The sequence below is a fragment of the Leucoraja erinacea genome, chromosome 8 (genome assembly GCF_028641065.1).
Source record: "Leucoraja erinacea ecotype New England chromosome 8, Leri_hhj_1, whole genome shotgun sequence".
Classification (NCBI taxonomy): domain Eukaryota; kingdom Metazoa; phylum Chordata; class Chondrichthyes; order Rajiformes; family Rajidae; genus Leucoraja; species Leucoraja erinaceus.
This window is the reverse complement of record NC_073384.1, coordinates 38,170,221-38,288,527: the sequence shown is the minus strand read 5'-3', so window position 1 is coordinate 38,288,527 and position 118,307 is coordinate 38,170,221. Positions and strand designations below refer to the sequence as shown.

Sequence of the window (118,307 nt, the reverse complement as noted above, 5' to 3'; positions counted from 1 at the left end):
AATACTAGAGGGCATAGCTTTAAGGTAAGAGGGACAAAGTTCATAGGAGATGTGCCGTGCAAGATTTTTACACAGAGAGTGATGAGTGCCTGAAGCCCACTGTTGCAGATGACATTTAAGAGAGTTCAATTCAATTCAATTCAATTCAAGTTTATTGGTCACATACTCAATTATACAGGTATAACCAGTAGTGAAATGCTTAAGTGCCTGTCCAGCTGTGCATGGTTCCCCACTTACACATAACCCACATAAAACAATACCCACATATAACACATACCCCATAAATATACCACATAACAAGTAGTGCTGTTACAAGCAAAGTGACAAGTGTCGTGGAACACCTGTGATGACAGCATGTTCCATCCAGTTCAGTCCCATGTGTGTGTGTTTTTGATGGTGGTGGCGAGGCGGGGGGGGGCGGGGGGGGAGCGGGGGGGTTTGGGCGGGGGGTTTGGGCAGGGGTGCAGGTGTGGATGATAGAGCAGGCATAGAGTGATGCAGATAATGGGGAGATAGGGACTATGTGCAGTCAGATAATAGTCCAATGATTCAATTATACTTCACTGTCACGTGCACCCAGGTACGGTGAAATTCTTTGCATTTGCATAATATACACAAAGTACACGAAAGGGTCACCACGTTTCTGATGCCGACAAAGTTACAAAAGTACACATTGGCGTCATCTCGTCTCTCTTTGTTCGCTGCGTTCCTCCCACTACCCCACCCCCCACCGGGTCCCACATTGTTCTCGGCAGCCTCCCCCCGCCACTCCCACCGCTTGGTCCCTCTTGTTCTTGGCACCGTGCACGCCCACTCCCGGCGGGGCCCGTCTTTGTTCTCGGTGGAGCGGCCAAACTGCCTCTCCGTGCCCCGCCCCGTCCCAAACTGCCTCTCTGTGTCCCGTCCCAAACTGCCTCTCCATGCCCCCGTCCCAAACTGCCTCTCCATGCCCCATCCCAAACTGCCTCTCCATGCCCCGTCCCAAACTGCCTCTCCGTGCCCCGTCCCAAACTGCCTCTCCATGCCCCGTCCTCCGTCCTCCGCCCCATCGACAAGATGGTTCGGCACAAACATTATAGGCTGAAGGGCCTATCCTTGTGCTGTACTGTTCCGTGTTCTATGTTCTAATTCCAATATTCTTTCCTCTACCTATTTGCCTTTCAGAGAAGACTTTAAATGCCTCAAGCTGATAAGACGAGGAGACTTTAAGTTTCTAAACTGACAGTCAGAAAGTGTCACAAAATGCTTAGAATCGGGGTACACTGGAGCAGAGTTTGATAATGTTAATGCCAATCTGTTGATGGTGATCCACAGCAGAAAGCCAATGCATGGTCTTCCTCCGTCTCCTCGACGATCTTTCTCAGTTCCGGCCTTTGGAAACCTGCCTAGTCTTGTAGTTTAAAAGAAACTCAGGAGTTGAATTGTCAGCGGCTCTGAACCCAGAGCAGAATGAATCTGGAAATTGATATCAAATCGCTCAAAGATCGAGAGAGGGACAAAGTTCTGGAGGTCCTTCAACGTGATGAAATGTTACGAAAAGTGGAAGAAGAACGGATAAGGTGAGTGACACAGAGGTCAGACCCACCCGTGACAGGTTAGCAGAGGTGTCTGGGACCTGAAAACAAAGGCAGGTCAGAGGGCGGGACAGTGGTGCAGCGGTAGAGTTGCTGTTTTACAGCGGCAGAGCCCCGGGTTTGATCCTGACTACGGGTGCTGTCTGTACAGAGTTTGTATCTCCTCCCCGTGACCGCATGCTCCGGTTTGCCCTGATGCTCCGGTTTCCTCACACACTCCAAAGAGTGGACAGGTGTGTAGATTAATTGGGTTCTGCAGTAAAGATTGTAAAATCCTGTCCAGATGTGTGATATATATGATGCTAGCGTACGGGAAGAGAGCGGATTTGTAATGGGCACGAAGGGACCTGGCTCCGCACTGTATCTCTAACATCTGAAACTAAACTGGACCCAAAAAATAACAGCAACATGTTCCTCAGACGTCAATTGCCCCCCTTAAAAATCAAATTGCCCCCCTGTGGGGCATACGCCCCACGTTGGGAACCACTGCTCTAAACTAAACTAGACTAAACAGTAACATGTTGACGTGGCCTCAGGCACGTTTGTGGTCAAAAGACTCTTTGGAGAAATGTTCCACCGCTGTGTTGAGTAAAGCCAAGGTTGTGAAGTTGGTGAAGTTGGTACATTGATCTCCTGCACATCTGTGAGACCAAGCGTAAACCTGCCCACCGTTTCGCTGAACACTTATGCTGGGTCCATCAAGGCCTACAGGATCTCCCGGTTGCTAACCCTTCCCATTTCCCCACTGACCTTTCTGTCCTGAGCCTCCTCCATTGCCAGAGTGAGGCTCCTCAGCTCCTCAGATCCTGTGAACTTCTACCGCTGCACCATCGAGAGCATCCTTACCAACTGCATCACAGCATGGTATGGCAACTGCTCTGTCTCCGACCGGAAGGCATTGCAGAGGGTGGTGAAAATTGCCCAACGCATCACCGGTTCCTCGCTCCCCTCCATTGAGTCTGTCCAAAGCAAGCGTTGTCTGCGGAGGGCGCTCAGCATCGCCAAGGACTGCTCTCACCCCAACCATGGACTGTTTACCCTCCTACCATCCGGGAGAGCGCTACAGGTCTCTCCGTTGCCGAACCAGCAGGTCGAGGAACAGCTTCTTCCCGGCGGCTGTCACTCTACTCAACAACGTACCTCGGTGACTTCCAATCACCACCCCCCCGGACACTTATTATTACTTATTATTATTTATTCAAATAATTTGCTATGTCGCTCTTCCAGGGAGATGCTAAATGCATTTCGTTGTCTCTGTACTGTACACTGACAATGACAATTAAAATTGAATCTGAATCTGAATCTGAATCTACACACAAACTGGAGGATCAGCACCTCATATTTCACTTGGGTAGCTTATAACCCAGCGGTATGAATGTTGAGAATTTCTAATTTTAGGTAACATCTACACACAATCCCCTCCCTCCAACTCTCACTTCTCTCACCCCCATTGCCCCACCCCATTCCTCCACGTAATTTCATTTAACCAGTTCCACCGTATGTAACAATGTGTCCTTCTTGGGATCACACCCTCCCTCGCCACCAATCAGCCTATCAGGGAACCACCCTGCCTGAGATCATTTGTTGCCGGCCCTGATTTGTCCTGATCTTTTCTTGCTTCCGGGTTCCTCTCACCATCCCCCTCAATCAGCCGCAAGAAGAATCCCTACCCAAAACGTCATCCAGCCATGCTCTCCAGAGATGCTCCATTTCTTCATCGATCTGTAATGCAGAAATATATGGAATCAACCATGAGCGCTGAACAGGGTGGTGGGTGTATGGAACGGGCTGCCAGAGGAGGTAGTTGAAGCAGGTACTGTAACAACATTTAAAATACATTTGGTTTAGTGGGATATGGGCTATGTGAGTCTGTACCTCCCCTGCACAAATCCATGCTGACTCTCCCGAATACGTGTTTAAGAAATAACTGCAGATGCTGGAAAATCGAAGGTAGACAAAAATGCTGGAGAAACTCAGCGGGTGCAGCAGCATCTATGGAGCGAAGGAAATAGGCAAAGTTGCCTATTTCCTTCGCTCCATAGATGCTGCTGGACCCGCTGAGTTTCTCCAGCATTTTTGTCTATCTCCCTAATGTCCCCACTTTTCGAAATGAGAGTAAATCATGTTGCTCAGAATCTTCTCCCACAATCTCCGTATCACTGATGTAAGGCTCATTACCCTATAATTTCCTGGTTTGTCGTTAGTGCTCTTCTCAGGCAAAGAAACAATGCTGGCTCTGCTCCAGCCCTATGGCACCTCACCCATAGCTAAAGAGATGACAAAGATGACAAGTACCCACCAATCGCCTCCATTGCTTGCCTCCGTAATCTGGAATAGATTGTTTAGGCACTGGTAGTTCTACATGTTAATGCTTTTCACGAAGCCCAACATTACCTCCTTACTATCGTCATGCCCTAGAATACCACCAGATTTGAAACCTCGTGGACCTGGAGGGTTCTGGAGAAGGGGAATAGAAGAGGAGTTGAGGCCAATTTAGATCAACCATAATTGTATTGAATGTCAGGACAGGCTTGAGGGGCTGAACAGCCTCCTTCTACCCCTGTGCAAGCAGTTTGTCTCTCTGTTTAGTTGCAACCAACTCTACAGGGTGGGCCAGCTAGTAGAGCTGCTACCACACTGTACCACAGACTCAGTTTTGATCCTGACTTCAGGAGTTGTTGGTGTGTGTAGTTTGAACATTCTCCCTGTGGCCGTGCGAAAGACGGGCGGGTTTGTAAGTTAAGTTGTCCCATAAATTGTCCCCTAGTGTGTAGGGAGTTGATGAGAAAGTGGGATAACATAGAACTAGTGTGAACAGGTCAGCGTGGACTCAGTGGGCCGAAGGGTCTATTTCCATGCTGTATCTTTCCATTAACTCAATTCAAAAGAAAAAATAGAATTCTGCAATATGGTATCTAAACTGAACTGGAATGAACTAAACTGAACTAAACTAAAATAAACTAAAGTAAACTGAACTGAACCGAACTACCTAAAACTGACCCTCAGCAATAGCACCGCTGAGAAAAATTGGGTGAAACTAAGCAATTGTTGAGTCTGTGATGGTTTTATGTCACTGAAAATGTGTCCTCCCTTGTGCACAGAAAGTTGAAATCGGAATATCAAGAGACGCGGCGGAAAGGAGCAAAAAGCTGCGGCCGGGAATACAGCAGCTATTCCTGTGCTCGGTGCCAGGCTGCCCTGGGACTCCTGTTTAACAAGGGTGTTGAGTGCAGTGTCTGCAGTCACCGAGTGTGCGATGGATGCTGCGCCCGCAACTCCAATAAAGTGGCCCGCTGCATCGTGTGCCATGCTCATGGGTAAGAGAATCTCAAACTGATTGCCCTGTTATACTCTTGCCGGGGTTGAGAGTTTCCAGGTAGAAACGGGGAACTGCAGAATCTGAATCTAAAAAGGAATCTGAAGAACGGTCCCAACCCGAAACGTCACTTATCCATTCTCTCCAGAGATGCTGCCTGACTGGCTGAGTTACTCCAGCACTTTGAGTCTTTTTTCTTCCCGCAGCTACAACCCTGATACAGGTGAGGTGGGGGTTGGGGGGGGGGGGGTTGAGAGAGGGGTGGGAGGGTTGTTAGAAAGATGGATAAACAAAGGCACCATATCTCTTCCAACTTTCTCTCCCCACTGCCATCAGTCTGAAGAAGTGTCCCAAACCCAAAATGTCACCTTTCCATGTTCTCTGGAGATGCTGCCTGACCCGCTAAGTTACTCCAGCACTTTGTGTCCTTTTGTGCATTAACCAGTGTCAGGATTGGGTAGCTGACGTTTCGGGTCAGGACTATTCTTCAAACTGACCGTGATGTGAGGGAGATAGATAGAAGAGAAGTGGGGGGCAGGACAAAGCCTGGCAGGTGGAAACAGGTGAGAGGGGTTTAATAGGTAGATGTTTGGACATGGGCACCCATCACTCAAGACCCTGAGCTATAGCGAGAGGTTGGGCAGGCTAGGACTTTATTCCTTGGAGCACAGGAGGATGAGGGGTGGATGATCTTATAGAAGTGTATTAGACCATGAGGAGAATAGTTAGGGTAGATGCACAGAGTCTTTTACCCAGAGTGGTGGACTGGTCAAGAAACAGGGGACACAGGATTAAGGTGAGAGGGGAAAGATTTAATAGGAGCCTTTTCCACACAGAGGGTAGTGAGTATATGGAATGAGCTGCCAGAGGAGGTAGTTGAGGTCGAAACTATAACAACATTTAAATGACATTTGAACAGGTACATGGATAGGATAGCAATATGAGCTAAACCGAGCAGGTGGGACTAGTGTAAATGTGCCACCTTGGTCGGCGTAGGCAAACTGGGCCGAAGGGCCTGTTTCCTTGCTGTCTGACTCTATGACTCCATAACAACTTCAGGATCTATAGAGTTTAGGAGGATATGGGATATCTATACCCACTCTTTCAACCTCTGGGACATCAGCTGCATGTGATTTATCCATCTCTGGGCTGATTAATTTCTCTTCCGTATGGAGCTTTTCAGTGTCATTGATCTCATTGTGTTTTTCACTTGACAAATAATTTCTTCTCTCCGTGTCGTTGAAGGGGATGCCACTGCATTGGGTGTTAGACAGATGCCCAGGTCACATACGTGACTAACGCAAGCGCCGAGTTCCACTTGTGAAATGATTTCTGCTGTTTCTGTATTTCAGGCTGGTGAAGGTGAAGTCTGGAGAGTGGTTTATCGAGGAGAGAGCAAAGAAGTTTCGCCTGGAGCAAGGTATTTACGCTGTCACCACCGACACCCCAAGGAAATGTGGCCAAAGACCCAGGAAACGTGAGGCTTGTTCAATGCCAACAGTGCTGACACCCTGATTCCAATTAGACAGACACTGCCTGGTCACCACAAAAGGTCTTTGATCGGGCCATGTTTTAGAACATAGAACAGTACAGTACATAGCATCGTAACAGGCACTTCTGCCCACAATGTCTGTGCCAAACATGATGCCAAGACTAAGTCTTATCTGTGCAGAAAGAACTGCAGATGCTGGTTTATGCCAAAGATAGACACAACGTGCTGGAGTAACACAGTCGGTCAGGCAGCATCTCTGTAGAAAAAGGATGAGTGACGTTTTGGGTCAGGACTCTTCTTCAGACTGTACAGACCAACTCTTATCTGCCTGCTCGTGATCCATATACCACCAGTCCCTTCACAGCCGTACATCTATCCAAAAGTCTTTTAAACATTACTATTGTATCTGCCTCTACCACCACCCTTGGCAGCACATTCCAGGCACTGACCACACACTGTATAACAAAATTTGCCCGCACATCTCCTTTAAACTTTGCCCTTCACACCTTAAAGCTATGCCCTCTCAGTTTTTATATTTACAACCTGCGAAAAAATGTTCTGACAGTCTACCTTATTTATACCTCTAACAATTTTATTTATTTTTTATTTTTTTTAATTATTTTTATTAGAAGCAATTGTACAAGAATAAAACATTCGGCGTAAAATTATACAATTATTGTACAGCTATTTCAACCTTTTAACCTGAAAATGAGGGAAAAGAAGAGAGAAAAAACAAGAGAGGGGAAAAGTGGAAAGTGAAAAGATAGGACCCCTAGACTACCAAAGTAGTGTGGGCACAGAGTGAATAAAGATATAAGAGAGGAAAAAGAAAAAAAAAGAAAAAAGAAAAAAAGTGGAGATATACCTGCCCCTCGTCCTAAACGTATTCGTTTTTTCCCCGTTATCAGGCCACAGTTAAGGAAACGTCTTTGAAATAATGTTAGCTCAAAGGCTTCTGACGTACCTAGAGTAATCAATTCTGTGTTGGGGTCCAATTTTATTTTAAGTATTTTAGAAAAAATTTCAAAAATTCCCCCCCAGAAATTATGTAACTTTATACAGGAGGCAAAAGAATGAGTTATGGTTCCTTCCTGAAGGAGACATTTATCACAAATAGGGGAAACATTTGGGAAGATCTTATTCAGTTTAGACTTTGAATAATAAAGTCTATGCAGTATTTTAAATTGTATTAACGAATGCCTAACGTTAAGAGAACAGTTATGTATATATAGAAGGCTTTCCTCCCATCTATCTTTTATAATTGTTAGGCCCAATTCATCTTCCCAAGCTCGCCTAATTATTTCCAATGATGGGGTTTGTATATTTAAAAGGGTATTATAAAGGTACGATATTAATTTATTTGTATCCGAGTTTCTATTCATGCATTCGTCTAGTATGTCTGGAACCATTTATTGACAGCCTTGGGTATGTGATTTCAGATAGTCTCGTATTTGACTATCTGATAGTCACAACCTCTCAGATTTTATATACTTCTATCAGGTCGCTCCTTAACGGAGCACGATGTCAGACGGGTGCTCCTGGCAGTGAACCCCAAGAAGGCTACCGGCCCAGATGGAGTACCTGGTAAGGTGCTCAAAGCGTGCGCCCACCAGCTCACTGCCATCTTCACCAGAATTTTCAACCTCTCCCTGGCCCAGGCAGTTATTCCGTCCTGCCTAAAATCAGCCACAATCGTCCCTGTGCCGAAGAAGTCTACCATCACCAGCCTTAATGACTACCGTCCTGTGGCCCTCACTCCGGTAATCACGAAGTGCTTCGAGAGGTTGGTCCTCCAGCACATCAAGGTCTATCTACCACCAGACCTCGACCCCCACCAATTCGCCTATCGCCAAAACAGATCCACAGAAGACGCCATCACCGTAGCTCTCCACTCTGTGCTGAGCCATCTGGAGCAGGGGCAGAGCTACGTCCGGATGCTCTTTGTGGATTTTAGTTCAGCCTTTAATACAATCATTCCGGACATTCTCATAGGTAAACTGGTCACTCTCGGCCTCCCCACTGTCACATGTGCCTGGATAAAGGATTTCCTCACCAACCGGCCCCAGACTGTGAGACTCGGCCCCCACCTCTCCTCCACTCGCAGGTTGAGTACCGATTCCCCACAGGGCTGTGTGCTAAGCCCCCTCTTATACTGTCTCTACACCTACGACTGTAGTCCGGCCCACAACAACAACCGCATCGTCAAATTTGCTGACGACACTACTGTGGTCGGACTTATTTCGAAGGGAGACGAGGCAGCCTACAGAGAGGAAGTCCTGAAGTTGACAACCTGGTGCTCAGAAAACAATCTGGCTCTGAACACCAGGAAAACAAAAGAGCTCATTGTCGACTTCAGGAGGCACAGCACCGACTTAGCCCCCCTACACATCAACGGCGAGTGTGTGGAGAGGGTCAACACCTTCCGGTTTCTCGGTGTCCATATCGCTGCTGACATCTCCTGGACGGACAACACGACAGCGGTCATCAAGAAGGCTCAGCAGCGGCTGCACTTCCTGAGGGTCCTCAGGAAGCACAACCTGGACTCTAACCTGCTGCTGACCTTCTACCGCTCGTCCATCGAGAGCCTGCTGACATACTGCATTACAGCATGGTATGGCAGCTGCACCATGGAAGACAGGGAGAGGCTTCAGAGGGTAACCAGGACAGCGCAGAGGATCATTGGCTGCCCTCTCCCCTCCCTGATGGACATCTACACCTCCCGCTGTCTTAGCAGGGCAAAGAAGATCATCAAAGACAGCTCCCATCCTGCGTTTGGACTGTTCGACCTGCTGCCCTCTGGAAGGCGCTATAGGTGCATCAAATCCAGGACAAACAGACTCAGGAATAGTTGCTTTCCGAGAATTATATCTACCATAAATTCAAATTCACACATGCACTGACTACACCGCCCAACACGGACTTCCATCTGTATATATGTATATATGATATATGTATATATGTCCCCCCCCCCATCTCCCTTCTGTTTTTTGTTTTTTTTCTGTTTCTTGTTTTTTGTGCTAAATTGTATGTATGCACTGAGTACGAGCAGCTTTCAGTTTCACTGTACATGTATAGTGACAATAAATGGCATATCTAACCCGAGAGGAGAAAAAAACTGCGCAGTTGCATTTAAGAGGCTTTTTTATAGTCACATGGAAGTGCAGGAGATGGAGGAATTTGGATCATGTGCAAGCAGAGGAGATTAGTTTAACCTGGCATTATGTTCAACACAGACAAGGGCCTGTTCATGTGCTGTATTGTCCTGTGTTCTCTGTTCTATAAGAGGGAATGTATCGCACGCCCATATCCCTCATGTTCTGTAGAGTAAGGTGTCACTGGTAGATAGAGTGATCGAAACGGCTTTTGGCACATAAGCCATCATCAGTCAGAGTATTGAGTCCCTCCCCGAGAGCCGGCCCCACGCAACATGAGCCGCCTTTCCAAGATGCCCAGCGTGCCATTCTGTGATGTGTCCGTGTTACCACCTGACGAGGGGAGCGGTCCCCAGTGGAGGTCTCTCTACAAGGGAATCCTCCCCCTTTACATTGGGGACCTGGGGTGGAGAGTGTTGCACAAAGTCATGGCCTGCAACAAGTACTTGAGCATGTCACTTCTGCGGCGAGGAAGAGACCGTGTTCCACGTCTACATGGAGTGTGAGAGGTTGCAGCCCCTGTTCGAGTATCTGAAGGGGCTGCTCCTCAAGTTTTGGCTCCACTTTAGTCCAGCGTTATTGATTTTTGGGCACTCGGTACAGAGAGGGGAGGGTCGGGAAGGAGGAGGGGGTCTCCCTGTAGGTCTGCTCCTGGGCCTGGCCTAGATGGTCCAGGCAGCGGGCAGTCGACGGCTGCATAGCGGTGGGCTGCCTGCCCCTTTTCCGGGGTTACATCCGTGCCCCTGGAGACGGATCACGCGGTGTCCACGGGGACTCTGAAGGCCTTCCGTGAACACTGGTCACCACGGGAGGTCGATTGTATTGTTGATAAAAATGTTAATATTTTAATTTGATCATTTTGTTCGTAAAATGCCAATATAGGCACTCTTTGATCGTGTTACTACTTTGTATTTTTGTTTGTTCTGAATAAAAGCATTTTGTATGAAAAAAACAAAGTCAAAAGTATTGAGTATAGAAGTTGGGAGGTCATGTTACCATTATATAAGAAATGAGTGAGGCCACATTTAAAGTATTATGTCCAGTTTTGGTTACCATGTTAAAGGAAAGATGTTGTCAAGCTGGAAAGGATGCAGAGAAGATTTACAAGGATGTTGCCAGGTCTTGAGAGCCTGCTATCGGGAGAGGTTGAACAGGCTAGGACTCCATTCCTTGGAGGATGAAGGGTGACCTTATAGAGGTGTACAAAATCGGGTAAATGCACAATCTTTGCCCAGAGTAGGAGAATCGAGAACCAGAAGGCATAGGTTTAAGGTGAATGCGGAAAGATTTAACAGGAACCAGAGGGGTAACCTTCTTACACAAAGGGTGGTGGGTGGATGGAACAAACTGCCAGATGAAGTAGTTGAGGCAGGTACAATTGCAATGTTTAAGAAACATTTAGACAGGTACATGGAGAGGATAGGTTTAGAGGGATATGGGCCAAACGCAGACAGGAGGGACTAGTGTAGATGGGACATGTGTGGGCAAGTTGAGCCGAAGGGCCTGTTTCCACACTGTATGACTCTAAGCGTGTGCTGGTAAAAGGTCTCAGATGAGGTAGAAATTGCAGCTGAAGCCTCTCTGTGGGTATGGTTTGGGTAGGAAGCCTTTGGGTATGAAAAACCAAAAGGCTGGAGGAACTGAATGGATCAGTCACCATCGGCGGAGGAAATGGACAGATGACATTTCGGATCTGGATCTTCTTCTGACAGATAGTAGTTGGGGGGAGAAAGCTGAAAAAGAGAGGTGGGGGCAGGGTAAAGCTTGGCAAGGTGGATAAAGGTGAGTGCCGGTTGGATTAGCAGATGGGTGGAGTATGTGAGAAAGGCTGGAGGCAAAACGGAGACGAAAGGGTGTCAGATAAGTTGAGAAGAGGAGGAATGAAATGTAAAACCCGACAGAGGGGTGTGGGTGGAAGAGGACAGAGTGGGAGGGGAAAGAGGGGGAGTTAAAAGGGACATGTGATACTCAGAATGCCTTTCTTTATAGAACAGTACAGCACAGGAACAGGTCATTCAGCCCACAATGTCTGTGCAAAACAAGATGCTAAGTTAAATTAATTTCCTCTGTCTGTACATGATCCATACCCCTCCATTTACTGCACTTCCATGTGCCTATCTAAAGACTTCTTGAATGCCACAATTGTATTTGCCTCCACCACCGCCCTCGGCAGCACGGCCCTCTGCCTGCACATGATCCATATCTCTCCATTCCCTGCATGACCAAGTTTTTAGATTTAGAGATACAGCATGGAAACAGGCCCTTCGGCAGGCCGAGTCCATGCCGACCATTGATCAACTGATCACCCGTACACTAGTTCCATCTTACACACTTGGGACAATTTGCAAACGCCAATTAACCTACAAAACTACACGTCTTTGGAATGTGGGAGGGAACCGGAGTACCTGGAGGAAACCCACGCAGTCATACAAACTCCAGACAAACAGTACCAGTAATCAGGATTGAACCCGGCACTCTAGCGCTGTGAGGAAGTAACTCTACCACTGTGCCATGCACCTATCTAACAGCCTCTTAAACACCACTGTCGTATCTGCCTCCACCACCACCCATTACTGCAGATGTCTCCACCACCAAGCCGCTATACATTCGCCGCAAGGTTTAATTCACCTGTACAAACCTGCACAAAGTCCTCTGCTTCAAGTGTTCAAGGCACTAATGTCATTGTTTTGTTGTCCAACAGGTGAGCACAAAACAATAAGCGAGAAGCTTCTGCAGACTTTCCGAACACTGAGGTGAGGCTTGTCAAGGCAAAGGCATAACTTGTCTGTTTGTGCACAACCCTGAGGTTCAGGTTTATATTGTCCCGTGTACCCAGGTAGAGTGAAAAGCTAAGTTTTCCATGCTGTCCAAACCCTCCTTTAGTTTAATTTTAGTTTAGTTTAGAGACACAGCACGAAAACAGGCCTTTCGGCCCACCAAGTCCGAGCCAACCAGCGATCCCTGCACATTAACACTATCCTACACACACTAGGGACAATTTACACTTATACCAAGTATACAAACCCAAGCCAGTTTATGTACATAACCTGTAAGTCTTTGGAGTGTGGGAGGAAACCGAAGATCTCTGAGAAAACCCACGCGGTCACAGGGAGAACGTACAAACACCATACAGACAGCACCCGAACGTGGGATCGAACCTGCGTCTCTGGCGCTGCAAGGGCTGTAAGGCAGCAACCCTACCGCTGCGCCACCGTGCCGCCCTAACACGCCCTCCTGTAGTATACAGCTGTGAGAAATGGCCGCGGATGTATGTCGTCTGTTGAAAAGCTGCTGTAACTGTCAAATATCTCACCTTTCCAGTACCGAAATGATGCATCTTTCTTGTTTCTCCACCAGTATTGCTGTGGTACCCCCTACTCCTCCACCTACGGGATGTCAGCTGGTAATGTAAAATTGAGTTTGTGTTTAGTTTATTGTCACAGTGAAAAAGCTTTTGTTACGTGCTAACCAGTCAGCGGAAACCCCATACATGATTACAATCGTGCTGTCAGTGTACAGATACAGGATAAAGGGAATAGCATGTATCATGTGTAGTGCAAGATAAAGCCAGTACAGTCCGATCGAAGATAGACCCAGTAATGAGGTAGATAGTAGCTCAGGACTGCTCTCTAGTTGTTGGTAGGATGGTTCAGATGCCCGATAACAGCTGGGAACAGCTGTCCCTGAATCTGGAGGTATGTGTTTTCATACTTCTTTACCTCTTGCCTGATGGGAGAGGGGAGAAGAGGGAGTGGCCAGGGTGCGATTCATCCTTGGGACGGGACCCTTCTTCAGGCTGATGGAGTCAGGAGGGGAAAGCAGGAAAAAAGACATGGGGGTGGGGCAAAGCCTTGCAAATGTCCGAAGAAGGATCCCGACTGGAAACAACACCTATTTATGCTGACGGTGACATGGAGAACGTGCAAACTCCACAATGACTGAACCGAGGCCAGGATTGGCCCTGGGTCTCTGGTGCCGTGAGGCAGCATTCCTACCAGCTGTGCTCAGTTTAGTTTAGCGATACAGAATGGAAACAGGCCCTTCGGCCCACCGGGTCCGCGTCGACCAGCGATCCTCACACAATGACACTATCCTACACACCAAAGCTAATTATCCTACAAATCTATGGCTTTGGAGTGTGGGAGGAAACCGGAACACCTGGAGAAAACCCACGCAGTTCAGGGGAGAAGGAACAAGCTCCACAATGACAGTACCCGTCGTCAGCAAGGAAATCGCATCTCTGGCGCTGTAAGGCAGAAACTCTACCGCTGTGCCACTGTGCTGCCATATTTGCTTCATTATTGGCGTAACATATTGGATCTTGGGAACAGCTTTTAAATATTTTAAATATTGTTTCATGCAAATTGGATTTTAAACATCTTGCCAGGACAGTAGTGAACCGCTGTTCAACGGTTTGAACGGGTGAGGGTTGGAGACTATCAGGGGATGAATTGGTGTAAGGTTTTATTCATGTAAATAAATGTTAAGGACGGCACAACTGATTAACGATGCTTTGAATATTCATAGGAGGCCAAGCATTCGAAAGGGTTCACTGGATCGATGGAGAATGTCTTCTGGTTGTTTACAGACCGCATCAGACGTAAGTGATCTCAGCTCCATCCCTCTGACATAGGGCTTGTAGGGGGAGGACCAAGATAGCAACTGGTGCAGGTACAGGGAGAAGGCAGGAGTGTGGTATTGGGAGGGAAAGATAGGTCAGCCATGACTGAATGGTGGAGCAGACATGATGGGCCGAATAGCCTAACTCTGCTCCTATGTCTTATGGACGTATAAGTGATAGATGGATACAGATGAAGATCAGGGTTTGAGCTACTCTGTTGAAACTTGTCTTTCTCTAGATATCTCCAAATCTCACGAAGATGTGGTGAAGAAAACCCACTTACTATCAGCCGGTTACGTTCCCAGCGACAATGAGCTGAAGAAAGAGAAGAGTAAGTCGGATACGGCCCTGACCAGCGTGAGCAAGGTAAAGAAAGCCTGGCCCCACAGGAAACGTCTCCTCTATGTGTACAGCTGTAGGGTCTACTGAATCCCACGACAGAAAGCAAAAGAACAGACGACTTAGCTGAGCCAGACACCTTGAGTCACGTTTATTACAGAAGCCCCTTTTACATATATCCTCACCAATCATAGCCAGTGCATAGATAAGGCCAATTAGTGCATCTGACCTTGGAGTTGTTATTGACCTCTTGTGGCTGGACCTTCTCGTGGCGCTGCTGGCGAGTTGCCAGTGGTGACAGGCTGTATGGTGTGTGGGGGGTGGGGTGGGGGATGTGGGTGGGGGGGGGGGTGGGTGGGGGGTGGTGGTGGGGGGGGGGGGGTGGGGGGGGGGGGGGGGGGGGGGGGGGGGGGGGGGGGGGGGGGGTGGGGGTGGGGGTGGGGTGGGGGGTGGGGTGGGGGGGGGGGTGGTGGGGGGGGGGGGTTGTTTGGGTGGGGTGGGTGGTGGGGGTGGGGGTGGTGTTGTGGGGTGGGGTGTGGGTGTGGGGGTGGTGTGTGTGGTGGGGGTGGGGTGGGGGTGGGGATGGGGGGTGGGGGTGGGGTGGGGTGGTGGTGGTGTGTGGGGGTGGGGTGGGGTGTGGGTGGGGCGTGGGGGGTGGGGGTGGGGGTGGGGGTGGTGGTGTGGTGTGGTGGGGGGGTGTGGGGGTGGGGGACGTGGGTGTGAGTGGGTTGGGGTGGTGTGTGGGGGGGGGTGGTGGGGGGGTGGGGTGGGGGTGGGTGGTGTGTGGGTGGGGTGGGGGTGGTGGGTGGGGGGGGGTGGGGTGTGGGGGTGGGGGTGGTGTGTGGGGTGGGGGTGCGTGGGGGTGGGGTGGTGTGTGGGTGGGGGTGTGTGTGGGGTGGGGGGTGGTGTGTGGGGGGGGGTGTTGTGGTGGTGTGTGGGGGTGTGTGTGTGGGGGGTGTGGGGTGGTGGGTGTGGCGTGGGGTGGGTGTGTGGGGTGGGGGTGGTGTGTGGGGTGGGGTGGGGGTGGTGTGTGGGGTGGGGGTGGTGTGGGGTTGGGGGTGGGGGTGGGTGGGTGTGGGGTGTGTGGTGGGGGTGGGGGTGGGGAGTGGGGGTAGGGGTGGTGTGTGGGGGTGGGGGTGGGGTGTGGGGGGGGGGTGGTGTTGTGGGGTGGGCGTGAAGGCGCCACACGTCAGCTGTCAGTCTGGTGTGCAGGGTGGGGGGGTGTGTGGGGGGGGGGGGGGGGGTGGAGCCAGCCTCAGCCCTTCCTCTCTGTCCGCTCCACATCTTCCACCACCTGCCTGTCCCCCTCCCCACCCCATCCCTTGTTTCCCCCCCCCCCCCATTCCGCCATCCCCCCTCCACTGTCCGTCCTCCCACCACCCCATCCACTCCCTTCCATGTCCACCCATTACTTCCAGCTTCACCCGCTCCATCTGCCCCTTCCCCTGTCCGCCCCCTCCAGCTTCGCCCTCTCCTTTCTGCCGCTCTGACATCGATCACTGTGCCGTCTTCTCTGACCCAACGTTGATCATCAACTGATTGAGTTTTATACTGCTTCAAGGTGAGTGGGGCAAAGTTTAGAAACATAGAAAATAGGTGCAGGAGTCGGCCATTCCACCCTTCGTGCCAGCACCGCTATTCAATATGATCATGGCTGATCATCCAAAATCAGTACCCCGTTCCTGCTTTTCCCCATATTCCTTGATTCCGTTAGCCCTAAGAGCTAAATGTAACTCTCACTTGAAAACATCTAGCGAATTGGCCTCCACTGCCTTCAGTGGCAGAGAATTCCACAGATTCACAACTCTATGGATGAAAAAAGGTTTTTCCTCATCTCAGTCCTAAATGGTCTACCCCTTATTCTTACACTGTGACCTATGGTTCTGGACTCCCCCAACATCGGGAACTTTTTTCCTTCATCTAGCCGGTCCAATCCCTTAAGAATTTAATATGTTTTTAAAGATCTCCTCTCATCCTTCTAAATTCCAGTGAATATAAGCCCAGTCACTCCATTCTTTCATCATATGTCAGTCCCGCCATCCCAGGAATTAACCTGGTGAACCTACGTTGCACTCCTTCAATAGCAAGAATGTCCTTCCTCAAATTGCGTCTTCTTTTTTTAATGTAAATACTGGATCTGTTCTGTTCTGTTGTTTTGCACAATCCTGCGAGCATTTCCACTTTCATTTCACTGTACATCTCGTATGTGTATGTGACAAATAAAGTTGACTTGACTTGACAAAACTGCACACAATACTCCAGGTCCACAATATGGTCTCACCTGTACAACTGCAGCAGGACCTCCTTGCTCCTAAACTCAAATACTCGCTATGAAAGCCAACATGCCATTTGCTTTCTTCAGTGCCTGCTGTACCTGCATGTTAACTTCCAGTGACTGATGTACAAGGACACCCAAGTCTCGTTGCATTTCCTCTTTTCCTAATCTGACCATTCAGATAATAATCTGCCTTCTTGTTCTTGCCACCAAAGGGGATAACCTCAAATTTATCCACATTATACTGCATCAGCCATGCATCTGCCCACTCATCCAAACTATCCAGGTCACCCTGCAACCCTGCATCTTTATCGCAGCTCACACTGACACCCAACTTTGTGTCATCCGCAAACTTGGAGATGCTACATTTAATTTCTTTGTCTAAATCGTTAATATATATTGTAAATAACTGGGGTCCCAGCACCGAGCCTTGTGGCACCCCACTAGTCACTGCCTGCCATTCTGAAAAGGATCCGTTCATTTCTACTCTTTGTTTCCTGTCTGCCAACCAGCTCGCTGTCCATGTCAATACCCTACCCCCAATGCCATGTGCTCTAATTTTGCATACTAATCTCTTTTAATGTAGATGTGCGGGGCAGGTTTTTTATACAGAGGGTGATGGGTGCCTGGAACGTGCTGCCGGGGGAAGTGGTTAAGGCAGATAGAATTGTGGATTTAAGAGACTTTTGGATAGACGTGGATATATGCAGGGAATGGAGGGATATGGATGATGTGCAGGTAGATAGTGTTAGTCTTGGCATCATGTTCAGCACAAACATTGTGGGCTGAAGAAGCTGTTCTATGTGGTACCTGGACCAAGCCCTTTCACGAATAATGAAGCAACTCTTAACCAGAGTATGAGTTCCTCAAGTATTTCTCTACACATTTGGACAGATGCACAATGTGCAGAGAAGCACGTGAGGTTCTCACCCTCTGGTGAAGGGCTGCTTCATTATAGAAAAGGTTCTGAGGGATTTAGAAACTAGGAACTGTAGATGCTGATTTACAAAAAGGTACACAAATTGCTGAAGTAACTCAGCGGGTCAGGGCACCATCTTTGAAGAAAAGGTATAGATGACTTTCGAGTCAGAAATCTTCAGACTGAAAGATAGAGGAAGATAGGGCCAGCCACAGATGACCTCAGGGAGGGTGGAGTCCATCATGGCCCATTGTTGGCTGGGGAAGTGCTACAGGGATACAAGGATGTAAACAGTGGAACTAGGAGGATGACTGGGGGGGGGGGGGGGGGGGGGGGGGGGGGGGGGAGAAAAGGCTAAAAATAGTGAGGCCACACGCAAATTGGAGGAACAACACCTCATATTTTGCTTCGACAGCTAACAACCCAGCGGTATGAATGTTGATTTCTCTAATTTCAAGTAACCCCTGTATTCCTTTCCCCCTCATCCCCTCTCCTCCCTTCCCCTATCCTAGTCATCCTACTAGTTCCACCATTCACATCCTTGTATCCCTGTCGTTCGCATATCTTTACCAGCCAACAATGTTTATTGTCACAATGAAAAGCTTTTGTTGTGTGTTAACCAGTCAGTGGAAAAACAATATATGATTACAATTGAGCCATCCACAGTGTGCTGATACACGATAAAGGAACGCTTAGTCCTGGATAAAGTCCAGTAAAGTCTGGCCAAAGATAGTCTGGGGGTTTCCAATGAGGTAGATCGTAGTTCAGGACCGCTCCCTAGTTGTTGATAGGATGGTTCAATTGCCTGATAACAGTTGGGAAGAAACTGTCCCTGAGGGAGTGGCCGGGGTGTGCCTTGTATGTGATTATGCTGCTGGCCTTGCCGAGGATGCTTGAGGTATAAATGGAGTCAATGGAAGGAACGTTGATTTGTGTAATGCTCTGGGCTGCGTCCACAATTCTGCGAACTTCCAATGGGCTTGGGCTGAAGCGATCGGGCAGCTCGCTGGCCCCTCGGGTTGGGATCAAAGCCACATTAAGGCAAGGGTGGCCGCCGAGTTGTAAGGCACCAGTCGTGATGTCCTGTCTCCCATCATGTCTCCATAGGAAAGTAGCGGCAGCATCAGCAGCATCTGCACAGTGTCAGAGACGGTGGACAAGGCTAATGTTACTGGTGAAATCGAGTTGTCCATCCGGTACAACTTTAAGGCCCTGGCGCTGGAGATACTCATCAAAGCATGCAAAAACCTAGCCCCCGGAGATGGGAAGAAGAGAAACCCGTAGGTGTTTTCTAGAGCAAGCTCTGTTAAAAAGGGAAGTCGTGTTTGTACAGCATGTGTAGGAAGGAACTGTAGATGCTGGTTTACACCGAAGATAGACACAAAATGCTGGAGTAACTCAGCGGGCCAGGCAGCATCTCTGGGGAAAAGGAATACAGTAGGTGATGTTTCTGGTTGATGCCCTTCTTCAGACAAGGGCATCTTCTGAGAGGCCAAAGGGCACAGGTGATGAAGGGCTTTTGATATTTGGGTACTGTTTGAGTGGTGGCACCATCGAGTGTGGCTGCCTCGCCTGCAGCTGTCTGTCCTTTCATTCGTTTGGTTATTTTTAGTCTGTTTTAAAGTTCGTTTTCGTGGGTCTTTCAGTCTTTTTATGTGGGGGGAGGGGGGGGGAGGGGGAAACTGTTTTCTTAGTCACTTCCTGGTCGAGGATGCGACTATTCTCCGAGCCGCATCTTCGCCCCCTCCTCGCGGTGTACCATCTGGATTGGGGCGGCCTTTCTTGCCGGAGACCGGCCAGAGCCTCAGCTTCAGCAGCGGCGGCGCAGCACTGGATTCCACCGCGGAGCGGGCGATGCCTTACCAGGGTCGCCGTGTGTTGGAGCTGCAGAGTGCTGGGAATGCCGACTTTGAACACCGTGGAGCTGTGGTCTGTGGAGCTTCCAGCCGCGGGCGGCGTTGACTTTCCAGCCGCGGGCGGCGCTGACTTTGACATCGCGGAGCCTGGGATCTCTTGCCGAGGTTGCCATCATTGTATTTCCGCCCAGCTCGGCCTGTGGACTTCGGAAATCGCGGTCTCCGGTAAGAAGCGGCCGATTCGGAGGCTCTGGGCCGCTGAGAGTGTTCTTTCGTTCGAGGGCCTGAAACATTGGGCCCGTAACAGCGACTGCAGGAGCCTCAATAGGCCCCGACCACTGGTGAACAGAGGAAGAGGACTGAACTTTGGTGCCTTCCCTCACAGTGGGAAACGTTGATTCCACTTTGGGGGGAAGTGTTTTTATGTTTTATGTTAAATTCTAAAGTGTTGTGTTTATCTTATTTGTGTGCTGCATGGTAACTCAAATTTCACTGCACCAATTAGTGTATGTGACAATAAATGTCCTTTGTCCTTGGGGATGTGCAAAGATTGGGGAGAGGGGGAGGGGTGTCAGTCTACCCCACGGCAGTCTGTGGAATTCTCTGCCTCAGAGGCCGGTGGAGGCAGGTTCTCTGGATGCTTCCAAGAGAGAGCTAGATAGGGCTCTTGAAAATAGCGGAGTCAGGGGATATGGGGAGAAGGCAGGAACGGGGTACTGATTGGGGATTAGCCATGATCACATTGAATGGCGGTGCTGGCTCGGAGGGCCGAACGGCCTACTCCTGCACCTATTATCTATTGTCTATTGTCCTATTATGTAGGGAACGTAAAACTATGACTTAACAGCAGAATTAGGCCATTCAGCCCATCGTCTGCTCTGCCATTCAATCATGGCTGCTCCATTTTTCCCTCTCACCCGCAATTCTCCTGCCTTCTCCTTGTAACCTTTGACACCTTTCCTAATCAAGAAGCTATCAATCTCTGCCTTAAACCTACCCAATGTCTTTATAAGTTCATAAGTTATAGGAGCAGAATTAGGCCATCCGGCCCATTAAGTCTAGTCAGCCATTTAATAATTGCTGAACTATTTTTCCCTCTCACCCTTATTCTGCTGCCTTCACCCCATTACCTTTGACACCCTTCCTAAACAGGAGCCTATCAATTCCTTTCTTAGCGGTGCTGGCTCGAAGGGCCGAATGGCCTCCTCCTGCACCTATTTTCTATGTTAAAAATACCCAATGACGGCCTCCACCGTCATCTGTGGCAATGAATTCCACAGTTTCACCAGCCTCTGGCTAAAGGAATCCCTCCTCACCTCCATTTTGAAGGTATGTTCTTTTATTCTCAGGCTGTGCCCTCTGGTCCTACACTCTCCCACTAGTGGAAACATCCATCCCACATCCACCCTATCCAGGCCTTTTGTTGATCCAATTCAGAGCAAAGAGCAAGGAGAGGCTCAGGATCAGTAAAATCTCTGCTCATACACTTCAGGATCTGCTTTATAAAAGATAAATCATTGTTCGATCCACACCTTTAGAGGCGGCACGATGCCACAATGGTGGAGTTGCTGCCTTACAGCACCGGGGACCCCGGATTCGATCCTGACCACGGGTGCCGTCTGTATAGAGTTTATATGTTCTCCTTGTAACCGCGTGTGTTTTCTCTGGGTGCTCCGGCTTCCTCCCACATTCGAAAGATGTACAGGTTTGCAGATTAATTGGCCCGACAAAAATTGTAAATTCTCCCTAGTGTGTAGGATAGTGTTAGTGTATGCTCAAGATTCCAGCATCTGCAGTTTTTTTTCTGTTATAGAAACATAGAAACATGGAAACATATAAAATAAGTGCAGGAGGAGGCCATTTGGCCCTTCGAGCCAGCACCGCCATTCATTGGGATCATGGCTGATCATCCCCTATCGATAACCCGTGCCTGCCTTCTCCCCATATCCCTTGACTCCACCAGCCCCTAGAGTTCTATCTAACTCTCTCTTAAACCCATCCAGTGACTTGGCCTCCACTGCCCTCTGTGGCAGGGAATCCCATAAATTCACAACTCTCTGGGTGAAAAAGTTTTTTCTCACCTGAGTGTTAAATGACCTCCCCTTTATTCTAAGACTGTGGCCCCTGGTTCTGGACTCGCCCAACATTGGGAAGATTTTTCCTGCATCTAGCTTGTCCAGTCCTTTTATAATTTTATATGTTTCCATAAGATCCCCCTCATCATTCTAAACTCCAGTGAATACAAGCCTTTTCAATCTTTCCTCATATGACAGTCCCGCCATCCCAGGGATCAATCTCGTGAACCTACGCTGCACTGCCGCAATCACAAGGATGTCCTACTCATTTCTACAGCACTCCTGATCAACAGGTTTGCTGCTTTCTGCTGATAGTATTGTTAACTTTGCTGCAGCTGGATATGGCAGTTTCACTTTGTCCCTGTAATTATACTCCTCAAAGGAATGTGTTTGTTGAGATTTATGAATCGTTGCTTTAAACGTTGGTTAAGCAGCACACTGGTAGAGCTGTAGGTTGGAGTAACTCAGCAGATCAGGCAGGGTGACGTTTCGGGTTGGAACCCTTCTTCAGACTGGAAGGTAGAGGTGGGGGCAGCTCCACCCTAATCATGCATGACTGGATATTACGCTACAAAAGGCTTTTCACTGTACCTTGGTACACATGACAATAAACAAAACGAAATTAAACTGAACTAAACCAAACTTCATGGGCTTCCTCTGGACACTCCAATTTGAACAGAGAACAGTAGAACACAGGAACAGGCCCTTTGGCCCTTGACCTTGCTGAATATGATGCCATTAGACTAATTCCCTCCGCCAGCACATGATCCATATAAAAAATGGGCTTAATGTTTGATCAGTGTAAATGGGTGGTTGATAGTCGGCACGGAATTAGTGAGCCGAAGGGCCGGTTTCTGTGCCGTATGTCTCCATGACTCGGTGACGTGGTTTTAATCCAACCTGTCAATCTGCCTCAGCAAACCTGCCTTCCAAGCCCATATCATTGTATTGCTTTGAGCATAAGTCGTCTTGTCAGTAAGATTGTGCCACTAAATGTTGGTTTGCAGTGCTACATAGTCATACAGCATGGAAACGGGCCATTCGGCCCAACTCATCCATGCCAACCAAGATGCCCCAACCAAGCTAGTTCCATTTACCCACATGTGGCCCATATCTCTAAACTTTTCTTAAATGTGCACCTGTCCAAATGTCTTTGAGATTCATTTATTGGAGCGTAAGTCCAAGTTACACAACAGAGAGATAAGAACATTGTCAATCACTGAATAAAAACACACCCTGTTGTCATTTCTTTCCAATCTTGGCCATCTACAGATTCTTGGCAGAGGCTTGTGTGATGCCAGTGGGCAACTGCATTGTTTCCTCCACAGACCTGCTGTACAGCATTCTTTCAATGCCAGCAAAACTATGCTCAGACACAGTTCCTAACATTTAATCAGATGTGATGAAACAAGACAATGGTCTTATATATACAACATTTTATATCATACACTCTGTGTAGATTAGTTTGGTTTAGAGAAGCGGTGAGGTCACAGGAAGAACAATCAAACTCCACACAGACAGCATCAAACCCGGGTCATGATTGAACCCGATCACTGGTGCTGTGAGGTAGCAGCTCCACCTGCTGCGCCACTCTGCTAATCAGTTAGGGCAGAATGTGAGGTGTGCTACAGAGATGATGTTTCATTTTCATCTTTCTACCACTGTAAATTAAACATCCAGTATTTTCATTGGATATTCTCCTGAAACTGAAAGTGTTTTGATTTTTTAAAATCTTTCTCAGGTATGTGAAGACCTACTTGCTTCCTGACAAATCTTCTCACAGTAAGTTGAAGAGCTCGGTGAAGAGGAACACAGTGGATCCAGTTTTTAATGAAACATTACAGGTAATTCATTGCTTTTTGTCTGACTGCTTCTACAAACTTGTACACATTCAGGCTTCTACCAGCACTTGAATTACTTGCATTGCTTGACAATACCACACATCGAAGCACATCCAACTATTAGTTTTTAAATACATTTGGATAGATATGTGGATAAGAAGGGCTTAGTGGGTTGTGGGAAGAATGCAGGCAAATGGGACCATCCCCAATGCTAACTCTGTCAGCAAAGGCACGGTGGAACTATTTCCGTGCTGTACATTTCTGACTCTTCCCATTGGGGGCTTTCTGTTTCACTAAGGCCTAACCAGCTGTGTAAATGGAGATCTCAGTCCCATCCCAGGCCTCTAGGGCTGCAGGAATGGTGCAGGAATCAACCACCACCTCCTACAGAAGGTAAATGTCCTGACCCAGTCCTGCCGGGGTTTCCGTACCTAACCCCCGGTCAAGACAGGCAATGTGCATCCGACATTGGAAAGGCTCAATACCCTGTTCTTGGCCAATGTCCAAAAGCACCCCTCTGCCTCTTCTGCCCCAGGGCAAGCAGCCGCACCCATTACAAGAAGGATGTGCAGGCTTTGGAGTGGGAGCAGAAGAGGTTTACCAGAATGATGCCTGGATTAGAGCATATTAGCTTTAACTAGAGGTTGGACAAACTTGGTTTGTTTTCTCTGTATTGTTGGCGGCTGAGGGGAGTTTATAAAATGATGAGAAGCATAGATAGGTTAGACAGTCAGAATCTTTCTCCTTTAGGGTAGAACTAGAAGCCACAGCTTTAAGGTGTGAGGGGAAAAGTTTAAAGGAGATGCACAGAGCTTTTTGTTTACAGAGAGTGATGAGTGCCTGGAATGTCCTGCACAGGATGATGGTGAAGGCAGATACGACAGTGGCGTTTAAGAGACCTTTAGATACACGCATAGATATGCGGGGAATGGAGGGATATTGATCACGTGCAGGCAGAGGAGATTCGTTTAGTTTAGTTTATTGTTACATGTTACACTGAGGCGCAGTGTTGCATGCTAACCAGTCAGCAGAAAGATTAGACATGATTACAATCGAGCCGTCCGCAGTGTATAGATACAGTTTATCATGGTATCAATATTCAGCAAAGACATTGTTGGCAGGTTGGCCTGCTCCTGTCCTGTACTTAGTTTAATTTAGTTTATTGTCACATGTACCGAGGTATGGTGAAAAGCTGGAACAGGTGGAAACAGGCCCTTTGGCCCACCGAGTCCACACCGACCAACGATCACTCGTACTCTAGTTCTATCCTATACACTGGGGACAATTCCCAGAACCCAAGTAACCTACAAACCTGCACCAGTCTTTGGAATGTGGGAGGAAACTAGAACACCCAGGGAAAACCTACGTGGTCACAGAGAGAACGTACAAACTCCGTACAGACAGCACCCGTAGGCAGAATCGAACCCAGTTGTCTGGCGCTATAAAGCAGCAACTCTACCACCATGCCGCTCCAAACAGAAGGCTGTGGATGTCAAGTCAATGGATATTTTTAAAGTGGAGTTTGATAGATTCTTGATTAGCACGGGTGTCAGGGGTTATGGGGAGAAGACGGGAGAATGGGCTTGAGAGGAATAGATAGATCAGCCATGATTGAATGGCGGAGTAGACTTGATGGGCCGAATGGCCTAATTCTGCTCCTGTAACTTATGAACAAACTTGTTGCACATTCGATGGGCTGTCTAGGTGAATCAGTGCTGAACGCACACACTCAGGCCATCGTGAGACGCGGATTCCAGATGGGGCCTGATGGCTCTGTATATTTACCCGTTGTACTTTGCATTCCCCAGTACACCATTGGCCGGCGGCAGGTGGAGACGAGGACACTCCACGTCTCCGTGTGGTACAGCACGACATTCAAACGGCAGCTGTGTGTGGGCCAGGTGCACGTCCCCTTCGACAGCTGGAGGTTCGAAGACAGTTCCACGCAGTCGTTCCAGTGGTACCAGCTCCAAGGGACGGTGACGACAGCCCCTGGCCCTGGGTCCATCTGAGAGGCCGGCAATGCTTCATGCACCAAACAACCTACACATCACAATGCTGTTGGTAATGTTTGATAATGGAACATCATAGAGTGAAACAGCATGGAAACAGCCCCTTCAGCCCAACTTGCCCACACCGACCAATGTGGCCCATCTACACTCGTCCTACATACCTGCGTTTGGTCCATATTCCTCTAAACCTGTCCTATCCATGTACCTGTCTAAATGTTTCTTAAACATTGTGATAGTCCCTGCCTCAACTACCTCCTCTGGCAGCTTGTTCCATACACCCAACACCCTTTGTGTGAAAAAGTTACTCCTATTAAATCTTTTTCCCTTCATCTTAAACCTATGTCCTCTGGTTCTCGATTCCCCTACTCTGGGCAAGAGACTCTGTGCATCTACCCATTCTATTCCTCTCATGATTTGAAACACCTCTATAAGATCACCCCTCATCCTCCTGCGCTCCAGGGAATAGAGACCCAGCCTGCTGAACCTCTCTCTGCACCTCAGACCGTCGAGTCCTGGCAGCATCCTCATAAATCTTCTCTGTACCCTTTCCAACTTGACAACATTGATGATGAATGGCTTCAGGTTCCAGGACTGGAAATCAAAACCTCTCTACTAATCAATGCCCTTCACTTCAAAGCTCAGAAACTCGGAAGAAAACTCCACCGAGAATAAATGGGTTGGGGGCCTGTGACTAGTGATGTGCCCAAGTTTAGAGGGACAAAATTTAAAGAAGCTGTGCGGGGCGTTTTTATTTACTCGGAGAGCGGTGGGTGCCTGGAAAGGGCTAATGGGAATGTTGGTGGAGGCTGGCACGATAGCAGCGTTTAAGAGACTTTTAGATGGGTACGTGAATGTGCAAGGAATGGAGGGATATGGATCACGAGGGGATTAGTTTCTCTTTGTATCATGCTTAGCTTGTGCGCTGTACAGTAAAGTGACTCACTCCACTCCCCTCACCCCTGGGCCTGGATCCCACTGAAGGACAGACAATGCTCGTCCCCCCTGCGGCCGAACGCCAGACCCGGCGGGCCGTGGCCTGTGGGGGGAGCCACTGAGCCGCCCCTGCTCATCTCCCGGAGACAAGATAGGGTGGAGCTGGTGACGACAATGGACCCGAGTGTAGAGGAGAGGAGAGGACTTGAAATTGGCGCCAAAACCTGGTGCCTTTTGCATGCGGGATCAGTGGACTATTTCTATACGTGGCTAATCAGTGATTGTGCTTAGGTTTGGCAATACTGGACTGGACTGAATGTGAGAACAGAATCTCACTGTGCATTTACACATGTGCAATAAAATCATCATTGCATGAAGACCCCATCGACCTGCAGTTCGCCATGATGCTGGTAACAATTGATGATGTATGACCGGATTCCAGGACTGGAAATCAAAACCTCTCTGTTAATACGTTCATTTGGGGTTAAGTTTTACCAAAGCAAATTGCGTAATAGATTTTGTCAAAACTTTATGCTGCTGATTTTCATCCACTTTCTAAAATCATGGAGAGATTATCAACTCTTCCCCCAAGGAATCCAAAGCTCAGTGCGTATATACTGGATTTTGGTTATTACGGACGGGTCTACCGACCTTCACCACCAGGCCAGGCTGCCCACGCCACCCCTAGCCTGCACCGCCACCCCGGCTGCTGCCAACCCACACCCGCCACCACTGACCCTCACCCACGGGTTGGGCTGTGACCAATGACTCCGCCGATCCTCGTCAACGCACCTGGATTCCAAGCCTGATTCCCGACCGATAGTCTGAAGAAGGGTCTTGATGCGAAACGTCACCTATCCATGTTCTTCAGAGATGCTGCCTGATCCGCTGAGTTACTCCAGCACTTTGTGTCCTTTTGGATATTAACCAGCATCTGCAGTTCTTTGTTTAAACTAACAATACAATGAAACTGTAATGCCGTACTTGGTTATAGCGGACAATCGGCAACAACAAACACCATTTCTTCCCCTATGGTCAATTACAAAGAGGGTTTACAGTATGTATGAATCGACGTGAAGAAGGGTTCCAACCCAAAATGTCGCCTGTGCAGAGTATTGGTGCACTGTCATCTCTGATAATATCTAATGCAGCACTGACTATTATTCAGTTCAGGGTGCGTTGTTTACGTTTTCTTTTCATGACTTTTGTTGATTACTCTTACTACTTAATAAATTTTACACTTGTGCCATTTTGTAAACCTTGCCTCCAGGTCTCATAATGATGTTATAGTTGTAGAATTAGGCCATTCAGCTCATCATGTCCACCCCGCCATTCAATCACGGCTGATCTATCTTTCCCTCTCAACTCTATTCTCCTGCCTTCTCCCCATAACCCCCGATACCCTTACTAATCAATAATTTGTCAATCTCCATCTTAAAAATATCCATTGACTTGGTTAAGATGCCTAGTTGAGGAAGACTTGGCAATTGCAAAATAAAAGTAAAATGCAGAAAAACATAATATGGTGACAGACACGGTTGTGAGTTATTGACTATAACATGTGGGAGTCTGGACCAGCACAGTAAACATCTCCTCATGAAATCTCTGGCTCAGAGTCATTGAGGCGAGGTGGCACAGTGGTGCAGTTGGTAGAATCACGGCCTAATAACACCACACACTCGGATTCAATCCAGATTTTGGGTGCTGTCTGTGTGGGGAGTTTGCATGCTCTTCCTGGGACCAAGTGGGGTTTCACCGAGTGCTCCGGTTTCCTCCCAAAGACGTGCAGGTTTGTAGGTGAATCGGCCTCTGTAAATTGCCGCTAGTTTGTCGGGAGTGGATGAGAAGGTGGGATAAGATCTGAATAGCGTGATCAATGCTGAATAGCATTGATGGTCAACATGGACTTTGTAGACTGAAGGACCCATTTCCATGCTGTATCTTTCAATCAACCTTTGAGTTGGAGACACTTAACACACAGAACATGGAAGAGTACAGCACAGAAAAATGAAGAGCAAGGGTTAGAGGGCCAATGGAATATTTTGTATTGTTGAAAATTCTTCATGGTTGTCTGTACGCCAACATTACTTGGCCAACAAATTCTAGATGGAATAATAAGCACGGAAACGGACCCTTCGGCCCACAGAGTCTGTGCCGACCGGCAAACACCCCGTACAATAGCACTATCCTACATACTAGGGACAACTTACAATACAGAAGCCAATTAACCTACAAAATGTACGTCTTTGGAGAGTGCGCCACTGTGCTGCTGTTGATCACATTGTTGATCACATGCAAAATGCAGCCTTCTGGGGCATGAAGAGGTACACTGTGATCTTTACATTTCCAGAACATACTGATTGATTTAAGATGTATTTTTGACACAATAATCTGCAGAAGCTGATGTCCTGAGCAAAAACAAAACCCGCTGGAGGAACTCAATGGCCAGGCAGCATCTGTGGAGGGAATGAACAGACACCGTTTGTGGTCAGGACTCTTTGACACGGATCTCACGGGCTGAAGGGCCTGTTCCTGTGGTGTACTGTTCTAGATATTTGGTTGAATGAGGTTCTGCTATTCACTGTGGAGTTTTAACATTACATTGAGACATTATAGTGTAATACAGATCAGAAACTGTCTCTTTGGCCCACTCGGACCATCTTTAATGGGACTTTACCTTGCATTACACATTTATCCTTTATCCTATATCTGTACACTGTGGGTGGCTCAATTGTAATCATGTGCAGTATTTCCAATAACAAGCTTTCTGCAACAAATCGCTTTTCACTGTTCCCTCAGTACACTTGTTAATAAACTAAACTCATCCATGCCGACCAAGGACCTGAGCTAGTGACACATTCCTGCACCTGGCCCATACCACCAAACCTTTCCCATTCATGTACCTGTCTAAAGTTCTTCTACCACATCTTCTGGCAGTTCATCCCATGTACCCATTACCCTTTGTGTGAAAACATTGCAATGAAATGCAGTCCAGTGCAGGCTGGGGCAAGGGAGCTCTCATCAAGGCCATCAGGACCATTCGGTGTGGTGCAGTGACAATGTGGGTCAGCTCATCAATGTCCTTCTCTTCCATCTCAGACACTCGGGAGAAAGCCCCAGCGAGAATAAATGGGTTGGGGGCCTGTGACCAATGGGTACAGCTAGTTTTTGCCAAGGTTTAGAGAGGCAAAGTTTAAAAGAGGTGAGCAAGGCTATTGTTTTTTACACACAGAAAGTGGTGTGGGCCTGGGACTCGCCACTGGGATTGGATGGTGGTGGAAGCACAATACGATAGTGGCATTGAAGAGACTTGGATAGACATGTAGATATGCAGGGGATGGAGGGATATGGATTATGTGCAGGCAGATAAGAATTAGTCTTGGCATCATGTTCGGTACAGACACTGTGGGCCAAAGGGCCTGTTCTTGTGTTGCACTGTTCAGTAGGAGATTTAGCTCAGCTTGAGATAGACACAAAGTGCTGGTATAACTCAGCGGGTCAGGCAGCATTCTGGAGAAAATGGATAGGTGATGCTTTGAGTCAGGACCCTTCTTCAGACTTTGAAGTTGAGCACTACTTGATTTCAATGCACAATGAAGTGCAATGTGCCAAAGGTGCAACTTTTATGATACACATACCTCTCCAGGGAAAAAAAATAAGCAGGTACAAGCTGAAGTGTGGAAAGAGACCAAAGACCAAAAATCTTGCCAACATTTTTATTAGAGGCAATTCAATATTTCAAAGACCATATCAGTACAAGACTTGCAAGTACAAAGTGCAGAGCAACAAAGGTACACGATTCGAGGAGCAAAGCTGGCCAGAAATGAGCACATTAAAGGAGTGTAGACACAAATAATGCTCAAATTACAAACCTACACATGTATAAGTGTTTACATCTAAATCTAAGCCTGGCATACTTAGCTGTAATAGTTGTCTTTTTAGTTGATTAGATTAAATAGAATGTGACACTTTACTCTTGCCACTGGATTTCTTTATTTTTTATTTTACAAATAAGCTTTACTATTTCTTTGATCTGAAGTAAAAAACTTTACAAATAGATTCTGTGCTACAAAATTACCAGGTTATGTAAAGTACCACACAGAACTAGCCTTTTATTTCGAAGATAATATCGCGTTAACATCCTAAGTGATGGAGTGGAAATCTTGTAATAGCAAAAATATACAAAATAGGAACTATTCCCCGTTATTTTTTTTTTACTGACTGTAGCAAGCAATCATTGCTGAATTCTGATCTCCCGTTAAATCTATGGCAATGCAGGATTGGAGGTAACAAGGAAAAGTAAGTGTCTTAATCATTCAGAAGTGCATTGATCACGTGTATGTGTATCTGCAGCAGCACAGGAGTGATTGATACAAAAGACATCAGTGTAGTGGCAAGTAGTGTTCATGTTTTAAACACGGGTAACTATGACTTGTGGCACAAAGCGGGTACAAAAGGAGAAGTTCTGTTTCCCACGAGAATCCAATACATTAGGCCGGAGACTAAATTTCCCTCTTTTACCAAAAACACTTTTCACTAATCTATTTTTGGCACTGATTAATCAATTGTGCACCTCAGCACATTGTTTCAGGTTTAAAGGAGGCTTTGTGTTTCTCTGTTGAAGCACTGAAAAAGCTATAAAACAATTACATGACTAAAAATCTGGTTCATTGCTCAAGAATGCAGAGGATCAAAGAGATTTTTCCAAAATTTGGACACATTCATATAAAATTTAGTTGAGAAAGAGATATGCAGGCTGTGGACTAGTTGCTCCAGAGATCACCAAGAGAAAGGTACTTCCAATGGTTTGTAATCCTGCCCAGAGCAGCGGACTTGGACTGTTGTCAGTGAATCCTTACATTGACTCAAACTCATCCACCCTCTGCTTGGTGTTCCCCCGCCGGATCTGCCGCAGTGTCTTGTACTTGTCCTGGCCTTTCCGAACGTTTTCCAGGTGGATGATATCGTTGGAGGTCTTCTTGCTATCGTCCCGGGCCTGGGCAAGCTCCGAGCTCAGCAACTGAGGGGAGAAAACAAATCAACTCAGGACAACCAAGATCAACACTCCCAGGGCAAGTTTTTAACCTTGACTAATTTCTGTCCATTTTCACGCTACTCGAATACTTACAGTGATTATTATTCTCTTCTATCAATATTCCATCTTCAATAGATCATTAACTTACATTGTTTACAACCCAAAGGTATGAACATAGACTCAGGGCCAGTTTCTTCCAAGATGTAATCCTGACCGTACCATCTACCTCACTGGAGAACCTCGGACAATCTTTAGTTGGGCTTCACTGCACTTTACTTTGTACTAAACATTAGTACCATTATCCTGTGTCTGTACACTGTGGACGTCTCAATTGTGATCATGTATAATCTTTCCACTAGTAAGCCCCAAACCTATGGGCCGAAGGGCCTGATTCCACCCTGTATCTCTAAAGTCTAACTTCTACAGTGGTAGACTCTCTCTCACCATCAGTTGCTGCTGCACCCTCTCGTTCTTCTCCACCTCGGTCATTCGGTCCTCCTCTATCCTGTGGTCCAGGAAGCCCTCGTACGCCAGCTCCGCGCTGTCGGAGTTGTGGTCCACGCTGCCCGAGTTGTGATTCTCCTCAACGTCATGCTGCTCGATCTCTTCCTGCGCCTCGTAGACGATGAGTGGGGGAGGGGGAGGGGGAGGGGGTGGGGGAGGGGTGGACAGCACCATGTGCAGCTCCTCCTTGGTCTTCTCCAGGTCATCCTGCACCACCTGGGCCTGAGGAGAGGGCAGAGATCAGAGGTCACTCGTGGGCGGGGGTCAAACACATGCTCCAACACCCTCCCTCCAACTGCAGAGACCCACTCTGTGGCCCACACAGGATAGGTCAGGGGCTGGGGGTTGGAAAACGAGAGAGAGGGTGGGGAATGGGGATGGGCGAGAGAAAGAGGGGGCCAGGGTGGGGGGGGGAGGGCAAAGAGCCTGGGTGAGAGGTCGTGGACGGGCAGCAAATTGTAGGGTGGGGGGTGGAGGGAGAAATGGGGGTGTAAAGAGGGAGAAAACGGACGCCATCTTGGAGTACAGGTGGGAGTGAGTGTACACGTGTGCGGGTGTCGCTCAGAGTGCGTGCGTGTCTGTATACGACCTCCCCCTGCGGCCTCACCCGGTGCTGCCATTCGAAGGCCTCCTCCTCCTTCATCCTCCGAGCGTCCTCCAGCTCCTCGATCTTGGCCGTGTACTCGGACAGCTCCGCCGCCTGCCACAGGGGGGCATCGTGAGACCAGCATTGCCCCTGACCCCACCTAGACACTAACCCGGATCTCCTCACCCACCCTCATTACTGGGACCCTCCTCCCACACCCTTCCCTGGCCAACTCCACCCACCAGCCTGCTTGCCACAGGGTTGGGGGGGGGGGAAGAGGACTGTCTGATACCAGCAATGCCCCTCTCCCATACCCCAACAGGACCCCACTCCCAAATCTCCTCCCCACTGCCCCAGGGACCCCTCCCCCCAATTGGGCCCACCCACACACTCAGCTTCGCCAAGCCCCTTCCCTGCAACCTGCCTCCTCCAACCTCCCCCAGGTCTCCTTCCCCCGTCCCCCCCCCCCCCCCCCCCCCCCCACCACTCCCTTCATCTCGAGACCTTGCCCAATATCCCCTCCCCACCTTCCACAATGCCTGGGTATGAACCGCGTGGGTATTCTCCGGGTGCTCCAGTTTCCTCCCACACTGCAAAGATGTACAGGTTTGTAATCTACCTCGATAAAAAATTGTAAATTGTCTCTAGTGTGTAGGATAGAACTAGTGTATGGGTGATCGCTGGTCAGTCCGGACTCGATGGGGCGGAGTGGGGGCTGCACTGCAGCAGCCTCTACCTACAGCCAGTCTGTATTTCAATCTTTTTTTTATTTTTAGTTAGTCTGAAGTTTTGTGTTGGGGGAAACTTTAACTTTTCTATGTGGGGGAGGGGGGCAGGGTAAGGGGGAAACCGTTTCCCAGTCTCTACCTGGCGGGGACGCGACTATTTCTCCGAGTCGCGTCCTCGCCCCCCCACCTCGCGGCCTACCAGCTGGATCGGAGCAGCCTTTCCTGCCGGGGACTGGGCTGCCGGACCAGGGCTGCTACAGCGGCGGAGCGGGCGATGCCTACCTGGGTCGCCGTTTTGAGCTCCGGAGCGTTGGGCCGCTGCTCCAACATTGTGCAGCTCTGGTGCGTGGAGCTTCCAACGCGGGCGGCGCTGAACAACATCGTGGAGTCCTGGGGCGCCTTGCAGAGGGCCTACAGCAGCAGTCTCCACCCGGCGCGGCCTGCGGACTTTGGAAGCCGCCGACTCCGGTAGGAGGGGGCCGACTCTGGTGTCCACGCCGCTGAGGACGTCCCGCAGCCCCGACATCGGACTTGTATCACCCCGGCGAGCGGTCCTGGACATCAGGCCGCCCGTAGCTGCAACTGTGGAGGGCTTGGGGAGGCCCTGACCACGAGGAACAGTGGAGGAAGAGACTGACTTTGGTGCCTTCCCACACAGTGGGAAACTTTGATTCTGCTGTGTGGGGATGTTTTATGTTAAATTCTATAGTGTGTGTTCTTTATACCCTTTCTGGCTTAATCCCTCCCTTCACCACCTCCAGTTTAAATTCCAGTTGGAATATTTTGGAGGACCCAAGAACCAAGAACCAAGATGGGCCAAAGGGCCCGTTTTCCGCACTGTATCTCTAAAGTCTAAAAGTTCAGGTAGATGGACAGGAATGGTTCAGAGGGAAAATGAAACAAAGTGCTGGAGTATCTCAGCAGGTCAGGCAGCATGTCTGGAGGACATGGATAGATGATGTTTTGTGTCGGAACCATTAGAGGGAATATGGGCCAAACGTTGGCAAACAGGACTAGCATAGATAGGGAATCTTGGTCGGCATGGATGTGTTGGGTTGAAGTTCCTGCCTACACTGCATGCCGCAAAGAACAGTATAGATTAGTTTTAGTTATGAGATACAGCATGGAAACAGACCCTTCGGCCCACCCAGTCCGCCCCAACCAGCAATCCCTGCACCCCAACACTACCCTACACACTAGGGACAATTTACAATTTTACCAAAACCAATTAACCTACAAACCTGCACATCTTTGGAATGTGAAAGGAAACTGGAGCACCTGGGGAAAACCCACACGGTTACAGGGAGAAAATACAAACTCTGTACAGACAGCACCCGTAATCAGGATTGAACCCAGGTCTCTGGCGCTGTAAAGCAGCAACTCTACTGCTGTCCACCGGCAGTGTGGGCCGATGGAGGCGAGGACAAGCCGGTGCAGGGTCACTGCCCCTCCAGCGCCCCATTTACCAGCTGTTCCTGGTTCTTCATCTGGTGCTCAGCCTGTCTCTGCAGCTCCTCCTTGGCTTGCAAGGCCTCCAGGCGTTCAATCTCCAGCCTCTCAGCCTCCTCCTGGGCCCTCCGCCGCTCCTCATCCAGCTGTGTGGCTCTCTGCGTCTGTTCAGCCAGGTCTAGGATACAAAACCCAGACACCGTGAGTAACCATCAGCTGCCACCAGCAGACGAGAGACAGTGGGGAAACAGGTCCTCTGGCCCACCAAGCCCACGCTCACCATCGATTTGTAGGAAGTCACTGCAGATGCTGGTTTATACTGTAGACACAGTGCTGGAGTAACTCAGCAGGTATGGCAGCATCTCTGGAGGAAAAGGATGGATGACGTTTCGGGTCGGGACCCTTCTTCAGACTGGAAGTAGGTGGGGGGAGGAAGGAAAAGGCCAGAAACCTTTCACACTAGTTTTATGTTATCCCACTATCCCATCCACTCCCTACACTCAGGGGGCAATTTACAGAAGCCAATTAACCCACAAAGACACACGTCTTTGGAAAGTGGGAGGAAACCCTGGCGATCACAGGGAGAATGTGAACTCTGCACAGACAGCAACCGGTCAGGTTCAAACCCATGTCTCTGGCGCCATAAGGCAGCAACTCTACCAGCTGCGCCACTCTAAACTCTCCTCCCTCCAGAGATAGACACTGGAGTAACTCAGCGAGTCAAGCAGCATCTCTGGAGAACATGGATAGGTGACGTTTAGGGTCGAGACCCTTCTTCAGACATTTGGAGAGGTACATGGACAGGAAAGGTTTAGAGGGATGTGGGCCAAACGCAGGCAGGTGGGACTAGTGCAGAGGTCAGGATGGGCGAGTCGGGCCGAAGGGCCTATTTCCGTGATGTAGACCTACCCTGCTCGGCCTTCTTCGTCTGGACCTCGTAATGTTTCAGCTTCAGCATCAGGTCCCGGGTTTCCCACTCTATCTGTTCCTTCTCCTTCTCCACCGTCTCCCTCTTCAGCTTCTCCTGCTCCAACTGGGCCCTGCACCAGAAGCTTGCCGTTACTAATGCTTCACGGGTGGTGGTTGAAGCAGATGCAGTGGCGTTTTAGAGATTTTCAGATAGGCACACGGATATGCAGGGAATGGAGGGATATGGGGTATATGCAGGCAGATACGAGTTGGTCTTGGCGTCATGTTCAGCACAGACGCCCCATGGCAGGAAGGATGTGGAGGCTTTGGAGAGGGTGCAAGGGAGGTTAGCCACAACAATGCCTGGAGTTTACTTTAGTTTACAATTATGTACCGAGGGACATAGAAACTGTGCTATCCAGTTATGATTACAATCAAGGCATCCTCAGTGTACAGAGGAAATGCTGCTGTTCAAATAAAGATTTAAAAGAGTGGAGGGACTGTAACGAACGACGGCACATCCACTTCTGGGTGCAGTACGCAAAGATACATGGGTTTGCCATCATATTAGGGGGTAGTAAATACAAGGAGAGGTTGTACAGACACCGGAGGTTGTGGGGAGACATGATAGAAGTGTGGAAAAGATAAGATAGACAGTCAGAACATTTATCGCCAGGATGGAAACATTAAATATTGGAGGGCACAGCTTGGAGATGAGAGTGGCAACGTTTAAAGGAGATGAGCGGACAAGTTTGTTTAGTGGGCAGTGAGTGCCTGGAACGTGGTGGTTGAAGCAGATACGATAGCGGTGTTTAAGAGATTTTCAGATAGAGTTGGTCTTGGCATCAAGTTCAGCACAGACATTGTGGGCTGTACTGCATTCTATCGCACCATGTCTGCACCCTGCCACAGACAGAATGACTGCTGGATTTGGTGCCAGTGTGGAGGATGATACTGATGGGTGGGCGAAATGGGCCGAGAAATGGCCGATCTAGTTTAATCCTCGACATGCAAGTTAACGTATGTCAGGAGAATTGATGACGCTAGAACACGCACCATGAACGGCAGGGACAGCGGAACCTCGGATTACAGTTCAAATAGGTTTGAGGAGCAAGGGGATAGATTTAAATAGGAATCTGCGGGGCAACATTTTCACTCAGAGGGTGGAGGGTTTTATGGAACGAGGAGCCGGTGGAGGTGTTGAGGCAGGTACTATAATGCAAGTTCATAAGTCATGGGAGCAGAAGGAGGCAATTCGGCCCATCAAGTCTACTCCGCCATTCAATCATGGCTGATCTAACTCTCCCTCTCAACCCCATTCTCCTGCCTTGTCCCCATAATCCTTTGCATAGTTGCTAATCAACAACATTTAAAAGACACTTGGAACGGTACATGGATAGGACAGGTTTAGAGGGATATGGGCCAGGCGTTGGCAGGGGGCGACGAGTGTAGATGGGGCATGTTGGTCGGCAAGGGCAAGATGGGCCGAAGGGCCTGTATGACTCCGTGACTCGGTCCCTACCTCTCCAGCTGCCGCTTGTGCTTCTCCTCCCGAGCCTGTGCCTTCATCTGCTGCACCTCAATGGTGTCGGGCTTCCGTCTCCTCATGTACAGCTCGTGGTTGCCCATGCACAGCTGCAAGATGCGCTTGTTTATCCGCAGCCGCGGTGCATAGAAGACAAAGTCCTGAGGGGGAGAGATGGGGGGAAGAAAGAAAGGAAGAAAGAGAGAGAGAGAGAGACGTCAGGCGTGGGCTGTTCACGGCGCTCAGTGCAAGGATCAGCTTAGACACGGGGTCTCTTCACCCCAGAGCGGCAGATCACTCTCGACACGGACCCCAACCCCTCAAACTCCCACACAACATTCCAGCCCCTCCACAGAAAGGGTCCCTGTACCTGGAAGAGACCAGAGGGAGAGAAAGGTGGAAGAGAGAGGGCAGCGCTGGAAGAGAGAGGGCAGCGCTGGAAGAGAGAGGGCAGCGCTGGAAGAGAGAGGGCAGCGCTGGAAGAGAGAGGGCAGCGCTGGAAGAGAGAGGGCAGCGCTGGAAGAGAGAGGGCAGCGCTGGAAGAGAGAGGGCAGCGCTGGAAGAGAGAGGGCGGTTGTTGAAGAGAAAGGGCGGTGGCGGGAGAGAGAGGGAAGGTGAAGTGGGAGGGAAGAGTTTGGGAAGGTGGACGAGGGAGAGAGAGAGACGGAGAGAGAGAGAGAGAGAGAGAGAGAGAGAGAGAGAGAGAGAGAGAGAGAGAGAGAGAGAGATAGAGATAGAGCGAGTATGGAAGAGGGCAGGAGAGAGGCATGAAGGAGAAGGTTTTCCATCACCAGTACCACTCGGAAGCAGTGGGAACGGAGCTAAAATTTGGACATGGACGAGAAAGAAACGCGAGTGAACTTTGAAGTTTATTCATGCAGCCTTTGCGCTGTCTTGAAGGGACCCTTCTGCGCTGATGCTGCATCAACTGCAGTGTGCTGACACACAGGCCCATAGTGAGTGCCCAGTGTAGCAGCCCCGGGGATGGTGGTTACTGCAGACTGGACACAGCGACAGGAAGCAACGTCACTGACTCACTTTAGCTGTCACAACCTGTCACACACGGAAGTGAAGTGGTTACCGTCTCAGGTTTCAGCTGGAGCCACAGTAAAGGGAGCTGGCATTGTGCGATTGTGGGGGGGGGGGGGGGGGGGGGGGGGGAGAGATACATGTTCCAGGGCTGCTCCTTAATGTTCAACACTTACTTTAATATCAATTATTATTTAAACTTCCTGTCAGCAGATTTAAAGGGAATCCTACTAATTTCATTTACATTTTCTGCAAATATAACTATATACTTTTTCGATTTTTTGCAAACTTGTTTTCAAAATTGAAAATGGTGTTACCAGCACAGTTCCTCAGAGAGAGGTTGGAAAGGCTGCGACATTTTTCTTTGAGCGCAGGAGGGTGAAGGGTGACCTGATTGAGATGTCCAAAATCTGGAGCAGCATGGATAAAGTGAACCTGTTATCCCCAGGGTGGAGGCTTTCAGGACGTAGGGCCGGTAAGCAGACCAGCAGCGGGAGGGAGCGCACTGCCTCGATGGTGGAGTGGGCCGCTGGAGGCAAACAGCGCAGGGCCCGGTTCACCTGGGGCACAAAGACGTGGACCGGATGCAGCCTGCAGCGGTGGAGCAGTGACGGAGGACACCATGGCTACGTTTGGCCAGGCCGAACCTGCAACGTTGCCGGGACAACAAGCTTTCATGGTCAGGTGAAGTACAAACTGGGACATGAAAATGGCACCAAAACTGGCGACTAAATACTTTCTCAGTGTACTACTGCTATACACTTGTACTGTATCTGAGACACTTAACTAAGATGTATCCAAGTGCTCATGTATAGTGATACTTGTACTGATCTGTACACAGAATGGATCTCACTGTACCTCAGTACATGTGACAAAGTACCACTGGCATAGGCTCAAGGCAGGGAGGGAGAGATTTAAGATGGACCTCACAGGCAACGCATTCACTCAGAGGGGAGTCCGTACCTGGAATGAGCTGCCAGAGGAAGCTGTAGAAGTGGATGCGAGCAAGACTTTCAAGACAGAAAATACATAAAATGCTGGAGTAACTCAGCAGGTCAGGCAGCATCTCTAGAGAAAAGGAATGGCTGACATTTGGGTCAAGACCCTTCTTCAGACTGAGAGCCAGGGGAGAGGGAAACTGGAGGGATGTAAAGGTTCAGAAAAAAATCAGAGCCAGCACCGATGATCAAGAGGGTGGAACCAACATATCACCCATCTGTTTTCTCCAGAGATGCTGCCCGACCCACGGGATTACGCCAGCATTTTGTGGCTATCTTTGGTGTAAACCAGCATCTGCAGTTCCTTCCTACACAATTTCAAGACAAGATATGTGGATTTGAAGGAATTAGAGGGTTACAAACCAAATGCAGGCAAAAAGGGACTAGCCTAGTTGGCTAGCTTGGTCGGCATGGACAAGGTGGGCCAGAAGGCCCGTTTCTGTGCCTTACGACACTGGGATGAGGAGAGGAGGAGAGACTGAACACACTTTAGTTATAAACTGACCTGTTAAAAGTGAAAGGAAATGAACACAGAAGAAGAAGGTTTAGTGGGGAAGGGAGTGTGAGGCCCTGCCCTACAATATGAAAACAAGGAACTGCAGATGCCGGATTGCACAAAAGGAGCGGCACGGTTGTGCAGCGGTAGAGTTGCTGCCTACAGTGCCAGAGATCCAGGTTCGATTCCGACTACAGATGCTGTCTGTATGGAGTTTACACGTTCTCCCTGTGGCCAGAGGAGGGAGCTGAGGCAGATACTATCACAGTATTTAAAAAACACTAAGAGTCATAGAGTGTGGAAATAGGCTCTTCAGCCCAACTTGCCCACGCCAACCACCCTGCCCCATCTACACTAGTCCCACCTGCCTGCGTTTGGCCCATATCCTTCTAAACATTTACTATCCATGTAACTGTCTAAATGTTTCTGAATCGTTGCAATAGTGCCTGCCTCAACTACCTCCTCTGGCAGCTCGTTCCATACATCCACCACTATGTGTAACAAAGTTACCCGCATGTTCCTATTAAATCTTCTCCCCCCCCCACAAACCTCTGGTCCTCCGGTTCTCGATTCCCTACAGTGGGCAACATGGCCAGGTACATTGATAGGAAGGGTTTAGAGCGATTCGCGTCCAACGCAGGCAAATGGAACTTGCTTAGACGGGTCATCGTGGTCGGCAGGGACGGGATGGGCTGAAGGGCCTGTTTCCGTGTTGTATGACTATGACAGGCATCAACAAGGGTTGCAATACCGAGCTAGTCATAGTCCCACAGCACGGAACCCCCCCCCAGGCCCAACTCGTCCAAGCCGACCAAGATGTCCCATCTAGGCGAGAACCATTCGGCCATATTCGGCCCACATCCCACTAAACCTTTCCTACCATTGTCATGCCCAAGGGCAAAGAGAAAACAAAAGAACAACGCTCAGTTGACACTAAAATGCCAATACTATTAAATGTAAATTAAATAATCGATTTGAGGATCCATGTAAACATATAACCATATAACAATTACAGCACGGAAACAGGCCATCTCGACCCTTCTAGTCCGTGCCGAACACGTATTCTCCCCTAGTCCCATACACCTGCGTTCAGACCATAACCCTCCATACCTTTCGCGTCCATATAACTATCCAATTTATTTTTAAATGATAAAAATGAACCTGCCTCCACCACCTTCACTGGAAGCTCATTCCACACAGCCACCACTCTCTGAGTAAAGAAGTTCCCCCTCATATTACCCCTAAACTTCTGTCCCTTAATTCTCAAGTCATGTCCCCTTGTTTGAATCTTCCCTACTCTCAGTGGGAAAAGCATATCAGATTCAGATTCAGATTCAATTTTAATTGTCATTGTCAGTGTACAGTACAGAGACAACGAAATGCATTTAGCATCTCCCTTGAAGAACGACATAGCAAACGATTTGAATAAATCCACGTCATCCACGTCAACTCTGTCTATCCCTCTCATCATTTTAAAGACCTCTATCAAGTCCCCCCCCTTAACCTTCTGTGCTCCAAAGAATAAAGCCCTAACTTGTTCAACCTTTCTCTGTAACTTAGTTGCTGAAACCCAGGCAACATTCTAGTAAATCTCCTCTGTACTCTCTCTATTTTGTTGACATCCTTCCTATAATTAGGCGACCAAAATTGTACACCATATTTCAAAATTGGCCTCACCAATGCCTTGTACAATTTTAACATTACATCCCAACTTCTATACTCAATGCTCTGATTTATAAAGGCCAGCACACCAAAAGCTTTCTTTACCACCCTATCTACATGAGATTCCACTTTCAGGGAACTGTGCACAGTTATTCCCAGATCCTTCTGTTCACCTGCATTCTTCAATTCTCTACCATTTACCATGTACGTCCTATTTTGATTTGTCCTGCCAAGATGTAGCACCTCACACTTATCAGCATTAAACTCCATCTGCCATCTTTAAGCCTACTTTTCCAACAGGCATAAATCTCTCTGTAGACTTTGAAAATCTACTTCATTATCCACAGGCACAACTTACTAATCCAATTTACCACACCATCATCCAGATCATTGATGTACATGACAAACAACAGTGGACCCAACACAGATCCCTGTGGCACCCCACTAGTCACTGGCCTCCAACCTGACAAGAACCATTATTACTCTCTGGCATCTCCCATTCAGCCACTGTTGAATCCATCTTGCTACTCCTCCATTAATCCCCAACCATTGAACCTTCTTAACCAACCTTCCGTGAGGAACCTTGTCAAAGGCCTTACTGAAGTCCATGTATACAACATCCACCTGCTTTACCCCCATCAATTTCCCGAGTAACCTCTTCAAAAAATTCAAGAAGATTAGTCAAACATGACCTTCCTGGCACAAATCCATATTGACTGTTTTTTGTTCCATGTTTTTTTATTCTCTCCGAAATGTAACACTCTCCGTAAGCCAACCCCAGGGAGAACAGACTTACAGGAGCCTTCTTGTCGATGGGTTTGATGACAAACTTCTTGTCGTTGAAAGAAATGTTACGGATTTCGCTCCAAGGGAAACCAATCTTGGGAGTGAGTCTACGATTGAAAGAGAGAATACGGTAACTGTCACCAATGCAAAAAACCACAGTGCAGGTGTTGAAATTGGCAAAAAGAAAAGGCACAAGAATGCTGGAAACACTCAGTGTCAGACAGCACCTGTGGAGCGAGAATTAGAGTCAGCATTTCAGGACAAGAGTCAAGAGAGTTTAAGAATCAACTGTACCAACAACGGAAGAATGAAATACTTACGTGCAGCAGCATAACAGACCTGAAATCACAGTACAGGCATCTCGCATTTTACACAGGGGTTACGTACTGGAGAAACAGCCCGTAAATCTAAAAGCACGAAAAGTAAACATATGCCAGGGTGGCAAATCTGTGGAACTCATTGCCACAGACGGCTGTGAAGGCCAGGACTGAGTTTTTGTTTTTTTTAAAGTGGAGATTGACAGGTTCTTGATTAGTAAGGGCGTCAAAGGTTACAGGGAGAAGGCAGGAGAATGGGGGTGAGTGTGAAAGATAGATCAGCCATGACTGAATGGCGGAGTAGACTCGATGGGCCATATGGCCTAATGCTACTCCTATTTCTTATTATCTGCACACAACTACACTGCTACATGGTGCCAGGCTTAAATTTGAGCACTTTACTCCGAAAATAGGAGCGTGTGAATGGTACTTCGGTAGTAATTAAATGAGCATGTTATTATAAAAAAACGCATTAATCAAGCAAGGTGCCTATGCACACACTATATAAAATAATCAAATTCAGTAAATTAAAAACCACAATACTTGTGCAAAAAACAGCTTAGTACAACCAAAGACAGTCCATATAAGTTTATAGTTGATGTTAGTGATGTGCAGTTGTCTAGAGCCCAATGGTTGATGGCAAGAAGCTGTTCTCGAACAATTACTTTTTCATCGGAAATGGCCGAATGAGTTGTGGTGCAAGTAGATACGGTGAAGGCAGCATTCGGGTTGCCAGCTTTCATCAGCAAGAGCAGAAAGAAGAAGAGAGGGGAGGTCAGGGTACAAATTTATAAAATGTGTGTTATACCGATCCCAAACACTGGATTTCCCAATTTTGCATTGCCTTTGTAATCCATTATTGTTTGTTATTGTTTAGTTTATTATTTTAAAAAACATTAAGGATAGGTACATGGATAAGACAGGTTTAGAGGGGTATGGGCCAAACACTGGGAAGTGGGACTAGCGTTAATGGGGCATGTTGGTCGGTGTTAGCAAGTTGGGTCGATTGGCCTGTTTCCACACCGCATATAACTCTAAAGCTTTCATCGTGACTCGATCCAGCAGCAGCAGCAAAGTAAAAGGGTTAAACCACTCAGCTTGCAGCTTGAAAAACCAGTCCATAAGGCTATGGTTACTTCAGGAGATACTTATTCAGTCAAAGTACAATCTCTGCATTCATTCACAGCTGCCACACCCTTCGCCAGATGCCTAAAATGTTACGAAAACCAGCTATAGCTGCTCTATGTATAATGTTATCCGGTCAATACCATTTCGGCAACTCAAATGCCCAGGAACAAAGGAAGCTGCAGAGAGTGTTGGACATTGCCCGGTCCATCATAAGTACTGACCTCCCCAACCATCAAAGGAATCCTGCTATAGGAAAGGCTATAAGCTGGAAGGACTGCAGAGAAGATTTACCAGGATGTTGCCAGAACTCGCGGGCCTGAACAATAGAGAGAGATTTGGCAGGCTCGGACTTTATTCCTTGGAGAACAGGAAGCTGAGAGATAATAATATAGTGGTATATAAGATCATGAGGAGAATAGATAGGGTAGATGCACAGTCTTTTACCCAGAGTAGGAAAATCAAGACCCAGAGGACATAGGATTAAGGTGAGAGGGGAAAGATTGAATAGGAACCTGAGGGGCAACTTTTTCCACACAGAGAATGGTGTGTATATGGAACGAGCTGCTATAGGAGGCGGGTACTGTAGCAACATTTAAAAGACATTTGGACAGATACATGGATAGTTTCGTTTATTGTCACGTGTACAGAGGTACAGTGGAAAACTTTTGTTGCGTGCCAACCAGTCAGCGAAAAGACAATACATTATTACATTTGAGCGATTCACGGTGTACAGTTGTTACATCGGGAAGGTTTAGAGGGATATGGGCCAAACACAAGCAGGTGGGACAAGTGTAGATGGAGCATCTTGGTCAGCATGGGCAAGTTGTGTCAAAGGGCCTGTTTCTGTGCCGTATGACTCTATCTACGGGAGGTACTGCCTGAAAAAGGCAGCTAATATCAGAAGACACACCACCTTGGCCACACTCTCACCACACCACTATCATCGGGAAGGTGGTACAGGAGACTGAGAACCCCGACCTCCATGTTCAAGAACAGCTTCTTCCCACCAATGATCAGACTCCTGAACAATGGCAGCCACAACCTCAGCAACTATGATATTCTACGGACTTGGTTGCACCACACTTGGATTTTGCACGGTTATGGTTTGGTTAGCTTGCATTACTGATTATTAATCCAATGTATTACTGATTATGTTTAGTTTATTGTCACATGTACCAAGGTACAATGGAATTTGTTTTTGCTGCATGCTAACCAGTCAGCGGAAAGACTGTACATGAATGTAGTTTCTGTTTCGTTTATCACGAATTCCAAAGCAGTGAAAAGCTTTTTTGTTGCGTGCTATCCAGTTAGCGGAAAGACTATACATAATTACAAGCAAGCCACCCAGACTGTACAGATACAGAATAAAGGGAATAGCGTTCAGTGTATGATAAAGTCAGATTAAAGATAGTCCGAGGGTCTCCAATGAGGTAGATGGGAGGTCAGGACTGCTCTCTAGTTGGTGATAGGATGGTTCCATTGCCTGATAACAGCTGGGAAGAAAGGGTCATGCATCTAGAGCTACTGTATGTGTTGTATATCTGTTTGTGTATTATCGTGTTAATGGGCCAGCAGGCTGCAATTAATAATTTTGTCGATCCGTTAACGGTGGTGCAGCGGTAGATTTGCTGCCTTGGACCCCGGTTTGATCATGACCACATGTGCTATCAGAGTTTGTACAGTATGTTCTCCCCGTGACCTGCATGGGTTTTCTCCGAGTGCTTTGGTTTCCTCCCACACTCCAAAGGCGTACAGTTTTGTTATGGTTCATTGCCTTGGTAAAATTATAAATTGTCCCTAGTGTGTGGGACAGTATTAGTATGTGGGGATCGCTGGTTGGCGTGGAATCGGTGGGCCAAAGGGCGTGTTCTTGCATTGTATCTCTAAACTACACCAACCTGAACTCATGATACAGTAATTGAACGCTCTTGACATTACATCGTTCCAAATGGACAAACGGTGCAGTGAAGGGAAATTAGATCACTTACTTGTCATTTTGCTCATAGATATTGAGACCCAAGGCATCGACTCCCAGCCAAAGGTCTGTCCCCTTCTTATTTTTAATTTCAAAATAATTGACGCCATACATCTCCAGATCCTGGGCGATCTTCAGGTACTCAATCATTGCATCCTCTCTGGGAAAGAGACACCGGGTTTAAAAGCAAACTCATAGACACACAATACAGGAGAAGTGCCCAGGAATCTGGCACAGAGGGGGTGTTACAGGGGAATAAGATTAAGGGGGGGGGGGGGGTGAAGGGAAATTGGTGGGATTCTCTGGGAGCAGTAGTCTCAATGCGCCCAATAGACTCTCATGTGGTACGGAGACATGGAAATGAGACATGGAATTGATCCCAACGTCCCACATCCCAAAGTCGTGAGCAGTTGGCAGATGTATTGGCCGCAGGTGATCCTGATGTGTGGGTGATACAAAGAATGTGTGGAGAATAGGTTACTGAAAACCAGAGGAAAAAATTGCAATCGGCATTAATGGTCAGTTGTGGTGTAGGGAAACAGAGAGGGAAATGTGAGAGAGGGAAATGTGAGAGGGGGAGGGAATAGGGGGAGTGGTGGGGCCTTGGTGGCGGTGGGGCCTCGCGATCGACCCGTGATCAGCGGTCAATGAGCATGAGGGGCGGAGGAGGGGAAGACAATGGGGACTTTGTTGTGTTGCAGACCCATTTCCCTCCGGGAATGAATAAAGTAAAGGGACGGAAAAATAAAAAAAGAGATAGTGCGAGTAGCCTAATGTTAGGGAATTCAGCATTGAGCCTAACAAGCTGCAACATGCCCTGCAGAGGGTGCATTGTTGCTCCTTATATTTGTGTGGGACCTTGTTGTAACAGGGTGGAGCAAAGCAGCTCAGAGAGAGCACAGTTGTGCAGCTGGTAGTGCCGCTGCCTCACAATGCCAGTCACTCACGTGAGACGTGATGTTAAGTGGCCTCTGTAACTGCCCCAGTGTGTCGGGTGTGAGCTAGAATGTGGTGCGGGCGGGTGGAGGGAATGTGGAGGGGGAATAGGTAACAAGGAAATGTGGTTGTGCTGAGGGCTGCCATGGGCTCGATGGGCCGAATAGTCTCCTAAGCCATTCGAGAATATAAGATAGATACAAAAAGCTGGAGAAACGCAGCGGGTTAGGCAGCATCCCTGGAGAAAAGGAATAGGTAATGTTTTGGGCCGAGACCCTTCAGACTGAGTCAGGGGAAAGGGAAATGAGAGATACAGAGGGTAATATAGAGATATAGAACAAATACATGAAAGATATGCTAAAAATAACGATGAACAATTAAAGGTGGAGCCCACAATGGTCCATTGCTGGCTGTGGGCCTGGTGATAACGAGTTATACAGACAGGACGACAGTGAATCTAGTACGACAATTAGAGTGGGGGAGGAACGGAGAGACAGGGGATGCAAGGGATCTGGATGTGATTTTTCTCCAGAGGGCCAGGATGTGCACGCCTCCCACTTAGGGATACACGATGCCGATTGATCAAACCGATGCGCGCAGTCCGTGCAAACTCACTTCAACATCCCGCGGTGTTCCTCGTGCCAGATTTGGATCCTCTCCTCCCACTGCTCCCGGCTGAATTTGTGCTGCCCAACCACACTGCAGGGATAGAGGACACATCTCACAATCAGCATCAGCCAGAAGCGGCATCAGACAACTCAACCACAGGTGCACTAGAAGTGTGAAAATGCAGAGTTTCTTCCCAGCTGTTATCAGCCGGTCTCTCACCAGCTAGAGAGTGGTCCTGACCTCCCATCTACCTCATTGGAGGCCCTTGGACTATCTTTAATCGGACTTTACTGGATTTTGTCTTGCACTAAACATTATTTCCTTTATCCTTTAACTGCACACCGTGGGCGGCTTGATTGTAATCAAGTACAGTCTTTTCGCTACTTTTCACCCCAGCGGTATGCACATTGACTTCTCCAACTTCAGATAGCCCTTGCTTTCTCTCTCCATCCCCTCCCCCTTCCCAGTTCTCCCGCTAGTCTTACTGTCACTGCCTACTTTCTATCTTTGTCCCGCCCCCCCCTCCTCCCCCGACACCAGTCTGGAGAAGGGTCTCGACCTGAAACGTCACTCATTCCTTCTCTCCATAGATGCTGCCTCATCCGGCATTTTGTGTCTACCTACAGTCTTTTCGCCGACTGGATAGCACGTTAAAAAAAAGCTTTTTACTCTACCTCGGTGCACGTGACAATAAACTGAAACTAAATCTACTCTAAACCTAAATCTAAACTTACACTGACACTACCCGGGTAAGCCCCATTTGTTCTCAGGGGGAGGGGGTAAACCACAGCCGGTAAATCCAACAGTGCCAGTGAGGCCTGCAGTGTCAGTGAGGCCTGGAGCAGAGTAAAGGAGTGGAGTGCGAGTTGAATGTTATTCTTTCATTACATAACCGAGCGGTATGAGCAATGTGCAGCTCTGTGTTGAAAAACCGCACCTTACCAGCTACAAGCCGGACACCAGCCCTTGTGTAGAAACAAAGAACTGTAGATGCTGGTTTATACCAAATATAGACACAAAGTGCTGGAGTAACACAGCGGGTCAGGCAGTATCTCTGGAGAAAAAAGATGGGTGATGTTACGGGTCGGGACCCTTCAGACTGCCGATACGGCACCCATCCTTTTTCTGCAGAGATGTTGCCTGACCCGCTGAGTTGCTCCAGCACTTTGTGTCCATCTTGGGCACAAACCCTTCCCTGCTTTCCACAAAACAGGAGAATCTATAAATAGGAGGGGGCAGGAAAAAAGGGGTTGTTAATATAAGCCACAAAGCCAGATGTCTGGCCCTGGGATGTAAAGGAGCTACCAGCCTCACAAAAGATCAGCTGCAAAGTTGGTCACTGGGTGGACATCCTCAGGAATAGATTGGGTAGATACAATGTCTTCCCAGATTCCCCAGAGTAAGGGAATCGAGAACCAGAGGGCATAAGTTTAAGGTAAGGATGGAAAGATTTAATTGGATTTTATAATTGCCTGAGAGGCAGCTTTTTTTTTTTTTAAACACAAAGGGTGGGTGTGTGGAATGAGCTGCCAGGAGATAGTTGAGGCAGGTACTATCATAACGTTTAAGAAACATTTGGACAGGTACACGGATAGGATAGGTTTAGGGGGGGTATAAAGGCAAGCAGGTGGGACATGTGGGCAAATTGGGCAAATTGAATTCCTTTATTGTCATTGAATTCCTTATTCAAATTGGGCTGACGGGCCTGTGTCAAGACTTGACTTTAAGATCCTAGGGCCTTCCCACCTACCGCTGCGGGAGCAAACGATCGGAGGTGAGGTAGCCAGCCTTGTGCGCGTCATTGCTGAAGTCACCAAACTTAGCCTGCACGGCGTAGGAGGCCAGGAGCACGGCAGTTTCTGGGGGACAGTAGATCTCGTCAGACAGGATGTTCTCCTTGACCTGGAGGAAGAAGAGCTTCTGGGTGATCTCCTGGATCAGCTCCTCCGACACGTCCTCGGGGAAGAACTTGGCACGGAACTTGAACTGGACCGGGTTTTCCTTCTTCAAGTCCTGCTGGGAGACCTGGCAGAAAAACACCTCTGGTCAGTCCACAACTAAACAGCAGCCCTTCAAACACATGTTCAACAAGGGGGCAAACCTCAGCATCGAGTACAAGAGTCAGGATATCATGTTGCAGCTTTATAGGTGGAGTTTGTTTTACGATGTATGTTCAGCCCTTGGTCAGAGCATCCTGCAGACTAACACCCTTGTTTAGTTTAAAGGCAGAGGAATCGATACAGAAACTCCAGGGCAGTCGGAAGTGGGGCCTTCACCCAGGCAACTGGTGATTAAAGCATGGAACTATAAATAAAAGTCAGTGTTTGTTAAAGGTGCAGTGTGTTTAACTACTTAAGTAGGTGCCTTGGCAGTTTGTGAAACTAATGTGTTCTCTCAAAAGGGTGGCACAGTAGTAGAGTTGCTGCCTTGAAGTGCCAGAGACCTGGGTTCAATCATGACAACGGGTGCTGTCTGTACAGAGTTTGTACGTTTTCCCTGTGACCCGCTGGGCTTTCTACAGGTGCTCCGATTTCCTCCCACACTCCAATGATGTACAGCTTTATAGGTTAATTGGCTTTTGGACAGGTACATGGATAGGAAAGGTTTAGAGGGATATGGGACAAATGCGGTCAGGTGGGACTAGTGCAGATGGGACATCTTGGTCGGCCTGGGCAATGTTGAGCTGAAGCCCCTATTTCCGTGCTGTATGTCGCTTCGTCAATCTGCAATTCCTTAATTTTAAGCTGAATTGCAGATTGTCATAGAAACAAGGAACTACAGATGTTGGTTTACAAAAAAAATCACAAAGTTCTGGAGTAACTCAATGGGTCAGTCCAAAGAACAGCCTCGACCCAAAACATCATCTATCCATGTTCTCCAGAGATGCTGCTAACCCCACTGAGTTACTCCAGCACTTTGTGTCTTTTTTTTTTTGCAGATAATAATACTTCCATTGCCAACTTTTGTTGATAACATTCTGAAGTGTCGGAGGAAAACACAGGGTTACTTGGAGCGATTTGTCAACTCGAGTGCGAGTACACACACCTTTTTATCCAGCTTCAGCCAGTTTGGATATCCCTTGCTGTCGACGTACTGGAGCCCAAAATACCAGACCTCTCGCAGTCCCACAGTCTTCACCACCTGTGGAAGAAACGGATAGAACATCTCTCCATTTTTAAACCATTTGGGGAATGAACAGAATTATTCTGGGAGACCACAAAGCAGTCTGTTCATCTCTGGCCTTTGTCCAACCATCTGCCTACCCCAAGCCCCACGCTCGCCTCTATCCACCTATCACTCATCGCACTTTGTCCTGCCCCCTACTCTTTCCTGCTTTCTTTCTACCCCCTCCCCTTCCCCAACCCCACTGACCACAATCAGTCTGAAGAAAGGTTCCAACCCAAAATGTCACCTCTCTATGTGAAAAAAAGGAACTGCAGATGCTGGTTTATGCTAAAGATAGAGACAAAGTGCTGGAACAACTCAGCGGGTCAGGCAGCATCTCTGGAGAACATGAATAGATGACGTTTCAGGTCAGGGCCCTTCTTCAAACTCTGAAAGCGTGTGAAGATGGGTTCCAACCTGAAACATCACCTGTCCTTTTTCTCCAGCAATGCTGCCTGACCAGCTGTGGTACTCCAACACTGTGTGTCTTTTTTTGGCATGTTTAGGGCTGCAGCTGGGACTGGTAATGTCCCGCAATGTCCCTGATGCCTTTGCGAAGCTGTGCACAGATTTCCTGTACAGATCAGGTCTGAATGTTATTTCCTTTATCCTGCATCAGTACACTGTGGTCAACTTGATTGCAATCATGTATAGTCTTTCCACTGACTGGATAGCACACAACATAACAGCTTTTTGCTGTACCTTGGCACACGTGACAATGATAAACTAAACAAAAAAAAAAACTGAACAGAAGCAAAACACTGTGATGCCTTTCATAAATATCAGGTCCAATTAATTTTTCAATTAAACAGAGAAAATAAGCCAAGCATTTGGAAATAATTCAGGATAACGATCGTCTCTTAGACAACAACACGTAGGATAAATTAGAACATGCAGCGTTTCACGAAGCAACATCAAATGCCAGTGGTTGTGCCAGAAACTAGTAGCAGAAGAGTTTCATTTAATTTTCAAATGAACCAAAAATTGGACAAATAAATTCTTACTTCAAGCAGCATACCAGTTTTGTAAATTGAATACAAGGGTCAGAAAGACACGTTGCACCGCTATAGGACTTTAGTTAGGCCGCATTTGGAGTATTGTGTGCAGTTCTGGTTGTCCCATTACAGGAAAGATGTGCAGACTTGAGACGGTGCAGAGGAGGTTTACCAGGATGCTGCCCGGATTAAAGGGTATTAGCTAAGACAGGTTGGCCAGACTTGGATAGTTTTCTCTGGCATGCTGGAGGTTTTGAGGGAAGACTTGATGGAAGTATATAAAATCATGAGGGGCAGAGATAGGTTAGACAGTCAGAATCTTTTACCCAGGATGGAAACATCAAATACTAGAAGGCATAGCTTTAAGGTGAGTGGGGCAAAGTCTAAAGGAGATGAGCGGGGCAAGTTATTTTACACAGAGGGTGTTGAATGCCTTGAAAGTGCTAGCACAGGCAGTGGTAGAGACAGATACAATATTGACTTTTGGGAAGGCACAAGGATATGCCGGTAATGGAGGGGTATGGATTATGTTCAGGCAGATAAGTGCCGGTCTTGGCATCATGTTTGGCACAGGCATTATGGGCAGGAGGGCCTGTTCAACGCTGTATCTCTGAAGTCTAAAGTCTATAAGGTGCTGCCTCCATCCTAGCCCTGGAACCGTCTAACAGAAGGCATCATGGCAAAAGTACATGGCATTTCTATCAGCGGGTTGGTGGTACAGAGAACCACAGAGAGCAGACCCACCTGGTCGAAGAGCTGCTTGCCCGTGGTGTTGGGCTGAATGGCAAACTCCAGCTCAGCATCCATGGTGGTAACACGAACATTAATCTGGAAAAGAGGAAGAGAAAAGTTTGTAAGTCATAGGACCAGAATTAGGACATTCGGCCCATCAAGTCTATTCCACCAGTCAATCATGGCTGATGCATCTTTCCCTCTCAACCCCATTGGCCTGCCTTCTCCCCATAACCGTTGACACCCGTACAAATCAAGAACCTGTCAAAAGTTATTTTATTTTTGTTTATTATTGTCATAAGAACAGAGGTACAAGGAAAAGCTTTTGTTGCTTACTATCCAGTCTGCTGAAAGATAATGCATGATTAGATGGGGGAAGAAGAGGGTGAGACTGGTCCTTGATTACACTGGTCCTTGAAAATGGTCCAATGGTTTCTTTATTATCACGTGTACCAAGATACAGCAAAATACTTTTTTTTTTGACATACAGATCAGCAAGACTATGGTCATACGCAAGCACAATCCCCCAGAACAGAATACTAGAAATACTCAGCAGGTCACCCAGCTTCCGTGGAGAGAGAATCGGTCAATGTTTCAGGTCAAACTTTTTTTTGTCAGAACTGGGAAAGAGTGTTTTGAGATGCAGCATGGAAACAGGCAGAGTCCCCGCCGACCATCGATCACCCGTTCACACTCATTCAATGTTATCCCACCCACTCCATTCAAACGCTGAAAAAATCTGCACATTTTTGGGATGGGGACAGAACCCAGAGGAAACCCATGCGGTCACAGGGAGAATGTACAAACTCCACGCACAGAGAGCACCCGAGGTTAGTTTCAAACCCAGGTTTCTGGGGCTGTGAGGCAGCAGCTCTACCAGTTGCACTACCGTTCCACCCATTGTAGCGGGAGGGGATGGATAGGTTAAAGGGAATATTCTCGACAGGGTGAAGTCAGGGTTGTTGTGGTGATAAGTGTCGTTGAAATCTGCTGGTTGCGGATTACTGACGACGATTAGGGATGAACGGACAGGGATTGGTAAACGCTGCGAGGTGCAGCTCGTGACTGTCAGGATCGAACTGTGACTCAGCATGTTAAAGGGGAGAAACAGTCCGTTCAGATACCGAGAAAGCTGAGGGGCATAGACTGGGTAGACAGTCAGAGTATTGTATGCAGTTCTGCCCAGGAAGGATGTGGAGTCTTCAGTGCAGAAGGGATTTACTAGAATGCTGCCTGAATTAGTGGGTATTAAGACCATGGAGAGACATAAACTACTGGAGTAATTCAGCGAGCCAGGCAACATCTGTGGAAAGCATGTATAGGTGACATTTCGGGTCAGGATCTTTCTTCGGACCCGAATCGTCACCTATCCACATTCTCTAGAGAAACTGTTTGACCCCGCTAAGTTACTCCACCATTTTGCGTCTTTTGTAAGTTAATTGGCTTGGTATAAAGGGCATGTCCCACTGTACGAGGTAATTCAAGAGCTCTCCCGAGTTTAAAAAAAATCAAACTCGTGGTAAGTACGTAGAATGTACGTAGCGGCCACATCGGAGCTCGTGGATGTCTCGTAACGCTAACGGCAGGTACTCGGGAAACGCGGTAACCCGTGAAGTTTTTTCAGCACTGTGAAAAATGTCCACGAGAGCCCCCGAGTGCCTACGAACGGCTATTACCGTAATTCTCCGAGTTTGAATCAGGAGAAACTCGGGAGAACTCTTAAATTACCTCGTACAGTGGGACAGGCCCTTAAGTGTAAATTATCCCTAGTGTGTGTAGGATAGAGTTAATGTGCGGGGATCGCTGGTCGGTGCGGACTCGGTGGGCCTGCATCAGCACTGTATCTCTAAACTAAATTAAACTAAAATCTCATAGAAGCATATAAAATTATGAGAGGCATAGATAAGGTAGACTGTTAGAACCTTTTGTTCCTCCAAGATGGAAATGTCAAAGACTAGAGGGCATAGCTTTAAGGTGAGAGGTGTAAAGTTGAACAATGTTTTTTTTTCTTACACACACACAGACGAGTTCCTGGAACCCGCTGCCAGGCGAGGTGGTTAAGGCAGATACAACAGTGGAGTTTAAGTGGCGTTTAGATAGGCACATGGACGTGCAGAGAATAGAGTATGGATCACGTGCAGGCAGAGATTGGTTTAACCTGGAACATCGTGTTCAGCACAAACATTGTGGGCTGAAGGGCCCGCCCTTGTGCTGTATTTTAGTTTAGTTTGTTTAGTTTTAGTTTAGTTTGGAGATACAGTATGGAAACAGGCCCTTCGCCCACACCCACCAACGATCACCTCCACACTAGTTCTCTCCTACACACGAAAGAGAATTAACCTACAAAACCATATATCTTTGGAGCGTGGGAGGAAAAACCGGAACACCCGGAGAAAACCCAGGGAGAACCTGCAAACTCCGTACAGACAGCACCCGAGGTCAGGATGGAACCTGGGTTCTGGCGCTGTGAGGCAGTAACTCTACCGCTGCGCCACTGTTCCCGCCCTATGTGATGCTGGTATCTTGGATGGAGTAACGGCAAATGAAACTAAATCTGTGTCTGTGTTAACTGCTGAGGAATTTCTGGCAAAACCCGTTCTCCGGTGTGCTCTGGGTGTAACCAGCTCACCACGGTATCAGCTTCCTACCTCACTGATCTGGGGACAACAGCCCGTGAGTTTTATGCTGCAAACATAAAATGCAGCACCGAACCAGATTTCAGCCAACTCATCTGCCCAAAGTAACTCTTCTACAATTCCCACTTGCCCTGTTGACTGCCCTCCAGTGAAACAGGAATGATCACAGAACATAGAACAGTACAGCACAGGAACAGGCCCTCAAGCCCTCAAAGTCCATCTAAACTCCTCTGCATGCACATGATCAACATCCCTGCATTCCTTATGTATCATATGCCTTTTTAAAAGCCTCTTAAACGCCGCCATCATATCTTCCTCCACCACCAGCTCTGGCAGCACTGTTCACCCACCACTCTCCTTGTAAAAAAATGTCCATCACATCTCCTTTAAACTTTGGCCCTCACACCTTAAAACTATGTCGTCTGGTCTTTGCCATTTCCATCGTGGGGAAAAAAAGGTTCTAACTGTTTACCCTATTTATGCCTCTCATAATGTTATATACTTGTTATATAATGAATATATAATGTTATGCACCGCCATGATCATATTGAATGGTGGTGCAGGCTTGAAGGGCCGAATGGCCTACTCCTGCATCTATTTTCTATGTCTCTGTCAGGTCTCCCCTCAGCCTCTGGGGCAGCATGGTGACACAGCGGTAGAGTTGCTGCCTTACAGCGCCAGGGACCCGTGTTCGATCCTGACTACGGGTGCTGTCTGGATGTAGTTTGTGTGTCTCCCCCTGTCACCACGGGAGCTTTGTTTGGGTGCTCCGGTTTCCTCCCACACTCCAAAGGCATGTGGATTACAATACAATATAATATGGTTTATTTGTCACATTGCACATAAAGTGCAAGTGAAATGAATGTGTCAGCAGCGGTACAATGATAAAGGACACACACAAAAACACAATAAAAATTTAACATAAACATCCACCACAGCATTCATCACTGTGGTGGAAGGCACACAATTTGGCCAGTCCTCCTCCATTTGTCGGGACCTCAACCCTCCGCAGCCGTTGCTGCGAGCATTAATTAGTTGACTTTGGCAAGTTATAAAATTGTCCCGAGCGTGCGTAGGTTAATGTATGGGATGATTGATGGTTGCATGGACTCGGTGGGCTGAAGGGCCTGTTCAAAGGGAATCTTACAGTGATTTCATCAAACACAGTCAGCAGACTAGTCAATGCAGATGTTGCTGCAGATATTTCATTTCGAGTCCAGAAAGAAAAGTTGACACACGCTGCAGCTGGTTTTAAATTAAAGTTCTGTGTAAAACAGTGAAGGGAATTGTTTATCTGGAGCTGATTCCTATCTCTGTAGTTCAGTTAGAGGCAGAGAACCAAAAATTTGCAACCAATAAACCAATTCACACAGAGGCCTCAGTGCACGGTTCCAGGGTGAATAATTAACAGGGTTGACAGGGTACAGTGCTGAGCCAAGCGGAAAGTGACCAAAAGCTAACTAACGTAATCACTGCTAAATCACACAGCCAGACACTGTGCCAAGGTCAAGTATTTTCGAGAGCGAGAGTTCATAAGTCATAGGATTGGAATTAGGCCATTCGGCCCATCAATTCTACTCCACCATTCAAGTAAATCATGACTGATCTATCTTCCCCTCTCAACCCCATTCTCCTGCCTTCTCCCTATAACCCTTGACACCGTACTAATCAAAAATCTGTCAATCTCCAACTTAAAAAAGCCCACTGACTTGGTCTCCGCAGCAGTCTGTGGTGATGAATTCCACAGAATCACCACTCTCTGCCGAAATAAATTCCTCCTCCTCTCCTTTCTAAAGATACGCCCTTGTATTCCGAGGCTATGCTCTCTGGTCCTGGACCCCCTCTCTAGATTCCTTCTCGCGAGAGCGAGCAAGATTAATTGGCATATGCACCAACATTGAAACAACAAAATTCTTGCTTGCAGCAGCTTAACAGGCCCATTAATGCAATACACACGTTAAATATAATTGTAATATATTCCATTAATTAATAACCGCAACATTAGTGTAAAAAAGCTGCTGGCCGTAGTGCGACCAAAGATACATTCGATAGAAGTCCACAGTTGCTGATGTTAGTGTTGTGTTGTGTTCCAAACAGTTGTTGGCGATACAACTATTCCAACCCACTGTATTCCACTCGCTTTCTGATCAACTACATTCTACCACTCATCTACACACTAGGCACCATTGGCCAATTTTCTCTGAAACACCAGAGGTTAAGGGGAGACATGGTTGAACTATATAACATTATGAGAAGCATTGATAGGGTAGACAGTCAGAACCTTTTTCCACCAGGGTGAAAATGTCAAATGCTAGAGAGCATAGCTATAGGATGAGAGCGGCCAAGCTTAAAGGGGATGTGCGGGGCAAGTTTTACTTTTCACACTGAAGATAGTGTGGGAAGATGGGTGCCAGGAACACATTGCCGCAGGTGGTGGTGCAGATAGATTCAATAGCGGTGTTGAAGAGGCTTTTAGATAGGCATATGGATATGCAGGGGATGGAGGGATACGGATTATGTGCAGGAAGATGAGATTAGTTTATTTTGGCATCATGTTCAACACAGACATTGTGGGCCGAAGGACCTGCTCATGTGGTCTAATTAACCGATCAACCTATCAGGAAACTGGAGTATCTGTAGGAACCCTTCGCGGTCACAGGGAGAACATGCAAACTCCACACAAACAGCACCCGAGGTTAGGATCGAACCCAGGTGACCAGAGCATGAGGCAGCTGCTCGACCTGCTGCACTACCATCCATCCATCCATGTAGAAACATACCAGAGTGCAGAATATAGTGTTACAGCGTTATGGCGTGCATAAAAGAAAGTGCAAGGTCCACAATGAGGTAGGTTGAGAGATCAGGACAACACCCTGGCTTACACGGTAATCGGTAGTAAACTGGATGGTGAATTCACGGAATGTTTATTAGATACTTTTATATGCCAATGATTGACAAACATCTTCTCAAAAAGATCAGAATGTGATTATATTTGATGGCGACACAAGATACTGCAAATGTTGGAATCTAGAGCAAAAGAAAAGTGAGTTTTGGGTTCTGACTATTATTTCCCAGTTGAAGAAGGGTCCTGACATGAAACGTCACCTGTCCACAGGTGCTGCCTGACCTACTGAATTCTTCCGGCACTTGTGTTTTGCTCAAGATTCCAACATCTGCACTTGTTTGTGTTTACACAGTACACCAGATGTGTTCTCATCAAAGCCGCATATCATTGAGGTAAGGCATCTTTGCTCCTGTACTCAAAACCTCATACAATGAAAGCCAACAACACCATTTGCCTTCATTACTGCTCGCTGTAGTACATGTTTATTTCAGTGTGTGATGTACAAGGACATCCAGATCCCATTGTGACCAACATTTCCCAATCTCTGACCACTGCACAACACTGATGCTTACTGTTTGAAGAAGGAATATAGGTAAAAGTGGAAATGGGGTGTGGGGCAGGACTGTGGGAGAAATGGGTGTGCATCCAGGTGGGGCACACGGAAAAGAGAGAGAAAAAAAGAGTGGCACGTCGGTAGAACTGCTGCCTTACAGCGCCAGAGATGCGGGTTGAATCCTGCCTATGAGTGCCTTCGGTTTCCTCCCATACTCCACAGACGTACAGGTTTGTAGGTTAATGAGCTTCTGTAAAATTGTAATCTGTCCATTGTGTGTAGGACAGTGCTGGTGTACGGGGTGATGGCTAGTCGGCGTAGACTCGGTGGGCTGAAGGGCCTGTTTCCATGCTGTATCCCTAAAGTCTAAAGTCAAAAAGAGTTGTTGGTTAGTTACCTAAAATTAGAGAATTGAATGTTCGTACCGTGAGTTTGTAAGCTACCAAAGGTGTGGAGAGGGACATTGGTTCGCTGAACAATCCAGACTAAGGTAACAGCTGGAGGCCCTACAGTAGCCTGGGGTTCACCTGGATCAAGGGCCACTCCATCAGACCTAGAGCGAGGACTGGACTATGGATATGGCGTATAATCTGGCAGCTCGAAAAATAATTTCACTGGGTTTTGCGCATGTGGCAATAAAGCATCATCGAACCATTAAACATAAATGGAAGTAATCTTGTCTCAGGGCGAGTCAAGAGATGGGATGGTGTTGAGATACAAGGTAGTGCATGATGAAAAACTGGTTTACTGCATTTAAAGAGACTTCAACCTTTCTCCATACATATTAGTCACTTGGGCACCTGTGGCACCTATTCCGAACTGTGATAGAGGAGCTTTGACTGAATGGGAGCTAGAACTTACAACAGCCAAATTTACAACATCAAATTAGACTGGAGATGCAGCGTGGAAACAGACCCTTCGGCCCACCGAATCCGTGCCGACCTCCCTGTATACTAGCACTATCCAACACACCAAGGACAATTTACAATCTTTCCGTAGTCAATGAGCCACTGGAGGAAACTCACACGGTCACGGGGTGAAGTTTGAGTCACCCAGGAGACCACAGGTGATCTGGGCACTGACCCAGAGGGTATGAGACAGGAACTCACTCAAGTTGATTGGAGTAGGTTGTTTGAAGGAAAAGGAACGTCATGAAAGTGGGATGGTTTTGAAACCAGTGGTTTCGTGTCAGGGTCTTTCTTCAGGCTTCAGATTACAAGTTCAACCTCAGTCAGAGATTCTTCCTGAATCTTGCACGTTCAATCAATCAAACCATTCCATTCCCTCAACAATTCGAGAGCGGAGTGTGTAGACAGACACGTCGGGTGTAAAGGCAGCAGAATGAGGGTGGATTTTCCTTCCAGGTCCAGTTCTGGGGCTTTGGTGGGTGGCCGAGTTATTGTTGCAACTCCTTTATCAGACAGGAACCTCCCCTCGCTGCGGCCCAACGTTAAACACAGACGGCCTCTCCACATTCAGCCTCGCAGGCAGGGAGTGCCAGTCACCCAGGCAGTGAGTGAGAAAATGTGCTGCTCACTGGATTGGACAGCTCTGCGCTGCCTGAAGCTAGGGAACTTTCTAGAGTGTTCTGGCAGCTACTACTGTCTCTTCACGTATGCATCAATGGATCACACACACCACACTTACGCAAACTCTCTCAGCTCTGAACTAGACCCAAAATTATGCTGGAAAACTTAACCTTTTCATTCCTCCACATCAGTCTTTCTATGAGGTACAAAGGGGTTGGATTGCATACAGTCACCCATTTCGAGGAACCTTTAAATGTGCAAAGTGCAGGTATTTAAACAGGTTCTGGGGACATGTCAAATATGACCTTCTTTTCGCCAGTATGCTAGGAATGCTGATCAACAACTCAGCCCCTTGTTATATTGAGAAATTCCAGGACTTGTAGGGCCGAGATGGCCCGTTTCCGTGCTGTAATTGATTCCCGAAGAGAACACGGAAATCGCTAAAGTAAATGATCCCACGACGCAGGATGGGTGGGGGGGTATCAGTAGCTTTGCTGCCTTACAACACCAGAGACTCAGGTTTGATCCTGACTACAGGTGCTGTCTGTACTGAGTTTGTATGTTCTCCCTGTGACCACATGGGTTTTCTCCGGGTGCTCCGGTTTCCTCCCACACTCCAAAGAAGTGCAGGTTTGGAAGTTAATTGGCTTTGGCAAAATTGGTGACTTGTACTCTCCTGTTCTGAGCAGGTGGTAGAAAAAGATTTGGGGGGGGGGGGAAGGAGAAAACAGGGGACAACAAAGACAATGCTGGAGTAACCCAGCGGGTCAGGCAGCATCGCTGGGCAACATGGATAGGTGACATTTCGGGCCGGGCTGGTCATTAGTGTGCGAGGGCTAATCACCAGGATGCAGGGGCGGTCATATGACCAGTCCTTTCATGCATCCTCCCCGCCTGCCAATAGTCATAGAGTCATGCAGCGTGGAGCAGGTCCTTGGGCCAAACATGTTCATACTAGCCTACAAATGGCCCACACAGCCTAACAGTGCTCCAACGTTAGCCAGCGGCCCATGCTGTGACTCAGATTCACCTCTAACCCACTGCAGATATTGGACTTTGTCTATGGAACTGATGCACTACATTGCTGAGAACTATATTCTGACCTCTGTATCTTCCCTGTTTGCTCTACCTATTGTACATGACCTATTGTACTCGAGTTTGAACTGATTGTGTTTATGCATGGTATATCTAGTCGGTAGGTTAATTGGCCTCTAAATAGCCTGGGCTCGATCCTGACCTCGGGTGCAGTGCGTCTGGAGGTTGTACATTCTACGTGACCACGTGGGTTTCCTCCGGGTCCTCCGGTTTCCTCCCACATCCCAAAGACATAGAAACATAGAAAACAGGTGCAGGTGTAGGCCGTTCGGCCGTTCAAGCGGGTTTTTGTAGGTTAATTGGTCTCTGTAAACTGTCACTAATGTGTAGGGAGCAGATGAGAGAGTGGGATAACATAGAACTGCTGTGAACGGATGATCGATGGTCAGCCTGGACCCGAAGAGCCTGTTTCTGGGCTGCATCTTTTCAATACATCAATTTGCTCTCTCTAGGCTGGACCCCTTTGTGGCAATGCAAAACATTTCACTGTACCTCGGTGCATGTGCCAATATTAAACCAAAACCCAAGCGTAAATATAACTGAACTAAACAGCCGCACCCTTGTCAGTTACCAGCTGCGCCAATAACCCACAACAGTATGCAAACAGGTGCTTCAATGTTAATTCCTACCTAACGTCGTCTGTTTATATATCAGAGCAGGAAGCACATACAGGTTCGCTCCTATTGTACAAGGGCCCACGATAGCTCTATTTAAATCAGAAGCTCACAAAACGGTGAAGCCTAGATACAGCAAAAAGATCGATTGAAAGATACAGCCTGGAACAAAGCCCTTCAGCCCACTGAGTCCACGCCGACTATCAATCACCCCTTCACACTAGTTCCTTGTTATCCCACTTTCTCATCCACGGCTGTTGAGGCCAGGTCAATTTATATTTTTAAGGCGCAGATTGACAGGTTCTTGATTAATAACGGGCCTGTCCCACTCAGGCGATTATCCCGAGTAGGCAAAGTTCCCCTATCTACACTAATCTCACCTGCCCACGTTTGACCCAGATCCCTGAAAAACCAGCGACTGGAACGGCGACTGTCAGAGTGGAACACACACACATCGCTTCCTTCACCAGCCTGTTATACAGGTGGGGGACAGGGCAAGCGGGGGGAGCGCTGTCAGAGTGAAATTCACACGGTGCAAAGCCAATGTGATACAGACACACACCGCGATGAACAGGAAGGTTGGCGCTGTAATTAAGACGGTGAAAGCACAGTGTACGGGAAGGGTCACGTAAGTCCTTTAAAAGAGGGGGGTGAAGGGGGGGAGAAGGAGTGGAGACAACATTTAAGAAGCCAGAGATACACGGCTGTGAAGCTCGGCAGACATAACATTACCGGTCAGGTTATCCTTGGTTCTGAAAACTACTGCTTACTTTTTTCCCCCCCAATGAGCCAATGAAATTCACCGGTCAACACCGGCTACAACCTACGAGATCCTTCGACCTCCTGGCGACCCACCTACGGCACGAGAATTCTCGCTAATCTCCATGGCGGCTTCATTCTGGTCACTGCTAATTTGTCAACATGTTGAAAGATTTGGGGCAACCATAATGAGGCCGCGATTAGTTCCCAGAATGCCAGAATTCCTCACGACCACGAAGGTGACTGCCCGGGACTGCATGTGGCGACTGCAGAGTCTCCTGAAGTCACCTAAAAAGTTGCCTAAGTGGGACAGGCCCATAAGGGTGTCAGGGGTTGTGGGGAGATGGCAGGAGAATGCAGTGGAGAGGGAGAAATAGATCAGCCATGAGTGAATGGTGGAATAGACATGATGGGAAGAATGGCCTAATACCTCGCCTAGAACGTATGAACTATACACACCAAGGGCTTTTTTTATTTAAACAAAGGACAATTAACCTATAAACCCACTCGCCTTTGAGATATTGGAGGAAACCGGAGCACCCAGTATAAAACCCACACGGTCACAGGGAGAACATGCAAATAACACACGCAGACAGGTCAGGATCGAACCCTAGTCTCTGTCGCTGTGAGGCAGCAGCTCTACCCGCTGCGCCACTGCCGCAAATGATAATCAAATCTGCACATGGTGGAAATCTAAAATAAAAACAGAAAATGTTCAACGGGTCAGGTAGCACCTGCAGAGTTAATGTTTGTGGTCACTAAACTGATCCCATCTCTCATCCTCTCACATATTAACCTGTTTTCTCTGTCCCCGATGAAAGTTTGTTGCCTTGAAACATTAACTCTGCTGCTTCTCCTTCCACAGATTCTGCTGAGTGCTTTTCTTTTGATTGTGAGCCTTTAGATAAGCAAGTGTAGTAAACCAAACTGCAAGCAAAAGAAAACAACCTGGATAGACTCGGCTTGTACACGCAAGAATTTAGAAGATTGAGGGGGGATCTTATAGAAACTTACAAAATTCTTAAGGGGTTGGACAGGCTAGATGCAGGAAGATTATTCCCGATGTTGGGGAAGTCCAGAACTAGGGGTCACAGTTTAAGGATAAGAGGGAAGTCTTTTAGGACCGAGATGAGAAAATCATTTTTTACAGAGAGTGGTGAATCTGTGGAATTCTCTGCCACAGAAGGTAGTTGAGGCCAGTTCATTGGCTATATTTTAGAGGGAGTTAGATGTGGCCCTTGTGGCTAAAGGGATCAGGGAGTATGGAGAGAAGGCAGGGATGGGATACCGAGTTGGATGATCAGCCATGATCATATTGAATGGCGGTGCAGGCTCGAAGGGCCAAATGGCCCTACTCCTGCACCTATTTTCTATGTTTCTATGTAACCTCCAACAGTATTCACTCCACAAACTCTCATAGAACAGAGAAATATGCAGCACAGGAGCAGGCCCTTTGGCCCAACTCGACCAAGATGCCCCATCTAAGCTAATTCAATCTCCATTGAACAGCCCAACACAGGAACTGGCCCTTCAGCCCACAATATCTGTGCCAAACACGATGTCAAGATAAATTATTCTCCTCTGTCTGAACATGATCCATATCCTTCTATTTGCTGCATATCAATGCGTCCATCCTTTAGATGCCTCTTAAACGACATTGTCGTATCTGACTCCACCACCACCCCTGGCACCCACCACTTAGTCACATCTTCTTTAAATAGACACAAAGTGCTGGAGTAACTCACCGGGGTCAGAGTATGGCTGGAGAAAAAGCATTGGAGAATTAAGTAACTTAACTAAAATTAGAGAACTAAGTAATTTATCTAACACTGCCCTTCCCTCTACCTTCTCCTTAATAATTTAACCAGTTCCATAATTCACCACATGGTATCCCTTTTGAGATCACACCGTCCCCAGCCAACAAATGACCAGCCTGCCTGAGGTAATTTGTTACCAGACCCGATTTCTCAGCTCCAGCTCATTCCCTCCCTCCCCTCGTTCCTTACATCCACCTCTCTTTGTGCAAAAAAGTTACTCTTCAGGTTCCTATTAAATCTTTCCCCCCTTGCCTTAAACCTATGTCCACTGGTTCTCTATTTCCCTACTCTGGGCAAGAGACACTGTGCGTCTACCCGATCTATTCCTCTCATGATTTTGTACACCTCCACATGATCACCCCTCATCCTCCTATGTGCCAAGGAAAAGTTAGTTTAATTTATTGTCACATGTACAAAGGTACAGTGAAAAGTTTTTTGTTGCATGCTATCCAGTCAACGGAAACACAATACATGATTAAGAAATCTGGCCTGATCAAAACTATCATTAAAATTTAAATTAGATCGGAGGAGCTTTTACACCAGGAAGCAAAGATCTTATAGCGGAGCAAGATAGGCTACTCCTGCTAAATGCAATGGGCTGACGTGTAGTACGCTATGGAGGGGATCCTGGGCATTTTTCCCTGCCTATTTTAGTAACCTGAGCCCACCTGACCCGACCCGACTCGCAGTGTAATCAATGTTGCGGGGCAACAGTTTGTGTGGGTTAGATTCATAAATCTGTCAGTTCAAACTTCTTGTCAAGAATAAAATTTAACTCTGGTAATTGTCTTTTTTAATGTTTTTTAAATCATTTCTTTTTAAATGGCTCACAAGGAGTGTTTGAATTGATTTTGTATTAACCGGATCCGACCCGACTCGCAGGGTAATTGACATTGCGGGGGAACCTTTTGTGTGTGATATAGGGTTAGATTCATAATTCTGTTAGTTCATAATTCTGTTAATTCTTGTTAAAGAATAAAATGTTTATAAACACACATACATGAAAATTATATAAATGTATATAATCATATAACACACACAATTATATTTCTTCTGATCCAATAATGAACTTTATTTCAGACTAGACAAGGGACATTAAATAAGAAACATTGTAAATAAGAAACATTGTGAACCTCCCCGCAACTTCACACACACTAGGCCTTATCCCCCGGGACCCGCACTCTCTCTCTCCCGCTGCCCCCCCCCCCCCGCACTCCCTCTCTCCGCTGTCCCGGACCCCACACACCCTCTCCCCGCTGCCCCGGGCCCCGCACTCCCTCTCCCGCTGCCCCGGACCCCACACTCCCTCTCCCCGCTGCCCCGGACCCCCACACTCCCTCTCCCGCTGCCCTGGACCCCACACTCCCTCTCCCGCTGCCCCAGGCCCCACACTCCCTCTCCCGCTGCCCCGGACCCCACACTCCCTCTCCTCGCTGCCCCGGACCACACACTCCCTCTCCCGCTGCCCCGGACCCCACACTCCCTCTCCCCCCGCTGCCCCAGACCTCACACTCCCTCTCCCGCTGCCCCGGACCCCACACTCCCTCTCCCCGCTGCGGATCCAATCTTTGGCCGGAAGCGAGATGGCTGAGCAAGATGGCGGGGGCTGGTTGCTAAAATGAGTCATAAAATCACCCATGAATCCGCCCATGAGCGTACTACACTTTTGCGTGAGAGTAACCCATCTTGCTTCGCTATAAGATCTTTGCCAGGAAGTGCTTTGTGTCTGGCAGTCACTGGCAGGGGTGGTGGTGAAATCAGATACAATTGGATAGGAGAGGTTTAGAGAGGTCTGGGTCAAATGTGGGCATATGGAACTAGCTTAGACAGGGCATCTTGGTCGCCTTAGAATAAGTGGGCCAAAAGGCTCATTGCCGTGCCATATGACTCCTTGTCTCTATGCCTTGCCTACTTCAAAGCCTGTCTAAATACACCCTATAGGCAGTGGGGAGATACAGCCCCAATGCAGTTAAATGTGATTGATGGAGGCGGACACGGTGGCTGCATGGATATGGTGGGATGAGCAGCCTGTTTCTGTGTCACTCCGACTACGAGATGCTGCCTGACCCAGCTGACTATCCCCAGCATTCCCTCATAGCCCAGTCCATCACACAGACCAGACTCCCCACCATTGGCCACTATTCACACTGCCTCAAAAAAGCAGCCAACATAATCAGAGACTTGTCCCATCCCGGTCATTCCTTCTTCTACCTATTCCCATCCGCCAGCGGTACAGAAGCTTGAACGTACAATCTGTCAGACTCGGGAACAGCTTCCTCCCCTCCTTTATTAGCTTTTTGGAATGGTCTTTTCCTAAGCTAGGGCACAGTCCGATTCACCTCTACCCCATTGTGGGCATTGGACTTTGTCTCTGAAAATGATGCATTACAATGCTGAAAACTATATTCTGCACTCTGTATCCACCACTTTGTTCTATCTATTGTACTTGAGTTTGAATTGATTGTATGGTATATCTGTTCTGTTTGGACGGCTTGCTTACAGCTCCAGACACTCGGATTCGAGCAGGACTACGGATGCTGTCTGTACGGAGTTTGCACGTTCTCCCTGCGACTGTGTGGGTTTCCTTCGGGTACTCTGGTTTCTTCCAAAATTCCAAAGATTTGCGGGTTTATAGCCTTTTGTGTAGATTGGAACTAGATCGCTGGTCGGCACGGGCTCATTAGTCCAAAGGGCCAGTTTCCACGTTATATCTCCAAAACTAAAAAACAAATCTCTTCACTGTACACAATTCACAATAATAAACCTAACCATCTAATGTTGACTGGCAACGTGCAGGATTCCAATGCCAGTAACAACACCAGGGATCTCACTGACTTTAGAGATAGAGTGTGGAAACTGCCCCTTTGGCCCAGAGACCGTGCCGACCAGCGATCACCCTGTACAACCTGTACGTCTTTGGAGTGTGGGAGGAAACCGAAGCACCTGGAAAAAAAAACCCCCACCGGCACAGGGAGAATGGGCAAACTCCGTAAAGACAGCACCCGTAGTCAGGATCGAGCCTGGGTCTTTAGCGATGCAAGGAGGCAACTCCACCGCTGCGCTGCTATATTGCCATGTTGCACCGTTTGGTCATCAAAGAGTTAAAGAGCTTCCGTGTTGGGCTCCATTCTACACCAACCTCTCAACCCTCAGGAGTAATGAAATAAGAGAAGCTTTTTAAAGAAACTGAAAGGCAGTGATTAACTTGCTGTGCCCGCCCTCTGTATGAATCATGCACTCAGATCAAACGAGTGGTGCTGCACTTTATAAACAAGCACTCCTTGTGAAACCAGTACCATTGTAGACCAGCACTAGAGCTGCCTTTGCAACTCACCATAAATTAAACTCCCCTATCAAAAAACATTCTTGGATGCACTCGAAGCTGAAACTCAAACAACTTAAGAGATACTATATTCATAATTATTCACGCAATTAACTAATCGCCCTTCACCAGGAAGTCTCACCCTGGTCACTCCCTCTTCTCCTCTCTCCCATCAGGCAAAAGGTACTGGTGTGAAAACGCACGCCTCTCAGATTCAGGGAAACAAAATGCTGGCAGATACAATGGCGTTTTATCAGGATGCCTCACAGCACGGTTTGGGAACAGCTCCATCCAAGACCGCAAGAAATTGCAGAGAATTGTGGACGCAGCCCAGGGCATCACACAAGCCAACCTCTCTTTCATTTACTTTATCTACACTTCACGCTGCCTCAGCAAGGCCACCAGAGTAATCAGGCACCAATCACACCTGGCTCACACTCTCTTCTCCCCTCTCCCATTAGACAAGAGGTGCAGAGTGCAAAAATGCACGTCTCTAGATTCAGGGACAGTTTCTTCCCAGGTGTTATCAGACAACTGAACCATCCTATCCACAACTAGAGAGCGGTCCTGAGCTACGATCCACAGTACCTCACTGTTCCTCGGACTATCTTTAATCGGACTTTAACTTGCACTAAATGTTTATCCTGTATCTGTAATTATGTATTTCCACTGACTGGTTAGCATGCGACATAAGCTTTTCACTGCACCTCGGTACACGTGGCAATAAACTAAACTAGGCAATTTGAGTGGTCTTCCAGGTTTGCAGGTTAATTGGCTTCTGTAAATTGTCTCTGGTGTCTGGGATAGAACTAGTGCAATGGTGACCGGCGGTCGGCATGATCTCAGTGGGCCGAAGAGCCTATTTCCACACTGTATCTCTAAACTAAAACCTGCCACCCTAGGGGTCAGCATGTGGACCTTCAGCAAGGTCCGTCCACAGCAAGAACCTCTACGCTCAGATGAGCAGTTCAAGACCACACAAAAGGTCGAGACATGGTCCCTGTACATCTACAGCAAGTCATCCTCATCCCTGCACTCAAATTACAACACCACATGGGCCATTAACAGGGTGTTAGTTTTTTTCTCCCAATTACAAAGACTTACAAAACCAGAGGATATAGGTTTACAATGACGGGGACTGCAAGAATTTATAGAACATAGATCAGTACAGCACAGTAACAAGTCCTTTGGCCCATGATTTGTGCCGATCTCATCTGGCTGTACATGATCCATATCCCTTTATTCCCTGCACTTCCAGGCGCCTATCAGAAAGTCTCTTAAACGCCACTATCGCATCTGCTTCCTCCACCACCCCGACAGTGTGTTCCAGCCCCCACTACTCTGTAATAAAATGTACCCTGCACCTCTCCATTAAACTCTCCCCCCCCCCCCCCCCCCCCCCCCCCCCCCCCCATACCTTATAGCTGTGCCCTCTAGTGTTGGTCATTCCCACTCAGCAAAAAAGGTTCCATGCCTCCCATAATTTCATTCACTTCAAGTCACTCTTCAACCTCCGATGTTCCAGAGAAATCAATCCAAGTTTATCCAACCTCTCCCTGGAGCTGAGACCCTGTAATCCAGGCAATGTTCTGGTAAACTTCCACAGCACCACCTCCAAAGCCTCTGTATCCTTCCTGCAATGGTTCTCCAGAATTACACGCAACACTCCAAATGTATTTATTTGTCATCTGGAGGGTGATTTCAATCTTGAACACACTGCTGAAGATATGGTGGAGGCAAAGGCTCCCTCAACACTTAAGAATTTTTGACAAGGACTTAAATCACCAAGGCATAGAAGGCTACGCATTACCATAGGATTGGCAGGTCCTATCTGGGGTATTTGGTTATCAGTGTGACATGGTGGGCAAAGGGTCAGTATCTGTGGAGAATGACTATGAAGGCAAGACACGGTGGCGCAGCGGTACAGTTTCTGCCTTAAACCACCGGAGATACGGGTTTGATCCTGACAGCGGGCGCTGTCTGTACGGAGTTTGTTTCTTCTTCCCCGTGGCCGCGTGGGTTTTCTCCGGGTGCTCCGGTTTCCTCCCACACCTCAAAGATGTGCGGGTTTGTAGGCTAATTGGCTTCGGTAAGAATTGTAAATTGTCCCCAGGGTGTAGGATAATGTAAGTGTATGAGGAATATGAGTGGGTGTAGACCTAGTGGGCTGGAGGGCCTGTTTCTGCGCTGTATCTCTAAACTAAACTACTGTCTTGACATCCAGCTTGCTTACAACAACATAAGAAAATAGCAGAAGTACACCACTCGGCCCTTCCCACCTGCCCTACTGTCCCACATGACCAAGATTGATCTACTCTGGCCTCTACTCTTTCTGTGCCAGTTCCCTGTGGCCCTCAGTTCCTTAATCTTTAAAATAGGTAACCTTCACTCCCTTAAACACATCTAATGATCCAGAATCAATCACCCTACAGTAGGGTGGGACAGTAGGGCATGCAGTTTTAAATGACCAGCCCAGTTATCTTGTAGTTACACCCACTTACATTCAATATTAAAGACCCACAGCACCCACCTACACTCTCATCTCACCGCTACAAATCAGGAGAAGGAACAGGAGCCAAAAACAGTGATTACCGAGTTCAGAAACAGATTCTAAAGGGTCTGTCCCACTTTCCCGAGCTGCTCACGAATTCTCCCGAGTTTTCCCCTTGATTCAAACTCGGAGAATGTTTGTAACGGTCCGTAAGTATATCGTAGCGGTTTGTTATGTCAGTCGTAGGTACTCTTGGCATTAGGTAAGTCGGAACGTTTTTTCCAGCATGTCAAAAAATGTCCACGAGTAAAAAGAGTCGGGAGGAGAAAAATTGCAACATTTAATGCCCCGAGTACCTACGGCTGACATAGCGAGCCGCTACGATATATCTACGGACCCGTTACAAACATTCTCCGAGTTTGAACCAAGGGGAAAACTCGGGAGAATTCGTGAGCAGCTTGGGTAAGTGGGACAGGCCCTTTACTCAGCAACCATCAGGCTCTTGAACACTGCACAACATTAACCTCAACTATGAATTTGTACGGACTGTTTTTAGTCTCACTATGGACTTTGTTTTTTTGCACCAGTATTACGGTTACTAATTTATTGCGTTTTTTTATTATTATGTTTATCTGCGAGTATTGTGTTTACAGGCCTGTCAAGCTGCAGCAAGTAAGAATTTCACTGTTCCTTTGTCGGTACATATCACCCTTGCTCGCATAGGTTGATTAAGTGTACCGTTGGTAAAATGTAAAGCTTTGCTTTGCATGCTGCCCAAACAGACCAGATATACCATACACAGATACAATCAAGCCAAACTTGTTCAAAAGATAGAGCAAAGAGGAAGTTACAAAGTGCAGAATACAGTTCTCAGCATTCTCCTGCATTATTTCCATAGACAAAGTCCAATGTCTGCAATGAGATAGAGGTGAATCAGTCAGTACACTAGATTATGAAAGGATTGCTCAGAAGCCTGATGACAGAGGGGAAGAAGCTAATCCTGGGTCTGGTGGTGCATACTTTCAAGCTTCTGTACCTTCTGCCTGACAGGATCGGGGAGAAGGAGCAATGGCTGGAATGAGACAAGTAGAATGGGAATCTGTCCAAATCCAAGCTATAAAATGTTAGTCTGAAGAAGGGTCCCGGCCTGAAACATCATCCATCCTTTTTCTCCAGAGATGCTGTCTGACCCGCTGAGTTACTCCAACATTTTGCATCTATCTTCTGAATGGGACAAGTCTTTGATTATTTTGGCTGCTTTTCTGAGGCAGCGTGACTCTCCTACTCATGAAAACATTCCTGCTAAACCCCTTCCAGATATTGTTTGTTTGAATAAAATCACCATTCATTCTTCTAAAGGATATGGACTCAAAGTGTCTAGCTTGTCTTGATAGACCAACCCTCTCTGCCCAGGGATTAGTCAGCCGAATCTCCTTTGGACTATATCCAATGATCCTATATGCTCTTTAGATAACGGGGCCAAAACTGCGTGCAGTATCCCAGGTGTGGCCTCGCTATAACTATAACAAAACCTCCCCATTTTTAGACTCCAATCCCTTTGCAATAACGGCAAACATGCCATTTGTCTTCTTAGCTACTTGTTGGACCTGCCAGCTAACCTTTAGTGATTCATGGACTAAAACATCCAGATCCTGCTGTGCTTCACTGCGTTCTGATAGTTTAGTTTATTGTCACGTGTACCAAGGTTCAGTGAAACGCTTTTGTCGCATGCTAACTAGTCAGCAGATACTGGGTCTACACATAATTACAATCGAGCCATCCACAGTGCACAGATACATGATAATGGGAATGATAAATTACAGTAAAGTCCGATTAAAGATAGTATGTGGGCATCCAATGAGGTAGACAGGTTCTCAGGGCCGCTCTTTAGTTGTTGATAGGATGATTCAGTTGCCTGCTAATTATCAGCCTTTCGATTCCTCTTCTGTGCTTGGCCTCACTCTTGCCTGCACTAAACTCCATTTGCCACGTTTTCGCCCACTCACTCAATCTATCTCTGTCCCGATTAATAATCTCAACGTCCCAGTCATGGTGTGCCATTCCACTTATTGTTGTATCAGGAGCAAACCCGAATACCTTACATTTTATTTCTTCCTCTAGGTCATTCTTTGCAGGGAATAGAGGTATATGGATCAAGTACAGGCAGATAAGATCAGTTTAAATTTAGACTTTAGAAATACAGCATGGAATCAGGCCCTTCAGCCCATCTAGCTCACGCCAATCAGCGAACCCCATACACTAGCACTATACTACATGCCAGGGATAATTACAATTTTACCAATGTCAACAAACCTGTACGTCTTTGGAGTGTGGGAGGAAACGGGAGAAAACTCATGCAGTCATGTACAAACTCCATAAAGACAGCACCCGTAGTCACGATCGTACTAGTACTGTAAAGCTGCTTGGCATTATGTCCGGCATAACCATTGTAGGTTGATGGGCCTGTTCCTGTGCTCTGATGTTCTATGTTATCAATATACTGTAAATGGGTAATAATTGGGGGCCAAGAACTGATTCTCAAGATACTTTCCTAGTTATCTCCCTCCAGCCTGAAAAAGATCTATTTATACAATTTGTTTTCTATGCAGACACAAGGAACTGCAGATGCAGATGATGGATGTGCTGGATAACCTCAGCTGGTCGGACAACATCTCTGGAGGACACGGATAGGTGACGTTTCGGGCTGGAATATTCAGAGAGCGGTCCCAACCTAAAATGTTGCCTATCCACATCCTCCAGAGATGCTGCCCGACCCACTGAGTTACTCCAGCAATTTATGTTTTCAATGTGACGGACAATTTTTTTTATCCATCCAAATGCACTTCCTTCAATATCTTGGGCCATCAATTTGTGCATTAGCCTCTTATTTAGCAAAAATGCTTTTGAAAATTTAAATACACTGTATTTACAAGTTAAGGGCCTGTCCCACAGGCTATTTTTTATGTGATTACGGGCCACTAGGCTGTCACCACATGGTCTCCGGGGTGTCGCCTGTATGGTCGTGAATAGCCTCCTCAGTCGCCCAGAGTCGTAGCGTCTTTCTGGTCGCCGCTGGATTTTCAACATGTTCAAAAACGTTCGGCGACAGTTGGTTGACGCCAATGAGCGTAGCTTGACTTCTCCTGACGTAGGTGCTGTCGTAGGCTGTCGCCAGGTGACACAGGTTGTCGCCGATGCCGACTTTGGTGAATTCCATTGGCGACTACCTACGTCAACCGGCGTCAGGTTGCGGCGACTGAATTGTCTTCAGTTGTCGCCGACAGGGTCGTAGCTCGTCACAGGTGGACGTGGGTTGACTTCAGTTGTCGCCTGTGTGGTCGCAGGTGAACATCCTAATGGGTCACTGCTTGTCGGTAGCTTGACTAGGTGGTAGGCTGTTGTAGCTGGTCGTAGACATTGTCGTAGGGGGGGTCCAGTCGCCGGTTTTTCAGCGACCTGCAACGACTATGACTGTCGCCGGCAGTCACCTAAAAAATAGCCTAAGTGGGACAGGCCCTTCACCCTCTACTAACTCTCCCCATCATATCCTCACAGAATTCAATCAAATTTATCACAAGGAGACCAGGTCTCATTGTCCCTCTCCCACTCTGACCCCATTCAGATAATCTGCTTTCCTGTTTTTTTCCACCAAAGTGGCCAATATTCATTAATAACCTGGTTACACTGGAACTGACAAATAACTGCCCAATCTATTCAAATCATAGAGTCAAACAGTGTGGAAACAGGCCCTTCGGCCCAACTTACCAATGCCGAACAACTTGGCCCATCTACAATAATTCCACCTTCCTCCATTTGGCCCATGTCCCTCTAAACTTATCCTATCAATGTACCTGTCTAAATGTTTCTTAAATGTTGAGATAGTAATCAACGTTGTCACAGATAAATCAATCTGGAATCGGGGACCCGGTGGGCCAAAGGGCCTGTTTCCACGCTGTATCTCTTAACTAAACTAAAATCTCTGCATCTGCCAAGTCTCACCTGCACCTCACTAAACACAGAGATATTATATTTAATTCCTTCATACAAATCATTATTATAAAAAATCAAGTGTCATACAGCACAGAAACAGGCCCTTTCTCACCATGTGAACAACATGCCCCATCTTGTGCTCCAGGATCTTGTGCAATCTTTCCAGCTTCATGACATCCTCCCGATAGCTGGGCAACTAGAACTGCACACAGTACTCTCAAGTGTAGACTCATTGATGACCTATAGTTATAACATGGCATCCCGACTCCAATACTCAATGCCAAATGCCCTCAGCACCACCCTGTCTATCTGTGTCACCACTTTCATGGTTCGCCAACTCAAAAGAAATGAGTGCTAGATGCTTCCCGCTCCCCACCATTGAAGGGATATCTCCGATGCTCTGTCTCAAAAAGACAACCAATATCACACCACCCTGGCCCGCTCTCATTTCACGACTAACATCGTGGTACAGGAGCATGGAAACCACGATCTCCAGGTTCAAGAACTGTTTCTTCCCAACATTTGTAAGGCTCTTGAAAACTACGCACTAACCTCAGCAACTAAGATTTCCTATGGATTGTATGGTTCTGTGGTTGCACTAAGAACCGAGTTCTTGCACGAGTGGTATGGTTACTAATTTATGAATTAAAAAAATGATTGTATATTATCTATGTGTATTAAGTTTCTAGGCCCACAGGACAGCACAGTTGCTGCCTCACAGTGCCAGAGACCCAGGTTAGATCCTTCCTGACTATGGGTGTTGTATGTGTGGAGTTTGAACGTTCTCCCTGTGACCATGTGGGTTTTCCCCAGGTGCTCCAGTTTCCTCCCACATTCCAAATACATACATGTTTGTAGGTTAATTGGCATCTGTAAATTCCCCCTAGTGTGTAGGATGCAAAACTTAGGCATAACATAGAACTAGAGTGAACAGGTTTGTAGGGTAATTGGCTTTGGTAAAAAACAATAAAGTTCAAAGCCTCTTAAGTTACTGCAAGTAAGAATGTTATTGATTGGTTGCCAATACATGTGACAATTAAAGATTCTTGCCCTCTTTGAAAGATGGCCAAGGAAAGTTTTGCTACTGTAGTTGTAATGTGGTTAAACATCGTGGTCAATCTGTGGAGACCAAAGGGCCACGGGCAACAATGAAAGGTAATCAGAGCTCCGCATGAGTGTTGAGGGTTAATGGATATCAATTAGCGTTGGAAAATTATCCTGCTATGTTCAAGAGATGTCACAGAACCTCATACACCCAACCACAACTGCATGTAGTATTCCAGGTGTGGCCTCACCAACAACCAAGAGTCTTCTAGCTGCTCTGGACTGACAGTATCGATGACCCTCCCACATTACGTTAGATCAAATAAACATTTATCCCAAACATATCCCATGTTTGAGGGAATGTGTGTCAGGGCAGAACAGTGGATATCAGCGATCTGCCACGCACGACCTCACGCCAGTACGGACACGCAGATGACCTGGCCCTCCTGCATTCGGACAGGAGTTGGTCAAACGTGGAGGATGCGCTCTCGGCGGATATGCAACTTGCCGCGGGCTACCTTAAGACCTGGAGACTAAAACTGAGTGTGGCAAAAACCACCACAACAGCCTTTCACCTAAACAACAAGGAAGCTCAACACCAGCTAACCGTCGCCCTCAATGGGTCACCCCTACCCTATAACCCATTTCCTACATACCTCGGGGTGAAACTAGATCGGCAGCTGACCTGCAAGCAACACCTTGAAGCTCTCGGTGCTAAAGTCTTGACGTGGAACAACCTCCTGCGTTGCTTGGCTGGATCGTCATGGGGCGCCAGGACATCTACTCTCCGAACCAGTGCTCTTGCACTCGTGTACAGCGCCGCTGATTACACCGCCCCAGCATGGTGCCACAGTGCTCATACTAGCAAGCTAGACGCCATCCTCAACGACACCATGTGGATCATCACCGGCTGCCTACACCCTACCCTGATGGATCTTCTGGTGCTCGCAGGTATCGCACCCGCCAAGCTTCACAGAAAATACTTCACCCACAGGCTGGTGTGCAAAGCCCCATCGGACACCAAACATCCTGTGGACTCACAGCAACTGGGACCTCAACGCCTCATCTCTTCGCCCCTTCTCCCGTCATGCAGCGACCCTCTGTGGCTCCGGTTTCAACACACTAGGAACACGGAGAACCAGCTGGGAGCAGACTTCACGACCTCCACAAATCACTGTTGCACCGAACTCCACAGCCCCACCCAGCTCGGACCTGCCCCGTAAAGAGTTGGTCGCCCTGAACCGGCTCCGTACAGGGGTCGGCCGGTTCAACGCCAACATGCATCGCTGGGGGCTGCGTTCATCAGCAGCCTGCGTGTGCAGAGCAGCGTAATTTTCGACTGCGCTGTCCCCCGCCCTCCTGGTGGAGGGGTAGACCTCACGGCCCTCGAACTGGCTACAGCGTCTGGAGAGCGTTACATGACCTCTGCTGCCTCAAACGCAAGAGAAGTGAACTTGCTATCTCACTGCATCCGAAACCCGAGTTCGATCCCGACTGCGGGTGCTGGCTGTACGGAGTTTGCAAGTTCTCCCTGTGATTGCGTGGGTTTTCTCCGGTTTCCCCCCACATTCTAAAGGCGTGCAAGTTCGTAGGTTAATTGTCTTCTACAATAGTCCCTTTTGTGCAGGGTAGAATTATTGTCAATGGGTCGGCGCAGACTCGTTGGAATCAAGGGCCAGTTTCCATGCTGTATCTCTAAATTAACCTATTTAAATTGTCAGCATAATGTACATAGATAGATGATTATTTTGCAAGTCAAAGTAGTTTAGGTTTAAACTCAGGGATTGGTGCTCCAAGAATCCAACCTTATCACCAAACTAATCAAGAACCAGCACAATATTTATTGACTGTTGCGTTGAGAATGTGACAAAGTTTGCTCGTCTCCACAGTCCACATTTAGGGACAGCATTTATAACTGACATCATATACCAATTATTGTAACTCTTTTGGGTCCAACTACATGCGTTTGGGGCCCAGAAACAGTTAATTTGCCTCGCACATCTAATTTTACATTTCCTTCTGCGTAACACATTTGTCCAACAACTCCTTTCTGACTTTGCTGCTGTAACATACACTTTCCAAATATTTAAAAAACTCTTCATTCTAGACCCTTTTTCTCCAGAGATGCTGCCTGACCTGCTGAGTTACTCCAGCACGTTTTTTTAGTGCTCCGCATGCTGCAAGTTATTTCCTGTTTCTGTGTGTTCAACAGTAAATCTCAATAATTCTCACCTTCCCAAAAATCCTTCATAAGTTCAAGGAGCAGAATTAGGTGATTTGGCCCACATAGTCTGCTCCACCATTCAATCATGGTTGATCTATCTTTCCCTCTCAACCCCATTCTCCTGTCTTCACCCTAACCCCCATACTAATCAAGAATCTGTCAATCCCTGCCTTAACAACATCCATAGACTTGGCCTCCACAGTCGTCTGTTGCAAATAATTTCACAGATTCACCACCCTCTGACGAAATAAATGTCTCATCTCCATTCTAAAGGTACACCCTTTAATTCTGAGTTTATAGCCTCTGGTCCTAGCCTCTCCCACTAGTGGAAACATCCTTTGCCCATTCACTCTATCCAGATCTTTTGCCATTCGGTGGAACAGTTTCAGTGTGACCAACTAAATCTCAATGTTGCACTTCTTTGAAAAACCTTCCTGCTACAGGGATCCAAAAAATGAATTAAATATTCAAACTCTGGCCTGCTTAAATTCCTCTAGTCACACACAAGATCATAAGAGATAGGACATTTAGGCCATTTGGCCCATCGAGTCCGACATTCAATCAAGGCTGACCTATTTTTCCCCTCAACCCCATTCTCCTGCCTTCTCCCACTGACCTTTGGTGCCCTTGCATCTTAACTGCACATTTATAACTAGATATCAAGATTAGAAATTAAAACAAAACTGCAGATGCTGACAATCTGAAATTATAAACAGGAAGTTGGCTACACCCATTGGATGAGGCAATGTCTGTGGAGTTGTGGAACAGGCTTAACGTTTCAGGTGGAAGAGTGTCAGAGTACGTTTAGGAGTTCTGAGATTTCAGCAACAAAAACAATTTAGAAACTACTGTGCAAAGTATATTGTATGCCGCCATCTTAGACATAGATTAGCCAACCTTGAGCAAAGCACACAGTGCTGGAGGAAGTCCAGCATCTGACGAGGGAGTGGGCAGGCAATTTTCAGGATGGGACCCTCTTCAGATTGCTCAAGATTCCAGTTTCTCTGATCTTGATGAGATGTCCTTTTTCACTTATTGAGCATTCTTAGAATGGTTTTATTTGTAGATTTCTCACATTCAATAAATTTAGGAGGTTTACAAGAATGATCCTGGGAATGGTTGGGTTAACATATGATGAGCCTTTGACGACAATGGGCCTGTATTCACTGGGGTTTAGAAGGATGAGGGGCAACCTCATTGAAACTTACCGAATAGTGAAAGGTCTGGACAGAGTGGACATGGAGAGGATGTTTCCACTAGTTGGAGGGTCTAGGACCAGTGGCCATAGCCTCAGAATAAAATGGCATAGCTTTAGAATGGAGTTGAGGAGGAATTTCTTCAGACAGATTGATGGTGAATCTGTGGAATTCATTCCTACAGACGGCAGTGGAGGCCAAGTCATTGCATATTTTTAAGGCCGAGATTGACTGATTCAAGGGTTATTGGGAGAAGGCAGGGGAATGGGCTTGAGAGGGAAAGATAGATCAGCCACGATTGAATGGCGGGGGTGGATTAGGCCGAATGGCCTAATTCTGCCTCTATGACGTGAACAGAAAATGTAAAGCTTCCGATGTGGATCAATTGCAGATGATTGATGCAAACTCGCCAACTGAGAATGCACACAATGCAAATGTTAACGGCATGTTAATCATTACCTTGTGGGCATTTTTTTTGGTCTGACTAACAACTCAAAGGTCCATGTCCCGTGAAAGGGATCATGTGCCACAGAATTATTACTGTAAAAAAAAACACAAGGTGCTGGAAGAACTTTGTGAGTCAGGTAGCATTAGTAGTGTAGTGGAAGGGAGGGGTGGGGTGGGGGGAGAATGTTTATTTAAAACTAGGCAACGGTTTGTCCATTGACTTCTCCTTTCCTACTGCTTTATGTACTGAACGACCAATATGGTTCTGTTGGAGATTCTATTGGCTAAAAGTGACCAGCATTGCGGTGCAGCTGGTAGAGCCACTGCCTCATGCCGCCAGAGACCCAGGTTCGATCCTGACCTCGCGTAATGTCTGTGCGGAGTTTGCATGTTCTCCCTGTGACCGTGTGAGTTTCCTCCGGATGCTCCAGTTTTCTCCCACATCCCAGACATGCCCGTATGGTTTTCTAGGTTAATTGTCCCTCTGTAAATTGCCCCATAGTGCGTAGGGAGTGGATGCGAAAGTGTGATAACATGGAACTAATGTGAATGGGCGATCAATGGTCGGCGTGGACTCGGTGGGCCAAAGGGCCTTTTTCCATGTTGTATCTTTCAAACAATCAAATTAGCAACCAGCACAATTTACCTCTGTCAAATCACACAGATAGTAAGTTAACGTTATTCCAGTTACTCCCTTTATCGTGTATCTGCACATTGTGGGTGGCTTGAATGTAATTATGTATTGTCTTTCCACTGACATGACAGAACGCAACAAAAACTTTTTGCTGTACCTTGGCACACGTGACAGTAAACAAAACTTTACAAGAATGAACCCAGGAATGATTGGGTTAACGTGATGAACATTTGAAGGCACTGGGCCTGTACTCACTGGAGTTTATAAGGATGAGGGGGATCCTCATTGAAACTTCCCAAATAATGAAAGGCATGGATAGAGTAAATGTGGAGAGGATGTTTCCACTAGTGGGAGAGTCTAGGACCAGAGGCCATAGCCTCAGAATAAAAGGACATACCTTTGGAAAGGAGATGAGGAGGAATTTCTTTAGTCAGAGGGTGGTGAATCCGTGGAATTCATTGCCACAGAAGGCTGTGGAGGCCAAGTCAATGGATATTTTGTACAGTGGAGATTGTAAAGGTGGCAGGGGTGATGGAGAGAAGGCAGAAGAATGGGATTGAAGGGGAAAGATATCTGCCACGATTGAATGGCCGGAGTAGACTTGATGGGCCGAATGGCTGCACCTATAACCTAAACTAAACATATGGCGCTGACCGGAATGGCCCAAAACAACAAGGTTGACAATAAGAAATGAAAGTAATTAAAACGTGATATTGATCAGCAATCGGAATGTATACTTCAATATAGCGTTATGGAGAACGCGTCCTGATTTTCTGTGTTGAACCCCCACTGTGGAGCGGCTGGGACCAGGGCTGAACGCTGGCACATTCCTGTACAGACTCAACGCCCTGCGTTTTATGGAAAGTACACTGTGCATCCAGCAGTGTCCTCGAGGTTTCCAGGGCAACTGCTCCACAACTTCGGAGGAACTTCAGTCGGTCACAAGTGGAGTCTTTGTCCCGGGGAGAGAGCTGCCCTAGTGGAGGGTGGGAGTCGGCGCTCGCTGGGAGCAACAGGCGAACCGCGGCCCCGAGGGCGGAGAAAAAATACAGCGGCGTCGCGGGCAGATCCGCACCGCAACCCCCGCACCCCGGGCTGTCCCGCACAGTAATCCCGCATCTCATCCGCAGCACAATCCTCCACCTGCCCACAGCCCAGGGCTGTCCCGCACCACAACCCCGTAGTCCCGGGCTGTCCTGCACCCCGCCCGCAATCCCGGGCTAATCTCCGCACTCCTTGACCCCGCCTCACCGCAAGCGGGAACTCGGCCAGCTGACCCGGGCTATCCCGAGTCGCACCGGGCGTGGGCTGTTCCGCACCGTGATCGGGGACTTGATTCACACGACTCCTGCACCGCAATCCCGCGAATCTCCGTCATAACCAGACGCACACACCGCCCCCAGTCCCGGGCTGATCCGCAAAGAAACCCCGGGTCGCAACCAGACTCCGCCGCAGTCTTCACCGACCCGCTAAACACCTGCGGACCGCGACCAGGCGCATCTCCCGCACCGCAAACCGTGGCATTCACAGAGACCGCCCGAAATCCCAAACTAATCCGTCCCTCCCCTAGCGCAACCAAGAGAGTCGGCCTGCAGACCCGCGTTATCCCGCAACGTAACTCCGGCCCGCAAACCAGAGAGCGGAGAGCCCGCAATCTCAGGCTGTCCCGCAGAAACCAGGGACACCGCCCGCCCGGCCCGGCTGTACCCGCACCGCAACCGGGAACTTGGCCTGCAGTCCTGGCCTTTCCCGCACCGCAGCCGGGGTGACTGCCCGCACTTTCGGCTGCGCCCATACCGCTCCCCGCGATAACCACAAACTCATCCCGCAATCCCGGGCTGTCCCGCACCGCGCTGCAGGTGCCGCTCCCGCTGTCCGCACACATGAGCACTCACTGGTTTCGGCATGATGTCGGCTGTGCGGAGGGGCGGCCGGGCCGCAGCGGAGATTCAGCGGGTAGGCAGCCGGCAGCCGCAAGCGAAGTCCAGTCACCTGTCGGCACCAGCGCTTACTCAGCGCTCCGCAACCCTGCTCCGGCTCGGCACTGCCCCGGGGAGGGGCCCGGACTAGGAGGCGGAGCTGCGGCTCGTCCCATCCCCGTCCCATCCCCGCCCCACCCCGCCCTGGCAGCCAAACCACACGGGAGGGAAAGGTAGGGAGGGGGTAGAATGATGAGGAGGAGGGTGGAAATAGGGGAGGAGAAATGGGGTATTGGGATGAATGATGGGATTTATGCCAGTTGGAAGAGTGGGCTGAAAGATGGCAGATGGAGTTTAATGTTGATAAGTGTGAGGTGCTACATCTTGGCAGGACAAATCAAAATAGGATGTACATGGTAAATGGTAGGGAATTGAAGAATGCAGGTGAACAGAGGGATCTGGGAATAACTGTGCACAGTTCCCTGAAAGTGGAATCTCATGTAGATAGGGTGGTAAAGAAAGCTTTTGGTGTGCTGGCCTTTATAAATCAGAGCATTGAGTATAGAAGTTGGGATGTAATGTTAACATTGTACAAGGCATTGGTGAAGCCAATTTTGGAGTATGGTGTACAATTTTGGTCGCCTAATTATAGGAAGGATGTCAACAAAATAGAGAGAGTACAGAGGAGATTTACTAGAATGTTGCCTGGGTTTCAGCAACTAAGTTACAGAGAAAGGTTGAACAAGTTAGGGCTTTATTCTTTGGAGCGCAGAAGGTTAAGGGGGGACTTGATAGAGGTCTTTAAAATGATGAGAGGGATAGACAGAGTTGACGCGGATAAGCTTTTCCCACTGAGAGTAGGGAAGATTCAAACAAGGGGACATGACTTGAGAATTAAAGGACAGAAGTTTAGGGGTAAAATGAGGGGGAACTTCTTTACTCAGAGAGTGGTGGCTGTGTGGAATGAGCTTCCAGTGAAGGTGGTGGAGGCAGGTTCGTTTTTATCATTTAAAAATAAATTGGATAGTTATATGGACGAGAAAGGAATGGAGGGTTATGGTCTGAACGCAGGTGTATGGGACTAGGGGAGAATACGTGTTCGGCACGGACTTTCGGCAAGGGTCGAGATGGCCTGTTTCCATGCTGTAATTGTTATATATGGTTATATGGTTGGAACTAGTGCGGTGGGCGTAGGGTGGAACGATGATGGAGAGGGCATGGTTTGCATGGTTGACTGGGTTGCATGCTCAACTGTGCAACTTCTTATGATCTTGGGCAGAGCAGTTGCTGTGAAGCATCCCCCGATAGAATGCTTTCTACAATGCAGCTGTACAAATTAGAAAGATCGGTGGAGACAAGCTGAATTTCCTTAGCGTGCTAAGGGATTGGTGTGCTATCTGGGTGGTATTGACTCCAGTTACACTTCACGCTGCCTGGGCAAGGTAGGCCACCAGCATAATCAAGGATGAATCTCACTCCCAGCCACTGTCGCTTCCCCCCTCTCCCAACAGGCAAGAGGTATGGAAGTGTGAAAACGCACACCTCCAGATTTAGGGACAGTTTCTTCCCAGGCTGTTATCAGGCAACTGAACCATCCTATCAACAACTAAAGAGCGGTCCTGAGCTACTATCTACCTCATCGGTGACCCTCGAACTATCTTTGATCGGACTTTACTGGACTTTATCTTGCACCAAATATTATTCCCTTGAACATGTATCTGTACACTGTGGATGACTCGATTGTAATCATGTATAGTATTTCTGCTGACTGGATAGCATGCAACAAAAGCTTTTCACTGAACCTCACTACATGTGACAATAAACTAAACTAAACTAAACTAGTGTCAGTGTGGTTGGTCCAAGAAAAATTGTTGGTGATATTTAAATGTAGGACTTTAAAGCTCTCCCCCCCCCCCCCATCTCCACTTCAGAACCGTTGATACATTTTTCAGTAAATAGATGAGTTTCAAGAGAGCATGAGAAATGGAGTTCCAGTGAGTTTATAAAAAGGGACACAGATACAAGGAGCTGTAGTTGATGGGATCTGCATAGACGACATAGTGCTGTCATAACTCAACGGGCCAGGCAGCATCTCTGGAGGACATGGGTAGGTGACATTTAATTCAAGTCAAGTCAAGTTTATTTGTCACATACACATACGAGATGTGCAGTGAAATGAAAGTGGCAATGCTCGCAGACTTTTGTGCAAAAAGACAAACAACCAAACAAACTATAAACACAATCATAACACACATATTCTTTTACATAATAAGTAATGGAAGGAAAAACGTTCAGTAGAGTTAGTCCCTGGTGAGATAGGCGTTTACAGTCCGAATGGCTTCTGGGAAGAAACTCCTTCTCAATTCCTCCGTTCTCACCGCGTGGCAACGGAGGCGTTTGCCTGACCGTAGCAGCTGGAACAGTCCGTTGCAGGGGTGGAAGGGGTCTCTCATGATATTGTTGGCTCTGGAGTTGCACCTCCTGATGTATAGTTCCTGCAGGGGGGCAAGTGAAGTTCCCATAGTGCGTTCGGCCGAACGCACGACTCTCTGCAGAGCCATCTTGTCCTTGGCAGAGCAATTCCCAAACCAGATGGTAATGTTCCCGGACAAGATGCTTTCCACCGCCGCTGCGTAGAAGCACTGGAGGATCCTCGGAGACACTCTGAATTTCCTCAATTGCTTGAGGTGGTAAAGGCTCTGCCTTGCCTTACTCACGAGTGCTGAGGCGTGTGATGCCCATGTCATATCCTCGGAGATGTGGACTCCCAGATATTTAAAACAGTTCACCCTATCCACAGGATCGCCATTTATCCTCAATGGAGTGTAGGTCCTCGGATGATGTGCCCTCCTAAAGTCCATGATCAGCTCCTTCGTTTTTTTGATGTTCAAGAGGAGGCTGTTATCCTGGCACCAGAGTGCTAGATCAGCCACCTCCCGGTAGGCCTTCTCGTCGTTGTCTGAGATCAGGCCCACCACCACAGTGTCATCAGCAAACTTAATTATTGAGTTGGAGCTGAACCTAGCCACACAGTCATGTGTGTACAGGGAGTACAATAGGGGGCTGAGGACGCAACCCTGGGGCGATCCTGTGCTCAGGGTGAGGGACTTCGATGTATTCCCTCCCATCTTGAAAATTTAAAGTCTCCAACCTGACCCGCTGAGTTACTCCAGCACTTTGAGTTAATAAGGAATGTGGGAATGGGGCCATGGTGAGTTTACTGGGAGGGTGGGATACACCAGTGATTCCTAACCTGGGGCCATGGCAAATTTCAGGGGTGCCACAGAAACATTTTGGGGTTTAGGGGGCCACAGGTTCAATGAAGGGGGCCACAGAGTTGCCTCCTAAATTTCAGTTCTAATAAATTTAAATCTATGTAGTTTAAATATTTTTGATGTTTGTGGAATAGAATAAATGAGACTATATGTGCAATTAATAGACACTGATATTTCTATGGAAGGTATAATATTGAAGTACTTTTTTTCCGCTAATAATGTCAAGGGGGGCCACAGAAAAATTAAAATATCCCAAGGGGGCCATGAGCTAAAAAAGGCTCGGAACCACTGGGATACACCATCTCTATACACCATCTTCTTAGCCAGATGCATTTCCAACAATCTGGCTTTTTGTAAACCAGTATCTGTAGTTCCTTGTGTCTGAGTTTAACTGTACTTAACATTGAGTACTGCAGCTGAAAATAAATGTATCACAAAAAGCATTTTAAATCACAGTTTCATCTACTACCTTCAAATTAAATTGCTGAAAATGGCCTTTGAAAAATATAGATCCTTTTTCTAAATTATATTGTTGCACAACATTTGTTCCCTTTATAAAATGAAAAATTACTTCAACCTTTGAATTAAACATATTAATGTCCAGTGATTTTCAGACTCCCCTGAAAGACCTCTAATCGCAGGCGATTAACAGGCACTCCTCCTGATAATTATTGTAATGCATTCTACACGCTGACAGTTTTTGTGCTTGGGTCCTGTTTCATGTTTCAAAAACCAGCATTAAAAGAATGCGGAAACTCGAGTTGCTGTAAATGCAATCTGAGCTGAAAATTCAGTGACCTTGTGTAACACACACTGATACTGGAGGAATTGCAACAGAAAGTCAGCGCGACTGAGTCGGGGTTCCAGGCTGTTACTGTGAGAACTGCTTTGTTCCTGCACACATACGCAAAATGCGGGCTAATTTTAATTTGCAAGTAGTCAGTCATTGTGCAATGCTGATTTGATGCTTGTTCTGGTAGATCATGTGTAGGCGTAACTACAGGAATGTTTGAGCTTACACACAGGCAACTCGCTCTCCTATATAAAGGGATTCTAAAATTAGTGCCAGTGTTTTTTGTCAATCGACGGGGTGGTGTTTTACCGAGCAGAACTGTTTCAAAGATATTTTTGAGGTGAAATAAAAAGAGCCTGAAAACTAACATCCAGGTTAAGGAGCAGCTTCTTCCCTACAGCCATTAGGTTATTAAACACTACAACCAAATAGGCTCTGAACTATATAGACTTGGGGACATTATTTTTAACTTTGCACTATTATTACCTATTTATTTGCCTGTTTATAACATAGTGCTTTGTAAAACCCATAATAAACAACAAAAACGTTCAGTATATATATATTTACACACACACACACGCGCACATATATATGTCTTCAGATCTGAAGAAGGGTCTAGACCCGAAATGTCACCCTTTCCTTCTCTCCAGAGATGCTGTCAAGTCAAGTCAAGTCAAGTTTATTCATCACATACACATACGAGATGTGCAGTGAAATGAAAAGTGGCAATGCTCGCGGACTTTGTGCAAAAATACAAACAAACAAACTACAAACAGAATGGAACAGAATCACATATTCACATATTACATATTTGTGGGAGGGAAGAAAAAGGGAAAAAACAGCAATTTAAAAAAGACACAACACAACAGTAAAATGGGGGACTAAAAATGGGCAGATACTGCCAGTCCCACTGAGTTACTCCAGCATTTTGTTACTATCTTCGATTTAAACCATTTTGTGTCCACCCTATATATATGTGTGTGTGTATACGCAATTCGTAATTGCAGCAGCACCACAGATATGTAAACATATTACTCTGTAAAACCCATAATAAACTACAAAAAGGTTCAGTGTATTGGAGCACCAGAGGAAACCTACACGGTCACAGGGACAATGTGCAAATTCCACACATACTACACCTGAAGTCAGAATCTAATTCTGGCCCTGTGAGTCATCAGCTCTACCATCTGCCCCACCGTTCCAGCCTACTTGAAGGGCCGAATTGCCTCCTTCTATCATTGATTACCTGTCTCTATTTCTATAAATAGGACAGAGAGTGTAGAAGGAACTGCAGATGCTGGCTTATACCTAAGATAGACACAAAATGCTGGAGCAACTCAGCAAGTCAGGCAGCTTTTCTGAAGAAAAACAATATGTGATGTTTTGGGTTAGAACCCTTCTTCAGAACAGAGGCATTTCAGGACAGAGACTATGGTCATTGAACTTGTAGAATTAATTGATTTAGAGATTTATAAAGACTTGCACCAAAAATTACAATGCAAGAATTATAGTTCCACACAGGTTGAGAGGTTGGAAAGAGATGAATATTCTTGAGTAAACTTAAGCCAGTTTCCTGGAGTAATATGTACTGGAGCCAAAATAATAGGCTACGTTCGACATAGTAACAAGAATGAAACCATACTTCATAAGTAATTCAGTAGGGTATATATATCTGACGTTAATCATAACATAACACTGGGATGTAGAAACAAGGATCTGCAGATGCTGGTTCACAAAAAAAGATACAAAGTCCTTGAGTAACTCAGTGGGTCAGGTAGCAACTCCAGAGGACATTTATAGGTGATGTTTCGGATCGAGACCCTTCTTCAGATGCTGAAGACTCCTTCTAATACTGCAATGTTAGGTTTGAAAAGGAGGAACAATACAGTTAATAAAATTCTAAACACAAACTGCAGATGCTCAGTAATCTCAGTGGGCTGAGGCAAATGATTACAAAATTGTTGGTGGGTTAATCGGAGGTGGTCTACGGTGGTGTTCAAAAATAATCAACTGCAGAGCAGTTGAGGACCATTAACCTAAATATTGTTGATGGTTACAGCACCTAGGATTAACAGTAGGGATGTTCTTAATTTAAATAAATGTTCTTAAAGGCAGCAGTGGGGAAATTACATGTGAAACAAACATTCAAAAGACATTTGGACAGGTACATGGATAGGAAAGGGTTAGAGGGATATGGGGGATTGGAGGGTTGGGATCACGACAGACCTAAATGCAACCTCAGCTCCAAAGGCGCATCAACCTCCCATAACCATCCACCCCTCGATTTTCATGAATCCTTCTATCTGCCTTAGAAATATTCTGCTTGCTTTGAAGGGAGTTCCAAGGACTCGCGGTCCTCTGAGAGAAAAACATTGACCTCATCTCTGTCTTAAATGGACACCCATTTTTAAAAAGCTATCTCAGTTCTAGATCTTCCTACAAGCGGAATACCCTCTCCGCATCCGTGCTGTCAAATCTCACTGAACTCCAGCACATACCAGCTGAGCCTCCCTGTAAACTTATAGAGGTATATAAAATCATGAGGGGAATAGATAGGGGGAATGCACAGAGTATTTTACCCAGAGTAGGAGAGTCAAGGAACAGGTTACATAGGTTCAAGGTGAGAAGGGAAAGATTTATAAGAATCTGAGGGGCAACTTTTTCAGACAGTGGGCTGTGGGTATATCGAATGAGCTGCCAGAGGAGGTAGTTGAGGCAGATACTATAACAGCATATAAAAGATATTTGGAGGGATATGGGCCAAATGCAGGCAGGTGGGACTAGATGGGGCATATTGGTCAGCATGAGCAAGTTGGGCTGAAGGGCCTGAATCAGGCAGTCCGCAGTGACCGCAACCCCAGCCATGGGTTTGATAGTCAAGAACAATGAGGGCCCCAAATGTTTTAAGTTTGGGATAACACTTTAAGATCGCAACAAGACTGACAATTCCACATAAAATGGCTCCAACACGTCCATTTGTAAGTATATGGGTAAATCCGCTTGAGGTAGAAGGAAGTGCTGGAAGATCTAGGGTAGAAAGGTGGTGCAGCAGTACAGTTGTTGCCTCACAGAGCCAGAGACCCGGGTCAATCCTGACTACAGGTGCTGTCTATGCAGAGTTTGTGCCTCCTCCCTGTGACCCGGAGGGTTTTCTCCGGGTGCTCTGCTTTCCTCCCACACTCCAAAGACATACAGGCTTGTAGGTTAATTGGCTTCGGTAAAATTGTGAATTATCCCTAGTGTGTAGAATAGTGCTAGTGTATGGGGTGATCATTGGTCGGCATGGATTCGGTGGCCATAGGGGCCTGTTTCCACACTGTATCTCCAAACTAAACTAAACTCAACAGGTCAGGCAGCATCTGTGGAGGAAAATGGGCAGACGACATTTTGAATTGGGACCCTTCTTCAGGTGATGGAGTCGGGGGAATAAAGCTGGGAAAGAGGTGGGGTGGGTGTCTGCCGAATGGATACAAGAGAGGGGAGGGGTGTTGGCAAATGGGTGGTGATAGTGACAAAAGTGAGAGACAAGAAGGAGAGGGTGTCAGATAAGTAAAGAAGACGTGTGAAGTGTAAAACCGAGGAATGGAAATGCAAGGGAGGGGACGGTGGGAGGGAAAATAAGGGAATGTACAGTGAGGCAAAGGTGTAGGTTGGCTGGGGTGGTGGAAGAAATGGGTTGTATACCCGTGGGGGGGGGGGGGGGGTTAAGAGAGGGGGCTAGGGGGTTATTACTCGAAATGTTAATTCCATTGGGTTGTAATCTACCTGTGGAATACGAGGTGCTGATCTTCCAGTTGACATGTAGTGTCACATGGCAATGGAAGTGCCCCGGACAGAGGGGTCGGTATAGGAATGGGAATTAAAATAGTTAAAAAAGGGGCAGCAAGATAGAGTTGCTGCCTCACAGCATCGGAGATCCAGGTTTGATCCCGACTACGGGTGCTGTCTGTATGGAGTTTGTGCATTCTCCCCGTGACTGCTTGGGTTTTCTCCGGATGCTCCTGTTTCCTCCCACACTCCAAAGATGTACAGGTTTGTAGGTTAATTGCCTTTGGTAAGTTGTAAAATAGTCTCTAGTACATGTAGGTTGGTGTATGTGGTGATTGCTGGTCGGCACAGACTCAGTGGACCTAAGGACCTGTTTCAGCGCTGTATTTCTAAAGTCTAAAGTTAGCAACCGGGAGATCCAGCAGGCCATGGACAGCAGAGATATCTGTTCTTTGGAGAAAACTCCTGAATAAAGCAAAAATCATTCTTGATGGGAAACACAACCAGGGCAAATATTTACAGAGAATCATTCCATCCGCGGTAGAGTCATCGTGATTGAAATCAAATAATTTTTCAGGCAAGAGGAAAACAAACATATTGATTTAAAATTACATGACCAATTTGCCCATTCTATTTGCTAGCGTCTGATCCTCTTGTTGAAAGTTCAGGTGTTGTCACAAACACAAGGGTTGTAGAGGAGATTGCTAAGGGTTGTGGAATTAATAAGGATGGTTCCGTTTCCTGTTGTAACTGTTCTATCAACACGTCACTGGCTAGGATGTTGCCATGGATCTGAATTGATTGAAGTATTTTTTTTTTCAATCTTGCATGTGATTTTTTTTTCAATCCTGCCCATGGGATTTAATATTTTCAATATACAGTGTGAAGGAATAGGTTGTTCTTGATGTAGTGTGAATAGGGACTGACCCTGTCTGATAATGGGTATGCATGTGGCAATATGAATATAATCAACGATTAGGCGTCTTTCAGCAGAGGAGTGGGAGAGGAATTGTGATTCATGACATGATAAATCAATCTTGTCCGACCATCCCATGTGTAAACTGTCCTACCAATGGATTCTTGCCAGCTGGTGGGAGATATGGTTCTTATCGACATGGATGCACAACTTATTACTCTCTGTTTGTTGTGATAACTGCCCAGCTTCACAATCTGTGTCGTTATTCAAGGATTTGCAAAGTGGGAGTGCAGGCGAGGTGTTGGGGCAGGGGGGGGGATGGTTGGGAAAGGTGAGGTGGGGGTGGGGTTAGTATCAGTGAGAACTCACAGGCCACCTGTACAGTGTTCAATTCACAAGATGGGTGTGAAAACGCACATATTCAGATTCAGGGACAGTTTTTTCCTGGCTGTTATCAGGCAACTGAACCATCCACTCACTAACTAGAGTGCAGTCCTGACCTCCCACCTATCTCATTGGAGACCAGACCCTTGGACTATCTTGAATCGGACTCTACTGGACTTTAACTTGCATTAAATGTTATTCCCTTTATGCTGTATCTGTACACCTTGGATGGGTCAATTGTAACATTGTATAGTCTTTTCGGTGGCGGGATAGCACGCTGCAAAACCTTTCACTGTACCTTGGTACCTGTGACAATAAATTAAACTAAATTAGACAATGGAAAGCTCTGGTAAGGTCATATGGCGATCACAGATAGAGTAGAAACTTTTTTTCCCATGATTGAGCTATCTAAGACCAGAGGGATGAATCTAGGGGTGAGGAGTCAGAGGATGGGAGGGATTCTGAAGTCAAACATCTTCCCCCAGGAGGTTATCGCAAAATGTAAGAAGTACTGAAAGAGCCCTTGAGTTGCATGGCTTAGTTTAGTTTCATTTAGTTTAGTTTAGTTAGTTTAGATTTGTTCAGTTTATTGTCACATGTATCGAGATACCGTGAAAAGCTTTTGTTGTGTGCGAACCAGTCAGCGGAAAGACAATACATGGTTACAATCGAGGCGTCCATAGGCATGGAAGTTTGTGGACTAAGTGCCAGCAAATGGGCATTCAATGTTTGGGTGAACGTGGAAGACTGAAGGGCCTCTTACTGTGCTGTAGACTCTATGAAACATTCCTCAGCATCTATCAAGACTGAGAACTATATTCTGCACTCAATATCTTCCCCTTTACTCTATCTATTGCACTGGAGTTTGAACTGATTGTATCTATTATACTGCATCTGACCCGTTTGGATATTATGCACAAAAAAAAGGTTGTGGTGACAATGGTGACAATAATAAACAAACAAAAAACTATCCTGCCAACTATCGAATAATTTTACACATTTGTTTCCTATTAAATCTTATAAATGTGGCCAATTCTAAACCTCTCTTAAAAGACTAGCCCTGATCTCCCAGGAACAAGCCTAGATCCTCTTTGCATTCTCTGAGGCAAGTAAATATTTCTCCAGGAAGAAGAGAAACCACAGACTGGGTGTGACCTGATCAAAGGCCTCCACAACTGTGGTAACACTTGCTTATTCTTATATTCCAGCTACCTATTACTGTCAAGAATATTGAAACCTCTCTGAACACGAACGTTTCCAGCTTATACACCAACTTGCCAATCTGTTCCCACTTAGAAACAAGGAAAGCAGATGCTGGTTAATACACAAAAAGAGACAAAGTGCTGGTGTTACTCAGCAGGTCGGCAGCATCTTTGGAGAATATGGATAGGTGACATTTCGAGTCAGTCTGAAGAAGGGTCCCGATCTGAAGAGTCTAAAGAAGGGTCTCCACCTAAAACGTCATATATCCATCTTCTTGAGAGATGCTGCCTGACCTGCTGAGTTACTCCAGCACTTTGTGTCCTTCTGTTCCTACCTCTCAACGTGCTTTGTGCAGACACCATTGGTCTGGATTATCGTGTAGCCACTGGTTCCAAAGGGAATCCTGGTGCCCATCCACCCACAGGGTTGGCCACAAATCAGTCATACTGTCATACAGCCCTCAGCCCAATTTACCTAATCTGACCAAAATAGAGTAATACAGTGTGGAAACAGGCCCTCAACCTGCCCATACCGACCAAGATGCCCAATCTACACGTCCCACCTTTCCCCGATTCTTCCATATCCATCTGAACATTTCCTATCTATGTACCTGTCCAAAGTCTTCTAAATGTTGTTATAGCACCAGGCTCAACTACCTCCTCTGGCAGCTCGTTTCATTTAACCACAGTGAAAAAGGTTGCCCCTCAGGTTCCTATTAAATCTATCCTCTCTTACCTCAAACCTACAGTATGTCCTCTAGTTCTTGATTCCCGTGCTCTGGGTAAAATAATCTGTGCATTCACATTATCTTTTCCCCGCATGATCACCTCTCCAAGGAATAGAGTCCCAGCCTGCCCAATCTTCATAAATTCATGTCATAGGAGCAGAATAACCATTTGGCCCATCGAGTCTACTCCGCCATTCATTCATGGCTGAACCTGTGACAACCTCTCCCTATAGATCAGGCCCTCAATCCCGTCACTCTGTTCCATTAGATGGAAAGTACACAGTGATTTACGGGGAGGTGTTGGCACTAGGGGCGAGTTAGAGAAACAGCTTCATCTTCCAGATCTTCTCCTACGCTTCAGCGAAGGAATCAATAATTACCTGAGTTTTTTCAAACAGAGAGGTTGGCATCTGGAATGTTCTATAAGAGGAAGTGACAGAATCAGATATAAACACTATGTTTATAAGATTTTAAATACTTCCCACACCCCACCAGGACTCCCCCCCTCTCTTCTCTCCTATTCTCTCCCCTTCCCCCCACTATAACGTACTACTCTCCCCACTTCCTCATCCCTTCATTCTCTTTTTTCCCCTCATCCCTTCTCCTTTGCTCCTCCCCTCCTCCCCTCATCCTCATTCCTTCCCCGCCTCTCCCCCCTTCTCTCTCCCCCTCATCACTTCTCTCCCTCCCCTCCTGCAAGCAGACGGGGGCCGCTGCCCCATGGGGCGGGTGGGGAGAGAGGGGCAGAGGGAACACAAACACTGTAACCATGGCGACGGGCGGTGAATCAGGCCCCGGAACCCGGCCGACACCTGGACGTGGCCCCGCCCTCTCCACTAGGCCCCGCCTCCACGCCCCGCCCACCAATGGGCGCAGCCCCAGCTCCACCCCAGCCCGCCAATGAGCGGAGTCTCTGCCAACACCCCAGGCCGTCCAATGGGCGCAGCCTCCGCTCAGACCCGGCCCACCAATGGGATTCAAGCTTTAAAATAGCCGGCTATAAAACCCTGGGCGCGCCTCGGCGTTCGTCACCAGGAGGCAGGAAGTGCCATAAAGTACCTGGCGTTGATCCTCGCCCCTCCCGGCCATCAGCAGAGGTGGAAGAAGTCAGACGCCCCTGGTCCGTTGCACTGCAGGGGCAGGGGCCGGGGGAGGGGGGTGTTGGGTAGATAGATTGGGAGATGATGTCCTCCTTCTATTCATTCTACACACCTATTATATGGACTTAAGGTTCTTCTCCCAGCCCACTCCATCAGTTCTTGGTCCTCCAAAATATTCCAAATGGAATTTAAACTGGAGGTGGTGAAGGGAGGGATTAAGCCAGAAAGGGTTATTGGGAAGAAAGAGCTACTTTAAATTTAGTTGCATCTGGTTGGGTAACTATAGTAGGGTGGAGATATTAAAGGTCAGGGGGTTCAAGGAATCACACAACATAGAAACACTGAAGAAGGGTCCCATCCAGAAACATCGCCCATCTATCTATGTTCTCCAGAAATGTTGTCTGACCTACTGAGCTACTCCAGCACTTTGTGTCATTTTGTAAATAACACCTTCAGTTCCTTATGTCTGCTGTTGGCCCAACTCCTCTGCTACCCAAGACGCCCCAGCTATTCTATCCCACATGCCTATATCTCGAAATATTTCCTCTCCATCTATCCGTCCAAATGTCTTTTAGATGCTGTTGACAGCTCATTCCATATATGAAAAATCTGCCCCTCGGGTGAAATCTTAAGTCCGTGCCCTCTAATTCTTGAACCATCTACCCTGCGAAAAACACATTGTGTTCATTCTATCTATTCCCCTTATGATTTTATACACTTCTAAAAAGATACCCCCCAGTCTCCTACTTTCCATGGAATTAATCCCTCGCTTGCCCAACTCTATCCCTCGAGTACTGACAACATCCATGTAAATCTTTCCAGCGTAAGCTTCTGTCCTATAACAGGGTGACTAAAACTGAACACAATACTACAAGTGCGGCCACACAAATATTTTTGTACAACTGCACCATAACATCCCGACTTCATTTCTCAATTTCCTGATTAATGAAGGCCAGTGTGCCAAAACTCTTCACCACCCTGTCTATCTGGAATGCCACTTTCAGGAAACTATGTATTTATAGTCCTTAAGATGGTCCCCATTCCCACATTCTACATAAACTCAAAGTGCTAGAGTAACTCAGTGGGTCAGGCAGCATCTCTGGAGAAAATGGATGAGTGATGTTTCAAGTCGGGTCCCTTCTTCAGACTTGTAGTCCCTGTGATCTACAACACTCCCCAGGGCCCTACTGTTCACTGTGAAGATCTTACCCTACGTCCACTGTTACGCTGACGACACCCAGATCTACCTCGGCACCAAATCCCCCCCCAACCCCCCCCCCCCCCCTCTCCCATATCAACTCCTGTTTGTTAGCTATAAAAACCTGGATGCAACATAATTTCCTCAAACTCAACAGCAATAAGACAATTCCTCCTCATAGGCTCCAAAGCCACACTCAGCAAAATCAATAACCCCACTCTCACCATCGACGGCACCACTGTCTCCCCATCTCCCCAGGCCCGCAACCTTGGCGTGATCTTTGATTCCACCCTCTCCCTTGAGCCTCACATCCGCCATGTCATTAAAACCTCCTTCGTTCATCTCCGCAACATCGCCAAACTCAGACCCTCTCACACACCTCCCGCTGCTGAAAGACTCATCCATGCCTTCATCTCCTCCCAACTGGACTACTGTAACTTACTTCTCCTTGGCATCAGCTCCACCTACATCAACCGACTCCAACTGGTCCAGAACGCAGCCGCCCGACTCATCACCCACACCAAATCCTGGCATCACATCACTCCAGTCCTCAAACAACTTCACTGGCTTCCCATCTCCCACCGGATCAACTACAAAATCCTGATCCTCACCTACAAAGCCCTCCACCATCTGCCCCCCCATATCTCACCGACCTCCTCTCCCTCTACCAACCCTCACGGTCCCGCAGATCCACATCAGCTGGTCTCCTCTCCAACCACAAGTCCAACCTCCGCAGTTTTGGGGACAGAGCCTTCTCAAGGGCAGCTCCCAGGCTCTGGAACTCCCTCCCCCAACTGATCCGCAATTCCGTGTCCCTCACCATCTTCCAGTCCCGCCTCAAGACCCATCTCTTCACCTCCACCTATCCTTAGCCCCACGTCCCCCTCCCTTTTCATCTGTGCATTAATTGCCTCATATTGTGTTTTGTATTGAATTCTGTCTTTACTTTGTGTACTAGTCATGTCTCTACTATTTATTTAATTCCCCTTACATGTTTTTCCTCTACCTGCTAAATTTTTGTAAGGTGTCCTTGAGACTCTTGAAAGGCGCCCATAAATAAAATTTATTATTATTATTATTATTATTACCCTAGTTTGACTTCTTAAAATGCAACGCATCACACTTATCTGCATTAAACTCCATTTGCCTTCACTTGGCTGATCTACCCAACATCAGGATCCTGCTGTAATTCTTGATAATCTTCTACATTATGTACAATACCACCTATTTTAGCGTCAATTGCAAACTTACTAACTGTGGCTTATACATTCTCACACCAATTGCATAGCTTTCTCTGGACCCCATGTGATCTAACCTTTCAAAGCAGCTTACCAAATAGAACCTTATCAAAGATCTTGCTGACGTCCATATAGACTATATCTACTGCCCTGCCCTCATCAAACTTCTTGGTTATTTCTTCAAAACTGTCAACCTTCCCTAATCAACTCCTGTAATCCACTCCAGATATTTGCCTACCACTGATGTTAGACTTACTGGCATAGTTTTTTTCTTTGAAATTCTCAGCCCTTCTTAAATAAATGCACAACATTAGCCTGCCTCCAGTCTTCCGTCATCTCATCTGTGACTTATCGTGAAGCACATCAATTTCTTGTGTACAGGAGGGCAGGGATCCTTGCTGCCAGGTAGTCTGTCCATTTTAGACAGGGTTTGAGGTCTCATCAAACATCCTCTTCCCCAGATGGTCAAAAGCCATGCTACTGCACTGGAGGTAGAGGTGATGGTGCATTTCATCATTTTTGTTTGCCTTGGCTAAGAGACAGCTCCTGGGGTGTGAATAGTGGTTCTTGTTTGCCAGGAGACGGAGAGGAGACCGTCCTCTGTGACGGCCACCACGGCCACTTTTCCACCGCGCTTGTCCGCGCCCACGCTGCGATAACGACTGCCGCCGCCATGTTGTAGAACTTGAAGGAGCCCAGCGGAGCATGCTACACGACTTGAGCACGAGTTCAACGGCTTAAATTCAGAGCCCGAGGAGGGGTGGGGGCGGGCGGTAGCTCGCAGTTCATGGCTGCGCGTTGAAATCTCTGCGCAGCTTGCCGCGAGGAGCAGAGGCATTGTGACCTCATCCAGCTAGCTTCAGCTCGTTAACTTCAAAAAAGATGTGAGATTGGTGAACAATATTAGTAAAAAACTTGGGAAATAATGAATCAAATTTACAGATGAGGGGATTTTTGAAATCATGAGGTAAATCTCTACCGGAATATTTAAAATTTTCACCGTTACTCAGTCGGGTTTTCGAGGAGATGTGAATCAAAGAAAAAGTTCAAGCAAGCAAACATCCCCACAAGTAAACATCCAAGATCAGAATTTTATATTATAACTAGACTAAGTGGGACCCATTGGGTCCCAGCATCACACGAGAGGGCTGGTCCCCCAATGCAATATTCCACCTCTCCACCAATTCCAATATTGGTGGCCAGTGGGGGGGGGGTTTCTGGAGTGCCAGTTTGGGTGTTGTGGGCTGAAGGGACTAGTTTCCAGAGGGCTAGTATGGACATTGTGGGCCGAATGTCGGCGGCTCAGTCACTCAAGCCTGTTGTGATGTAGCTCACTCACTCACGGCTGGTGGGCTGGCAGTTGACACGGCTATTCCTTGAAATTTCATTTCAAGCAGGGTGCAAGGCCACCAAATTCAAGTGCAGTTTCATACCATTTCAAGCAGGGTGCAAGGCTACTAAAGACAGCGTGTCGTGACCTCTCCCTCTTGCAGAGACTGAGCCACGCCCACACTTCTGGGTTTTATAGTCCCTCCCCCTCCCGCCAGAAGGGGCATGGCCTTCATGGCATGATTGACAGGAGAGAGAATCTCAACATTTTTTAAACACTAATAACTCTTATTTTTCATCGATGGGACAAATCCTCAAAAATCACAGCCGTAAGTGGCAGCGTTTTTTCTAAAATCTATATACAGAACAATAGGAAGTGGTCAAGATCAGACTTTTAGTAATATAGATAGATGTATGAAACATTGGGAGAGGTTAACAATTCAGTGCAGAGTGTGGGAAACCTGGAAGATTTCAGGTGTGGAGGTGAGTAAAATAAAATGTGTCAATCTTCTGCAAGTTTGTGCTTGCGGTTGTTGTTATTGGAATCAATAACTAGCTGCTGGAAATGGTGAAAAGCTGCCCTAGGCTTGGTTGCTTTTGTTTAACCGTCTCATCGCGGTTGGATAAATCTGGGTCAGTGGCTCCCTCTCGCATGGTCGATCTTGTCCATTCACAGCTACAACTTGTGTGATGCAAGTCTGTTTCACCTCGAGACAGAAACTGGAACAACCCACAGTCTTGGTGCATTACGCCCAATGAGGAACATCCCTTGTGCCTTCCCCTCGCCCCGCCATCGACATAGTTTGTGGGATCTGTTCATTAGGGCACAGGAGCAGAATTAGGCAATTCGACCCATCGAATCTACTCTGCCATTCAATCATGGCTGACCTATCTTCCTCTCTCAACCCCCATTCTCCTGTCTTCTCCCTCGACCTTTAACACCTCAGCCTCGTCACTGTACAGGTCTGACTGCAGTTGTGTGTGTGCTGTGTTCTCTGCAGCATGGGGCAGATGCGATCCTTGACCAGCCAGCCAGACATTGCACACGTTGACAAACTGTGTGAGTGGTTCACTTTCAGTGGCCTGATAAGCTGTTCACAATTGCTCGACAACTAAACACTTGGAAAGTGTCCCCGTCATACTTTCAAGATATCAAAGGAGGGAATAAGTGTAGAAACAAGTAGGTGTAGGAAGTTCGGCATGTCCCATACGACTCTCACCTTCTGAGGATGCAGCGTAGAAAGCATTTTATCGGGATGCATCACAGATTGGTTTGGCAACAGCTCCATCCAAGACTGCAAGAAATTGCAGAGAATTGTGGACACAACTCCGCACAAACCATTCTCCCTTCCATTGACTCCATTTACACTTCATGCTGTCTGGGCAAGGCCACCAGCATAATCAAGGATGAATCTCACCCTCTTCACTGCCTTTTCTCCCCTCTCCCATCAGGCAAGAGGTACAAAATGCACACCTCCAGATTCAGGGATAGTTTCTTCCCAGCCATTATCAGGCAACTGAACCGTCCTGTCACCAACTAGGGAGTGGTCCTGACCTCTCATCGAACTCATTGGAGACTTACCTTGTATTGGAATTTACTGACATCATCTTGCACTAAACATTATTCCCTTACCCCATATGTCTACACTGTAGACATCTTGATTGTAATCATGTATAGTCATAGAGAGTTATAGAGTGACACAGCATGGAAACAGGCCCTTCGGCCCAACTTGCCCACACCGGCCAACATATCCCAGCTACACTTGTCCCACCTGCCTGGTTTGGTCCATATCCCTCCAAACCTGTCCTATCCATGCACCTGTCTAACTGTTTCATAAAAGTTGAGATAGTTCCTGCCTCAACTACCTCCTTTGGCAGCTTGTTCCATACACCCACCACCCTTTGTGTGATAAAGTTACCCCTCAGATTCCTATTAAATCTTTTCCCCTTCACCTTAAACCTAGGTCCTCTGGCCCTCAATTTACCTACTCTGGGCAAGAGACTTTGTGCATCTACCCGATCTATTCCTCTCATGATTTTATACACCTCTATAGGATCACGCTTCATCCTCCTGTGTTCCATGGAATAGAGACCCAGCCTACTCAACTTCTCCCTGACCCTCCATACATGGCAACATCTTTGTAAATTTTCTCTGTGCCCTTTCCAGCTTGACAACATCCTTCCTATAACATGTTGCCCAGAACTGAACACAATATTCTAAATGCGGCCTCATCAACGTCTTATACAACTGCAACATGACCTCCCAACTTCTATATTCAATACTCCGACTGATGAAGGCCAATGTGGCCAATGTGCCAAAAGCCATTTTGACCATCTTATCTACCTGCGACTCGACCTTCAAGGAACCATGCGCCTGTACTCCTAGATCCCTCTGCTCTACACCATTCACTGTGTAGGTCTTCCCCATGTTAGACTTCCCAAAATGCAACACCTCGCATTTCTCTTTATTAAATTCCATCAAGCATTCCTCAGCCCACCTGGGCAATCGATCAAGATCCTGCTGCAATTTTTCACAACCATCTTCACTATCTGCAAAACCACCCACTTTTGTATCATCAGCAAACTTGGTAATCTTGCCATGTATGTTCGCATCCTAATCATTGATGTAGATAACGAACGGTAACAAGCCCAGCACCGAACCCTGAGGCACATCACTAGTCAAAGGTTTCCATTCCGAGAAGCAACTTTCCATCATCACCCTCTGCCTCCTTCCATGAAGCCAATTTTCTATCCATTCAGCTATCTCTCCTTGGATCGCATGCGATCTAACCTTCAAGAGCAACCTACCATGCGGAATCTTGTAGAATTGTTTGCTGAAGTCTTTTCGCTGTAGCCTCTTCGCAGACTGGATAACACACAACAAAAATGTTTTTCACTGTACTTCGGTACATATGACAATAAATTAAACTAAACTGTAGATGCTGGTTTACACAAAAGAGCACAAAGTGCTGGAGTAACTCAGCAGATCAACTCAATATAAAACAGCAACAAAGAAAGAATCAATGGAGGATAGAACTAAAACATTGCTAATGATTTTATAAGTAGAGTGAGTTTTTTCTCAAATGCATCCTCCTCTCTAGGGAAGTGCTATTATAGTGTAGGTAGCCCCGATTTTGTTTGGATTTAATTGCTTGTTATGTCAGTGCCAAGCAGAGTTCTGTTGTCTCACTGGGATTGGCAGGATACGAGTTGGTGCCGCCAATTCCCCAAATTGCTGCGGGTCTTTGCCAACTAACGTAGACCACATATTAACTCTAATAGTCCAAAGATAGATATAGAATCAAAGTTAAAGTTGTTACAGCACAGAATGAGGCCCTTCGGCCCACCACAAGCAAGCTGACCTTTATCCCCATCTACAGTATTCTTATTTGCCATCATTAGTCCCATATCCTTCCATGCCTTCCCTATTAAAGTGCCCTTATAAGTATGACACTATCTGACTCCACCACGACCTCTGTCAGCAAACCTATTATTGGCATGGATAGAGTGGGCTGAAGAACCTGTTTCCATGTTATGTCCTGCAATCAATCCAACATCAACAACATAACATATGAAAAACATTCCCTTCAAATCCCACTTAAAACTCGGCACAAGGTGCTGAAGTAACACAGCAGGTAAGGCAGTATCCACGGAGAACATGGTCACGGTGGCACAGCGGTAGAGTTGCTGCCTTACAGCGAAACCTTGGTTCGATCCCGACTACGGGTGCTGTCTGTACAAAGTTTGTACGTTCTCCCCGTGACCTGCGTGGGTTTTCCCCGAGATCTTCGGTTTCCTCCCACACTCCACAGACGTACAGGTTTGTAGGTTAATTGGTTTGGTAAATGTAAAAATTGTCCCTAGTGGACTGTGGGTGTTAATGTGTAGGGATCGCTGGTCGGCGCGGACCCAGGGGGCCGAAGGGCCTGTTTCTGTGCTGTATCTCTAATAGATAGATGACGTGTTGGCTCAGGACCTTTCTTTAAACTGAATGCAGAAGTCTTGAGGGGAGGGGGGGGGAGAATATATCAACCTTGTCATGCTGCAGTTATCTCAGCAATTTCTATGTGTTCTACTTACTGAAACAGCTTAGCTGCCAGCTGTAGTTTTGCAACTGAGATTCCTGCTGTTGCCATGTGTGCTTAGTTTACAAACATTGGGAACATTTTAGATGAGAGAACAAAATGCTTGAACAACTCAGCGGGACAGGCAGCATCTCTGGAGAGAACAATGAATTAATGACTGACTGATGTGTCATTCATCAGGAACCTTGTTAATTCAACAGGGGTGAGGCTAACAACGCATTAACAACGCCGAACTGCTTTCATCTATTGCTCGCTTACGTAATCCTAAACAGATACTCTGCTACAGGTGAGAAAACATTACCCGCACCTCTTTTGGCTGGGCAGTTAATATCATCAAAGGTCCACACCGCCCTGGCCTAGCTCTCTTAAACCCCTGTCCCACGTTACGAGTTCATTCCAAGAGTTCTCCCGTGTTTGCCCTGATTCGAACACGGAGATTTACGGTAATGGCCACTCGTCGGTACTCGGGGCTCTCGTGGACATTTTTCATCATGTTGAAAAATCTTCACGAGTCTTCCCGTGCTTACCTGCCGTTAGTGAGTCTTCCCGAGTACCTGCCGTTAGCGCTAAGAGACATCCCCGAGCTCCGACGTGCCCGCTACGTTCATTCTCCGTGCTTACCACGAGTTTAATTTCTTATTAAACTCGGGTGAGCTCTTGGAATGAACTCACACCGTGGGACAGGGCTATTAGTTCATCAGTCATAGGAGCAGAATTAGGGCATTTGGCCCATCAAGTCCATTCCGCCATTCAATCATGGCTGATCTATCTTTCCCTCTCAACCCCATTCTCCAACCTTGAAGGAAGGAGAAACAAGGAACTGCTGATTCCGGTTTACAAAAAAAGAAACACAAAGTGCTGGAGTAACTCAGCAGGTCAGGCAGCATCTCTGAAAGACATAGATGGATGACGTTTCAGATCTGAAGAAGAACTCCATCACCTTTCCATTTTCTCCATTGATGCTGCCTGACCCACTGAGTTACTCCAGCACTTGTTTTTTTGTCATTGGGAGAAAGCTACTGGAGCCTGAGAACTGTGACTTCCAGGCTCCAGAACAGTTTCTTCTCATCAACCATCAGTCTCTTGAACCACCCTGCACAGCTCTACCTCAGTACCAAACTACTACTGACTTTGCACTACTAGGGTTGCACTATGGGTGGCACTTTAAGGCCGGTATAGTGGTGCAGCTGGTGGAACTGCTACCTCAGGGCGCTAGAGACACAGGTTCAATCCCAACCTCGGGTGCTGCCTGTGTGGAGTTTGCACGTTCTCCCTGTGAGAGCATGGGTTTCCTCCGTTGCTATGGTTTCCACCCATATCTCAAAGATGTGAGTTTGTAGATTAATAGGTCTCTGTAAATTGCCCTTAGTGTGCAGGGAGTAGATGAGAAAGTAATATAACATAGAATAAGTGTGAACGATGTTGGTGTGGACTCAGTGGGCCGGAGATTCATGATGTATCTCTAAACTAAACTAGACTAGATAAGAATCAAATTCAGCTGTAGATTACCCAGGCTGAACATAAGGTGCTTTTCTTGCCCTCACCCTGACAGAGGGAGGGGCCAAGGACAGACAGGTTGGTGTGTGAATGGGGAAGGGAATGAAATTGGCTTGCAACCAGTTGCTCCAGACGTCTACGGTTGACAGAGTGCAAGTGTTCCACAGACAGTTGCATAGTCTGTGCCTGGTCTCATCGACATAAAGTAGGCCACACCGAGTCCAGTGGTGGTTGCAAGAGGAGCAGGTGAATCTCTGCCTCACATGAAGGGCCATTTAGGTCTCTGAATGGAAGTGAAGGTGGAGGTGTAGAGACAGGTGTTACAAAGGGTTGACAAATTTCTCACTCCCAAATAAGGGACAAATGGTCAAAAGAAGGGACAAATTCCCGACGGCAAGTCATTGACCGACTCGGCCGTGGCTGGGTGAATGATGAGTTGGCCCGGGTGCTGAACTTCACACAAAGCCCAGCCGGCGGGCCAGCTGAGGAGTTTTGGCCCGGGCCGTGCGACATCGCTCGCAAAGTCCGGCACCCCATCCAACTCATGAACCGATGATCGGCCATGAGAGGGAGGGGTGGTGGTGTCGGCGGTAAGCGAAGGTCGGACAGCTGGCCGGGCTGCCAACCAACTGGGCCACGGGCGAGGCGCTGCTGCTGCACTCCATGGGCTGCACTGCGTCGGGACGGGTGAGGCGGGGCCGGACGCAGCGCTCCGACCCGACAGTCCCCTCAATCCGAGTAGTAGCAGTCAAATACGGGACAAAGTTGGTCCCGTATGGGACAAACCAATTTAGTCCAATATATGGGATGTCCTGGCTAATATGGGACAGTTGGCAACCCTAATGTTACACCTCCTATTGTTGCAGGAGCCAGTGTTAGGGCACAGGAAGGGATGGGTGGGGAGGGAGGAATGAACCAGTGAGTCATGGAGAGAGTGGGGACGAGAGGTTGTGACTAATTGGCTACAACCAATGGATTTGAATTTTCTAAATCATTGTCGATCACCCGTTCACACTTGTTATAATTACACACCAGCGGCGCGACTCACCCGTTGCAGCGGCCCCTACAGCCTGTCTGTCTTTTTTTTAAATCTTTTGTCTAGTTAAATGTAGTGTTGGTGTTTTTTTAATACTGGTTTTTAACTGTGTATATGTGGGGGGCGGGGAGGGGGAAACTGTTTAAAACTTCTTCCCTGTCCGGGAGACCCGACCTTTTCCCTGTCGGGTCTCTGTTGTCGTTGGGGCCTAGCACCGTGGAGCGGCCTCCAACCTGAACGACCCGGGGGCTCGGGAGACTGCGGAGCTGCGGACTACTCACCATCGTGGGGCTGGCCGGCCTCGGAGCGTGGGGAGCGGTGGTGACTTGCTGCTGCGACTCGACTCCTGGGGCTCGGAGGCTCTAGCAATGCAGCCGCAGGTCCGGTGGACTGGTGCATCGGGAGCTCGCGGGTCCGGGGGGAGAGACCGCTTCCCGGAGCTCCCGCAACGCGTCATCTCCAGCCCGTGTCGCGGGGTTGGAACAACCCGGAGCGGGGACGTACATCGCCCGGCACGGCTTCATGGCCGTGGGACATTCCAGCGCCCGCCGGGGGCTCCAACTTTGTGACTTTTAGACCGGGGGCGGGGCTGTAAATCGCCCGGCATGGCCTAAAATTGCCGTGGGACTTAGCATCGCCCGCCTGGGGCTTGGATATTGGGAGAGAAATGGAGAACAGGGGAGAGAAAAGACTTTGCCTTCCATCACAGTGGGTTCACTGTGATGGATGTTTGTGTGAATTAAATTGAGTGTATGTCTAGGAAATTGTCTTTGTTTGGCTGTGGAAACGGAATTTCGTTTGAGCCTCACTGAGGCTCAAATGACAATAAATGGTATTGTATTGTATTGTATCGTATCGTATTGTATTGTATTGTATTGTATTGTATTGTATTTCTCATCCATTCCCTACACACTGGGGAAATTTACAGAAGCCAATCAACCTACAAACCTGCACATCTTTGGGATGTTGGAAGAAACCGGAGCAACCAGAGAAAACCCACACGGCCACAGGGAGATCATGCAAACTCCACACAGACAGCACCAGATATCAGGATTGAATCCGGGTCTCTCGCGCAGTGAGGCAGCAGCGCCACTGTACCACTGTGCCTCCCTTACAGTGCCGCAAATAAATAATAATTAATAGGATGGAGCTTGAATATGGAGGATAGATTATTAATATGCATAATGGAAATGCAAATTACACTTTAAAATACACCTATTATGAAGAGAAATATAAATAATATTTTGGACTAATAATCCAAAGCATTTCCTGTTTTATTTTAAATTTTCAACATTTATCTATTGCTACCTATCATGGTGTGGCATGTTCTGGTGTAGGCTCTTTTCAAACCTTCCTACTATTTCAGGGAAGGTGATTATGGGATTTATAATGTCTTCATGTTGATTGTACATCTCAGGATATTAAGGTCACGTCACAGGCATTTAAAATCAACCTTGCAGTGTGGATTAAACTGACTTGAGACAAAACTGAGGAGGCGTGTCAAGCCAATTTTGGCACCACATACAACATAAAAGAGTATAGCACAGAAACAAGGCCTTCGACCTACAATGTTCATGCCAAACGTAATGCCAAGCAAAATAAACTAATTCCATCTGCCTGCACACAATCCATATCCCTCCATTCCCTATATGTATCTAAGTGCCTATCTAAAAACCTTCTAGCTTAGTTTAGTTTATTGGCAAGACCAGCAGCATAATCAAGGACCATTCTCACCCTGGTCACTTCCTCTTCTCCCCTCTCCCGTCAGGCAGGAGGTACAGAAGTGTGAAAACGCACACCTCCAGATTCAGGGACAGTTTCTTCCCAGCTGTTATCAGGCAGCCCATGGAGTGCAGCAGCAGCTCCTCACCCGTGGCCCAGTCGGTTGGCAGCCCGGCCAACTGTCCGACCTTCGGACCTTCGCTTACCGCCGACACCACCACCCCTCCCTCTCATGGCCGATCATCGGTTCATGAATTGGATGGGGTGCCAGATGTGCGCGGCCTGGGCCAAAACTCCTCAGCTGGCCCGCCGGCTTGGCTTTGTGTGAAGTCCAGCACCCGGGCCAACTCATCATTCACCCAGCCACGGGCTGCACTACGTCACTGGGGGCAATTTACAGAAGCCAATCAACCTACAAACCTGCACATCTTTGTGATGTTGAAGGAAACCGGAGCAACCAGAGAAAACCCACACGGTCACAGGGATGTTAGAACATTGAACATAGAACCATATAGTGTAGGAAGGGGCACAGTAGACACAGAATACTGGAGTAACTCAGCGGCACAGGCAGCATCTCTGGATAGAAGGAATGGGTGATGTTTCGGGAGGAGACCCTTTTTTACTGAGCATTAGAGGAGAGGGAGTTACAGAGAAAAAGAAGTGTAAGAGACCAAAAGAGATGCAGATCAAGGAAAATGTAGAATAGACCATTGTTAGCGAGGAGAAGGTGACAACAAAGCAAACAGAGAAACAATGTAATTAGATGGACAGTCAGACTGGTCGGAGAATTGGGAAGGAGGAGGGATGGAGAGAGAGGGAAAGCAAGGGTTACTTGATGTTAAAGAAATCAATGTTCACACCGCTGGGGTGTAACATGCCCAAGCAAACTATGAGGTGCTGTTCCTCCAATTTGCGCTGGGCCTCACTCTGACAACGGTGGAGCCCAGGACAGAAAGGTCGGTGTGAGAATGGGAGAAGGAGTTAAAATGTTTAACAACCAAGAGATCAGGTAGGTTTAGGCGGACGAGCGGTGTTCCAGGAACAGGCCCTTTGGTCCACTATGACCATGCTGAACATGATGCCAAGACCTACTATTAAATGCCTGTACATACTCGATACCCTTCCATTCCCAGCATATCCATATGCCTATCCAAAGGTCTCTCAAATGCTTCTTCTATGGGCTTTGTCTTTGGTTGCACTATGGACTTTGTTTGCACTATTTTAGTAACCTAGTATGACGGCCTCATGGATTGGGCATCTGCCAATGACCTCACGCTTCTGTATGATCCAAAGGAGCCAAATAGCTTCCATTCAGCCTGCTGGAACACTGGTATAAATCTAGACTTGCCGTTTGCCAGTAACACAAAGAACCATCAGCCACCAACGCGACGGGTTCTGGAGAAGTTCCCACGGTCACAACACCGACCATCACTCATCACCACAACACCACTGGTTGCACCAACATCGAGCAAACCTGTGATGCGGTGGAACTTCTGCAAGGCCGACTGGGACAAGTTCCAACAACAAGTTCCAACGCAGCCGCCTCGGGCCTTCCTTCTCCAGACAGTACCAACCTGGACTCTTCCTACCAAGCCTACTGCAACATGCTTATCAGTGCAGGCAAGAAAACCATCCCCTGTGGCTACCAGAGGGATTACATTCCATGTTGGGATGATGGAACCAGGGGCCACAGTACCAGAACCAGGGGCCACAGTCTTAGAATAAAGGGGAGGTCATTTAAGACTGAGGTGAGAAAAAACGTTTTCACCCAGAGAGTTGTGAATTTATGGAATTCCCTGCCACAGAGGGCAGTGGAGGCCAAGTCACTGGATGGATTTAAGAGAAAGTTAGATAGAGATCTAGGGGCTGGTGGAGTCAAGGGATATGGGGGAGAAGGCAGGCACGGGTTATTGATAGGGGACGATCAGCCATGATCACAATGAATGGCGGTGCTGGCTCGAAGGGCCAAATGGCCTCCTCCTGCACCTAGTTTCTATGTTTCTATGAGTGTCAACAGCTTTTCCGAAGATCATACTGCTGCCGGCACCAAAGAGGATTCTGAAACCACTGCCACTACATGGCTCACACGCATGGATGAGAAACGACAAGAATGCTGGATTGAGACAGTTGAATCGATCGACTACACCCACTCGAGCCGTAAAGCATGGCACACAGTCAACCACCTGACTGGCAGAGCTACATCTAAACCCGGCAAATGCCCAGTGACCGCCAACGCAATCACATCTCAACTAGTCAAGAATGGTTGATTCACGAACTCTGACCGTGATTTCTCGCATGAAGTGAGCAAAGAGGTGGCCGAGTCATGGAAAACTGACAGAGTGGACACGGACCTAACAATGGCTTTCACCTCCGAGGAAATGGCCACAGCACACAAGATGTAGAAAGCAGGAAAGGCCCCCGGATCTGACAGCATACGCCCGGAGTGTCTACTACATTCTGGAGATGCTGTTACCAACTGGATCTGACAGTACCTGTCGACCTCCATGGAGAAGTCAAAATCCAAAAGATCTGGCGTCGTGCAACAGTCATCGCTTTCCCAAAGCCGAACAAGCCAAAGGATGATCCTAAAAGCTACCGGCCCATCTCGCTCCTCTGCATCCCATACAAACTCCTTGAGAGGCTGATCAACGGGTGTATCAACCTCATTATAGACCCTCAACTACCCCAAGAGCAGCTACCTTTCAACATCCATGACCTCCCAGAGACCATCGCTGGAAAATATGGGTATGCTGACGATCTAGCCATCCTGATGAGACACAAAGAGTGGAAGTCAATTGAAAGACAATCGGAAGACAATCGAAAGCTCCTTGAGTCAAGACATGGGGACAATAGGCAATAGACAACAGGTGCAGGAGTAGGCCATTCGGTCCTTACAGCCAGTACTGCCTTTCAATGTGATCATGGCTGATCATCCCCAATCAGTACCCCATTCCTGCCTTCTCCCCATATCCCCTGATTCTGCTATCTTTAAGAGCCCTATCTAGTTCTCTCTTGAAAGTATCCAGAGAACCGGCCTCCACCGCTGTCTGAGGCAGAGAATTCCACAGACTCACAACTCTCTGTGAGAAAAAGTGTTTCCTCGTCTCCGTTCTAAATGGCTCACCCCTTATTCTTAAACTGTGGCCCCTGGTTCTGGACTCCCCCAAATTCGGGAACATATTCCTGCCTCTAGCATGCCCAAACCCTTAATAATGTTATATGTTTCAATAAGATCCCCTCTCAACCGTCTAAACTCCAGAGTATACAAGCCCAGCCACTCCATTCTCTCAGCATATGACAGTCCCGCCATCCCGGGAATTAACCTTGTTTTGGCAAACTTTGGCAGCATAACTACAGTGGCGTCTAAAGCTGAGCGAAGGCAAAACAGTATCAACAGCATTCCATCTAAACACCAAGGAAGCTAAGCGAGAGCTAGCTGTCTACATTAACAACAGGCGCTTGGACTTCCAACAAACACCCACTTAACTCGGTGTAAAGCTGGACAGGTCGCTTACATTGTGTCAGTACCTGGCTGGTCTCCGCGATAAGGTCATGGCGTGTAGCGGCCTCGTCCGGCGCCTGGCAGGAACAAATTGGGGAGCCAGTCCATCAACTCTTCGCACCTCTGCCTTAGCTCTTGTATATGCTCCAGCTGAGTACTGCACACCTGTATGGAGTAGATGTAGACATACTAGCCTGGTAGACATGAGCCTGAACAGCACCTTGTGAACCATCACTGGGTGCCTTCAACCTACTCCAGTCGATCAGCTCCCTATACTTGCAGGCATTTCGCCTGCAGGGATCCGAAGGCAAGCAGCAACTCTGGCACTATCTCGTCGTGCCATGGACCCAGATCACCTCCTCCATCAGGCTATCAGCAGAGAGCAGAGGCCATCCCGACTGAAGTCCCGTCACCCCTTTGCTCCACATGGAAAACAACTCCTAGCATCCATCCAGCCAACTGAGACAAAAGCACACTGGATAGCCACCAAGTGGTCACAGGAGTGGAAGGAAACCTCATCTCCATTACACAGATACATCTCTTCACCAGATAAAACCTGTCCAGGGTCCGACCTCCCCAGAGGAGCATGGGTGAAGCTCAACAGACTTCGTACTGGAGTTGGGCGTTTCAATGCCAGCATGTGGAGATGGGGGCTCCGACAGAGCCCAGCCTGTGAATGCGGAGCAGAACAACAGACAGCCAACCATGTCATCTCAGGGTGCCCGCTCTACCACCCACCAAATGGAGCTCAGGGCCTGGCAGACATTGACGCAGAGACAACAACCTGGCTGCTCAACACCCGGCTTGAGATCTAACTATTCCTTTGGTTTAGGTTTCATTCGCAAGTAGAAGAAGACGGTTATTCATTAATTTTATTTTTGATTATCAAATATTATCTGTGTGTATTGTATTTACCTTCCTGTTAAACTGCAGCAAGTATGAATTTCATTGTTCTGTTGTTGGTAAAAATTGCAATTTGCCACTCTTGACTTTAAATGCAAGTATAAACCACTGTGGCCTTTAAAACAATTCAAATGGTTAGATATGTCCTACATCCTGAATAATTTAGAACATGGAGCATAGAACAGTATTAGCAAAACGACAGGCCCAGCGACCCACAAAGTCTGTACAAAGCCAAGACTATGCACATAACCCATAGCCCTGCACAAAACCCATAGCCCTGCATATCCATGTACCTTTCCACAAGTGTTTTAAATCCCACTAATGTATCTGCTTCAACCACCACCCACAGCAGTGTGTTCCAGGCACTCACCACCACTCCGCACATCTCGTTTCAATTTTTCCCCTCTCACCCTCAAGTTAATATTTGACTTTTCCATGCTGGGAAAAAGATTCTGACCGTCAACCCTATCTATGCATCTTACAATTTTATATACTTCCATCAGGTCTCCCTGCAACCTCAGGCATTCCAGAGAAACACAATCCAAGTTTGTTCAACCCCTCCCTGTAGCTAATATCCCCTAATCCATGCATCATTCTGGTAAATCCCCTCTGCACCCTTTCCAAAGACTCCACATCCTTCCCGTAATAGAATGAACAGAACTACATATAAATTCCAAATACGGCCTAAACAAGGTTCTTTAAAGCTGTAGTTTGATGTTGTTGTTTTGAGTGTAGGTACGCAGTGGTCTTCACAGCTTCTGAGGTTAGAGTTTTCATCAGGAGGACTGGCGGCAGATTGCCTAGCAGTGGTAAATGGTTGAAACAAGAAACTGCAGATGCTGGTTTACAAAATAAGACACAGAGTGCTGGAATAGCTCAGCGGATCAGGCAGCAACTCAGGAGAACATAGATTGGAGACATTTCAGGTCGAAACTTCTCCTCTTTATATCCTGAGAAGCTGCCTGACCCGCAGAGCTTCTCCAGCACTTTGTGTCTTCAGCGGTAAATTGTTTCCTGGTTCAGTTTATAAGAAGGAACCAGTTTGTCTGATTTCTTAACAAGATGTAGAAACAAAGAACTGCAGATGCTGGTTTATACCAAAGATAGACACAAAGTGCTGGAGTAACTCAGCGGGTCAGGAGCAACTCTGGAGAAAAAGAATGGGTGATGTTTCGGGTTGGGATCTTTCTTCAGACTAACATTTCATAGCTCAGATTTGGTCATTTCCAGTTACAAAGCCAAAACAACTATCCTGCAAAATTACAAAATTAAAGAAATAGTTTAGATATACAGCACGGAAACAGGCCCCACAGCCTCGTGAGTCACTGTCATCAGTCTGAAGACGTGTCCCAACCTGAAACATCATCCACCATTTTTCTTCAGAGATGCTGCCTGACCCGCTAAATTATTCCAGCACTTTGTGTCTTTTTTTTAATTTAATTTTTTTTTAATTTTATTTATTAGAAGTACAATACAGTGGTACCTTTTTACAGGTTCCCAAAATTATGTTAACATAATACATTCTCTGTACAACTTCCTTTTCTTTTTTTTTTTCTTTTTTATTTAAAGAGAGAATTAAGAAAGAAAGAGATAGTAAAGAATAGCGGAAAGTCTAGTGTGTGTGAATAAAAATAGGCACTTTGTGTCAATCGTTAGTTTCTTAACAAATTGTCCAAACCCTCGACAAAGTATTCAGAATCAGAGCGTAGGCTGCGTCTTTCATGTGTGAGCTTCAATGTATACCTTCTCACACCTGACTGCGAATTTACGCAGCTTTTCAATTCTCCAGTCCAGGCACTCACTGACTCCCCTTTCTTGTCCCCACCCACCCCCGCCCCCGATCAGTCTGAAGAAGGGTTTCGGCCCAAAACGTTGCCTATTTCCTTCGCTCCATAGATGCTGCTGCACCCGCTGAGTTTCTCCAGCTTTTTTGTGTAACCTTCGATTCTCCAGCATCTGCAGTTCCCTCTTAAACACTCACTGACTTCATTCAGTTCAGACGACCGTCATCTTTCAAGGGCGATGTGTCAGACTCTTGTCATTTGGAAAACATTTCCAGTTACAAAGGCAAAACAACTGCACTGCAAAACTACAGAATAAAAAAATATACTGCTTGGAAACAGATCCTTCAGCCCACTGAGTCACTTCTATGACAATGTTTAAAAAACATTTGGACAGGTACGGAGATAGGAAAGATTTAGAGGGATACGGGCCAAAGGTAGGTAGGTATAACGAGTGTAGATGGGAAATTCTGCTGGGTGTGGGCAAGTTGGACCGAATGGCCTGTTTCCACACTGTATTATTTCATGAGGCCATACCAATCTAATTTGTCATTCTAGTTCTATATATATTCCCACTCTCTAGGGTCACATTAAGGTTAATTCACAGAGGGCCAATTAATCTACAAACCCGTAAGTCTTTGGGATGTGCGAGGAAACCGGAGTGCCCGGAGGAAACCCATGCGTTCACAGACAGAACATACAAACTCCACACCGACAGCACACAAGGTCAGGATTGAATGTAGGTCTCTGGCGCAGTAAGGCAGCAGCTCTACTCTGCAGTAGATAGCAGGGGACGGCACAGTGGCACAGCAGTAGAGTTGCTGCCTTACAGCGCCAGAGACCTGGGTTCGATCCTGATCTCGGGTGCTGTCTGTGTGGAGTTTGCACATTCTCCCGGTGACCACATGGGTATTTCTCCAGGTGCTCCGGTTTTCTCTAACATTTCCAAAAACGTTCAGGTTTGTAGGTTAGAATGTAGAATGTCTGACGAAGTATCCCAACCCGAAACAACACCCATCTTTTTCCTCCAGAGAAGCTGCCTGACCCACTGAGTTACTCCAGCACTTTGTGCCCATCTAGATCTGTAGGTTAATTGGCTTATGTACAAAAATTGGGTAGAATAGAACTAAGGTATGGGTGGTTGTTGGTTGCCGCACACTCGGTGGGCCGAAGGGCCTGTTTCCATACTGTATCTCTAAACAAAACAAAAGCACTGTAATAACTCTCAGGTTACGCAGGTGGAGGTGAAGGTTGCAGCTGACAGCACCAGTGACGTGTCAGAGTATCAGATACAAGCCTGCTCACCTCTACATATTTGATTCCTTGCACTTCAATAGAACCGAATGCGCAGGAGGCAAGTTTAACCGTCACATATTTATTGATAGCAACTAAAGAGGAGTATCTCTCCCTTGATCTTATGGTTACTGAGGAAACAGAACAAAAGGAGCTATACGTTGAAATAGGCTGTAAACCGAATGTGGAATAAGAACTCACTCTCTGCTTGAATGACTAAACAAGACTAAGCATAGTTCTCTGATCCCACATTTCAGCTCTAGAGATTTCTGCCATCACGATGCTGGGTTTAGTTCTGTTTAGTTTAGAGATACAGCATAGACACACGCCCCTCGGCTCACCAAGTCCAAGCCGACCATTAGTTCTACGTTATTCCACTTTCCCATCCATTCCCTACACACTGGAGGTAATTTACAGAGGGCCAATTAACCTGCAAATCCACAGGTTTTTGGGATGTGGGAGGAAACCCACATGGTCACATGTAGAACATGCAAATGCCACGTAGACAGCGCCTGATGTCATGATCGAACTCTGGCGCTACGAGGCATCAGCTTTACCGGTTGCGCCACTTTGCCACCCTCCATCACATTTCCTGCTAACGATATTAGGTTAACTATTTCTTTTTTTTCTCTCCTTTTTGTAAGCACTGTAATTATATTTGCCACCCTGCTACCTGCCTGGGCTGTCCTGCCACCTGTAAAACGCTGGAAGATGGCAACACATGCCTCCATCAACCCTGCCAATGCGCTGGAATGTAGATCATTAACCTGGGCGATGTATCGGCCTTCAGTATCGAGAACACTTTCACTGAACATTTTATGCTTTATTTCTCGACTTATTACTGATTAATTACCTTGAATTTCAAACCGACCAGCTACAAATGACGATATCACAATGGCTCGACTAGAAGGGGGACGGCGATTTGCTATTGCAACACGCAGGGCAAGTGCAATTGGAATTTTTTTAAAGATCACTGCTGAGGAAGGCAAGGGGAGTGTTGGAATCTTGCGTTTGGGAACGGCTTGTGTTGGACGACCACGAACGGGTGCGTTGGGGGAGCAGACCCAACGGTCTAGTATTTACTAAAACCTTTCCCTAAAATTGTAGCACACAGCTCCTGTTTGCATTCTGGGCAGCAGATGCAGGATTAAACACTGCACAGTAAGAGCTTGGTGATTACCAAATGTAAAGAGTGTAAACAACATGAACTGTTATCAACCAGCACAATCATGTGGGGCGTCACAGTGGTGCAGTGGATAGAGCTGCTTCCTCTCAAGGGGGGGGGGGGGGGGGGGGAGAGAAGGGAGGGGGGGGGGGGGGGGGGGGGGGGGGGGGGGAGAAACTTTTAAGAAGCCAGACAACTTTTAATAAAGTTTAGCGGGCATTTAACATTACCGGTCGGTTTACTTACCTTTTTTTTCTCAATGAGCTTTACCTTCGATTACTACGATCTACCGCGACTAAACCCAAGAGTAAAAAAATATCGTTTTTTTCCATGGCGACCTTTATTTACTCGCGGGCATTTTTCAGCATGTTGAAAAATACTCCGCGACCTAGCTGAGGCCTTGAGTACACGGGGACTACTCTCGAGCATGAAGGAGAGTTACAAAGACCTCCTAGGACCTCGTGTCGACCATGCTGCGAGTATGAGTCGAGGGCAAACTCTTCTAAACTCGCCAATTAGGTTGCCACAATGGGACTGCCCCTTTACCTCAACAGCAGGATACAAAGTTTGATTGCCTACCCCTTTTCTCCATCATAGAAAAGCTGTTTAATCTCTTGAGTTTAGACCAGTTGAGTTGTGCACCTGATTCATCTGTGGAACAGGTCTGTCAGCACACAAGCCAGCCCTGTTATCCTGCTTTAAAGATCTTGTTTAGAAAGGTGCTGTGGCTGCTCAGGCAATGTAAGGATCAGTGTTCTTTCAGTGTAAGGAGGTAGATCAAAGACCAAGCTTCACAAAATGTAGAGGGAAACTTTCTGCTTTGAGTGCAGCGGTGATCCAAGATCAAATTTAGGGCTTTAATAGATTTATTTTCCTCCCACATTTCCACACCTATTCCATTAACTGCTCACTGAGTGCAACTTGATTCGCATAAGCTGAAAATTAATTTATAACAATGAAAACAGTTATTAAAGACTCTGAGTAACCCCATCAACGCTCATAAGTTATAGGAGCAGAATAAGGCCATTAATCCCATCGTGGGCTGATCTATCTGTCCTCCTCAACCCCTTTCTCCTGCCTTCTCCCCATAATCCCTGACACCCGTACTAATCACGAATCTGTCAACCTACGCCATCAAAATATCTATAACTTGGTCTCCACAGCCAACTGTGGCAATGAATTCTACAGATTCACCACCCTTTGACTGAAGAAATTCCTCTTCATCTCATTTCTAAAGATATGTCCTTTCATTCTGAGTCCATGCCCTCAGTTCGTAAACTCTCCACTGGTGGAAATATCCCCTCCACATCCACTCTAACCAGGCATTTCACTATTCAGTAAGTTTCAATAAGTCCCCCTCATCCTTCTAAACTTCAGCAAGTACAGACCCAGTACCATCAAACGCTTATCATGGATGCCCTTGGGGTTGCTCCCCTTGCCTAATCATCCATTGCCACTTGTGATAACAACTGCACACCTTCAAGATTGTGAGGCATCAGAGTGTTGTGAGATTGTTTAGCACTGTCCACTGTGTGCAGATTTTGAAGTTTAACACGTAGGTGGTCCTGTGCAGTTGTTTTAAAAACCTGACACCTCATATCCCACCCAGCACCTCCGCATTGACCCTGGGCTGATCCCCTGGCTCCATTGTAAAGGTAGGGTGAGAGTTCATAGAATCATACAGCACAGAAACTGGCCATTTGGCCCAACTTGCACATGGTGACCTAGATGTCCCATCTACGCTAGTCCCACCTGCCCGCGTCTAGACCATATCCCTCTAAACTTTTCCTATCCATGTACCTGTCCAAATGACTTTTAAATGTTGTTATTGTACCTGCCTTAATTAGAATTAGATCCTTTATTTGTCATTCAGACCTTACGGTCTGAACAAAATGTCGTTGCCTGCAGCCATACATACAATAATAAACAACAGAACAGACAGTAAACACAAATTAACATCCACCACAGTGAGTCCAACAAACACCTCCTCACTGTGATGGAGGCAAAAAATCTTAGGGCTGCTGTCTCTTCCCTCCTCTTCTCCCTCTGCGCTGAGGCGATACCCCACCGGGCGATGGTAAGTCAGTCCCGCGGCTCACCGAACTCCGCGAACGGGCCGGTTCAAACTCCGCGGCCCGGGGGTGGTCGAAGCTGCCGCCCTCCAGTCCAGCGGACGCAGCTGTTGACGATGTCGTCCACTGGCCCGCGGCCGAACCCCGGACTCAGGCCGCCGCTGCCAGAATGCCGTCTCAGCCACCGGAGCACCGTTCCAGCCCCGAGCCGGGTTGCCCTCACGTGAGCGCCGTTCCACCCTCGAGCCAGGCCGCCCTCACGGGAGCGTCTCAGCCCCGCACCAGGCCGCCCTCACGGGAGCGTCTCAGCCCCTCACGGGAGCTCCGTTACCCTCGAGCTGGGCCACCCTCACGGGGGCGCCGTTACCCACGAGCCTGACCACCCTCACGGGAGCGCAGTTACCCTCGAGCCGGGCCGCCCTCACGGGAGCGCCTTTACCCTCGAGCCAGACCGCCCTCACGGGAGCGCCGTTACCCTCGAGCCAGACCGTCCTCACGGGAGCGCCGTTACCCTCGAGCCGGGCCGCCCTCAAGGGAGTGTCTCAGCCCCTCACGGGAGTGCTGTTCCAGCCCCGAGCCGGGCCACCCTCACGGGAGTGAGCCCAGGACAAGACCTGACAGGCTCTGCCTCCGGAGCCTTGAGGTCGCCAGCTCCGCCATTAGGCCTCAGCGCAGACGGAGGCAGAGAAGGGAGATACGACAAGAAAGTCGCATTCCCCCGAAGAGAGAGACAGAAAGCCCCGTTTCAACCCCCCGACCACCCCCCCCCCCCCCCACACACAAACACAAACATAAAAACCAAAAAACTTAACTAAACAAGAAGAAAAAAACAACACAAAAAAGTAAAAACAAACGGACTGCAGGCGAGCCGCAGCCGTTCACCAGCGCCGCCACTTCCGGTCCTACTACATCTGGCAGCTTGTTCCATATGATGTGTGGAAAAAGTTGCCCCTTAGGTTCCTATTAAATCTTTTCCCTCTCACCTTAAACCTTTGTCCTCTGGTTCTTGATTTTCCCTACTCAGTGAAAAAGACTCTGTATTCATATGATCTGTTCCCCTATGATGTTATAGCAGGACCTGAAGATACAGGCTGTGGTGGTGGTAGTGGCATTTCTGCTGCTAATGAACTATAAGACCTCATGGTTGCTCAGCTTCAAGGTGAAATTCTATGAATGTACAATAAATGTTGTCTTTGTTGCAGTCCATCCCAGTTAGCTTGATGGCAGTACCACACATCGCAATGCCCTGAGTAGTAAAGGCACCCACAGGCCCAACAACCATGAGGCTAGTCAACACTATGAACGCCAACTAAACTTCGGAACTGCCTGATTGTACTCGCTATTTTAGGCTTTGTTTTTGCACAAAAACATTGATTTTTTTTTAATGTATTGAACATTTTTGTGTTCTTTATTATTGTATCTACAAAGGACAGATCCACCGCCATTTTTCCAGCAACTGGAGGTCTGGCACCTCCTTTAATCCAGACAAAATTCCTTTAATCCAGACTTGAAACCCTCCCCACTCCAGACGTTCCCTCGAAAATGTGCCCCCCAGGCCGTGTGAGGCGACCAATCTCGACTTCATTACGATCTCTGTGGCAAATCGGCAGGTTGAATTTCCCCTCTGCAGCTGGGGCTCTGGAACTCCAGCCTGGCTGGAGCTGGCAGATCCATCCCCACAGCCGACTTTGTGGCCAATCTACCGATCCAATTGTCCCCCTGCAGCTGAGGCTCTGGAACTCCAGCCTGTCCAGAGCCAGCAGATCCGTTCCCCTAACCGACTTCTGAGGCCAACTTTGCAGGGTAGTATCTCGGCACTCCGGTGGCCTAAGTAGACTGTTCCAGTACCATTCGACTCCTTTTGGAGTCCGTGACCTCTGATGGTCTGGCAAAATGGATAATTCAGAAAGGTTTACTTGTGAACTTGTACTTTGTTTACATACCTGTTGTCCTGCTTCAAGCAAGAATTTCTTTGTTCTGTTTTGGGACATGTGACAGTAAAATATTCTCTTGACTCTTGTCTACCTTTTGACTGCAAGGTGGCCATTTCTACTAGTACTGCCACGGACACACGCATCTATTACAGGTAGGTTGGCGAGTATGAAGTCAGGTAGTCTCATGCCTGGTGTTGGCACAGTGAAAAGCTTTGTTTTGCATGTTGTCCAATCAGATTAGATAATACGATACATAAATACAATCAAGTCAAACTCAAGTAAAATAGGTAGAGCGAAGGGGT

The 118,307-nt window shown here is 47.4% G+C and overlaps 2 protein-coding genes across 3 annotated transcripts; one reads left to right on the top strand and one right to left on the bottom strand.

Annotated features, from left to right (window-relative positions):
- Nucleotides 1-1,449: 1,449 nt before the first annotated feature.
- Nucleotides 1,450-30,032, top strand: sytl3 (synaptotagmin-like 3). Its single transcript, XM_055640011.1, has 10 exons — nucleotides 1,450-1,559; nucleotides 4,676-4,891; nucleotides 6,243-6,310; nucleotides 12,236-12,287; nucleotides 12,892-12,937; nucleotides 14,062-14,134; nucleotides 14,394-14,521; nucleotides 18,796-18,968; nucleotides 23,361-23,463; nucleotides 25,269-30,032. The coding sequence occupies exons 1-10, from the start codon at nucleotides 1,450-1,452 to the stop codon at nucleotides 25,470-25,472; spliced, it is 1,173 nt and encodes a 390-aa protein (XP_055495986.1). The 3' UTR covers nucleotides 25,473-30,032.
- Nucleotides 30,033-30,107: 75 nt separating this feature from the next.
- Nucleotides 30,108-81,202, bottom strand: LOC129699581 (ezrin-like). Of its 2 annotated transcripts, XM_055639514.1 has the most exons (13): nucleotides 81,061-81,202; nucleotides 51,982-52,065; nucleotides 50,123-50,218; nucleotides 48,828-49,102; nucleotides 47,084-47,167; nucleotides 45,546-45,692; nucleotides 42,123-42,219; nucleotides 37,139-37,302; nucleotides 35,617-35,747; nucleotides 34,725-34,885; nucleotides 32,552-32,644; nucleotides 31,885-32,166; nucleotides 30,108-31,425 (listed from the first exon to the last, which is right to left on the bottom strand). In XM_055639514.1, the coding sequence occupies exons 1-13, from the start codon at nucleotides 81,070-81,072 to the stop codon at nucleotides 31,261-31,263; spliced, it is 1,791 nt and encodes a 596-aa protein (XP_055495489.1). In that variant the 5' UTR covers nucleotides 81,073-81,202; the 3' UTR covers nucleotides 30,108-31,260. The 2 variants fall into 2 exon arrangements, with proteins under 2 accessions (XP_055495489.1, XP_055495490.1); XM_055639515.1 differs by lacking the exons at nucleotides 48,828-49,102; nucleotides 50,123-50,218; nucleotides 81,061-81,202 and having other exon boundaries at nucleotides 51,982-52,040.
- Nucleotides 81,203-118,307: the final 37,105 nt, after the last annotated feature.

Bases quoted from the DNA above. Each gene is read 5' to 3' on its own strand.
- sytl3 (XM_055640011.1), top strand. From the start codon at position 1,450: ATGAATCTGGAAATTGATATCAAATCGCTCAAAGATCGAGAGAGGGAC. The intron at 12,938-14,061 runs GTAATGTAAAAT...GAATATTCATAG, and splicing joins CACCTACGGGATGTCAGCTG to GAGGCCAAGCATTCGAAAGG. The intron at 18,969-23,360 runs GTAGGTGTTTTC...AATCTTTCTCAG, and splicing joins GATGGGAAGAAGAGAAACCC to GTATGTGAAGACCTACTTGC.
- LOC129699581 (XM_055639514.1), bottom strand. The intron at 45,693-47,083 runs GTGAGTTTGCAC...TCTCTTTCCCAG, and splicing joins GAACACCGCGGGATGTTGAA to AGAGGATGCAATGATTGAGT. The intron at 32,645-34,724 runs GTAAATGGGGCG...CCCCTGTGGCAG, and splicing joins TGAAGAACCAGGAACAGCTG to GCGGCGGAGCTGTCCGAGTA.